General features: G+C 42.0%; 1 protein-coding gene and 2 long non-coding RNA genes across 5 annotated transcripts; 1 reads left to right on the top strand and 2 right to left on the bottom strand.

The window, feature by feature from the left end:
• Positions 1 to 28,418: 28,418 nt before the first annotated feature.
• Positions 28,419 to 129,559, bottom strand: LOC119861320 (vesicle-associated membrane protein 2-like). Of its 2 annotated transcripts, XM_043492561.1 has the most exons (7): positions 129,405 to 129,559; positions 127,897 to 128,042; positions 127,185 to 127,309; positions 39,838 to 39,961; positions 35,429 to 35,587; positions 33,538 to 33,589; positions 28,419 to 31,011 (listed from the first exon to the last, which is right to left on the bottom strand). In XM_043492561.1, coding segments are annotated over exons 3-7 (354 nt in total). In that variant the 5' UTR covers positions 127,187 to 127,309; positions 127,897 to 128,042; positions 129,405 to 129,559; the 3' UTR covers positions 28,419 to 30,994. The 2 variants fall into 2 exon arrangements, with proteins under 2 accessions (XP_043348496.1, XP_038272266.1); XM_038416338.2 differs by lacking the exons at positions 127,897 to 128,042; positions 129,405 to 129,559 and having other exon boundaries at positions 127,185 to 127,345.
• LOC122455834 lies at positions 90,535 to 112,277 on the bottom strand. The gene is made up of 3 exons (XR_006274324.1): positions 112,144 to 112,277; positions 98,050 to 98,055; positions 90,535 to 90,547 (listed from the first exon to the last, which is right to left on the bottom strand). It is a non-coding gene; the product is annotated as an uncharacterized LOC122455834 (long non-coding RNA).
• A 2,470-nt stretch (positions 129,560 to 132,029) lies between the features above and the next one.
• Positions 132,030 to 138,048, top strand: LOC119861559. 2 transcript variants are annotated; one of them, XR_006274032.1, is made up of 4 exons: positions 132,030 to 132,424; positions 132,862 to 132,952; positions 133,078 to 133,222; positions 135,554 to 138,048. It is a non-coding gene; the product is annotated as an uncharacterized LOC119861559 (long non-coding RNA). The 2 variants fall into 2 exon arrangements; XR_005294943.2 differs by having other exon boundaries at positions 132,030 to 132,715.
• Positions 138,049 to 138,545: the final 497 nt, after the last annotated feature.

Genomic DNA, 138,545 nt, shown 5'->3' with positions numbered 1-138,545 from the left:
AATGCCCCATGATGCATTGCTTTGCATCCCAGAAATCCCTGTGCTTCTGTCTGCATTTGGCACCATCTTTCAATGGTTTATGTAGGAATGGCTCTGGCTCTTCAGTCTGTAGGAATGGATCCTGCCCTGTTGACAAATATGCTGCTCGTTCTCACTAACACATCATGAGTAGCAGTGGAGTTATTCCTTAAACTACAAAGACAAGAGGTGTCTAACATTGATCTCACTGCTTTTGGGCTCAGGAAACGAGCAGTGAGTGGTGGGATCACATCGCCATGCATGTCTGGGATGACGAGCAGTGGCTGCAGAACTTTCAGGTGAGGAAAGCCACTTTCAAGGGACTGTATGATGAGCTCGCCCAGCCCTGTGGCACAAGGACACAAGAATGAGAGCAGAGGTGCTGTTGAAGAAGCATGTGGGGATTGCACTGTGGAAACTGGTTACTCCAGACTGTGACTGATCGGTCACTAACCAGTTCAGAGTAGGAAAGTTGACCACTGGACTCATGTTGACGGAAGTGTGCAGGGCCATTAATTGCATCCTGCTGTCAAAGACTGTGACTCTGGGCAACGTGCGTGACTATATGGATGGTTTTGCACAAATGGTCTTCCCTAGCTGCAGAGGGGCAATAGATGGCGCGTATATTCCAATTCTGGCACCAGACCACTTAGCCACAGAGTACATTAATCAGAAGGGGTATTTCTCGATGGTTTTCTAGGGACTTGTGGATCACCATGGGCGTTTCACGGACCTTAATGCAGGCTGGTCCAGAAAGGTGCATGACGCACGCATCTTTCAGAACACTGGCCTGTTCAGGAAGCTGCAAGCAGGGACTTTCTTCCTGGACCAGTAGATCACCGTAAGGGAAGTTGAAATGCCCATTGTGATCCTGGGAGACCCTGCCTACCCCTTAATGCCGTGGCTCATGAATCCATGCATGGGGAACCTTGACAGCAGCAAGGAGCGGTTAAACAACAGGCTGAGCAAGTGCAGAATAACTGTTGAGTGTGCTTTTGGCCATTTAAAGGCCTGCTGGTGCTGCCTATATGGGAGGCTGGACCTGGCCAATGACAGTATTCCTATGGTTATAGCTGCGTGCTGTATGCGCCTTAATATTTGTGAAGGGAAGGGTGAAAGCTTCACTTAGGGCTAGACCACTGAGTCTCAGTGCCTGGAGGCTAAATTTGAACAGCCAGAGACCAGGGCTAGAGGGGTGCAGCAGGGGGCCATAAGGATTAGGAATGCCTTGAGGCAGCAATTTGAAGCTGAAAGCCACTAATATTTGTTGCTATGCTCAAGAGTGCAGTGCTTGTAATGCTAGGAGATGATTGTGATTGGTGTGGATGATGCACTGTGAAGGTTTAAGAAAATTGCCTGTTGCTTTGCAGGGCTATATTTGCTTTCAGTTAATGGAATAAAGATTGCTTTAAAACCAGAAAAATTCTTTTGTTAAAAAACAATAACTGGAGGAGAGACGCAAACAAAAAAACACATCAGCACTGTGTGGGATGGTGGAAAGGAGGGCCCCAGGAGGAAGTGGGTCCCAGAATGGTTAAAAATTTGAGTATGTCCAGGTATCATATGCAACCTTGTCCTTTGGAGTATAGTGCAGTGGGTATTGTACTTCAACAGGGCTAAACTGCAGAGGAACAGGTGTTGAGTGCAGTGGGTACTGGGAGTCCACAAGGCTGGACTGTGATGGGGCAGGTGTGGAATGCAGCAGGTATTGACTGGAGCAAGGATGTCGACAAGATGTGTTGGTATCTTAGGGGCCCATGGGAAAGAGTTTTGCAATAGCAGCTGCAGGGGAAGGCGGAAGCAAAGCTGATCAGTTTGCAGTACTAGGAGCACCTGGAAGATGTCGCTCTATTACGTTTAAGAGCCGCTCCGTGGCTTCGTTCTGGTGCACCGCGTTCTCCTTTCATTTCCTCTTCTCGGTATCCTGCCACTCCTTCAATTCTTGTTTTTCTGCCCCAGCTTGCAGCATGACATCACGCAGAAAGTCCTCTACTTTTTTGTGGCCACTTTCTACTCCTGTGCAGCTATTTAGTTCGCAATAACAGAGTGAGCGGCTGGGCTCCCAAGGCCATATCTGTGAAGCCAAAATGCAACATTTTACAGAAGCACTATTGTTTGCAACACAAAGACCACTGTATCAGTGGTTTAAAACACAACCTCTATTCACATACTTATCACTAACTGGCCAACCCCAGACAAGCACACATGAGCCACAAGACCCCCAAAATGATGAGTAGCCACTGGGGCATGGGAATTCAGTGTTCCAGGATAGTACCGTACACTGGGCACATGGCTGCTGGGGAGAGACAGCACTGCTGGGGGGGGGGCATTAAAATCATTACCGTCCCCACATTTTCCACAAGCTGTGTTCATTATGGAAGATATCTCGCTGCGGTGGGAATAAAGGGAAGGTCTTCTCCAAGACTGCAGCTTACGCCCTGGCCCTTACACGGCTTGCCTGTGTGCAGCTATGGTCACCCCCAGTGATGGCAGAGTGATGCAGAAAAGTTACCCTTAATGGGGAAAGAAGCAAAGCAGCTCTGCCAAAGAACCTGTGGCTGCAGATTGCCCAGTATCTCCATATGAGTTTTGTGGAGATCTCTGAGGCAGATTCATGTGAAGTGTGGGTGTCTATCAACACCACTCTGTTTAGGTTCTGCCACTCTGATTAGGCATGTGGTGGTACGGGCATCACACAGACACAAGCCTGCCTTCTGCAAATCCCTCCGTGCAAGCTCAGTGCACAGAAAACTAGCCATCCTTCTGCAACCCTTCTTCCCCCAAAAACTTTCTTCAACGATTCCCAACATCAAAGCCACTTACCTGGGGCCTCCTCTCCTGTTACCGCTTTGCCAAGCGCCAACCACTGTGACTGGCTAGCCACGTCTGGGGTAGAGAAGAGCTACTGGCTGCATGCATGTCTGAACACTGAGTCGTCCTCTGCCTTTGCCTCTGGGTCCCCGTCCTCCTCCACATCCTTGTCCAAGATTTCTTCCTCCTAGCTTGGTCAAATCTCGACTGGTACACAAGCCTCCTAAGTATCCACGGGGCTCTTCGCAGTGGAGGTGGGTCGCTACTGAGTATCGTGTCCAGCTCTTTGCAGAACCGGCAGCTCATGGGCACAGCACCGGAGTGGCGGTTTGCCTCCTGCGCCTCGTGGTAGGCATTCTGCAGCTCCTTCACTTTAACCCTGCACTGCATTGTGTCCCTGTCATGGCCCCTTTCTACCATTCATTGTGATATCTGTCATAATACCTACAGCTGGAGCACAGCTGGGATTGGACAGCCTCCCCTCCCCAAATGCTGATAAGGTCTTGCAGCTCGGCATTGCTCCAAGCCGGGGGTTACCTGGTGCGTGGCACAGCCATGGTTACCCGGAAAGATGCACTGAGACCACTGCACTCATTGCTGAGCAAACAGGAAGGGGACTTTCAAAATTCCCAAGGAATTTAAAGGGTGGTGTTGACAGTTGGTCACTTGAGGGCAGAGTAGTAGACTTCAAACCTATGACCAGAGAGACAAGAACAGGCATTGTGGGAGTTCTTGGCCTTGAAATGGTCCATCACTGAGAAATTTTGAGACTACTTGTATGGTGCTCAGTTTCAAGTGTGGACAGACAACAATCCACTGACTTATAAGTTAACATGTGCTAAGTTGGATGCTACAGGGCAGAGATGGGTGGCCACCCTGGCTAGTTACGAGTTCAGCATTCAGTACCGATGAGGGAAAAACAATTTAGATGCAGATGCATTGTCTCAGCATCTGCAGGCAACGGAAGTTGCTGTGATACCTATGGATGGAGTGAGAGCTATTTGCAGTGCGAGTCATTGAGAGCCAGAGGCCCATGAGAGGCTTTATGGGTGTGCTGCAGAAGCTCTGGGCCTGCCCCCTGAAAGAGTGCCTTCTGCCTCAATGAACTATATCGTGTTGGACCAATCTCCATTGCCGATGCTCAATGCAGCTGACTGGCAGGAAGCCCAGCTGCAAGATATTGAAATTCGTGGTACACTACTTGCTAAAAAGGAGGGGCGAAGTCCAGCTGCTATAATCCCACCTAACGCTGAGGGTAAACTACTATTGAAAGAATGGAACAAACTAAGACTGATTCAGGGAGTGCTGCACCGAATTACCACTGACCCTTTAGAAAAGCAACAAATGCAACTAGTGCTTCCAAAAGAGTACAGATCCCTGGCCATGAGGGCCCTGAATGATGATTTTGGACATTTAGGAATGGAGAGGACCTTGGAACTTATTCATAGTAGTTTCTATTGGCCCCAGATGGCTGAAGACGTTCACAGAAAATGTGAGACATGCGCTCGATGTGTTCAAAGGAAGACTCTGCCCACTAGAGCTGCATGTCTGAAGGACATCACCACTAGCAAACCTTTGGAGCTGGTATGCATTGACTTCTTGTCTTTAGAAGTGGACAAGAGGAACATCGGGAACATTTTAGTAGTGACTGACCATTTTACACGGTATGCACAGGCATATCCCACACATGACCAGAGGGCCACCACCGTCATTCGAGAATTGTGGGAAAAATATTTTTCAGTGTATGGGTTCCTAGCTCGGATATAGTCCGACCAGGGGCAAGATTTTGAGAGTCACCTTCTGAAGGAGGTGCTGAGGATAGCAGGAATTAAAAAGTCTAGGACAACATCTTACTACCCGCAATGTGATCCTCAGCCAGAGAGGTTTAATCGAGCTCTGTTAGATATGTTGGGGACGTTATGGCCAGAGCAGAAGGCAACCTGGAGCCAGCATGTTGCGTTTTTTGGTGCATGCCTACAATGCTACAAAGAATGATGCTACGGGAGTCACCCCATATCTCTTTATGTTTGGCCGAGAACCAAGATTACCCATAGACTTGTGCTTTGGTGTATCAGAGGATGGAGATAGCCATGAGACTCATCAGTAGTATGTATCCCGACTAAAAGAAAAGCTGAAGGATGCTTATCACTTAGCCACGTCTGCAGCTCAGAAAAACTCAGACAGTAACAAGCATTGGAATGATGCTAGGGTGCGTTCAGAGGAGCTCCAGCCGGGGGATAGAGTTCTGCTGCAAAATTTGGGTATTGCTGGCAAACACAAGATAGCCGATAGATGGAAAGCAATACCTTACCTGGTGGTGGAAAAACTGGGAGATCTGCCGGTCTATAAGATTAAACCTGAAGTGGGGCCAGGGCAAATAAAGACAGTACATAGAAACCTTTTACTCCTTGTGGGGAAGTTGGTAGGCGCCCCTTACGAAGTGGACCACAACATGGCAACTGGGCAGAACAAACTTGCTAGACCAAAGCCACCATCCAACATAGACGGTGGGCCCCCTGCAGCTAACCTACCCCCACTCAGCACATCTGAGAGTGAGTCTGAGGAGGAAGAAACTACCATGATGTATCCTAGAATGGAGATGAGATTTCAGTCTCTATCAGCTGAACCAAGGGAGAGCGCCACTTCTTCAGTCCTAAACCTCATCGCAGAAGTATTTAGGCCCGTTACTGACACATTGTGCCATCAATGAGACCACTCTGTGATGACACATCTAGGTTATTGGTAACAGTGGAGATATACAGGTTGAAGGTATCCCGGATGCCTTGGGCCTTCCACTATTAGAATCAGATATATAGGGGTCTATGTCAGTAGCAGAGGAATCCTCAAAGGAACCCTCACCATCCCTTGCCCAAGATAGGTACTTGTACCTGGTGGTGTGGGCTTTGCCTAAAGGCCCCAGACACTATTTAATCCTGCCTCTTTTCACTGTGTAATAACAGCTAATTTAGACCCAATTGAGAGTCTTGTTACACACTGCAGAGGTCAACTCACTGATACCTACATCTAAATATTAGATCTGCTTTGGTACAATGTCTCTGATTCAAGAAACTGCCTAGTGTGCACCAGCAGTGAAGCTCCCCCACTAACAGCTGAAATCACTAAGAGCTATGTTAAGTGGGGAGCCCTGAAGACATCTTGGTGACCAGCAGGGCAACTGGTGAAGAGGCATGACAAGCGGCCAGCAGGGCAACTGGTGGAGAGGCGTGGCCAGTAGCACAGCTGGACAAGAGTATCGGAGCAGAGCCCTGCAGAGAGTGGGGGTGAATGAATACCAGAGCAGTGGAGTAAGGTGCCTCCTTACTCCCTCCCCCTTCACCCAGGGTGGGAGCTGAACTCTGGAGATGTACCTCTGAATTCTGGGCCTGCAATGTCTAAGGACAGCAACTGTGAGTGGGGTGCAGAGGAGGGATGGACACGTTAAAGGGACTTTTGGGTTACTGGACTTAAGAATCTGAGGGGAAAAGGACACTGTCCAACTTACTTGGTGGTGGGTCTTTTGCTCATGGTTTATGTTTATATACCGTGTTTGCGGTGTTTCCCCAAATTAATGCTGCATTATTTCCCTCCTTTTATTAAAAGGTTTTTTTGCTACACGCAGATGCTGTGCTTGCGAGAGGGGAAGTATTGCCTCTTAGAGGTGCCCAGGGGGTGGTATGTAACTGTCCCAGGTCACTGGGTGGGGACTCAAGCTGATTTGTGTTGTATGGTTGAAAAGGAACCCCTAGATACTGAACCTGGCCCTGGTTGCTGCCTACTCTAACTGGCAGACGGGTAAAATAATTATGGTCAGAAAAAACTTGAAATGTCACCTTTTTACTCAATATAACATGCCTGTGTGTCTTCAAGCAATGTTTATTTACAGACTAAAACGGGTGTTTGCTGCCTGCATCGAAGAGCTAATACACCTATGAAAGGGTAAATTGGAGTCCATTTTGACTCATGAATTATCACCTAAATAGCCAATAGCTATAGACTTCATTACTGGTGATGATGTAAGGGCAGAAAGAATAAAGATTGAGCTTAGCAGACTGGCAGTTTAAAAAACATCATTATCCTTTTCCTTGTAAGCTAATATGCAGAAGCAGAAATCCTTGCAAGAATAATTTGGATTCCCACCATACCTGCAAACATATAAGCACATGTGCAATTTACTCTCATGTTTAGTCCCAATGAAGTAAATAAGACTGCACATGAGTAAAGATATATACATACTTCAGTGTTTGCAGACTTGGGGCTTAAATTCAGAGGTGATACAGTAAATGATGGTAATGAACCCGAGAAGGATGGAGATCAGTAGACAGGATTAAGTAACAAACTCACATGTTATATTGTTACATTTCTTGTTTGCGTTCTACATTCCTATGTTGTGTGTAACCACACCAAAAAACCATGACCACAAAGTCAACTGTGGGGAGTGTGAGCAGGGAGTAATAAAGGCGTGTTACCTCTTTTTATCTGAGTGCTTAGTTGATATTAGGGACATTCTGTATTATTTTCCTTAAAGGGAGAAACTGATGATGGACTCAGGTATTTCTGTGATTCAATCCTGTTTATTCATAAAAAATGTACACAAAGGCCTGTTTCTCTGAATATCACAGGAATCAAACACTAGAGGACAGCTTCTTTGGTCACAGTTCAAAGCCCTTTTCCAGGCAGCGATCTGCCCCAAAGGTCTCTCTCTCAGCTTTTTCCTCAGGGTTATACTACAAATGCTTCTCTAGCTGTCTCTGATGTGTCCTCACTTCTCTGGTGCTTTTGGCTGCTTTTTTCTCTCTCTCAAACACACACACAGTTCCATGTGTTTCCATCCAGCCCCCAGTAAAACCTCTCTATCCCCATACCTCAGGTTCCTCACCAGCTTTTCATGTGGCCTGTGTTTTGAGTGCTGGCTCCTATTGTTTCAGCAATCTTATTCCATAAGGGACATTAATAGCTTCATACATTTGTCCTAAATGAAGAGTGGCTGTTATGCCCACCAGCTTTGATCCCCCCAACATAGCAGACTAAAACAGTGAGCATGAAAAAAATTGAATTCTATTGAAAGGCCCTTAAAAGGAACTTTGCCAATTTCTGATTTTTTTCCCCCTCTGTGTTTCCTCTCCCCCCCACCCCAAAAGCGCCAATCAAAAATCTTCAACATTTGTTTTCAGTTTTAAACTGATAACAGAATCTCTACTACTAATAAACTGTTGGTGAGTTGTAGGCTGATTAGTCTTTTTTGACACACCTACACCTCTCATTATAGGATATGTAATAACTGAAATCAGACAATCTACTATGAATGCTAAATATAGATCAATTTATACTTTTGGGGGGAAAACACCTGGTTTTAAAATCATGAAGAGCTGCTTCTACAGTTATGAAGGGGGACTCTGCTGCAGAGTGATCCATCTTAAATTTAGTTTCTGATTTAGTATTGTTCTGCTCTCTGAATTAATTTTTCATTGGTAGTTCAAGCAGGCAGCAATCTAAATTCAGTTCCTTCTAAAATTAAGGGGAGTTTTGATATTGTTTTCAGTAGGAGTGAATGAATATTTTGACTGGCTGAGTTTTGTTGTATTTGTGAGAAAATCATTCATCCTTCAGGTTTCCGCAGAGAATCCAGCTATTACAGGAGAGTGATATGCTTGATAGGTACTGATATAAAACAAAACATGGATTTTAATAAGCTTTTCAGGCATCAGAGAAGTCACACATAATCTAAGCCAATTTAAGATGTCTTAAATTAATATATACAGTTGCACCTAGCCAAGCAGAATTTCTGATGAGCCAAGCACATTTTAAAACTCTCTGATTTGCTCACAATTGACTCTGTTTATCCACTGCATTAAAGACCAGAGCCACATTTTGCTGGAAACAAGGGGAAAACACCCAGTGATTTCAAAGGATTTGGGTCAGGCCCCAAACTAGGTTCAGAGGTTCACTCCTGGAGTTGTATGGGAAAACCTACAGGGGAATTGTTCATTGTTCACAGAGGCAGAGTATTGGATGCTCACCTCAATGAGAAACAAATTCACCCACTATTTTTTTAAATCAATAGGTTTTGTAATAATTTTTTAGAAAATATTATTGACTTTGCAAGACACTCTACATGGATTAACAGCACAATGATACTCACTGTTCATAATACTGGAGCGTCAGAGTTAAATGTTACCACTACAACCAACCAGACAAAGCCTAATTTCTTTAAGAAAGGAAGTGTAAAGAAAAAAGAGGCAGCTTAATATGAATAATATTAGCTATCTGAGGCTCAGAGAGCTTAGGCACAAGGAATAATAATCTTACCTTGCAGAAAATTGGAGCAATAGGATATTGCTTCTAGAGCCAATTATACAAGCTTTGCACTCCTCATTATTCATTTGTGGGTAGACAGTGGAAGCTGATAGGTTTTGGAATATTTTTCCAGTATCCCTGAAGAACATTTTAATAGCCTTTTTTTGAAAGTCAAGCCTCTTTGTACTTTTCCCTTGGCTGGTAATTTACCATGCTTTATTTTGTTTTTCCGGCCTTGCGCTGTCATTATTGGCTGGATATTGTTGTTTATAATCTGGTAGCTGTTGCTGGCTTCATTCAGCATTGCAGAAAGATTTCAGTTATGTACTCGCTGTAAGACGTTGATGGCTTTTGTGTACCAGCAAATTTCTTAGTCCTTTTATTTAATTCTGTGGGGAAAATATAGTGACCAGTGGAGTAGAGGCAATCTTTGTTTCCAGAGCCTCAGTCATCTGAGAAGCAGACAGTGGCCTCTTAATTTAGCACCAGGTATATTCACTTTGTTCTCTCTCTCTCTCTCTCTGTGGCAGCGACAATCTTTCATTCACTATTACTAATTGGCCACAAATAATTACACAAATTGTGGCTTTTAGTGTGCATTGTTAATTATGTAGTTCAATAGGGCTAATTTAGAAGTAGGATGTTCTTCAATATTAATCTCATCAACTGATTTTCAATCCTTACTTTGAGAAAAAACATGTCAATATCCCTAGTCTCTGATTAATGAATGGGCAGTGTAGAAGTTTAATGTCCCCATACAATACTCATTGCTGAGAGACCAAACAATAATATACAGACTTTCACAAGAAACACTTAAGAGTTATGAGTAAGGGAGTTTGAGGGAAGTTGTGGTGAGGGTCAGAGAATGTTTTGGAACCTGGACTGGCACCTTTCTTTTAGCAGAAGGAGCTGTGAGGAGAAAGTGGCTACAGCCTTCTGTTTGAGTGTGACACAGAGAAATGGTTACTAATCAAGGTGGGATAGCATATGAAAGGGAGGTGTAAATTTCAACACACGTATCTTGTTTTAAATGTATTTCTTCCTTTCAGTGGGTGCACCTATTCTGGGCTCTAGGTGTTTCTGCTGCAAATTAAAAATAAAATCAATTAAAAAACAAAGCCAGCAATTGCTTCCCACCTCCCTAAAGAATATGTTGGATCACAACCAAATAAATTCCCAACAATACCTCTGCTCCCTTAAGGATCAGTCCTTGAGCTTATTCCTTCCTCCCTATACAAAGAGATGGGCCTTATAGCATGCCCTGAATGTCAGCAAAGTTTGGGCTGTTTTGGATCAAAGGACCCTTCAGGCTGAGTACCTATCTCTTTTATACCAAGCAGGGGTCAGCTTGGGCATCTACTGATCACAGCTATGGCAATATAAATAGAGAGGGAGGCGGGCTCTCAAATAGACAGTTTCCCTAAGCTACTTAGATAATTATACTGATATCTTAAATTCCTCCTGAACAGCAAGAGCAGCACATGGAGCACTAGGTTCAGACATCCTGGTGACATACACCACATAACGAGTGCACTCCCATAGCCTGATTAAGTTTCAATTTTCAAGTTGGGTGAAGGTGTAGGCCCATGAAAAGCACATGCCAACAGTCCAATACAAACAAACAATATGCTTGCATCCATGTCTCAGCATTTGCTTTCTGTAAAGGCTTCCTCACAGCCAGATAATTTGAATGCCAGTAGCAGGTCAATTCCTTGTTGAGAGTAGGGTGATCAGAAAGCAAGTGAAAAATGGGGACCAAGGATGGGAGTAATAGTTGCCTCTATAAGACAAAGCCCTGAATATTGGGACTGTCCCTATAAAATCAGGCTATCTGGTCTCCCTAGTTGAGAGAGATACGCAACATACACAGGATACTGTATTCTAAGGTAATTTGTTTATAAATAAGTACATTCTTGAACAGGGATATTAAGCTGTACTCTGTTTCCACCTACACAGGTATGGCAGCACAAGGTTTTCAGAATGCCAGCAAACAGTTCTCTGCTCGTTATTGTCTAAACCATTTCTCTCTTCCTGTTGTAGGACTTCATGATTCCAGTTCTGAGTTGGATCAGTCCTGTGCTGATTGCAGAAGTGGAATGGTGTGGGGGTAAAGATGGCTTTTTTGTGGATGCTGAGCAACTTCGAAAATTAGGTCATTAGTAATTTATCCAAGGTATGGCAAGCAGTAAGTGGAGAATAAAACCCATATCTCCTGAGCTACCGGCCCCTGCTCTTGCCAGTAGGTCACATTTCTACATAATGCCATCATGGGCACTTATCAGCACTGCTTTTTGTAGATTTGAAATTTTTAGTTTTTAAAGACATGATAGAGTTGCCAGTTCATGTGTTAATACAACAGGCAGCTGATCAGCAGTGTTCTACTTTGCTACTTGTTGCTCTTATAGAGGATTAAACTGTGAGGGGAAAAAAGATGAAAGCTGATGTAGGTGCAGAGGGTAAATTGTTCATATTTATTTGTTAAACAATAGTCTTAAAACAGGTTAAATGAAGTCTGAGAACACCCTTCTGATTTGTTTGAAGGACACTAACTTTCTGTTCCACCCTTCAGTTTCTGCTTGTTTATGGTCGGTTGTTAAATCATATGTTGAAGGGGAGGCATGGTGAGTCTTTGAGTTGGACACAAGTTTCATCCACAACTAGGCTGGGTAATTCTCTCTGAATGGTAAGGTCATTATCAATAAGGCAGGTGACACTGGGGCATTTATGTCCCAGGAAGCCACAGGCTACATCTTATATATGACTCGTGATGTTATGAGTCACTGTCCATTCATAAAATGGATGCATTCATGTATCACTCTTATTTTGACAGGACAAACATGTATCTATGCAGTTCTTGCAGGGTTCTGATGACCATAAAAGAATAAAGGGTGCCACATCAGATACAAGAAATTTAGAGTCATAACTTTATTTTTTATAGGGAAGGGGTGGTTATACTTGTAGCCTATTCACCTGCAGTGCTCCTTTAACAAAGTAAGCTAATGAATACAGGCAACTAGATCTAATCTGAGAAATTTTGGGCATAGAAACAGAGAATATAGGAGGAGAAATGCTATAACATAGAAGAGCGAGCCCTGGGAGAGTGAGGAGGTCATGACTGTGGTCTGGAGAAAATGTGGGAGATGGAGGGAAACCAAATGCACGGGAAATAATAGCACTAACCAGCAGAATGACATAAAACAAAAATTTGATTCAGCATGAGGGAACATAGGGGGTAGGACAAAACAAACAAGGGATTAGAGAAGGCTGAGAAAGTATTGGAGGAGTCCAGAGAGAACTGACAACCTACAACAACCTGAGGGATTTGAAGACTGTACTGAAGTGACTGAGGATCACAAAGGAAGGATCAGAAAGTCTCAGTTACACAACTCACTGCCTGTAATGGACTGGCTATTGGAATCAGTAACCAAATTGGGAGCCCTTAATCTGTTGGGTGCTATTTTGAATCTGGTTCAGGTGGGCTGTAATTTAAAACTATCACTCTATCACAGCAGTTGTGTCCTTTGTGAAATAAGCTCTTACAAAAAGAATTGGTGTACAATTTAAAGCAGCATCTCCTATGCAAATGGGGTAGAATTTGGCTCTAACTTTACAATAGCACAGAAGAGAGGTATTTACCAGCCAGCTTTGTTTTTGAAATTATTCACTTGTCCACAAGAAGGTACAAATACCTTGTGTACTCAAAATTAGATCAAAAATACATCTCCCTCTAAAACTAAATTGCTGTTCCTTTTCCATTGGCCCATATAGCTTTCAGATTGATCCTCTGTTATTTAGCTGGGAAGTGGCTGTTTGAAAGGAGTTTGGAAATTTCTGCAGTTATCTACCCTCTCCCTTCCTCCTTCCTAGACTTCTGTTTGGTTTTAAAGACAAGATAAAGCCCTCGTTTGTGAAGCAAGTTAATTTGAAATAGTTAATTTGAAAGTAACAGAACGCCACTAGCCGTCACCTACAGCCCCCAACTAAAGCCTCTCCAGTGCATTATCAAGGATCTACAATCTATCCTGAAGGACGATCCCTCACTCTCACAGACCCTGGGCAACAGGCCAGTCCTCGCTTACAGACAGCCCCCCAACCTGAAGCAAATTCTCACCAGCAACAACACAACAAAAACACCAACCCAGAAACCAAACCCTGCAACAAACCCCGGTGCCAACTCTGTCCACACATCTATTCAAGGGACACCATCATAGTACCTAACCACATCATTCACACCATCAGGTGCTCATTCACCTGCACATCTACCAATGTGATATATGCCATCACGTGCCAGCAATGTCCCTCTGCCATGAACATTGGTCAAACTGGACAGTCTCTATGCAAAAGCATAAATGGATACAAATCTGACATCAGGAATCATAACTTTCAAAAATCAGTAGGAGAATACTTCAGTCTCCTTGGTCACTCAATAAAAGACCTAAAAGTGGCAATTCTTCAACAAAAAAACTTCAAAAACAGACTCTAACGTGAAACTCCAGAATTGGAATTAATTTGCAAACTGGACACCATCAGATTAGGCCTGAATAAAGACGGGAGTAGTTGGATCATTAGAAAACCTAAACCTAATTTCCGCAATACTAATTTCCCCCTATTGTTACTCACCCTTCTTGTCAACTGTCTGAAATAGGCCACTCTCATTACCACTTCAAAAGTTATTTTTCCTCCTTTGGTATCCTGCTGTTAATTGATTTGTCTCGTTAGACTGACCTCACACTTGGTAAGGCAACTCACATCTTCTCATGTATTTATACCTGCTTCTGTATTTTCCACTCCATGCATCTGATGAAGTGGGTTCTAGCCCACAAAAGCTTATGCCCAAATAAATTTGTTAGTCTCTAAGGTGCCACAAGGACTTCTCATTGTTTTTGCTGCTACATTATGTATCACCTAAGCAATGACACTAGGCATTAAAAATAAGAGCACAGCTGGTTCACGTTTCTTATTAGCTTTTGCAGTTAAAGTGAAGGAAAAGGACTGAACAATCATTCAGAAGAAATGCTCAAGATTGACCATGTTTTTGTTTTTGCCTCCTATACATCAAAATCCTTTGAAAAATATCCAGACCTGGAGATTTTTGAGGAAAACAAACTACAATAATCTGAAAAGAGACTGCTAGCTGATTGTCTGCCCTAGATAAAAGCTTAGGCAGCCCAGCTGTCAACAGGAAAGATGTATGAGAAATCAATATGGCTTGTTTCAGTAGAAAAGACAACAAGGGAAATTGGGCAAATACATCCTTGATGTAACCCATGAGTCTAATTGTGATTGCACCAATGACTATTTTGGCCCATAAACCTACAACTGTGTGAGAATGGAATATTAAATCAGACCAAATAAAAGAGAGAAAATACTATAAATTGTTAAATATATGTGACTTCAAACTACCTAAGCGTAACTGTGGAGCCTGCAATGCTAAGCAACACACACAAGAGATAATATGGTAAATAATATGGAATTGTACAATATGTTATCTAGTAACAATAGCATCCTTTCAATGATAAAATAATCTCTAGAACTTTTTGATAGGTTTCAGAGTAGCAGCCGTGTTAATCTGTATCTTCAAAAAGAACCGGAGTACTTGTGGCACCTTAGAGACTAACAAATTTATTAGAGCATAAGCTTTCATGGGCTACAGCCCACTTCATCGGATGCAATGAATGGAACATATAGTAAGAAGATATATATATATCTTACAGAGAAGGTGGAAGTTGCCATACAAACTGTAAGAAACTAATTAATTAATATGAGCTATTATCAGCCGGAGAAAAAAACTTAGGGTTAGGGTTGAAATCATGGTGGAATTCAATAATTTCCATCCCACCATCAACCTTAGTCTAGACCAATCCTCACAAGCGGTCCATTTCCGGGACACTACTGTGCTAATAAGCGATGGTCAAATAACCACCACCCTATACCAGAAACCTACTGAGCACTATACTTGCCTACATGCCTCCAGCTTCCATCCAGGACACACCACACAATCCATTGTCTACAGTCAAGCTCTAAGATACAACTGCATTTGCTCCAACCCCTCAGACAGAGACAAACACCTACAAGATCTCTATCAAGCATTCTTAAAACTACAATACCCATCTGCTGAAGTGAAAAAACAGATTGACAGAGCCAGAAGTCACCTACTACAGGACAGGCCCAACAAAGAAAATAACAGAACACCACAGAATAGACCCTAAGCTGTCACCTTCATCCCCGAACTAAAACCTCTCCAGGGCATCATCAAAGATTTACAACCTATCCTGAAAAATGATCCCTCACTATCACAGATCTTGGGAGACAGACCAGTCCTTGATTACAGACAGACCCCCAACCTGAAGCAAATACTTTCCAGCAACTACACACCACATAACAAAAACACGAACCCAGGAACTTATCCTTGCAACAAAGCCCGATGCCAACTTTGTCCACATATTTATTCAAGTGACACCATTATAGGACCTAATCACATTAGCCACACCATCAGGGGCTCATTCACCTGCACATCTACCAACGTGATATATGCCATCATGTGCCAGCAATGCCTCTCTTCCATGTACATTGGCCAAACCAAACAGTCTCTACGCAAAAGAATAAATGGACACAAATCTGACATCGTGAATCATAACATTCAAAAACTGGTAGGAGAACACTTCAACCTCTCTGGCCATTCAGTAAAAGATTTAAGCATGGCAATTTTGCAACAGAAAAGCTTCAAAAACAGACTCCATTGAGAAGGAGTACTTGTGGCACCTTAGAGACTAACAAATTTATTAGAGCATAAGCTTTCGTGAGCTACAGCTCACTTCATCGGATGCATTTGGTGGAAAAAACAGAGGAGAGATTTATATACACACACACAGAGAACATGAAACAATGGGTTTATCATACACACTGTAAGGAGAGTGATCACTTAAAATAAGCCATCACCCACAGCAGGGGGGGGAAAGGAGGAAAACCTTCCATGGTGACAAGCAGGTAGGCTAATTCCAGCAGTTAACAAGAATATCAGAGGAACAGTGGGTGGTGGGGTGGGGGGGAGAAATACCATGGGGAAATAGGTTTCAGAGTAGCAGCCGTGTTAGTCTGTATTCGCAAAAAGAAAAGGAGTACTTGTGGCACCTTAGAGACTAACAAATTTATTAGAGCATAAGCTTTCGTGAGCTACAGCTCACTTCATCGGATGCATCCGATGAAGTGAGCTGTAGCTCACGAAAGCTTATGCTCTAATAAATTTGTTAGTCTCTAAGGTGCCACAAGTACTCCTTTTCTTCATGGGGAAATAGTTTTACTTTGTGTAATGACTCATCCATTCCCAGTCTCTATTCAAGCCTAAGTTAATTGTATCCAGTTTGCAAATTAATTCCAATTCAGCAGTCTCTCGTTGGAGTCTGTTTTTGAAGCTTTTTTGTTGAAGTATAGCCACTCTTAGGTCTGTGATCGAGTGACCAGAGAGATTGAAGTGTTCTCCAACTGGTTTTTGAATGTTATAATTCTTGACGTCTGATTTGTGTCCATTCATTCTTTTACGTAGAGACTGTCCAGTTTGGCCAATGTACATGGCAGAGGGGCATTGCTGGCACATGATGGCATATATCACATTGGTAGATGCGCAGGTGAACGAGCCTCTGATAGTGTGGCTGATGTGATTAGGCCCTATGATGGTATCCCCTGAATAGATATGTGGACAGAGTTGGCAACGGGCTTTGTTGCAAGGATAGGTTCCTGGGTTAGTGGTTCTGTTGTGTGGTGTGTGGTTGCTGGTGAGTATTTGCTTCAGATTCGGGGGCTGTCTGTAAGCAAGGACTGGTCTATCTCCCAAGATCTGAGAGAGCGATGGCTCGTCCTTCAGGATAGACTCCATTGAGAAACTGCTGAGCTTGAATTAATATGCAAACTAGATACCATTAACTTGGGTTTGAATAGAGACTGGGAGTGGCTGAGTCATTACACATAGTGAATCTATTTCCCTATGTTAAGTATCCTCACACCTTCTTGTCAACTGTCTAAATGGGCCATCTTGATTATCACTACAAAAGTTTTTTTCTCCTGCTGATAATAGCTCATCTTAATTAATTAGCCTCTTACAGTTTGTATGTCAACTTCCACCTTCTCTGTATGTATATATACATATAGTGTCTTTCTGTATGTTCCATTCTATACATCCGATGAAATGGCCTGAAGCCCACAAAAGCTTATGCTCTTATAAATTTGTTAGTCTCTAAGGTGCCACAAGTACTCCTGTTCTTTTTTCTAGAAATTTTGTTATCTGGTGACTCCGTTCAGCAGAGAACATCTACCTGGTTCTGTAATATGGCTGTCTCCAAAAGGAAGATGATGAAGTCAGGTAATCTGCATTTATCAGGGTGATTCAGCAACACTGGCAGTTATTAGCTGCTAAGTGAGGGTTAGCCGGTTCAGATGCTGAGATAGAAATAGAAGGGGTTCTGGGATGATTTCTGCAGTAGGACAATATTTGCCTGAGAGCTGCTCTACAAAGCACATGTAAGCCCCATGCTAAAGTGTTCTTATCATGCATACCATCTATTCATAATTGCTGTGGCGGATAAACACTTTTGATGATAGCCATCTGTGCCATGCACTGAGAAATGCTCCTGTGCTGTTAGACTGGGCTTTGTGAATGTTCTTGGTAGCTGTTTGAGAACTCTAGGAAAGTAGAAGTATTTGTGTCAACAGTCGTCACCATCTAGAGTTGTCTCTGCACACACCTTACCGAAGGTCCTGAGGCTGCATGGTTTCTCATTTCAGACTGGTTTCAGAGTAGCAGCCGTGTTAGTCTGTATTCGCAAAAAGAAAAGGAGTACTTGTGGCACCTTAGAGACTAACAAATTTATTTGAGCATAAGCTTTCGTGAGCTACAGCTCACTTCATCGGATGCATTTGGTGGAAAATACAGTGCGGAGATTTATATACACACACAGAGAACATGAAACAATGGGTTTTATCATACACACTGTAAGGAGAGTGATCACTTAAGATGAGCCATCACCAGCAGCGGGGGGGGGGAAGGAGGAAAACCTTTCATGGTGACAAGCAAGCTAGGCTATTTCCAGCAGTTAACAAGAACATCTGAGGAACAGTGGGGGGTGGGGTGGAGGGGAGAAATAATATGGGGAAATAGTTTTACTTTGTGTAATGACTCATCCATTCCCAGTCTCTATTCAAGCCTAAGTTAATTGTATCCAGTTTGCAAATTAATTCCAATTCAGCAGTCTCTCGTTGGAGTCTGTTTTTGAAGTTTTTTTGTTGAAGAATAGCCACCCTCAGGTCTGTAATCGAGTGACCGGAGAGATTGAAGTGTTCTCCGACTGTTTTTGAATGTTATAATTCTTGACGTCTGATTTGTGTCCATTTATTCTTTTACATAGAGACTGTCCAGTTTGACCAATGTACATGGCAGAGGGGCATTGCTGGCACATGATGGCATATATCACATTGGTAGATGCGCAGGTGAACGAGCCTCTGATAGTGTGGCTGATGTGATTAGGCCCTATGATGGTGTCCCCTGAATAGATATGTGGACACAGTTGGCAACGGGCTTTGTTGCAAGGATAGGTTCCTGGGTTAGTGGTTCTGTTGTGTGGTGTGTGGTTGCTGGTGAGTATTTGCTTCAGGTTGGGGGGCTGTCTGTAAGCAAGGACTGGCCTGTCTCCCAAGATGTGTGAGAGTGATGGGTCATCCTTCAGGATAGGTTGTAGATCCTTGATGATGCATTGGAGAGGTTTTAATTGGGGGCTGAAGGTGCTGGCTAGTGGCGTTCTGTTATTTTCTTTGTTGGGCCTGTCCTGTAGTAGGTGACTTCTGGGTACTCTTCTGGCTCTGTCAATCTGTTTCTTCACTTCAGCAGGTGGGTATTGTAGTTGTAAGAATGCATGATAGAGATCTTGTAGGTGTTTGTCTTTGTCTGAGGGGTTGGAGCAAATGCAGTTATATTTCAGACTGCAGCTGTTGGTGATAACATTGTTACCTCTGGCCATTTGTATGGTGTTCGGCACCTTTTTAAAATCGTGGCTCAGTCACCACCATTCAGAAGTATTTTGTTCACTCGCTTTCTTTTGCATATTAACTCAGGAATCCACCTACTTATGGGGTCTCTTTCCATTTTGACATGTGTGAGTGACACCCAAGACAAATGGATCTCTTCACAGTTTAGGGCAACTGAACTTGAATTTCCCCTCAGTTGTTCAACAAGGGCACCCACTCTTGGCTTCCAGTTCCCCAGCTGTTGCCTTTCTCAGAAAAGACCTATATCTCTCTCCCTTCTGACTGGCATATTCCAAGCCACACTGTTCCCTGCCTTCATTCTGTATTTCCTGGCACAGACAGGTTGTCCCAGCACACCTGCTTGCTTTCTCTTCCGAAACTGATAACAGAGTGATTGTCAACAGTTCTAAGTTACCATGCAGTACTTCCTATGCAAGCCTATTTTATTTTTAAGGTAAAGAGTATTACAGAAAACACATTAAAAACAATAAAAGAACCAGCACGCATGCTAATAAGCTTACCAGAGTTAACCCCAACCCTAACATGGATTCTGGCAGGCCCAGTCCTTCCAACCTTACCCTAAGGATTGGGGCCTGCTGTGGACCAGGGGTCCTGTCCATTTGCTGGATCAGGAAGAGGGTCATGAGCCAGTTTAAACCCGGGCTACGTATCCAAAAACCCTTGCTTTGTCTGTTGGTGCCTGAAGAATCCAGTTGGAACTAGTATATGCTTCCTTCTCCAGGTGGGTGGTTCCCACCATTTCTTTCCTTTCTCTAGACTTCCACATGTAATACCAAAGCTGCTAGCTGAACAGCATGCAACTTACATACGACCTGTATAGGAGAGGCTTTTACTAAGCCCATAAATAAAATAAATAAAAAGGAAAATAATTTTCCCATCCTTTCCTCAGAGCTGAATTGCAACAATAGGCCAGGTACTGGAGACCACTTACACAATTTGAGGCTGCTCTAAATTGTAATGGCTTGAAATGGAGGCTGTTATAGCAACCGAGACTAGCCAAAGTGTAGCACGCTCCAACCATATCCATTACACTGCTAGCATATTCCTGGCATTCCCCTTATACTAGAGCTAATGAAGGTATTCCCTGGGTAATAGGTTCACGCTTTTTATAAGTCCCTTTGTATGCTGGAGTAGTGCAAAGGGGCCACAGTGCACTACAGAAGTTGGCCCTGTGTTGGCATTGAACAGAAAAATTTTCCAAACAGCACTGCTGCCTTCTTTTCTTTTGCACTTTTAGAATGGTAGTCTAACAGAAAAAGCTGCACATTTTCAATATATAACACACACAATATTGGTGTGAGATGCTATATTTCACAGATGAAAAATACTATGGGACAAATCAAACATTACGTTGGTAAGTGGTCATGTAAATTACTTGCCAGTAAGTCAGTGGGAACAAGGAAAAATAAATATAACAGGAAAAGCATATCACAGAGGCTGTGGAATAAATCAGTTTTAAGTGGTTAAGAAAGTTACATAAGCAATCTGTTCAATTGCAATGTAATAGGCAATATTCCTTCTGTCCTGCCAAGATTACAGGGGCTATGGGATTCTATCTCACATGAGGTTGATGGATTAGGTGGGGGACAACATTTATTAATATGGAAACAAATTCTTTGTGATTTATTCACATTCAGCTAATATAGGGTTGGGTGGTATTGAAGCAGGTGTACAATGCAATTCATAATTAATTATTTTGTTTAAACTCCATTGTACACATATGTCCTTCTCACCTTGATCCAGCACTGAAAATATGTGCTTAATTTTCAGCACATATTTAAGTGCTTTCCTGAACAGGGGTACTTTTCTCAATCAGGTCTTCTGTGTGGCTCATTCTGGATCTGTCTATGAACTAATGAGTCCTCTACGCACCCTGAACTCAAGGGGTGCAGAAGGGTGGTCAGGTGATGTTCCCCACCTTGCAGGATTGGGTCTTCTATATACATCTGATCATAAATGAAAAGCATCAAAGAATACTATTTAGTTGGCCATAAAGTTTGCTTTCTTGATGAACACTGCATTAAACCTTGGTAGTTTTGTATACACTATACCAAATACAACAGACATTAATTCTAAAGGGAAAAAAAAGGGAGTTTATTATAAATTCATTGTTGTCAACCTAAGCAAAGGTTGGGGACAGCTTGCAGCACAGCCCCTCTACGTCTTCTCTTTCGAATTTGGAAAGTGATTTTTATGACCATAAAGGCTAAAGACTTAGTGTTTTGTTAAACAAAAGCTTAGATTCTACAGAATTGATTGCTTTCTCTTGGGAAATCTTTTTGTCACAGATAAGAGGATTGTTCAAGTCACAGGTTAAATGACAGGTGTTAGGGTCTATCCTTTCAGTAAGGCAAAATTCTTAAGATAATTTTCTAAACAAAATATTCCTGTGTGGGTGTGGTTCATTTTGAAAATCAATTGGTGGCATCACAGGAATTGTCACCCCAAAATATGAGTCAGATTTTTATTATGCAAATTTGTGCTTATTTCTCAGGCACTTCCATATTTTCTTTGTTATTTATAATCTTCTTATTTACTGGGGAAGGGCGGGGGAGGAAGAGAACTCATACAAGAACATGTCAGGCTTGTCATATCTGTCTTACTACAGCAATATTTTTTTCATAAACACATAGGATTTTGAAACTAAATATTTGGATTTCTTTATGCCTACCAAGCTATTTCATAATAGACCTTTGGTTTAAAAAACAACAACTAAATGTAAACTCACTATGCTTATGTTTCTACCTTGAACCCTGAATTTTCCTAGAACACCATACAAGTCTGTACTTAATTATTTGAAACATAATAGTGTCTCCCTGTACACTTGGTAGGACCATCTTAATAACAGCCTACATCTAAACCCTCAGATCAAGCCAACAATACAGTGACAAATGAGAAAACTGCTGTATCCTTTCAGATCAATACTATAATTAATAGCCAAAGCACCAGAAGCAATGACCTGCTGTGAATCTGTAAATTCCTGGGTCCATTAAATCCAAGATATCCTATTGATCATAGATGGAATATTACAGCAGGTGTTGTTACTGGTTTCTCTTTTAGAAAAACGTGTAATTTGTTGGCTGACAAAACTAACTTCAGAAGATGGATTAAAATATTACAGGCTCTTAACTCTTTCAAGTTCTTTTCACCACACATGTTAGAAAACAAGTGATCATATATGCATGTTTGGGGTATTAATTCATTCTATGCACTTTTTTTTCCACTCTCCTCCATCAGCATCCTCCCCTCCCCCAACTTTGGTCTATGGATTGATTGAGGTAAATTGGCATAAACTAGCGATGGAAAAAAGTGTGGAGCAGAAACTATTGTTTAACCTAGTGGATAAAAAAATAATTCTTCTATAACTAAAACAGATTCCTGTTCCTGGCAGACTGAGGTTTTGTAAACTTTTTGAGGCAGAGACTTTTCATATGTGTTTGTATAGCACCGACCACAATGGAGCCCTGATCTTCATTGGGGCTTTAGGGCACTGCTGAAATTCAAACAGCACATGCATGGCTTCACTTTCTAGACAAAAAATGGGTAGCTTTAAAAAAAAAAGAAGACAATTATCACACTGCAATATTTCACTTTACTGCAATATGTCATATTCCCTATGCTTTAACTGGCAAATGCTGAGGAGGTAAATTCATCTCCTATTTGCACTAATGGCTGTTTTAAATGGTGCCCACTATATTATACACCAAACCATTTTATGTGACTCAGACTTAAATCATGTAGCAAGAACCCTGTATTTATGTTGGTGAGGTGCACTGATGTTTAGTCAGCTACAAAATCATTCAATAACCTTCAGTATTTTTTAATTCCACTTGCTTTATTTTACTCATGTCATTGACGTAGTTTTCATAATTATTTTTAATATCCTCTGAAGTGTTTTTCCTTTGAAGTCCTCATTGCTCTGTTACACTTATTGAACCTACAAAGGCTTCACTATTTTACTTGAGAATCATGAATTAGCCCTGAGAATGTTTTCATGTTTTAAAAGAGTGAAGCATTTGGCTCTGTTGCTTTTGCGAGCAAGTGCATGTGATAAAGTCATGACAGAATGAGGTTAGTGCAGAAGTGACTCATTGTTGAATAACCAAGTGTCTACTCCAGCAAAACTGCATGTAACTAGACTGCCACCGGTTTTTTTTTAGGTTTTTCATTTTATTGTAAGATGTAGCTTTTCAACATTAACACAACAGAAAAAAAAATAAGCTCCTGGGGAGGCTTAGATCTGTGTGTGTTTAAGGTAGGGAGTCCACAGGTTCACAGCTGAGAAAGAAAGCCACTGAGTGCACCAGTGAAGAACTGCTTTCATGAATTATAGACAGGAAATTAGTTGTATAAATAACCTTTCTTGAAATGGAATGGGAAGTGTTTCTGGGAAAGGTAATTTGGAGGAAAGTATGATTTCTGAGTCTTGTTGGTTTGTTCCTTTACAAATTCTAGTGCAGTGCCTATGTAGGGAACAGTCTTTGAAGAATACTGACAATTATTTTTCTGTACAGAGCTAGTTAAACTATTGGCTTTTAAAATGAATACAGTTAGGGTTGCACTGTGCCCAGTTCTGTGTGTGACAAAGGGAGGGAAAATACAAAGAGCTTCCACTTCCTCTGTATGGCCTGATCCAATGGCTACTAAACTCTGTGGGAATTTTTCCATTGACTTCAATGGGCATTGGATTAAAGCCCTATACCCCTGTACAGGTGATAGGAGAAATGCCTGTGCCCAAGGACAGGTGGAATCACAGGCTTAATATTGGATAGAGTCGGTGTGCCTAGCAACTGGTAAGATAGAGCTCCTAATGCAGAGGGTGGACCTAGATTCTCATAGAGGGGAGTAAGGGAGAGGGTGGGACTATAAGCACACACCTCTCTCATTGATTAGAAGCACTAGGTTAGCACATGGGTGGAACAGAGGCCAATCCACCCTGTAAAAAGGTGAAGAAGGGGCCACTGATGCCAATATTTCCAAAGAGTTCCGGGAGGCTTTCTGCCTGCCATAGCAGATATACTTGGGAGAGATCACCATTTCATAGCCCCTGCTTACCTGTCACTCGAATAAGGACAGCGGCTTAACGCCACAATCTTGCCCTAAAATGATGGCACTGAAAAAAGAAATTGCAATTTTGGCTCAATACAAATTCTATCATGCAAGTGATGGCACATCTTGAGGACTGAGCTGGACTGCTGATAGGTTTGTGGGAATTCCCCTGGCTGTCAAGCTAGACATATATTGGATTTTAATTTTTATATTTCTTTCCTACTGTAATTATTATAGTGTTGTTCACTCATTGTAGGTATTTTAATCACTCATTCCAGACCTCGGTTTAAAAAAAGAAAAAAAGTGCCAAGAGCTCTGCATGCTTAGAAAAGACCTCATCAGCCTTGAATTGCTATAGGATTAACATTATACAAGATCCCAAGGAATTAAAAATGCTGGCTTTAAAAATGATTAAACAGTGTCTTTAAATAGGTTTTAGTCCTATGGGGCCAGGGCTATAGTTAGGATCTTTACAAGATTTTTTTTAATTATGCCACTTACAATGTGTTGAAAGTACCCTTACCTAATATTATTAAGTGAAGACACCTATGTTACAGCAACATATTTAGAGAGACAAGTGAGGAAGTGCAAAGATTTGGGTTCCCAGTGCAATGTTAAGTCATTCACATTTTACATACCATGTATTATATTTTAGTGCCAAAATAATGCAAGGTTAGAAGGGGAGAAAGTGAAATGCCCAAGCAGGGATCCTTGGAAATATTATGTCTGTGCAGAACAGGAGCAAATACTACCACTGGGGTAATAACTAGAACAGCCTCAATGGCACCCCCTGTAACAGCTATGGAATAGGGACAGAGCTGCTGTAACAGGTGCATGGTAGGAAGGGTCCCTGGATACACCCCTCTCCAGCCATCCTCCCTCTGGTGTGGTGTAACCTGTTAACAGTGCCAGTTGCTCTTCCGTGTTGTGTATGCGTAACCCAATGGTCAGAGTCAGCATGTATTACAAGTCCCCCTCTGCCTGACCCCCAGAAGATGAGGGTTTGGTACAATGATAGGTTACAGAGCCTGACTCTTTAGCTCAAACTGTACAGACTCATACTTCAGAACTCAGAGTAGCAGCCGTGTTAGTCTGTATTTGCAAAAAGAAAAGGAGTACTTGTGGACCTTAGAGACTAACACATTTATTTGAGCATAAGCTTTCATGAGCTACAGCTCTCTTCATCGGATGCATTCAGAACTGGAGGTCACCAGTTCAATCCCCAAGGCAGTGGCCCTCACAAACAGTCAAATTATGGCTGCCTCCTATGTGGAATTGCTAGGGTGTGACTGAGGGAGAAGCTCCCCATGAGTCCTTTTACCAGCCCCACCCATGCATATATGTGGTAGAACAGGGGTTCTCAAACTGGGGGTTGCGAGGTTATTACACGGCGGGGGGGTTGAGAGCTGTCAGCCTCCATCCCAAATCCCGCTTTGTCTCCAGCATTTATAATGGTGTTAAACATATTTAAAAAGTGTTTTTAATTTATAAGGGGGGAGGGTGTCACACTTAGAGGCTTACTATGTGAAAGGGGTCACCAGTACAAAACTTTGAGAAGCACTGTGCTACAGCAATCGTAACAGGGCCCTTTACACTCTAACCAGCAATAATTCATCATTGCTCATACATAACACTTATTGGATGTTCACATAGGCAGCTGTAGTTCTGGGTTGACTCATATTTTACATTTAAATTTCCTTTTTTTTAAGACATGGTGAGTAGAAAAAATAAATAAATCATGGCTCCAACGCTAATGAGATGTGCAAGTGTGATTTGGTGGGTGCGGTGGGTTTTCTATTTTATAGCTCCATAGATTGTAACCTGCACCATGCTACAGCTACAGGGTTCCACAATGCATAAGAATATAGCATTGTACAATTCTATGTTACCACTGACTGAGCAACTTCATCCCCCCATTTGGAAGTCATTCAGCAGTCCCTCTCTTTAAGCTGTGAAGATGAGCTAGGCAGGGAAGGAGGTGCTTGCTCACTCATCCAGTCATGGAATAGAAACATTACTGTGTGACTTATCTTACCAATCACAACTAGCCAGTACAGCACAAATAGCAAGGGTCAAATAGTCACAAGTGACTTATTCATGATGAATCCATAGAGTTAAAAACATTCATTTAATATATTTAATTACCAAAGGTGAGGACATTTTTATCTGTTTGCAGGCATTTTGAAAGATACAAGAAGCGACATTTTGTGGATAAGCTGTTCACTGTGAATTATTTGCTGAGGGCTTCTCCATGTGAGGAAACTGATCGTCATAGTTATTCCAGAGTATCTGCCCAGGGGTTCACTCTAATTCAAAATAAAAAATGACTTTATTCCAGAATAATTATTCCACTTTCAAAGCTAAGTAATTATTTTGGAATAAATCACTTTTCTTCTGGAACAGATGGTCCACCTGGGGGGTGTTATTCCAGAATAGCTCATTTATACGTGAATAGCTATAGATGTCATTCCAAAATAGCTAAACTAGTTAATATCTCCCCTTGTAGATAAGCTCTGAGCTCTAGCAAGTAATGTATCTCCTAAGAGATGTAGTCTAAGTAATGGATACTGTAATGTATCTCCTAAGTAGTATACATTACAGTACACTACTTAGGAGATGCAGGGCACCTCCACACAAGGCCCAAAGGGAGAGCGAATGCACATTCTGCAATCCTGGAAATACAAGCCAGTCAGGATTTTCTACTGGGATCTTACAATGTGCATGAGCTCCCCAGCTCCCCTTCTCCACCCTCCCCTAAAGTTCCTACTTTTGTTCTGTCCCTACCTGGGATTTGTTAACCTTTAGATCTACAGCTTTCCATAGAGTAGTGATTGTCAACCTTTCCAGACTAGAATGGATGAGTCATTACACAAAGTAAAACTATTTCCCCATGGTATTTCTCCCTCCCACCCCACCCCCCACTGTTCCTCTGATATTCTTGTTAACTGCTGGAATTAGCCTACCTGCTTGTCACCATGAAAGGTTTTCCTCCTTCCCCCCCCTGCTGTTGGTGATGGCTTATCTTAAGTGATCACTCTCCTTACAGTGTGTATGATAAACCCATTGTTTCATGTTCTCTGTGTGTGTGTATATAAATCTCTCCTCTGTTTTTTCCACCAAATGCATCCGATGAAGTGAGCTGTAGCTCACGAAAGCTTATGCTCTAATAAATTTGTTAGTCTCTAAGGTGCCACAAGTACTCCTTTTCTTTTTGCGAATACAGACTAACACAGCTGCTACTCTGAAACCTTTCCAGACTACAATACTCCTTTCAGGAGGCTGATTTGTCTTGCGTACCCTAAGTTTCACCTCACTTAAAAAGTACTTGCTTACAGAATCAAACATAAAAATACAGAAGTGTCACTGCCACACTATAACTGGAAAATTGTTACTTTCTTATTTTTACCATATAATTATAAAATATATCGATTGGGATATAAATATTGTACTTACATTTCAGAGTGAGCCTGTTTTTCACTTGTGAGGCCAAAGCCCGAGCCCTGCTGCCCATAATTTAGCTTTGCAGGACCCTCTGTGGCAATGGACCCTGGGCAGTTACCCTGCTTGCTATCCCCAAACGCCAGCCCTGTGTACGTTTCTGTGATTTTATTTATTGCCTGTATCCTGTCCATAACTTTTAATAAAAAAACTCATACCAAAATCGTAGCCTTATATAGAGAGCAGTATAAACAAGTCATTGTGCATATGAAATTTTAGTTTGTACTGACATCACAAGTGCTTTTAATATAGCCTGTTGTAAAACTAGGCAAATATCTAGATGAACTGATGTACCCCAGGGAAGACCTCTGCGTACTCCAGGGTATGAATACCCCTAATTGAGAACCTAGAGAGGCTAATTCTGCTATCCTTACTCACAGTGAGCAGTAATTTAGGCCTGTGTATTCAGGATGAGGGGTTGCCCCTATTTAGCTAGTCTCAATGTAAATGTTCTGCACCAGTGCAAGCCATGTTTTGCACCAAAGCAGTGTGGCTGCATTAGCGGTTTTCGCTTGTATAGCTACATAGACATATTTCAGAGTAGCAACCGTGTTAGTCTGTATTCGCAAAAAGAAAAGGAGTACTTGTGGCACCTTAGAGACTAACACATTTATTAGAGCATAAGCTTTCGTGAGCTACAGCTCACTTCATTGGATGCATTCAGTGGAAAATACCAGTGGAAAATACTGAATGCATCCAATGAAGTGAGCTGTAAGTCAGGAAAGCTTATGCTCAGATAAATTTGTTAGTCTCTAAGGTGCCACAAGTACTCCTTTTCTTTTTAAATAGACATAATTACACTAGTGCAAATTTCCCTCCTCTATACAAGCTTTTAGCAGTCTCATGGAAATGAATCAGTTTACACAGGGAGTAATGTACTACTAAATGTTAGAGTGTCAGGTTTTTTTTTTTTTTTTACAAGAGCCAGACAATTGTTTTGCTAGTTAAAAAAAGTTTTCAAGTTGGACTGCTTAGCCTTTTTCTGCAAGTCCCCTATCCTGCAGGCTGCTAAGTCAATGGGAATGGCACTCAGCACCTCACAAGATCAGGCCCTTAATTACTTTAGAGTAAACAAACATTCTATCCCTAGTCAATGAGCTTTTAGAGTTTGTGCATTTATTCCCTCACAAGATTGAAGTAAGCAGGACATATCATTAAGCCCAGTAATACATTAGTAGCTTTCAAAATGACATTTCCATTTCATTAAAGCTGTGGGGATCTGCTATTTCTCTGTCATATGGAACATGTAAAAATAAAGCAATAAAATAGACAGCAAAAAATAAAGTAACTAGAGCCTTTCAACTAGCCATTTCTTATTTTCTCTTCAGAAATCTGCTTAAGCACAATTTGTATGTACGTCCATTACAATGTCACATTAATGTATATATACTGATTGGTTTAACTATCTGTTTTGTATTTTCTCTAACACCATATTTAATGATGGTTTGCAATGAGAATATTTACAGGTGTATCGATACATTTACAAATTTTGTCTATGGCAGCCAAAGATAAAAACAAAAACCCAAATACTTCTTCTGGTATTTATGCCAACAATTACCCTTTCAAAATCCTGCAGAAAAATTATCAATAATCACTCTACATGGATCCTGTCAGGATCATTAGGCCCCAAATTTGACACATCTTTATTTGTATTTGTTACATTTGTTTGAAAATAAAAACCAATATCATTCTCTCTGCATAGTATTCCCTCCCTCTTCTAAACAAATTATTCAGTGCTTAAAAAATCCTAATACAAAGCCAGAAGCTCACTGCTTGTGAGCAACCCTATAACAACAGGCCTGTGTGTGTGTGTGTGTGGACAATGGGAAAAAATTTGAAATGAAAATCTATTTCAGTTACAAACTTCCATAAGCAACAAGGGCCATTGTAAACAGAATATAAACAGGTTTCAGAGTAGCAGCCGTGTTAGTCTGTATCCGCAAAAAGAAAAGGAATACTTGTGGCACCTTAGAGACTAACACATTTTTTGAGCATAAGCTTTTGTGAGCTACAGCTCACTTAAAGCTTATGTTCAAATAAATTTGTTAGTCTCTAAGGTGCCACAAGTACTCCTTTTTTTTGAGAATATAAACAGTGAGTTTTAAAAAAGTATAAAAAGTATCTCAACAGAGCCCTTTTAAAAAGGGGATGCTGTCAGTTTAAGACTGTATAGATTGCCTTACTTGTGTTACTAATAACAATGCCTCAGATTAGCAGTTCTGTGACATTTTCATTCCATGGACCACTTTATAAAAGAACTGTTCTTTCATGGGTCCTCCCCACCATAATTCGCACCCACAATCTCCCACTGATGGATTTTCAAATGCTTCATTTGGTGAGATTCCATGGAAAAAGGCCCCCAATCCTGCAAATTGATGCATATGGGCATATCCCTGTAACTGTGCAGAGCCCCCTGACTTCAGTAGGATTACTCATGTGCTTAAAGTTAAACATGGGCATAAGTGTTTGCAGAACTGGGGTTCAAGTGCCATACATTAACCATAAATCTGAGGGCTGCCATCTTGGCTTATTAACAATCTAAGGTTTTTTTGGGTTATTTATGATTGTTTTTTGTCAGTGTCATTCTTGCTTCTCATCCGGTTCTCCTTCTGGTTCTCATACACTACCATGCTGCCACAGGGTTTGTATAGGAAACAACCGAATGGAAAGTTTAAATCCATGAAAGCATTCCTATAGTTATACAAAACCTAGACCAAATAGTTTCAAACCTGGATGCCTAAAATTAGGCTCCGGAGTCAGAGTAATTTGACATTCAGATTCATTAAACATCTGCAGCTCCCATTGACTAAAACAGAATTAGCAGGTGCTCTAGATGAATCAGGCCACATTTATTTGTGTGTTTAGATATGGATTTTGAAGCCTAATTTAGGCCCCAAGTTTGACAATTTTGGCCCTACTATTTAATAAAAATCTTAATTTTGGGCCTAAACTACATGACAGTGTCCTTTTAAAGTAAGGACTTTCCCCATAACTGTTCTCTTATGATTCTGAAAAGTGTAGGATGCTTTTCGATATATTACAGTTTCTGAAGGTCATTGTGGATGCATTTTAAGACACAATGATAAGACAACATACGGAATTACTTTGCAGTATTTAGCTGGTACAGTTTCATGTGGAAACAGTATAATACCAAACACACTACATTGAATGCTTACGGATTATTACAGGCAAAATTCCCCAAGACACCAGGAATTAAAAAGCAGAGTTCAATAAGAGAACATCAGAAAAGATGAACCAAGCCATGCCAAGCCTTCCCCTCGTTGCCTTTTCAAGTGCAGAAATAAACTAGGAAGGAAAGAAGGAAAAAGAAAACAACAGATGTTATCATATAGTTAATATTGGACTTCATTCAGAGAGCATATCCAGTCAGAAAACAGGCAAGCACATTAACACAACCCTGCCTAAGGAGCACACTGTGGTGTTATTACAATAACAACTTGTATTTGGTATCGCAGTGTCTGGGATTGGGCAGCTCTGGAAAGGGTGGTGGTCTGAGCTGCAGGATAAATATGCTGGGTTAATCACCGAAGGTATGATCCTGTCCTCATAAAAATCAAGGGCAGCACTCCAATTGATTTCAATCATAGCCTGATAAAGCTGTCACTACACAGCAACATTTAGCCCAGTGAAATGGATGTGACTGCACCAGCCACTGTGTTTTAAGGCACCAGAGAAGTCACTTAGATCCCTCTTCAGGACAGCACTTAAGAACACACTTAACTTTAAGTAAGTGCTTAAATCCCATGGACTTCAATGGGATTTAAGTAGATGCTTAAGCGCTGTGCTGAAAGGGATGCTGTCCTGAATCAGGGCCTAATTTCTCTGCCTCTCAGTACTCAAATCTGTGAAATGGGGATAATATTTTGCTTTCTCCCACCCCTCATCTGATTTGTCTATTTAGATCAGTAGTTCTCAACTCTGGTCCACCGCTTGTTCAGGGAAAGCCTCTGGTGGGCCAGGCTGGTTTGTTTACCTGCCACGTCCGCAGGTTCGGCCGATCACGGCTCCCGGTGGCCGCGGTTCACCGCTCCAGGCCAATGAGGGCTGCACGAAGTGGCGCAGGCCGAGGGATGTGCTGGCTGCCCTTCTTGGTAAACAAACCGGCCCGGCCCGCCAGGGGCTTTCCCTGAACAAACGGTGGACCAGAGTTGAGAACCACTGATTTAGATTGTTATCTCTTTGGGGCTTGGACTGTCTCTCACTATGTGTATGTACAGTGCCTAGCACAGTGGGGTCCTAAAGTAAGTTGGGACTTCTAAACAGTACCAGAATGGAAAACAACAACAACCTGGAGTGCAAAGAAGTATTTATGAAAAAATGTATGACCCTGAGCCTTAAAGCATTGATTTTCTCAAGTATTCACTAGGCCTAACAATTATATAAACAACCTCAAATCATAGCCTATGTCTACTTTACAAGCTAGGGGTGTGATTCCCATGCTCGCATACATATACTCGTGCTAGCTCTCGCTGAGCTAGCATGAGTATAAATAGCAATGTAGTTGAGGTTGCAGAGACATAGCTTAGGTGTGTCGAGTACAAACCCACTGAAACCAGTGGGCACGTACTTGGCATGGCTAAGCCTCCACTACCTGTGCTACCATTTCCATTCTTGTAGCTTCAGAATTATGAAACCCAAAATCATTCTGGGTCACATTGGTGCCAGCTTTTATATAACTCATACGTTACATCATGCACCTAACTCATGTTTACTGATCATCTGTAAGTATAACAGAAGCAAACATACACAGACTGAAGGTGAAGTAGGTAATCTGAGAAGAAGGTATTAGTACATGCCTATAACACAATTTGCTGTTAAATCTCTTTTAGATTACTGGCAATATCGTCTGACTGAACAAACCCCCAGTTTTAATATCTAATGCCATATTAAAGTTACATAAAAGAAACTTCATTCATAACAGCTGTTGCTAACACATATAGTTATATATATATATATATAACAGGACTCTGTGTTCAGATTTCATACACAGATAGAGACATTAGTATCAGAAAGGAAGGATTACAAAGTCTTTTCTTTTTTAATATCTAGAAATTAATATATTATATTGAATAATATATTAAAAAAGAAAAGACTTTGTAATCCTTCCTTTCTGATACTAATGTCTCTATCTGTGTATGAAATCTGAACACAGAGTCCTGTTATTATGAGATCCCTGCTTTGCCGCCTATAGGATTGTGACCCGTTGTTCATATTCTATTTCCAGGTATTATATAGATATGCAGAATATAAGACACTCCTTGTGTCACCGAGAACTCAAGGCAGCTTTGGGCCAGGTTTTAGATATCTAAAGATGCAGATAGTCACCTCATGAGATTTTCAAAAGCACCTACATGCTTAACTGCCATTGACTGGCACTTTTGAAAAATCATATTAGGCACCCCTATGTAACTTAAAATTTGGCCTGCTGTCCAGATTCTATAACAGTGAACTAATTTACATGACTGAGTCTTCTCCCACTAAAGTAAATAGGGTTTGTGTCATGGATTTTAATGAGAGTAGGACTGAAGCTCTTTGAGATTGCATAAAAGTTTACCTAATCCTGAAATGGTGATATTTAAACTCGGAGAAACTATGTAGTATAACAGAATGGGTGCCATTAAAACTTGGATGTTTCCAACCCACAGTCAATTAATGTTCAGTGAAATTCATAGTATATCTCCTTATAACAGCAGGACGCTTGAAGGGAATATTCAGAGTCAGACTATCTTCCTAAATGTTTTATTTCCTTCGCATGAGGACATTGGAAATCACAGAGCTATTTAGATTGTACATAAAAAATGAATTACTTACTTATAATTACAATAAGAATGACTGCACATACTATACCAAGGATGATCATCATCTATAAAGAGAGTTAAAGAAAGAAAAATGAGGTCTTTGCATTGTAAAAGGTCGCTCCTGGTTTTATCTTTAGGTGGGCTGTTCACTCTGTCCCAGTGTTCTTAATCATTGCACAGACACCCTGTAATCAATTTTTATAGGTCCCTAATGTAGCATTTCCTAGAACCGAGACAATCTGAGAGAGAGCATCTGTTAAGATACAGTCTAACACGTTTGAAGCTGTATTCGCTGGCTGTGTTGTAGCCTAAGTTATAACGTGGCCAGCTAATATGGCTTCAGATGTATTCACCAGTATCTCAACAGGGCTTTTAATCATGGTAAAATAACTTGATTAGCTAACGTGATTGAAAAGCACACTTTGTGAGAGTCAAGATAGGCCCTAATGTGTGACAGGAGGGAAGAGCCAACAATTGGTACTGGCCACTTCTCCTCTCCCTCTACTCCTCCTCTGGCTTCTGAAGTCTGGAAGCTTTCTTCACTTTACTTTCCTTTTCAGGGGAAGCAGGGAGGAGGTCAGAGTAGGGGTAAGGATCCAGCCCTGGAGACAGCTGGTCTTACTTGAGAAGGAGGTGAATTGCCAGTAGCACCACAGGTTTCTAGGGGATACAGAAATGAAGCCAGGCAACTGGGTTGGGGTTTGCACTGGGGAGGCATATGGATGGGTGTTTGGCATGGGGACAGGGAGAATGAGGGCTGAGGCAGGGGGCTGGAAAGGATGATACTGGAGTGGAGAAGTAGGTGGTTTCAGGATGGGAAGGAAGAGGGGTCTTTCTTGTTCAAGGGAGAGGATGAGTCTGTTGAGGGGTAGAGGCAAGATTTTGGTGAATTCAATCTTTGCTTAGACTTAATCTGGCCCTGCTGAAGAGATTCTCTTCTTCCTTCGTTTCCCATGGTAGCCTGAGGAGGCCCTAGGTCGTCGTCTTCTTCTTCCTCCAGAAGCTTACCTCCATGAAGGAGAAAGAGGTTCATCAAACCTCACAAGGAGAGAAAGGCTTTTCCACCACACTCTTCATATATGTTATGCTGATACTGGCTTTATGCATGTTTTCAAGTGTATTTTTATTATGTTGGGGCTGAGGTTTTTGCATGTTGTATCAATTTCTTCAGTTTTCATGTCACATGTTCTCACATTTAGATTTTTAAATTAAAAATTTTCCCCAAAGAAACAGTTGGGTTTGAAGTATGTGAGATGAGGGTATGGTGGGAAATTCTTGCAAAAAAAAAATCTAAAAACTTTTATGAAACCCCCAACTTTTACAAAACATTCTAGAGAGTCTGTGAAATCCAAAAGTTGGCTGGAGTTAAGATAGTAACGATTGAACTTAACAAGAGCTTTGAAAGGGATATAATTGCTCAAGCTTCAGTATAGAAGCCAACTTCTAATTATTTGGGGGAAGTTAGAAAGAAACTTCCCCTTGGGAAAGCTTATTCCATAGTTGCCTATTGCAGAGTTTCTTGTACCTTCTTCCAAAGCTGCCAGTGCTTGAGTGCTGCCAGTTTCAGAGGCAGGATACTGGGCTAGATGGATCACTGGATTGACTCTGTATTGTCATTCCTATGTTCTCTCATTCCTGTCTCCAGAAATTGGCTGAAACCTCATAATTATAGATCCAAATTTCAGATAGCACAAAGATAGTGTAGGTTAAGTCTATCTCTATTCAAAGTCACTATAGCTTCCAAAGACTATCCTACTGGTTTAAAGAATAACATATCTTACTTTTCAGTATTAAGAAAAAGGGTCATTTAAAGCCAGCCTACTGTTACAAGGACTCATTAAAGCAAAGTGAAAGTAAACAATTAACATTTAACAGATTTAACAAGAGATACCTATCCTCTTTACCTTGCAGTTTTTCCACCAGTATTTTCTCTTCAATTTAGCTGCACTAGTTTCAAACTGTGAGGCACCAGCTTGTAATGCATCTGCCCGGTTGTCAAGCTCTGAAAGCTTTTGGTCTCTTTCTAGAACCTTGTCTACATTCACTCGCATGATGTCCACCACCTGAAAAGATAACCCTCAGTTAGCAGACTCCATACATGGAAAGGCTGTATTCATAGGACTGAAATCTCATGGCAAATGGGAAGGGTCCCTTTGCTATCAAGGTAAAAATTATGGCTTGCTATTATATAGACAATTCCTCCATAACAGGGCTACTCAAACTTATCCTAGGAGCCCTATGTAGATAGTAAGGTGCACATAATCATGCTGAGCTCAAGTGTCCTTACAGACTATAAAATACTAAGACATTAAAATGTACTCTAGTTATTTCCATGAAGTTTTTTGAGGAACATGTATGCACTGGTGCTTTAGCCCAGTTAGCTGCTTTGTTATTGTTACAGGAAACTGGCTGACATACCTATCACGGAGCAGGCACCAGCACATTTGCATTACATGCTAGCTCATAGTGCTGGTTAGGAACACAAGCCCAAAGGTATTGTTTTCACTGCTGATGACTTAAAAACATAGTTGCCCTATCATAACTATAGCAGTAGTCTTGATAGGAGTTTCTAATAGGAGCTACCACAACCTATGAGCTCCTTCGCAGACAAGGTGATCTTACAACCGTAGTCTGAAATCCTGTTTGGTATTGCAGGTGGGGAGAACATTTTGGATAGAAAAACTCTAGTCTTTGTTAATTTCACCATGGAGACCAGCATGGGCCTGATGCCCAAAAGAGCATAGGTTGGAAGAGACACACAGTAGGTACTGGGAAAGGCACAGTAATCCAGTTATTTTATTCATATTGAAATATATTTACATTGATTGGGCATTTTTAGCCAATTAATGCTTAAAAATAGAAATCCTGATCCAACTTCATCAACGTCTTACATAGGCACAGTTTCTGTTTAAGTCAATAAAGTTGTGCCCACTTATGGCAGCAGTAAATGTGAGACTGGCCTGCAATTCCTTATAAATTATTAATACTGCAGACTATGTCAATTGTACTTAATTTAATTCAATCTGTTCAGAATAACAATAATTAGCTGTAAAAATCAAGAGTCAAACACACACTTTGGACACAGTAAAAACAGTGAAACCCTACATGCTGGCTTAGTTATAAGATGCATCTTGTATTTATGTACAAGAGAAAACAAAAGATAGTGGGTCCCATCCTGCTCTCATTGAAGTCAAACACAAAACTCCCATTATCTTCCAGTGGGAGCAGAATTAGGTTCTCAGTGTGAAATCCTGGTCTCACTGAAGTCAGTGTGAGATTTCACGTCTACTCGCAAGTAAAGTTTTGTTCCTGTCCTTGTGAAATGAAATGGCATGTACTAAAACCATAGCTTCTCTGCTGGATTTCCATAGAGCAAGTATCTGGTGCCACCTAAAGGATGGTTTCAGAGTAAAGGATGGTTTCAGAGCAGTAGCCATGTTAGTCTGTAGCCGCAAAAAGAAAAGGAGGACTTGTGGCACCTTAGAGACTAATAAATTTATTTGAGCATAAGCTTTCGTGAGCTACAGCTCACTTCATCGGATGCTTTACCACAAGACACATTGAAACAAAAACATTTCCTAGGAAAAGACTGCAGTAAGAGGGCAAGATAAAAGTAAAGCATGATGAATCAGATCCTCAGCTGTGGAAATCAACACAGTTCCATTAAATTCAAGGGATCTGGCTTGATACATATATCCTATCCTGAAAATCCCAGTAGAGTTTTGCCTCCTTGATTCTAGTCAGCCTGTGATTTAACAGCTGGCTGAGCTCCCCCCAACACATAAAACGTGAGTTCTGCCTGCTCCCTTAAATGTCTTCTCTGGACTACCAACCTACAGCAACTTCTATCCCAAGTCTGAACTAGCCATGGAAGTGAACCTGGACATTTCAAGTGCACCCTGGGATTGATGGTCACCTGCTGTCCACTTACCAGACTCGCCAGGTAGTGACTTCCCTGACAATTAGCCTGATTCTCTCTCTCTCCATTCAAACTCCTCTTCACTACGAAGCTGACTCCTGTAGGCCTGAGTTAAACATATCAGAACTAAAGTGTGTCTCAAGCCACAAAGTTCAGAACCAGGTCTTCAGAATTTTGGAGAGTTCTAGGCTTTTGGTTTGGCCAGTCTATTATTGGAAGCCTTTTCCATCCTCCTACTTGAAGAACCCCATTCATGCGTTTGAAGTAGCTCCTTTTAATCAATAAACTAATCATATTTCACTTCCCAAGTAGGGCCATTTGCTTTGATTCTGAGCAATGTAAATGCTCACAGCACCCTTATGATGCAGTCTATTTAGGTAGAGAAGTTTATTTTATGATTCTGACTGAGGCAGGGTCCTACCAAAGGCTGAGACACAGTGGTCCTGATTCTCTTCTCACTTTCCACAGTGAGAATGAGAAGTCACTCCATTAAGGTAAATATAATTATACTGTTGTAAAACCAATGGGAGAGAAGAATTGGGCCTAGGCTTTTCTGTAGCTGGACCCTATTCTGATCTGCCCCAAATATCAGCAAAGGAGCATCCAGGACATGAAGCCGAAGAAGGTTCTAAAGGAGGCAAACTCTGTCTAAAATATAACATTAATTGTATGTATAATGAGAAGCTCAGGTTGGACGATTTCTGTAAACGTCTTTCCTATACTTGTTAAATGCATTTGGGGACAATCCCAACACCAGTTGAATGGATATTTTTTGGTGTTTGTACATCTGAATTGGCATTAAGGATCCACAGGGAGCAAGATAGAGTTCTATACAACTAGTTGTTCCTAACTATGTGGTGTTCGGTTAGGTAATGGCGCATGGCCTAGGAAGTCTTCTACGTACTGTACTTAATACAGACATCTAAAGTCAGCACTACATAACTGGCCATAGTGCAAGTCAGCAGTTTATCCGTGATCAAACCCCAAGTTTAGCTCTATGGGTTGCACCCAGGATTAGCTTCACTAGTTCAGTGAATATGGTAGTAAATGAATGCTGGCATGATGAGTGTGACTGAGTGAGAATTTTCCGTAATATTTTGTATGAATCATGGGAAAAGGTTATTTACTCTTGGGTAGCTATGACAAAGGTGTCAATGGTGCCTAGGTGTCTTGAGTTTGGCCCATATCATTGGGGAATCCATGAAGACAATGGCAAAGCCAAACTTTGGGACATTTGCTACCTAGCAACTAATGACCATGGATGGTCCACTCCACCTTCCCCCACTCCCTCCCCTGTAGGAAGCCAGCTGTGTTTAACCAATTGGAGAACAAAGGACTGAAGAGGGGCCAGGTAGGATTGACCTGGGAACTTGAACAAGAGGGTACAGACTCAGAGCAGAAGCCAATGGGGACTTACCACTTTAAGGAGAATGGGCCACTCTGATTAGTCCAGAGCCACTTTCTTTTCTCTATGGTAACCAAGGGCTTTCTATGCTGGGTTCCTGTTGACTAATAAATCTTTCTGTTTTGACAACACTGCATGAAGGTCACTAAAGATGCTGTTGGAGACACGCTGCTCCCTAAGATTTACAAGTGTCTCTCAGGGGTCCGCCTCAGTGGGACTCGCTGAAAGGGGGTTCATGGTGGGAAGCAGGACTGCTGAAGGCCCAGAGGTCGAGGCTACGGAGCCAGTGAAGCCATGCGACTTACTTTTAAGGAACAGTGAGACCCATAGGAGGTCTGGCTCACTGAAGGAGTCCTCCCAGAGGCTGTTCCAAAGTGAGGGGTCATAGCACTGATCCTGTGAATCCGTGACAAGGAGTAAGATTGTTAAGGGGAATTATCCCAATGAAGAGGGAATCCATTCTGGAACTAGATCTCATACGGAACTATCATTCAAAAAGTAGCTGGGGATTTCTTGGAGTTGTTGCTCTGTGGACTTGCTCAACTGTTTGTCTTTGCCTGAATTTCATTTTTAATAGTAACCAAATAAATTAAATAAAGCCCTTATTGCTAACTACAGCCTGACCCTGGAAACTAATCCAGGCTTTCAGACACAGGGTCCTTCCCACAAGGAATAGCTTGCAGGGGCAGGGCCTATGTCTTTATAATCCTTTATAAAAGGATTTATATTTATATTGGCTATTTGCAAACAATAACAGAGGTAACATCTAAGTCATACTTGTTTTGTGAGCAGAGGTGTTAGGGGTATAATGATTATGAATGAGCTCTTCTGCAATCTGCCTATTAAAAACCTTATCTCACATAAATCTCATTCCATAGACCCCCTGACTTCAATTGAATAAAGGCGACAGGATCTTTAACTGGGCAAACAGTCATTTAATCATCTTAAAAAATAAAATCTCATCAGTGCCCCTGTTGTGTGCAATTCACCTCATCGACCTGAGCTTGTGTCTGTTGCAGTCTTCTATTACTGGTCACATTGGTGGGGGGTGGAGGCCCGCCTGCCCCGGGAATTGTGGAACCTCCGGCACCTTGGCTGGGAACTGGGGCTGACCTAAACCAGAAGCACAGAAAATCATTGAACATGCATTGAATTTCATTCATTCGCACCTTCATTTTGCTACCAGTTCAAGATGTGTATACGCACAGATAAAAAGCAGAGTTTTCTAGCCTTCCATCGATTGTCAGTTAGTGCAGGTGTCCAAAGTTAGGCACTTAACTCTGTACTTAGGCACCAGGTGCCTAACTTTGGGGAACCAAGTTTGAAAATTGTGCCCTTCCGAATTAGTTCTGATTTTCCCCTCATTTTCCCCATAAAACAGTTCTGATTCAGGCATATCTACTGGAGTCAACAGGAATCCTGTGTGCCTTAGATAGGGCACTTCGATTAGCTATCAATCATCTTTCTTCTCTGGCTGAGCAGTGGAAGTCAGGGAGGAGGAAATACGCTCAGAGTATCCATGGAACAATGCATAATGGGCATCTTACCAAGCACTCCAGTTAGCTTCTGTGCAATTCATTTCCATGTTGTCAGTAGCTATAGTGTGCTCTGCTTGCAATGCAAGATACAGTCTAGCAAAGATCCTCTGAGGGGTTAGGCAGATACACTAAAATTTTAGAAAACTCTCCCCTGGCAATGAGACTAAGTCCATTTGTTTGTCAACTGCAGAAATAGGCATCAAACAGACCACAGCAACAGTTCTGAACATGTGCTCCAGCAAGCATGTGTAGATAGGGCCTAACTTCCTTACAATGGCTTAAAAAAAAGCCTTGAAGCTGGTCTCTAAGGGCATGTCTACACTATGAAATTAGGTCGATTTTATAGAAGCTGATCTTTAGTAACCGATTTTATACAGGCCGTGTTAGTCTGTATTTGCAAAAAGAAAAGGAGTACTTGTGGCACCTTAGAGACTAACAAATTTATTTGAGCATAAGCTTTCGTGTGCTACAGCTCACTTCATCGGATGCATCCAATGAAGTAAGCTGTAGCTCACGGAAGCTTATGCTCAAATAAATTTGTTAGTCTCTAAGGTGCCACAAGTACTCCTTTTCTTTTTGCGATTTTATACAGTCAATTGTGCATGTATCCACTAAGTGCATTAAATCAGCGGAGTGTGTCTTCAATACCATGGCTAGCAATGAGTCATAGAATGGTGCACTGTGGATAGCTATCCCACAGTCCCCGCTGCCCATTTTGGGTTAAGCTCCCAAAGCCTGATGGGGCAAAAACACTGTCGTGGGTGGTTTTGAGTACGTCATCAGTCTTCCCGCCCTCCCTCCCTGAAATCAATGGCAAACAGTCGTTTCACACCTTTTTTCCTGGGTTACCCATGCAAATGCCATAGCATGGCAAGCATGGAGCCTGCTCAGCTGCGCACTGCTTTTGTGAGCATTGTAAACACCTCACCCATTATCCTGCAGTATGTGCAGAGCCTGGCTAGGAGCCGCCAGCACGAGGATGATTGTGAGGAGGACATGGACACAGATGTTCCTGAAAGCATGGGATGTGGCAATTGGGATATCATGACAGCATTGGAGCAGGTTGATACAGTGGAACGCCGATTCTGAGCCAGGCAAACAAGCACAGACTGGTGGGACGGCATAGTGTTGCAAGTATGGGATGATTCCTAGCGGCTGCAAAACTTTTGCATGCGTAAGGCCACTTTCCTGGAACTTTGTGACTTGCTTTCCCACGCCCTGAAGCACAGGAATACCAAGAAGAAAAGGAGTACTTGTGGCACCTTAGAGACTAACAAATTTATTAGAGCATAAGCTTTCGTGAGCTACAGCTCACTTCAATGCATCCGATGAAGTGAGCTGTAGCTCACGAAAGCTTATGCTCTAATAAATTTGTTAGTCTCTAAGGTGCCACAAGTACTCCTTTTCTTTATACGAATACAGACTAACACGGCTGCTAATCTGAAACCTAGGAATACCAAGATGAGACCTACCCTGAGAGTTGAGAAATGAGTGGCGCTTGCCGGGTGAAAGCTTGCAACACCTGATTGCTACCGGTCAGTGGGGAATCAATTCGGAGTGGGCAAATCTACTGTGGGGGCTGCTGTGATCCAAGTAGCCAAGGCAATCGATACCTTTCTACAAACCAGGGTAGTGACTCTGGGAAATGTGCAGGTTATAGTGGATGGCTTTGCTGCAATGGGGTTTCCTAACTGTGGTGGGGCAATAAATGGAATGCATATCCCTATCTTGGCACTGGATCATCTTGCCAGACAGTACATAAACTGCCAGGGGTACTTCTCAGTGGTGTTGCAAGCACTGGTGGATCACAAGGGCCATTTCACTGACATCAAAGTGGGATGGTTGGGAAAGGCACATGACGCTCGCATCTTTCGGAACTCCGGGCTATTCGAAAAGCTGCAAGAAGGGACTTTCTTCCCAGACCAGAAAATTACCTTTTGGGGATGTTGAAATGCCAATAATTATCCTTGGAGACTCAGCCTACCTCTTGCTCCCATGGCTCATGAAGCCGTACACAGGCAGCCTGGACAGCAGTAAGGAGCAGTTCAACTATAGGCTGAGCAAGTGCAGAATGGTGGTAGAACGTGCCTTTGGACATTTAAAAGGGTGCTGGCATGGTTTGCTGAGTAGGTTAGACCTCAGTGCAACTTATATTCCCATTGTTATTGCTCCTTGCTGTGTGCTCCATAATATCTGAGAGAGTAAGTGGGAGGTTGAGGCAAATTGCCTGGCAGCCAATTGTGAATAGCCAGACACCAGGGCAATTAGAAAAGCACAGCTAGGCGTGCTGCACATCAGAGAGGCTTTGAAAAACAGTTTCATGACCGACCAGGCTACGGTGTGACAGTTCTGTGCGTTTGTCCTTGATGCAAAGCCACCCCCTTTGGTGAATGTACTTCCCTGTAAGCCAATCCCCTCCCGCCCCACCCTGCCCTTTGACCACAGCTGGCAAAAGAAATAAAGTCCCAATTGTTTTGAATCCATCCATTCATTCATTCATTATTTATTAAAAAAAAACTGAGATCACTGACAATGCTGACTAGTAAAAGGTAGCCCGGGTGGGGTGGGGGAGGAGGGAAGGACAAGGCCACATTGCTTATTATAGCCACACTACAAATCAAAGCTGTTTGAATGACAGCCTTCTGTTGCTTGGGCCATCCACTGGAGTTGAGTGGCTGGGTGCCTGGAGTCTCCTGCCCTGCGTTCTTGGGTGTCTGGGTGAGGAGGATATGGAACTTGGCGAGGAGGACAGGCCATTACATAATGGATGCAGCGGGGCTCTGTACTCTAGTTGCCCTTCCTGGAGCTCCACCAGATATCTCATCATGTCCGTTTGCTCCCCCATTAGCCTCAGCATCGCCTCCTGCGTGTTCTGATCACACTCACTGTATGCTTTCCTGGCCTCTGCCACTGAATGCCTCCATGCATTCAGCTGTGCCCTATCAGTGAGGGAGGACTGCATGAACTCTGAAAACATGTCATCACAAGTGCATTTTTTTTTGCCTTCTAATCTGCGATAACCTCAGGGACGGAGTTGATACAGGGAGCACAGAAACATTTGCAGCTGCAAGGGGGAAAAAAGGGAGAGTAGCATTTAAGAAGATACATTTCTGAAAACAAAAGGGAGACCCTTTCACAGTGAATCAAGCAATTCACAGCAGACAGCACATGTGTTTTAGGTACAAGGTCACATTTTGCCTTTTATATTGAGCGCCTGCCGGTATGGTGACACATCACGCATGACTGGGCAACAGAATTCGATTTCCAGGCAGCCCTGGTAAGCCAAATGGTATGTGGGATTGGTTGTTCCACGTTCATAACATGTGGGAATGGTTTCAAACTGCAGCACCCGCCTTTCCCATAGCAACCAATGCCGGTTGTTTTTGCCATTTAAAAGGAGGGGCTGCGGGTTTCGGGGTGGATGTGCAGCACACCCTTCCTTGCCCCTGCATGGCTATTCTCCGGGATGATCCTTTTTAGCCAAGCACAAACAGCCGATCATGACCAGGGTCTAATGTGCCGGGGATCACCAAACAGAGGGGATTACTGTTCCCTTTCAAAAATTCCCCTATTTCAACAAGGTGAACATGAATGATATCACTTTCCTGAGGCTGACACAGAAAGATAAGGACCAAATGTTGCATGAATGCAACCAAAACCCAGGACAATTCGCTGCCATGCTTTGTGCTGCAATGAATCCAGACTACTTGCTATTGGTTTGGCATGGTAAAGTGTCCTACCATGGAGGACGAAATAAGGCAGCCCTTCCCAGAAACCTTCTGCAAAGGCTTTCAGAGTACCTCCAGGAGAGCTTCATGGGGATGTCCTGGCGGATTCCTGCTCCATCCCCAGACACTTTAACAGACTTTTCCAGTAGTTGTACTGGCTGCGAATGCATCTCAATTGTTCAGGGCAAATCAAACATTAAACACAATTGCTTTTAACCCCTGTAATGTAGTTACAAATGTGCACTCACCAGAGGTGACTTATCAGCCTTCAGAATCTGGGAACAATACGCCTTGGGAAGGTGTTGGCTCCAGGGTGATGAAAAGGTCCTGGCTGCCGGGGAGAACGGATTCTCCACTTGCCTGCTACGCATTCTCCTCCTCCTCCTCTTCCTCATGCACAAAATCCTCCTCTGTGTTGCGTGAGGCTCCCCCCTTGCAGGTGTTCACGGACAGTCTTGGGGTAGTGGTAGGGTCCCCCCATAGAATGGCGTGCAGCTGATCATAGAAACGGCATGTATTGGCCTCTGACCCAGAGTGACCATTTGCCTCCTTTGTCTTTTGGTAGGCTTGCCTGAGCTCCTTAATTTTCATGTGGCACTGTTGTGTGTCCCTGGTGTAGTCTCTGTCCACCATGCCCTGTGTGGTTTTGGTAAATATATCAGTATTTCTTCTGCTAGATTGGAGTTCTGCCTGCAGAGATTCTTCTCCCCATACAGCAATCAAATCCAGTGTCTCCAGCTCGCTCCATGCTGGAGCTCACTTGCAATTCTGCTACTGCATGGTCACCTCTTCTGCTGAGCTCGCCACGCTGACCAAACAGGAAATGAAATTCAAAAGTTCCCGGGGCTTTTCCTGTGTACCTGGCTAGTGCATCGGAGTTGAAAGTGTTTACCAGAGTGGTCACATTGGAGCACTCTGGGATAGTTTCCAGAGGCCAATATCATCGATTTGCACAGAGCTGCATCTGCACTACCCCAAATTCGACCTAGGAAAGTCGATTTTAGCGCTACTCCCCTCGTCGGGGAGGAGTACAGCAGTTAATATTAAGAGCCCTTTAAGGTTGGCGGAATGGGGTTGGTTGTGTAGCTGCATTGCTCATAAAATCAGCCTAACGTGGCTAAATTCGACCTATTCTTGTAGTGTAGACCAGATCTAAACTACCTTGCAGTGGTGGAACAACCAGATGAACTGAAACAGTATATTCAACTCTTTATAAAATGGATGGATTTGCCATATAAAGAGCAAAACGTGGGCACGCCTAGTTCTGTAAATCTGGCCCCAGGGCTCATAAATCCTCAATCCAGGCAATCTGATTGCAATCAATGCACTGGGGAGGGCAATGATTCAGACTCTTATAAGTATTAGTTGTGTATAAAGTGAGAGAAAATACATGACATGCTAGGTCTCCCTTGGCTGTTTTGGTTCTCTTTCCTCCCATCCTCTTTTCCTTCAATGTTTTCATGGGCTGTGTGCCCTAAGCCCCTGTTTTCTAATAGTGATTTAGAATAGTCCCTTCCTTCCTCCTTTCTTGTCCTGTGTTACCTTCTCTTAATTTCTGAGCTTCCCCATCCCTGTCTCCTTCCTGCCTCTTTACCACCAACCACCCATGATCCCACTCTCCGGGCACATCCTCATTTGTCATTAGTCACTCCCCATCCTGCATCACCCACTTCAGATGCTCCCCACCAGTAACCCTTACCCTCATTCTTCACTCTCTGCTCATCATTCTCATTCTGACTACCCCCACCATCCACCTCTCTTCCACTGTTACACTTTGCTTCACTATCAGCCCCTTCCAGGGCCTTATGGTAGCTGGGCAATGTCAAGCTGTAGACCTTCATTTCTCCTTTTCTTTCAGGTTGGGAGGATTTTGCCCTGCAGCTAGGCCTACTTACTTAGGTTATAGCTCAGCTCAGCAGTGTGGCCAATCACCAGCAGACAGAGCTTTGGGGGCAGGGAGCAATTTCAGAGCTCCTTCCCTCCTCCAGCCACTGATCTAAATTAGTTGATGGAGTGAGCAGGAAGAGAGCTGATATGCTCACTCAGCATGGCTCCTCCCCATATCTTTGAGCTGCTGGGGGGAGATGAGGTTGAGAACCTGCCCCCTCTACTCAGTGCTGTGAAAGTAAAACCACCCTCGTAAATCAGAGCGAGGTTAAGAGTGAGTTAAGCAAGGAGAGGCATCAAAAAAGAGGACAAATAACAGCGGAGGGAGAAAGGATTGGGAGGAAATTAAGGCTGAGGATAGTTTATGGCAAGGGGGAGGATCTCTGAGAGACACTGTAGTACTTAGCCAGCCCAGCCTGGACAGCATCAAATAGGGTGACCAGATGTCCTGATTTTATAGGGACAGTCCCGATATTCAGGACTTTTTCTTATATAGGTGCCTATTACCTCCCAACCCATGTCCCAATTTTTCACACTTTCTGTCTGGTCACCCTAGTATCAAACACCAACTGCCACCCCAGAGCAACAGACCTGGCTTAAATCGTTTGCCCAAGAGTACAGATTACAATGTGTGGCAGAGCTAGAAATAGAACCCACATGTCCCACCTTACATACAAGACCAGCATGGTCATCCTCAAAATTGCTTTTAAAAAACATTACCTTAAGATGATCTGACAGATCCAATCTATCCTGGTGATTGAACTTCAGCAGACAAATCATCCCACTTGCCTGACAACTCCTAATGATTTCAAGCAGCCATTCCTCAAGCCCACACATCAAACCTATGACTCTCTACCTTTTCTGAAGGTTCCCCATCAATTCATCCTGCAAGGGAAATAAAATCTTCCTATAACTGCCAAGGAAATCCCTGAACATTTGAATTGGAACCACCCCCCCCCCCACACACACACACACAAATCTCACTCCTACATTCCTAATGCCTCCGCCACAACGACATCCTGAGGGGGCACAGTGTCTCTCTGAATCACTAATTTCTACCAGGGCTCGATTAATGTTACTGGAATTGCATCCCTATCAGAAAACTGCCACAACACCTTGTATTTAATAGAGATGTGTTGATTCCTCAAATGCACCCTCAGTATTGATTTGTCATTTTGCCAAGTCCAAGAGCCCCTCAGAAAGATCATTGTTCACTTACTGAGATTAATGCTGCATATTACACTTCTTTTATTATGATAAATCATTTATCAAGCTTTGATTGAAAGGAAAGGGCTTGAGTCATATGATAAATAGCACATCCTTGTGAACTTCTCATCAGTTGCCATGAACACAAAAGTACAGATTGTGAACTCATTTCACCAGCCTCAAATCATAGCAACTCCAATAAAATCAGTGGGGGTACTCTGAATTTACACTGGTATAACAAAGATCAGAATCTGAACTATAATGTACAACTGATTCAAACAACACACTCTGTATGGATAGCGTTTTGGGAGGATGTTCTGGGATTCTGCAGTTGAAATTGTAAAATATCATCATGACTCTGGAGGAAATGACCCTTTTCCCATCAACCCAACTAGGTAATTTATGTGGAAAAATTGTGTGATACCCATTTGCTAGTTTAAAAACACAACAACGCAGTCATCCCCTTGCTATATTTTGTTAAAATCTCTGAGGCTACAGAATGCTTATACACGGAAAGAGGTATTATTTAAACCAGCCACCTGCTTTGGCTAATAAGGGTGACCTATAAAAGAGACATAGTCTTCAAGGACAAGCTGGGTAGGGTTGCTACCCGCCCCCCACACTGCACCCAGTCTCAATTTCTGACCATGCTTCTGCATTCCAATCTTTGTAGGACCCCAAAATGAAAGCACCCAAGTTTGGCTAAAAAGCTGGGTGCTCAGTTCTATAGACATTTTCTGACCAATATTTACAAGGCACTTTTGCTTCCCTATCTGTGCTTAAAATGAATTTCCATAAATCAGAAGCACTCCCTAATTTGCTATATCATAGTCTTCTCACCAGTCTCATTGATGCCTTCTTATTTGGTTGGAATTAGGGTTCAGTTGTATGTTCAGGGACCACATTGTCCCCTGTACAGGTTAATTCAGCCAAAAGGACTGGAAGCACTCACAGCACGTTCCCCCACATCATTCCAGAGCTCCTACACTCCAAACACTGGCAAGAAGGAGGTGTTCTCTTTATTAGAGTTGGTCGGAAAATTTCCAGCGGAACATTTTTACAATATAAAATCCTGATTTATCAAATGCAAAATGTTTTGTGAAAATGTGTCAATTTCAACCAATCTTCCAATGGAATATAGACAGGTTTCAAAACTTGCCTGCTTTCCTGCCAGCTCCCCAACCCGGCTCCTCAACAGCTCATGTGAAGGGCTACCTCAGAGTTGTGACCCTCAAGGCTTCCTTGCTAAATGAAACAGCCCAGATTGGTCAGTTCCACTGCTGCTATTCAGCGTTGGGCAGCAATTATATTGACCAGCCGGGGCTGCTTCATTTAGCAAGGAAATCATTTCTGTGAGGTATTAGTCAGCCAAAGAAATGTGTTGTGATACATGTCAGCACCCTGAGTTATATAACAGCTGAGGATTTATGTTTACAAGAGGTTTTTTTTTAATACATAAAATGTCACAATTTTTTAAGTCCAATGTCTCATTCCTTTTTAGGCTCAACAAATGTTGAGTCCTATCAAGATGCGGGGTATGTGGGATGAAGCTCTCATTTCAGATCCTAAATTCAATAATACATTTTTAGGTAAAGAGAAGCAATCAGCTGAGAAGCTGTTATTAATACAAGGCTGAATATTGCACATCCCAGATCTTGGGCTAGATTGATTTTTTTGGGGAGGGAAATTTAAAATGCTGAGGGACAAGGAAGAAACGTATCTTTGGCAGGTTGAGTTTAAAAAAATGGTATCTGATCAAAGCTGCCCAGTGATTGGAATGCTAGAGTAAAAATCCAGGATGAGATGGATTAAGGACAGATGAGGTAGTCACAGGTGTATGATAAATAGATTTATCACTTGATATCTCAATACACGGTATAGGCTTTGATAGACTTCAGGCATTCTACCAAATTAGTAGGCAATATAGAATGCAGAATTTTGCTCTCGATAACACACACGCAACCGCATTGACAAAAAGAACACTTTGGCTCTGTGTCTAATTTAAAGCATTTAAAGAACATTCTACCAATTTGGTAGAATAATTTTAGTGAAAACAGAGATGTACTAGTCTTCTGTTACATGCTGTAAATGTAGACACCAAGATAAAGTTGTGACTCTAATTTCTCATTCTACATAGCTTAATATGAAACCATTTTGCTTTGTTTCTAAAGCAATTTACCATTTATTTTTAGAAGTTAAATGGATGTAACTACAGAGCCCTTGTGGCCAAGATGGAGTCTGCTCTTAGATGCTCGCAGGAACACAGTTGGGAAACTCCCTTCCACCCCAAGTGCACCTGTTACAACTCCCCTAGACTAAACACACACACACACACACACACACACACACACACACACACACACACCAATGATTATAGGAAAGGGAAATATTTATTTACAGAAGGATGAATGGAGAAAAACAACAGAGGAAGACGGGGAGCAGTAAAACAGAGAAAGGACCCACAGGCCAGTGGTCCCACAATATGAAAGGGCAGACACTGAGTAATACATCTATATTCAGAGTTCAGGAATCCTGGGCAGAGCTCCAGTCCATATGAGTCTTGGGTACTCCTGCTTGTCTTTGGCGCCAGTGAATTTTCTCCAACAAACCCTTCCGGTGCCCTCTTCTGCCACTCTCTGCAAACCCACACATAATGACAACCTCCTTACTTAGCTACTATAGCCTCCTTCCTTATTCCCAATGCAAAGTCACAAGCCCCAGTACTCAAGGATCCAGACAGCTCTGGGTGACAGTGATACTGCGTCTAGCTCTGGTTTGTCTTTCTTGGGTGATTCCTCCCTGGCATGGTGCTCATGCTGGCTCCTGTCCTGGGGCATCCCTGGTCGGCTATTTTGTTCCTTCCAGGCTTATGGCTGGTTCTTGCTGCTTTACTACGTGAGGGCCTGCTTGCAGTAGACCCTCTTGTCTGGAGTTACAGACACAGACCCCGTTGCTTTCCCTCTCTCAACACCCCTGCCACAACCAGCACTTTCTCCACCTCAGGAGAAGGTTTTAAAGGGACCATGCTCTCTGGCCATCCTCTTTAAACCGAGCTGTGATTCCAATTAGAAAAAACAATTGGCAACATCCACATTTCACTGAGATTTCAAATTCAGCTTTGGTTGAAGGAACAGTTCAAGCATTAAGGGAGGTCATCCATCAGATGCTTAGAAAGCTTTCTGACACACACACTTTTGCTCATGAGATACAAAGGGAGAAGTCCCCTCGCCCCCCCGAGAGCAGCAAGTTTCAGCGCTGTAAAGCACCAGTGTAAACAGTGCACTGGGAGCTACGCCTCTTGTGGAGATAGTTTGTTTGACTGCACAAGCCATGTTAAAGGGCTGCCGCGGCAGTTCTTTAATGTTCCCTGAGTAGACTAGCCCTGAGTTACAGTAGCTATACCGAACTGGGCCAGATCCTCAGCTGGCATAAATCAGCAGAGCTCCAGTGAAATCTACAGAACTATGCCAATTTACACCAGCAGCGGATCTGGCCTATTGTTTTTACGGAAGTTATACCAATTTTTTTTAAATAATTTCATCCTATTTGGCTTGGCTTGCCTCAGACCCTTCAGTTGCTGTTCTAATAAAAGCAGTAAATTATTCATTTTCTCTTTATTATCATCAACCACATTTCTATAGGCAGTATTTATTTTTGCATCCATAGAGATTTAATAGTTAGGCCCAAGCTTATGTTTGTACAGACCCCCTTTGACTTTAATAGGGGTCTATCCATGTGGAGTTCATGGCAGGATCAGAACCACATTAATTGCAGTCCCCAAAAGGTGACTCAACCTTTGTTCAAATGCAGCAAAATTCCTTAACACCACGTACATGGAATTCAGGGGCTATATCACTTAAACAATTATGGCATCAATTTTCTGATGTCATTATTATTTATATTAGAGTAGTGCTTATGGATCCAAAGAAGAATAAGGACCTCATTGTAATAGGCACAGCACAAACAACACAAAGTCAGTCTGTGGGCCAGAGAGCTAGGTTTTAAACACCGGAAGGCTTTAATTTGGGATAATTTCCAAAAAAGATGAAGGTTACTCTCCTATCCCATGGCATTCACTTTAGCTTTTGCTTTTAATTTGGTGTCCATTTTGTTTCGCAGGACTGGTGTGTGAATATATCTAATCATAATTTTTCACCAGCATTCTCTTCATGATGGGCAATTTGTACTGCTCCTAATGGCTAGCATTATGTCCTTACAATCCTCTGGAGAGATTTCCTAGTTCATTTCCTTTTCCAAATAAAACTTCACTATGTTAGAAAGTTAAAAATAATCTGTTCTGTGGTAATGAGATTCAGGTAACCTTCGATGTATTATGGACTATGTGAGGAGGGACCATATAAACCTAGACAGCTAGAAAAAAGAACTAGGTTTTCCCTCCTCCCCCTTGTGAGAAGATTAGAGGTGGGCCCAAAACAAGGCTGAGTTCTTTCCATCTTGTTGCTAATACACAGTAATTACATATAAAAATATGCTAAAAGAAAGTTATTCAGGTTACAAAGTCAATCACTCTAATGTTAGGAAATGCCAGATTTACAGTTGTCTGTACAATCTTAGTTCTGCTCTCTTGTGCCTCCATCCTATACACTGAATGAGGCAGGAGCTCTGTAGAAAAATAGCATGTTATCATGTAATTAAAAACTATATCATAATACATAAACACAAGGGTCATAATTAGAGTTTCACAGGCAACCGTAAATTGGCATTTCCCAACTTTGGACTTCTTGACTTTATAACTTTCTTTTAAGATGGTTATTTGTATGTAATTTCCTATGTTGTGTGGGTGGTCCTGGTTTTGTGTTGTTTTGTATTTTCTGAAGAAGGTAAAATCAAGTTATATTAAGTACAACTAGTGGAAAGTCTTAGGCAACCCCAAAATACCAGCTTCACCTATAATAAAAACTCTGCAAGCCAAATAGTGCCCTAAGCAACACCTGGGTATCCTTACTAGCCTGAAATTAGGTTGTACGGGTGCCACAGATAATCTGAAGATAACAGGGTTTCACAGGTGGATTGGAAGAGCCTACCAGAATCTTTATTATTGACGTGATGGATGAGTTGGAAAGAACTTGACAGTTGGAGCACCACATTAATTTGTGGAAGTAGGAGGTAGAATTGTCTTTTAAATTGCAAACTGAGCAATTTAATATGGAAATCAGTGAGAATGTGCCAGTTTAACAGGGTTTCTTGTCAGAGAAGAAACATATTTTAACTCTGGCTCCCTCTGCTTAGGTCTTAAAATATGGTCTCTCTTCTTACTGTTATATTTATCACTTAATGCATTAAGCAAATTGGAATCAAGCATATATAGGCTTCAGACCTGGCTTGATTTTAATTCTCCATATGATTTACAAATCAAGTGAAGTTTATAGAAAATCAGTTCAGTATAAAATGATTACTGTTTAAAACTGAATGGTCTGAGCCAAGTTTGAGACTGTCCTGAGATGGAAGCGTTTTCAAACTTTGTTTCATCTCCAACATTAGACACGCCCTCTTTTGAGATAGGCTAAAAGATTGAAATGTAAACGTAAAGATTACATAGCCATACATTCACACTAGCTTTGAATAAATCTGAAAACAGAAGGACAAAGTTTCAGCTTGCAGATTTAACTCACTCACAAGTGGAGTTAGTAGGAAAAAAAACAGTTAATTTTCACGAGTCATTTTGAGGTTGTTTCCCTTTCAAAGGATTTAAAATGGGCCCATTATCCATTTTGTATAATATTTTCCATTATATTTTTTACCAAAATCCTGGTTTCTAGTAAGAAAAACAGTTTACTAAAATTATTAGATGGAAACAAATATTGTAGAACTTTTTGTGAAAAAAGGAAAATTTCTATGATAAACAATTGTTTATTTCAGAAAACAAACAAAGAAAAACTTTTCTCAAAGGCCACATTTGGACAAAAGCTTTTTCAAGCAGCTCTATTCAGACCTTTAAAATAACTAGTGTTATTTTCTTCAAACTTGGCTTGCACTTGGATAAAAAGAAATTTAACACGAAAAAGAAATTCTGAAAATTTGTTGGCATAAACCTATATGCCATCTAAGTAGGTAGTTTAGTTAGTATCTGTTCTTTACAGAACAATGTTTTGACACAGATAAACAAAGGGGTCAGAATTAAGATCATGCCCAAATTTGAGTGGCTCATTTCCTGTCTTTTGTGTTCTTAACTGTACAAATTTAACATTAGTATAGAATTGATATTCTGTATGTTAAATTGAGTACATATATATAGTTATGGATATATAGCAGACAAAGGGATCACCTTATTTTAGCTATCTGTATCTTGGCACAAGAGTGTCTGAAAACACCAAGAAATTGCTTCTTTATAACTAGATGTAATGGCTTAAGACGACAAGCTATGAAATCCCTTCAAAGCAGAGACTGACTCAGCCTGATGTTTTTGGAAAGAAGCCAGTCATCAACTTCAAATTGACCAGATTCGATGGCCAGAAAGATTGGCTTTGTGTTCTCACTTTAATACAAGGATTTTATTGTGCTCTTTTCTGATAAAGGTAAGAAGAAATAGATGTCAATGGCAATTTGTCTTGTAGATACAGATTCAGCCAGGGTATTGTTCATTAGATAATATGAACTCTCCTTAGTTTGAGGTAGCAACATTCAATTATGGGCTTTGTAGCTCACCACAATTACTAACTAATTGCACCTAACCATGAATTCTAGTTGATCATCTTCCTGAACCAAAGCACACACTTGCACTGGTACCAGTATGAAGATCACCGGGATGCCAACATCTTGCAGCATGAGCCAAAGGGCTGACTTGTCAACCAAACCAAAAGTTGCTTTGTTGTCAACATAAGCCATATGAAACAGTACCAATGCGAGAGTGCATGCTAGTCCATGGCTTTCATCGCCTTTCTACACAACCTCAAGTGTATGACAGGGATGATTCTCACTCAGGCACTATTCTGTCAGGCTATTGACTGGATATTAGGACTTGCTGCTCCTCACATCAGAAGTGTTCTCTGACCAAGACTATGGTGATGACACTGCCTTACTTGTGAAGAAACCAGAGAACTTCAGTCCTGTCCTTCAAGTTTTCCAAAACACCAGCCACACTATGGGATTGTACGTCTCATGACATAAGACCATAGTCCAGAACCTCAGAGCTGGGTCACCAGAAACCTCAGTGCAGGTGGGGTCAAGCATTAAGAAGAACATTGACAAGTTCATCTACCTAGGCTGCAAGCAGACTTCAAGTGGTCGCAGTAAACTGGACGTCCTCCAATGAATAGATCTCACTGCCTCCTGAATGAACTTCATGTGTCAGCTATGAATGTAAAAACATCTTTGCACTGAGACAAAGTTCCGGACCTATCAAACCTATGTACTGCCTGTACTGCTAATAATGTCAAAAACCTGGCCCCTCCTACAGGCAGACTTGGAGTCGTTAGAAGCATTCTGAATGTGTTGCCAGTGACAAATCCTGAACATAAAGAGGTTCCATGTTGTGCAAAATGCCATAATCTCACAGAGATCTGGCCTTCCTCCAATTGCTCACTACATTCAAAAGAGACGTTTGCATGCTCTCTGGCCACATCACCAGGATAGACAAAAAACAGGCCTACATATGTTATTCTCACACTCTCCATCAAAAGGTGAAAGTATGCATGCCTTGACCCTATCAGGCTTTACCTGCAGGGCTGACCCCAAAGATTTTGGATTTTCTGAGTATCCAGATCTAGGAACTTCATTCTACAATGCCTGGTACCGTGCCATCAACCATGGTCACTGTGGCTGGTGCAGCAATCCTCAGCAGAGTATGTGTGTTTGATGATCTTCCTGTACTGGTTATCTAATCTACTTTGAATGGTCCAAATTCATCTGTGGTTTAACTTCACTGGACTTGCTTCTGATATCATATATTTCAGTGTAAATCAGGAGTAACGACTGAAGTCAAAAGAGTTACACCATTTTAAAACTGATATGAGTGAAAAGAGAATTTAGATCATTGAGACCAGTGGACTTACATATCAGGGAAGAAATCTGTGGTTTTGATGGTGTCTTCTCAATACCCCAAGATATCACAGGAATGGTGAAGGTCTTTCCCAGTAAGGGGGCAAAAATAGAGCTTCCTGTGGTGTTAAGGAATTTTGACTATTTTAATGGAGACATATTAAAAAAAACACCTTTTTTCAATGATCCATTAGATGCCGTCAGCACTTAAAGAGGTGACTGTCACCCATGTAGAAGACTGCAATCTGATGGCTATTAGCTTACATGATTTTATAATACTCCCAATTTGCTACATGTTGCTACATACGATCACTAATGAACTTCCACAGTATTACCATATTGGGAGAAATAAATGCACTTATAAGAAGATTTAAAATTACTATTGGATGAGATAGATTCCTTCATTTTGTAAAGAGTTATGTTTGTTCCAAGTTCCTGCCTCTACATTTGATTTTCATGTACCACCAAGCAATATTCTGCAAGGGTTTCCCCTTATTACAAAACATTTACTGTAAGCATCAGCCAAAGAATGCTACTCTACATTTTATGCACTACCAACACATTAATTAATATTTCCACCAGTTTATTCTGACTATCTTAACCATCTGGTATGCTATTAATGGGGCTTATACAATTAAATATACATGGAGGGGGAAAAAAGATGTGCCCTGAGACTTTTTTTTGTTAATTTGGTCATCATTTATTATGCTAGTATAGACTAACTAATTTATCTTCTCATTTGGCTTGATTGGAAAAAAAACAAAGTATGATTTATAAGGCTAAACACACCCCAATTTTAAATAAAACAAATATTATTTCAATGTAGTGTTTTGGGGTTTTTTAGAGACAAAATGTGCTACACTGATATCTGAGTTATTGCACTTATTTCCCTAACTCAGAGTTTCCAAAATCATCAGCAATCGCTTTTAAGAGGGGTTTTTCTTAGTCTGAAACTTAAGATGAAGCAGGATTTTTTCAGAAGTGTTAACTTTTAGATCTTTCATTTCCCTTGCTGTCATCATTTGTAAAGCCTGAGGTTTAAGAAAATCTGAAAGTAAGGTGGGGTATTGATTTACAAGTTAGAGTTTTTGTGCTTTGCAAAGTACTGATGGATTTGTTCAGATAGCATTTAAGGTTCTGTTGGGAAATGGGTGTATTGGGTTTACAAAGTAAAAGATCAAAACTATTTGGTCTCCTTTATGCATAGAGGAATAACTGTGGCATCTCTGATCCACCTATGTAGCAAACAGTGATATTAAATGACAACTGTATACCAGAAAGTGAGCTTCTGTACATTTGAATTATTGCTATTATGTCTCCAGATTCAAATAAGACAGTCACTCCTTTATAATTAATTACAATGGCTTTAACTGGATGAAACAATAAAAATAAACCAAACTAGCAAAGTGAATGGTTCCTTGTTATAACCTACCCACACTGTGATATAGGACCCTCCATAGTTTCCCCAGACAGCCACAACCCCTTCCAATGCCTGGAGTTGTGGTGATGGGGTCCTCTTCCCTATCCAGAAAGAGCTCCCCTTATATCCTTTAGAAGCAGTAGGGTTCCTCCCCCCATGAGATCAGTGGGGGAGAGCACCCCAGTATAACCTCAACCACCAGAATGTATCTGGTTATGCTCTGGGCCGGGTCCACTGCACCCCATTCTGCCTGCCACAAATGCAGCCCTCTGCTGGGAGAGGTGCTGGCAGCATGTCCTGGAACAGTGGGCCTTGCACAGGGGTGAAAGTAACTTAAGGGACTTACCAGTACGCAGGGCCAAGGTCCTGAGCAAGGGTGGGGGAGGGGAGCACTAACCAGGAAGGGGCAGGGCCTCAGACAGAAGGGATGGGGTCTTTAAATCCCTGGGGCCTTTAAATGGCAGCCAGTACACCAGGGCTCCAGCAGCGATTTAAAGGGCCCATGGCTCCAGCTGCGGTAGTGGCAGTTGGGAGCCCCAGACCTTTAAATCAGCACCAGAGCGTCATGGTAGCAGCAGCTGTGGCAGCGGCCAGGAGCCCCAGGGCTCTGGCTGCGATTTAAAGGGCCAGGGGCTCTGGCCGCTGCTGGGAGCCCAGGGCCCTTTTAAATTGCCGGCCTGGAGAAGCTGCCCATGCCAGTATGGTCGGCTTACGCCGTACCGGCTTACTTTCATCTCTGGCTTTGGAATAAAACACCCTATTCAGAAGAATGGAGCAGCTCACTCTTCTCAGAGCTATTCTGTCAGGCTGTCTGCAGACTCAGGCAGGCATCACTGCATTGGTTCCACTTCTAAGATTTTCTTCACAGCAGGGCTAGTATTTTTTGTAAGCTGAAATTCTGATATAGTCACACTCTGGGATCTGAGGACCCATAGGCCTGTTGTGTCCATGCCATAAACCAGCCCCACTGTCAACTGACATGGTTTTTGAACTCTATCACATAAAAAGTTCCAGACCTTAAAGGTGCAGTCATCACACACAATCACAGTGAGTACAATTCCACCCACCACACCATCAATTAAGGCAACTTCACACATGAGGAAAAATAAAATTGGAACAGGGAACTTTCCAGTCAGAACTGGCTTTTCTCCAAAAAATGGAATAAAGAGAATTTCAATTTATAAGTAGATGGTATCCTTTATCCAAACTTTAAAAAAAAACTCCCAGCAAACCAAATCAAGTTTGAATGATGCAAAGCCTTCATTTTCTACCAGCTACTTGAATTACAGACCTGGAAATGGGGAAGGAGATAAAACTGTTTGAGAACTGAGACAAAGGTGGATTATAGCACAAAATCCCCAAGAGCAGACTAGATTTTGTAAGGAAACATATAACCTAATAGAGTGAATGCCATTGCAGTAAATAGCTGAGAACAAAGTGATAATGCATTGAAAACACAGTCAAGATAACTGCAGCAGATACTGTCCCCACATTTCTCGTAAATACCAGAGCAAAAAGATTAGCCCTTCTTGGGAGACACCAGGTAATTGTATCAAAGATGAATGAAGATTTTGCAAAAGCGATCAGATATTTCATGAGCACAGCACTGACAGGCTGTGATTTCCACACATTTATCAGATACTCAAATGTATTCATTTTTTTTAAACTAAACCTCTAATTTTTTTACTCTGGAATGATCACTGAGGCCCCATTTCAGCAGTCCATCATGACTGAGCCAAGCACTTACATCAATGCTTAGACTTAGGCATGTGCTTCAAGATATGTCTATACTACAATCCATGTGATGTGACTACAACTCATGTAAACATACCTGAGCTAGTGTTAATTTAGCTAGCTCAGGTACCAGAGCAGGAAAGCCACAGTAGTCTGCACTGTACAAGCTCACATGGAACTGTGGGCAATTATTCAGGTGGCTAGCCCATGTTGCCATGGCTCACTGCTCCAGTTACAGAGCTAGTTAGATTAAAGCCAGCTCAGGTCTATTGGAAGATGGTTGTTCATGACCCAAGTGCTTCCTTGTGGTCAGAGACACCTCTGCAGTGCTCTTCTTTATATTCTCCCTCTTCCAGGCCCTTTTATCCAGGCTCCACACTTTTTGCTCATCCAATCACAACAGCCCTGCTTGGGGTCTGGTTTGTTCAGATTAAAAGGAGTTGATTTAAGCACATGCTTAAGGCTATGTTGAATTGGTGTCTAAGGGATACGGCTTGTCTACACTATGAAATTAGGTTAATTTATTAAAGTCGACCTGTAGCCTCTGATTTTATAAAATCAATGGTATATGTCCCCACTGTACACATTCCGTCAGTGGAGCGCATCCCCACTACCATGGGTAGCATCGACTCACGGAGTGATGCACTGTGGGCAGATAGCCCACAGTTCCTGCTGCCAATTGGAATTCTGGGTTAGGCTCCCAATGCCTGATGGAACAAAAACATTTTTGTGATGTGTTTTGGGTACATATCATTAGCCTCCCATGACGAACTTGGTTCCTACCTCCATCCCTCCCTGAAAGAAATGACAAACAATCATTTTTGCGCCTCTGCCTGGATTATTCCTGCACATGCCATAGCAGAGCAAGCATGGACCCCACTCAGCTGTACGCTGTTGTTAGGAGTGTCACAAACACCTCATGCATCGTCCTGTGGTATTTGCAGAGCCTAGCCAGGAGCAGCCGCATGGAAGAATGTGAGGCCACACAAATAGCTGTGCTGGAAGCCATGGAATGGGACAATTCACAAATACTGGCAGCAGCAGAAGCCAAGCTTGTTGACACAGTGGAACACCGCTTCTGGGCCAGGGAAACAAGTATAGACTCATGGGACCACATCGTGATGCAGGTATGGGATGAGGAGCAGTGGCTGCAGAACTTTCAAATGCATAAGGCCACTTTCATGGAACTTTGTGAATTGCTTTCCCCAGCCCTGAAGTGCAGAAATACCAAAATGAGACCTGCTCTGACCATTGAGAAGTGAGTGGCGATACCCCTGTGGAAGCTTGAAATGCCAGATTGCTACTGGTCAGATGGGAATCAGTTTGGAGTGGGTAAATCAACTGTGCGGGCAGCTGTGATCCAAGTAGCCAGGGCAATCAATTCACTTCTGCTAAGGAGGGTAGTGACTCTGAGAAACGTGCAGGACATAGTGGATGGATTTGCCCCGGTGGGGTTCCCTAACCATGGTGGGGCAATAGATGGAACGCACATCCCTATCTTGGCACCAGACCACCTTGCCAAAGAGTACATAAAGCAGAAGGGCTACTTCTCAATGGTGTTGCAAGCACTAGTGGATCACAGGGGCCATTTCACCGACTTCAGCGTGCGATGGTCGGGAAAGGTACATGATGCGTGCATCTTTAGGAACTCCAGTCTCTTCTGAAAGCTGGAAGAAGGAACTTTCTTCCCATACCAGAAAATTACCATTGGTGATGTTGAAATGCCAATAGTTATCCTTGGAGACTCAGCCTACCCCTTGCTTCCACAGCTTATGAAGCTGTACGCAGACAGCCTGGACAACAGTAAGAAGCAATTCAATCATAGGCTAAGCAAGTGCAGAATGGTGGTAGAATGTGCCTTTGGACATCTAAAGGGGCGCTGGCGCAGTTTCACTAGGGGTTAGACTTCAGCAAAAGCAATATTCCTATTGTTGTTGCTGCTTGCTGTGTTCTACATAATATCTGTGAAAGTAAAGGGGAAAAGTTTCTGGTGGGGTGGAGAGGTTGAGGCAGATCACCTGGCTGCCATTTATAAGCAGCCAGACACCAGGGCAATGTGCATTGCATCTCCGAGAGACTTTGAATGATCCAACACTGATGTGACAGTTCTGTGTGTTGTTCCTTACGAACCTGCCCCCCTTTTCGCATGTACTGCCCTGTAAACTAAACCCCATCAACCACAGTGTGCACAGTGAATAAAGAGCATCTTGTACTCAATTAATGCATTTTTATGATGCTAAGAAACACTGAACAGGGACAGCAATGAATAGCAAAGATAACCGGGGTCTAAGGGCCTGATAACACAGTGGGGAAGGTGCAAGGACACAGTTTATTACAATTGCACTGTCCAGCAATCAAAGCTGTGGGAATGAGAGCTTTCTGCTCCATGAACCATCTCCTAGAGTTGAGTTCAAGGGATAACGGAGCTCCCCTCCCCTCCCCCCCTTACATTCTAGGATGTCTGGGAGAGGAGGATATGGAACTTGGTGAGGAGGACAGCTGGTTCATCATTGGGTGCAGTGGGACTCTAAGGTCTAGCTGCCTTTCCTGCACCTCATCCAGATGCCTCAACATGTCTGTTTGCTCCCCCATAAGTCACAACATCTCCTCTTGAGTGTTATGCTCTTGTTCCCTGCTTGCTTTCCTGCCCTCTTGGTCGATGAGCATGTTCTCTGAGAGTGTGAACCTCCATGTATGCAGCTGGGTCCTGTCAACCTCAGAGGAATGCATCAAATCACAGAACATGTCTTCCCTTGTCTGCTTTTTTCACCTTCTAATCTGGGACAGCCTTTGTGCTGGAGTGGAGGAAGTGCCCAGAGAAAATGTTGCAGCTGCAAGGAAAAGCATACAATGTTGAAAACAAAAAGTTAACTGTTGCAATGAATGAAACAATTCACAGCAGTAAATACATTTCCCTGAGGTACTCGGCCAAATTTTGTGTTTTAAAAGCTCCTGATAGTTAGGTACAACATATGGCAGAGCTCTGGGGAGCAGATTTCAGTTTGCAGGTAGGCATGGTAAGCACACACGAAAGGGTAGGTGGCGTGAGGGCACACCTGGGGAAATTTTTTAGTGTGGAAACTCTTGGCACAGAAACAGGCTTTTCTGGGGAGCACGCTTTGCATGGCTGCACTGGCCGCTACTGTATCCCAATTATTTACCTCAAATTAAACATTAACCACAATTGCATTTAACTCCTGTAGTGTTATTACAAGTGTGCATTCACCAGAGGTGCCTTCCCTGCCATCACAGTCCCACACCAGTGGGTCCTGGGAAGGGATTGGCTCCAGAGTTAGGAAAAGGTCCTGGCTGTCGGGGAGAATGGATCCTCCGCTTGCCTGCTGCACATTCTCCTCCTCCTCCTCTTCCTCATCAACAGTGTCCTCCTTGTTATTGCCCGTAGCCGCCTGGATCCCCTGGGAGGTATCCATGGAGAGTGTTGGAGTCCCCGCCTAGAATCACATGCAGCTACTCATAGAAGTAGCCTGTCTGTGGTTCAGCACCAGAATGACTATTCACCTCCTTTGTCTTCTGATACGCTTGCCTGAGCTCCTTTATTTTCACACGGCACTGCTGTGTGTACCTGGTGTAGTGTTTTTCCTCCATGCCCTGTGCAATTTTGGCATAGATGTCAGCATTTCTTCTGCTGGTTCAGAGCACTGCCTGCATAGTAACCTCATCTCAAAACGTAAACATGTTATAGTTAGTAAGTTTTCTTTCTGTCACTGGATTTTATTTAACCAATTTAGTTATTTCAGAAAAGATAATGGCAGTTCTTAATTAGCAATATTAATAACCCTTCCAAATTAAATTAACATAAAAACAATTCTTTTGTTTGTAAAAAAATCAAATAGTTAATGTCTGTCTAAAATAATCTACACTGACTTACACCATTTCTGTTAGAAAAAATAAAGTGAGGCAGTATTCTTTTACAGACATATCCACCATACTGACTTTTGGCTCTTTTGTTCCTCTTCACTACAGTCATTTGCAAAAGCAGGGATTCAGGTCATCTCAAAACAATGTGGCATATAAATCAATACTCCTACTCAGATATTTGCTTTGCAACATTTTCTGATGGAGCTGTTCAGATGGCAATTCAGGGTCAGATGCCCAATCAATTGGTCTGAGATTTGTGTGTTAGGTGTGCAAAATAAAAACATCAGAACTTACCATCTCAGATACTTCTCCTTGGCCCCTCTATCTTGAGGTGTTCACTGATGGCCCTACTCAAAGTTTCTCTCAAACCATCTCTGGAACAGCCACCAGCATTCCCCATTATATCTTAGTTTCTCCTCTTGACCTCACAGCTGTTGGATCTTTGTCACATCCAAGACTTTGCTGTTACTTGCCAGTAGTACATCTTAACTGTTTTACATATAAATCATGCACTCCCATTGAACTCAATGGGATTTCAGCAGCTCTGATTTTCAAAAGGAGCCTAGGAGTTTAGATACCTTTTAAAAATCCATCCATCAGGTATAAATATATCCTTAGTTGAAACCATACAAAATACGTTTTGCATACAATCGCATACATCCAAAGGTGTGATTACAACTGCCTAGAAATCTGAGCCCTCACTCTGGCTAGATTTACACTCAAAAGTTAGATCAACATGGCTACATCCATTAGGGCAGGGCTGGATTACCCAATAGGCAGACTAAGCACGTGCTTAGAGCACCAGCAAAGCAGGGGGCACCAAAAAAAATGATTTTTTTTGGAAAAAATTTGATATTTGATATTTCAAAAAAAGCATGGAAGTAGTCATCATGGAAAAAATCAGAACTTTGTTAGAACACTTCCCCCAAACTCAAAAGTCCAAGCAGTACCACTCATTTTCTCCTTTCACAAGTACTTTTTAAGCAGCCAAGAACACTCTGCCTCCTCTGGCCTGACTCCCTTACCTCACGGCTTTTGTAACTTGCTTGAACATTACACTCAACTTCCTTACACTCCACTACACACTCTTCCCCCGTTTTTCTGTTCTCTTTTTGTTACTTACCCCACCTAAACCCTGGGGGCGTCCTACTAACGTAGATCGAAATAATGCAAGGAAATCAGATCCTGTCATGTATTGCAATAAATGTATGTTTTATTATTGATGTATTCTTCTGAGTATAGCTGAAGACCAATCACAAAAGGGAGAAACTATACAAGAGGCAGAAAACATTGCAAACAAGATGCAAGAACTAGAGTTTGTATTCATGTTGACCAAGTGGAATGACATTTTACAACACTGTCACCACACAAGTCAAGCTCTCCAAGAAAAAGAATTGGATTTGAAAATATGTGCAGACCTCTGTCAATCATTAGCAGACCACTTACACACTTTGAGGAATGATTTTGAAAGATTTGAAGACATATCAAAAGATATCTTGCCTGATAATAACTACAAAGAAGCCCAGTCCTGCAGGCGAATCAGGAAAAAACAAGCAAATGATAGCAGTGCAACAGAAACAGCACTGAATCCTAGAGACAAATTTTGCGTATCTACTTACTACACTATAATTGATACACTTGAAGCTCATATGAAGAGGAGAGGTGAAGTGTACAAAGAAGTATCAAGTAGATTTTCTTTTCTAAATGATATGGACTTATCTGACGAACAATATTCACAAGGTTCCCAAAAGCTAGTTGACTCATACCCTGTTGACTTGAACATGAATCTCTGGGGAGAAGTACGGCAGTTCCACTGTTATATGCGCGCAAAGTTTAATGAAACAGGAAAAATGAAATTCAGTCACATTGATCTTCATGGCACAATATTGAAAGATGGAATACAATGTGTATTTCCAAATGTAGAGATCGCACTCCGGATTTTTCTAACATTGATGATTACTAACTGTTCCGCAGAACGCTCTTTTTCTCAGCTGAAAAGAATAAAAAACCCTCAGAGAACAACATGTCAGGACAGACTTGATTCACTTTCCCTACTGTGTATGGAAGCGGACATGCTTTGTCGAGTCAGCTTCAATGAACTTATCCAGAATTTTGCAATCAGAAAATCTAGAAAGAAGCTATTTTCATTTCAGCATACATGTAAATTTTGTGTCATTTCGAAAAATAACATTTTATTTTACGGTATAGTATTGTTTTTATTTTGAATTACATATGGGGGGCCACCATAATCTTTTCAGTGCTTAGGGCCTCTAAAGGTTTTAATCCGGCCCTGCATTAGGGGAGTGAAAAAACTGTATCCCAACTGATGTAGCTATACCAATGTTAATCACTAATGTAGATGCAGCTATATAAAGAGAAGAACACTTCCATGGATGTTGCTACTGTCATTTAGAGAGGTAGTGTTCTTACACCTTCTGAAGAAAGAAACCTTCTGTAAGGTTAGGCTGAAGCTATACTCCTGGGATATGACATAGCTAAAACAGTGTAGTGCAGACATGCCCTCTGTCTTGTTTTCGAAAGAACTCCAGGGATTGTAGCTAATTTTAAAAAGCCAGATTTGTCTTGACACTGTATGTTAGGTTTGTGAAGTTGAAGGGAATGCCATAACAGAAAAACACAATAGGTTAAGATGTTTAGGCACTTTGCTAAAAACCATGCAGGAATTCTGTGTTTACAATTACATCATTATCAGAAATGTTTCAGGTTCCTATTTAGATGATTCATTTATCCTCTCTCATTCTAATTAACAAATATTGCCTTTCTGACTTGCATTTGACTAACTTTAATTATTATCTCATCACTAGACCAATAAGAACCATCCATCTCTGTCTCTCTTCCTTCAAAAGGATCACAAATTTGTGAGATTTACAATGTCATGTTTCAGTTTTGAACCTAAGTTTAATTTATTGACACAGTTCTCATTCATTTCCCCAAGTTCACAAAATAAAGGCCTGATCCTTCTTCCACTCCAATCAATAGCAGCTGTGCCAAAGGGAACAAGTCTTTGTGAATCTGCAGTCCGTTTTTACACCATTGTGAACTCTGACACATGACATACTGTAGCATTCAGATAAATGAGATAGTGGAGGAAATATACAGTACCCAGTTGCCTAGGCAACAGAGAGAATTTATTATAAAAGGGAAAGCGACACTGCAGTGGATTAAAAAAATCCCCAAATTGGCCAGTTTACTAGGATTTAATGAGTCATGGAACTAGACTCTAGGGATATTAATTCATGCACATCAAATTCTAATCATAGAACACTTTCCCCAAACTCAAAAGTCGAAACAGTACCACTCATTTTCTCCTTTCACAAGTACTTTTTAAGCAGCCAAGAACACTCTGCCTCCTCTGGCCTGACTCCCTTACCTCACAGCTTTTCTAACTTGCTTGAACATTACAAGCAACAGGAGATTTGCGGAGAATGACTCACTCTCATGTGGCTGATGGTCTGAGCGCAGAATGGAGATTAATGACCCGACAATCCACAGCTCTGGCATTATCATGTTTGCACAAAACTAATGTGTTCACTGAATGCAGTGAAACTTAATAAATATGAAATGCCTAAAATTATACAATTACAGATGAGTGATATTTGCTGATGGACTATCCTGTCCTAACTAGAGAGAAGATTGTGTATACTGTACTCTCTGATGGGTAACATATACTAAGTAGTCTATAAAATCAGGTGTTCCTCTAAAGTTAGCTAGCAAGTTTTTAAATTCTATACCATCAACACATTGAGATGAAAAGATGGGCTCACCCTCTGGATTGGGTTTTAAATTTAAAGGACTGGGGTGTCAGGAAGACAGGGGACAGAGCAAATGGAGCTTGTCAGCTTATTATTGAGTACTAAGGGCCTTTCCAGTGGTCAAGGCAGGAAACCTCCCCCCAGTTGCTGTTTTAAATTTTTTTAAAAGAATGTAGGTTGAGCTTTTTAAGCAGTGCAGAGGGTTTAGCCACACATGTTCCAGTACAGTTACATGTGGCTAAAACCTCTGGATTCCTTTGAAAATCTCAGCTATCTTGTCTCTCTTTTAGGCCCAAAGCACCTTTCTTGCTGTTGCTAGCTAATCTCCAGAATAGAACTGTCAGATAGGGGGAAAAATTCCCAATATCTTTGGGCCATAGCTGTTTTTAAAATTTATTCTCCAGCTGACTGAATTTCAGTGGGCTGGGTCTGCCATTGGATTAGGCTATCAGTGAATACCTTGAACAGGCTCAGTAGAGTCCCACAATGCCATTCCAAGACCAGCTGCCATAATATTTGAACTTCTACAATTCCTTCCATCAGAGGAACCGAATGCACAGGGGTCACTTTTCTACAGGTTTCTGAATTACTCCATAGAGTTCTATAGAAGGGATACAATTCTCTACTAAATCCTATAAATGGTTCTATAACAAAGCTATCATTTTCTATTAAACTATATCCTGTAGGGATGTTCCACTGATTCTAAAGTTCTTTTGTTATAAGTTGAGGAGGAATTATTTATTGCAACCTTGACTCCCTGGAAAATAAAGATAAACCTTTGGATCTTCCTCACATGTTCCTTTTCAGCACCACAGACCATCTGCCAAATCTTGATAGTTTATAAACATTTTAAATGAAGGATCTGGGAGATGAAATATACATTTTCCCTTTGGCAGAAGTGACTAATGTGAGAAGCTGTTGAATGCTGCCTTGGGAAGGCATCAGCAATATCTAGCAGGAGATGCCTCCATAGGAGCCAGTGCTAGTTTGATTTCAAGTAATTGAGATTTCTCTGTCCCCCAGAGTGGACTACTTTGTTTCAGCTTTTAGGCTCGATTCTGCAATCCGTCCTGTATAAACAAACCCTGATGCCCGTGGGGAGTCCCACTGAAGTCAATCAAGCTAAGCAGGGGTGTTCTGCTCATTAGAATCAGATGCTGGACCTTTGAGAGCTATAAGACCTATTTATAAAACTCCTGACTGGCAAAAATCTCAGATTACTGAACAGAGCCATTACTCAATGGGGAGATATTTTTGCAACATTGGTATTGGGGTTTCTTCCATGAGGGTTGGTAAAGGGGTATCCAGGGGTGAGAGTAAGCTGGTATGGGCCGGTATGGTGTACCAATAAAAAGTGGCTGCCAGTACTGACCTGTACGCAGCTGACTTTAAAGTGCTGCCCCTTTTGCGCCCCTCCCCCCGCATCGGTGGCCCTGCAATGTCCCTACTGGCAGGGCCGCTGCTGGGGGGGAGGGCACAAAAGGGGCAGTGACATTAAAGTGTTGCCACAGTGCTTTAATGTCATGGCCCCTTTTGCCCCTCCCGGCCGCCGATGGTGGGGTGGGGGGCAAAAGGAGCAGCTGCCCTGGGACCAGAGATTTAAAAGGGCCCAGGGTTCCAGCCGCTGCTGCTGCTACTGCAGCAGTGGCCGGAGCCCCAGGCCCTTTAAATTGCCACTGGAGCCCTGGGCTGTGCGGGCCAGGCAGCTGACCCCCCCAACACCACCCCTTTCACCCGAGGCCCCACCCCTTCTGGGGGCTGGAGTCGGCCCCTGTACCGGTAAGTCCTCTATGTTACTTTCACCCCCGGTTTTGTCCCCTTTTTATATCTCATGACCAACTGTACAAAGGGCAAAATGTGGGAGTAAAATCCAAACTGAAGAATTTACAGTAAGTTATAAGCCCAGGAGTACTGTATTAAAATCAGAGATGAGCCCTAAGTGCAGAGGTCTATTCTAAATAGTGATTGATGGTGAAGTTTTTGATCTGGGTCTTGCTTAGCCCACTATCACGATCTACATTCAGATCTCTGCTTCCCTAAAGGCTCATTTCTAACTAGAAGAATGTGGGATTCGTTTCTCAGGCATTAACAACATTTTCTACACCCCCAGTGGTACGAGCTGGCATATGATTTAAAGAATTCACAATAAAAGTGTTATAATATCGGGATTGTGGTGGATGGAGATACATTTGTCTCTATAAGGACACTCAAGATAAAGTAGATTCCTCCCACCTTTGAGAAATTGGTTTAGCGACTTAAGGGGGCAATGGTAACTCTGCACAACTACTGTTTAGAGCAGGTGGGCTTTTTTGTCATCGTTTCTTTGTGAGTTGTGAAAAACTCTTAAAAAGGGTATTGCTTGGATTATGTTGAGTTACAATAAAGCTGTAGCCTTCAATTATCCTAAAAGAATAATAATGTGGGTTATTTTTTCCTGTGGCTAGATAATGGAAGAGGGTAGGTAGTTGCAAAAAGAGAATTGTTACATAGAAGAGTATAGGCTGTGGCAGACAACTACTGTTCTGGCTTTATTTAAGTCAAGGAGTTAGTATTTCCTTCTACCTGGAGGACTTAGACTATAAATGCCTTTCTTAGGCCTCAATCCTGCAAATATTTCCTATAAGTAACTTTGGGCATGTAAGAATTCCCATTGAATTTTATTCAAATGTGTAAAGTTAGACATGTGTACTAGTATTTGCAGGACCTGGGTCAGACTCATAGACCATAAATCCCTGGGGGCAGGGATAAGGACTTCCTATATTTGTACACCATCCAAGCAGTGTGGCCCTGATCCTGATGGGAGCCAACCCAGGTGCTACCACAATACAAATAGTAGATTCTAATGAGACAAAACGTTCCAGTCCATCAGACTAAGGAGGTGACCAAATCTGGCAGATATAAGGCTTTTTGCCTACTACTGGGCAATGAGAGGTTGGTCTCAGGATTCAGCCTGCTACATCCAGATACCTCTTTGGTGTGGTGGTATAATCAGTTTAGAAGGAAATAATAATAATAATAATAATTAATAAACAGCAACATCAACAGCATTTTCTATCTTTTAGAGTCTGGTCCTATGCCCATTCAGGATTCACATTAGCTTTAATGGGCTCTTGATAAGACTCTATTCATTCCTTTGATATTTGTTTCACATGAAAGTTAGAAGAGTTTCTAAGAGGAAAACTAACAAGACAGCAGATCCATCTTGTAATGGGGAGGACTGGCAGGTGGGAACAAGGGGGCTGATTTCCAGCGGTGCTGAGCACAGACTACTCCAACCGAAATCAGGCCCAGTTGCTCTAGTTATTGATTTGCAAATTAATAAATATTCTTACGAGCAAGAACACTTCAAACCAATACTTATATCCAGAATGTCCTAAAACACACCAAAGTATTTGTATTCTCCATGTTATTAACAGGATGGAAAGTTATTCATTTTGTTTGCTCTGTTTTCACTACTAAAACAAGTTTGACTGAAGTTATTATTTCTGGATCAGGCGCTGGATGACAGAAAAACCATTGAAGTCAATGGAAAGACTCCCATCAACGTTGGATCCTGGCTTTAGTAAGTGCCAAATCCCACTCATTTTATTAGTCCGAATAGACCTGTTGAAGCTAATGGCTGAGATTTTCAAACCACCAAAGGCATTTAGGTGCACAGTTTCCATTAGTTTCAATGGGAATTGTGTATCTCAGCCAATGATTCTACTCACGCGAGTAAGGCAATCAGGATTTAGCTCTAAGTTTGGCTTCAACAACATGTTACCCAAATTCAAAAAAGAATACTCCATCTTAACTGTCTTCATTTTCCATGAAACCTATGTGGGAGAAAACCTTCTGTAACCACCTGCGGCATGATTAAAAAAAGAGGTGAAAAATCATATGTGGAATCAGAGCTGATTTGCGAAGTGAAATAAGTGACACATGATTCACACATATAAGTGAGACCTCAAAATGATTCATAAGCAGAAAAGATAATATATTTTACATCAACTGGGTTTTCTTTATAGAAAACAACTAAACACATGTGATCCACATTTCCTCAGTTCATAGCTCAGTGCATTTCCCTGCCTGATAGTGGGAAATCACCCTATTTAACTTCCTACGCTATAGGGATCAGAAAGAGGTACTTTTAAAAAAACTTATAAAAATATCTTATTTATTATAATTATTGTTGATAAAACTAACATCAGACATTTTAATGCACACAAATGCAGTGCTGCTTAAAAACAATGACTGTTCACTTGTATTAATTTCTGTTTTTTCAACTGTGTATTAAAAACTATATCTAGTGCAGGGGTGGGCAAACTTTGGCCTGCGGGCCACATCCAGCCGATTTTATCTGGCCTTCAAGCTCCAGCTGGGGAGCAGGATCTGAGGCTTGTCCTGCTCCTGCACTCCAGCTGGGGAGTGGGGTCGGTGGCACTCCACGCAGTTCCTAGAAGCAGCAGCATGTCCCCCCTCTGGCTCCTACGTGTGGGGGCAGCCAGAGGACTCTGCTTGCTGCCCCCACCCCAAGTGCCGCCCCCACAGCTCCCATTGGCTGGGAACTGTGGCCAATGGGAGCTGCAGGCACAGCGCTGAGGACAGGGCAGCACACAGAGCCACCTGGCTGTGCCTCTGCATAGGAGCTGGAGGAAGGACATGCTGCTGCTTTCAGGAGCTGCTTGAGGTAGAATCATAGAATCATAGAATATCAGGGTTGGAAGGGACCCCAGAAGGTCATCTAGTCCAACCCCCTGCTCAAAGCAGGACCAAGTCCCAGTTAAATCATCCCAGCTAGGGCTTTGTCAAGCCTGACCTTAAAAACCTCTAAGGAAGGAGATTCTACCACCTCCCTAGGTAACGCATTCCAGTGTTTCACCACCCTCTTAGTGAAAAAGTTTTTCCTAATATCCAATCTAAACCTCCCCCATTGCAACTTGAGACCATTACTCCTCGTTCTGTCATCTGCTACCATTGAGAACAGTCTAGAGCCATCCTCTTTGAAACCCCCTTTCAGGTAGTTGAAAGCAGCTATCAAATCCCCCCTCATTCTTCTCTTCTGCAGACTAAACAATCCCAGCTCCCTCAGCCTCTCCTCATAAGTCATGTGCTCTAGACCCCTAATCATTTTTGTTGCCCTTCGTTGTACTCTTTCCAATTTATCCACATCCTTCCTGTAGTGTGGGGCCCAAAACTGGACACAGTACTCCAGATGAGGCCTCACCAGTGTCGAATAGAGGGGAACGATCACGTCCCTCGATCTGCTCGCTATGCCCCTACTTATACAACCCAAAATGCCATTGGCCTTCTTGGCAACAAGGGCACACTGCTGACTCATATCCAGCTTCTCGTCCACTGTCACCCCTAGGTCCTTTTCCGCAGAACTGCTGCCGAGCCATTCGGTCCCTAGTCTGTAGCGGTGCATTGGATTCTTCCATCCTAAGTGCAGGACCCTGCATTTATCCTTATTGAACCTCATTAGATTTCTTTTGGCCCAATCCTCCAATTTGTCTAGGTCCTTCTGTATCCTATCCCTCCCCTCCAGCGTATCTACCACTCCTCCCAGTTTAGTATCATCCGCAAATTTGCTGAGAGTGCAATCCACACCATCCTCCAGATCATTTATGAAGATATTGAACAAAACGGGCCCCAGGACCGACCCCTGGGGCACTCCACTTGACACCGGCTGCCAACTAGACATGGAGCCATTGATCACTACCCGTTGAGCCCGACACTCTAGCCAGCTTTCTACCCACCTTATAGTGCATTCATCCAGCCCATACTTCCTTAACTTGCTGACAAGAATGCTGTGGGAGACCGTGTCAAAAGCTTTGCTAAAGTCAAGAAACAATACATCCACTGCTTTCCCTTCATCCACAGAACCAGTAATCTCATCATAAAAGGCGATTAGATTAGTCAGGCATGACCTTCCCTTGGTGAATCCATGCTGACTGTTCCTGATCACTTTCCTCTCCTCTAAGTGCTTCAGGATTGATTCTTTGAGGACCTGCTCCATGATTTTTCCAGGGACTGAGGTGAGGCTGACCGGCCTGTAGTTCCCAGGATCCTCCTTCTTCCCTTTTTTAAAGATGGGCACTACATTAGCCTTTTTCCAGTCATCCGGGACTTCCCCCGTTCGCCACGAGTTTTCAAAGATAATGGCCAAGGGCTCTGCAATCACAGCCGCCAATTCCTTCAGCACTCTCGGATGCAATTCGTCCGGCCCCATGGACTTGTGCACGTCCAGCTTTTCTAAATAGTCCCTAACCACCTCTATCTCTACAGAGGGCTGGCCATCTCTTCCCCATTTTGTGTTGCCCAGCACAGCAGTCTGGGAGCTGACCTTGTTAGTGAAAACAGAGGCAAAAAAAGCATTGAGTACATTAGCTTTTTCCACATCCACTGTCACTAGCTTGCCTCCCTCATTCAGTAAGGGGCCCACACTTTCCTTGGCTTTCTTCTTGTTGCCAACATACCTGAAGAAACCCTTCTTGTTACTCTTGACATCTCTTGCTAGCTGCAGCTCCAGGTGCGATTTGGCCCTCCTGATATCTTTCCTACATGCCCGAGCAATATTTTTATACTCTTCCCTGGTCATATGTCCAACCTTCCACTTCTTGTAAGCTTCTTTTTTATGTTTAAGATCCGCTAGGATTTCACCATTAAGCCAAGCTGGTCGCCTGCCATATTTACTATTCTTTCGACTCATCGGGATGGTTTGTCCCTGTAACCTCAACAGGGATTCCTTGAAATACAGCCAGCTCTCCTGGACTCCCTTCCCTTTCATGTTAGTCCCCCAGGGGATCCTGGCCATCTGTTCCCTGAGGGAGTCAAAGTCTGCTTTCCTGAAGTCCAGGGTCCGTATCCTGCTGCTTACCTTTCTTCCCTGCGTCAGGATCCTGAACTCAACCAACTCATGGTCACTGCCTCCCAGATTCCCATCCACTTTTGCTTCCCCCACTAATTCTACCCGGTTTGTGAGCAGCAGGTCAAGAAAAGCGCTCCCCCTAGTTGGCTCCCCTAGCACTTGCACCAGGAAATTGTCCCCTACGCTTTCCAAAAACTTCCTGGATTGTCTATGCACCGCTGTATTGCTCTCCCAGCAGATATCAGGAAAATTAAAGTCACCCATGAGAATCAGGGCATGCGATCTAGTAGCTTCCGTGAGTTGCCGGAAGAAAGCCTCATCCACCTCATCCCCCTGGTCCGGTGGTCTATAGCAGACTCCCACCATGACATCACTCTTGTTGCACACACTTCAGGTAAGTGCCACCTGGAGCCTGCACCGCTGACCCCTGCCTGGGCCCCAACCTCCAGCCCCAGCCCTGATCCCCCTCCTGCCCTCTGAACCCCTTGATCCCAGTCCAGAGCACTCTCCTGCACCCCAAGCCCCTGGTCCACCCCAAAGTCCACACCCCCAGCCAGAGCCCTCAACCCATCCCACACTCCAACCCCCTGCCCCAGCCCAGATCCCCCTCCTGCCCTCCGAACCCCTTGGTCCCAGCCTGGAGTACCCTACTATACCCCAAACCCCTCATCCCCAGCCCCACCCCAGAGTCTGCACCTCCAGATGGAGCCGTCACCCCCCTCCCACAGTCCAACCCCTTGCCCCAGCCCAGGGACCCCTCCTGCATCCTGAACTCCTCATTTCTGGCCCCACCCCAGAGCCCCACCCGCAGACAGTGCACTCACCCCCTCCTGCACCAAAACTCCAATTTCAAGAGCATTCATGGCCCGCCATACAATTTCCATACCCAGATGTGGCCCTCGGGCTAAAAAGTGTGCCCGCCGCTGATCTAGTGAGATCTAGGAGCTGGTATGTATCAGACATACTGCAATACACAAAGTAATATTCTTCATAGAACTCTTACAGCAAGGCACTAAAACCTGATGTTACACACTTATTTTATATAACAATATACCACAACAACATCACCACAACACCGCTGTGATGTAGGGAAGGACTATTGTCCCCATTTTACAGATGGAAGTTGAGGTCCAGATTTTTAAAGGTATTTAGGCATTGCTGCACTCAGAATTGCAATGCCTAACTGATTTAGCAGCATAAATTTCATTTTCAAAAGAGATTTAGGCACTTAGGAGCCAAAATCCCATTAGCTGCCAAATCAGTTTGAGTGCCTAAATACCTTTAAAAACCTTGGCCTAAGTGACTTGCCCAAGGTCACACACAGAGCTGACCTAGAATCCTATTTTCGATGTCTCAGACTCAAGGAATATTTCCCACACACCTCTGACCAACATATTAACCCACAGAGACCTTCCTGCCAACACTACAAAAAGAAGGATTCTGGGTGGACTCCTCCTGAAGGTCGAAACAGCAGCCTGGATTTCTACATAGAGTGCTTCCGCCGACGTGCACGAGCTGAAATTGTGGAAAAGCAGCATCGCTTACCCCATAACCTCAGCCATGCAGAACACAGTGCCATCCACACCTCAGAAACAACTCTGACATCATAATCAAAAAGGCTGACAAAGGAGGTGCTGTCGTCATCATGAATAGGTCGGAGTATGAACAAGAGGCTACTAGGCAGCTCTCCAACACCACTTTCTACAAGCCATTACCCTCTGATCCCACTGAGAGTTACCAAAAGAAACTACAGCATTTGCTCAAGAAACTCCCTGAAAAAGCACAAGAACAAATCCGCACAGACACACCCCTGGAGCCCCGACCTGGGGTATTCTATCTGCTACCCAAGATCCATAAACCTGGAAATCCTGGACGCCCCATCATCTCAGGCATTGGCACCCTGACAGCAGGATTGTCTGGCTATGTAGACTCCCTCCTCAGGCCCTTCGTTACCAGCACTCCCAGCTATCTTCGAGACACCACTGACTTCCTGAGGAAACTACAGTCCATTGGTGATCTTCCTAAAAACACCATCCTAGCCACTATGGATGTAGAAGCCCTCTACACCAACATTCCACACAAAGATGGACTACAAGCCGTCAGGAACAGTATCCCCGATACTGTCACGGCTAACCTGGTGGCTGAACTTTGTGACTTTGTCCTCACCCATAACTATTTCACATTTGGGGACAATGTATACCTTCAAATCAGCGGCACTGCGATGGGAACCCGCATGGCCCCACAGTATGCCAACATTTTTATGTCTGACTTAGAACAACGCTTCCTCAGCTCTCGTCCCCTAATGCCCCTACTCTACTTGTGCTACATTGATGACATCTTCATCATCTGGACCCATGGAAAAGAAGCCCTTGAGGAATTCCACCATGATTTCAACAATTTCCATCCCACCATCAACCTCAGCCTGGACCAGTCCACACAAGAGATCCACTTCCTGGACACTACGGTGCTAATAAGCGATGGTCACATAAACACCACCCTATATCGGAAACCTACTGACCGCTATTCCTACCTACATGCCTCTAGCTTTCATCCAGATCATACCACTCGATCCATTGTCTACAGCCAAGCGCTACGATATAACCTCATTTGCTCCAACCCCTCAGACAGAGACAAACACCTACAAGATCTCTATCATGCATTCCTACAACTACAATACCCACCTGCTGAAGTGAAGAAACAGATTGACAGAGCCAGAAGAGTACCCAGAAGTCACCTACTACAGGACAGGCCCAACAAAGAAAATAACAGAACGCCACTAGCCATCACCTTCAGCCCCCAACTAAAACCTCTCCAACACATCATCAAGGATCTACAACCTATCCTGAAGGACGACCCATCACTCTCACACATCTTGGGAGACAGGCCAGTCCTTGCTTACAGACAGCCCCACAATCTGAAGCAAATACTCACCAGCAACCACACACCACACAACAGAACCACTAACCCAGGAACCTATCCTTGCAACAAAGCCCGTTGCCAACTCTGTCCACGTATCTATTCAGGGGATACCATCATAGGGCCTAATCACATCAGCCACACTATCAGAGGCTCGTTCACCTGCGCATCTACCAATGTGATATATGCCATCATGTGCCAGCAATGCCCTTCTGCCATGTACATTGGCCAAACTGGACAGTCTCTACGTAAAAGAATGAATGGACACAAATCAGACGTCAAGAATTATAACATTCAAAAACCAGTTGGAGAACATTTCAATCTCTCTGGTCACTCGATTACAGACCTAAGAGTGGCTATCCTTCAACAAAAAAGCTTCAAAAACAGACTCCAACGAGAGACTGCTGAATTGGAATTAATTTGCAAACTGGATACAATTAACTTAGGCTTGAATAGAGACTGGGAATGGATGAGTCATTACACAAAGTAAAACTATTTCCCCATGTTATTTCTCCCCCCCCCACTGTTCCTCTGATATTCTTGTTAACTGCTGGAATTGGCCTACCTTGCTTGTCACCATGAAAGGTTTTCCTCCTTTCCCCCCCCCAGTGCTGGTGATGGCTTATCTTAAGTGATCACTCTCCTTACAGTGTGTATGATAAACCCATTGTTTCATGTTCTCTGTGTGTGTATATAAATCTCCCCTCTGTTTTTTCCACCAAATGCATCCGATGAAGTGAGCTGTAGCTCACGAAAGCTTATGCTGTAATAAATTTGTTAGTCTCTAAGGTGCCACAAGTACTGCTTTTCTTTTTACCATATTTCAGGGTTTCTGCAACAAAATACTGCAGGATTTCAGTTCTGTTAACATTTTTGAGTTTTTGGCTTTTTGTCCCAATTTGGGAGGAAAGATTTCTGAAAATGAAAAATGTTCTAAGAACTAAAATTCAGTTTTCCAGCCAGCTCTAGTTATATTGGAAATCTCTGGGAGAATAGAGCATTGAACTGAGATCTCTCAAGTCCAAGACTAGTGCCCTAATCACAGGACCATCTTATTCAGGATTCACTTGAATTTAATTTAATTCAGATACACTTAACAAAATCTTCAATCCTCTTGTCATTGATAAAAAACCTCACACAGTGACAAATGCTCCCAGAACTTTACAGAACATGGAGCAAAAACTTACTGCAGCTATAGTCAATGGAAGCCTTGCCATTGAATCCTGCAGCTGCAAGGTTGGGCTCAGGGTCCCTACCATCAAGTTTATTTTTAAATGAAATATTGGTAGAATCATATGTCTGGATCCCTGACTGAAACTGGAATACTGTAAAACTGCTGCTCTATAGTGAAGTGGTAAATGCACGGATGCAACCAGAAGTATTGGCCAAAATTACACCTACCCCTTGGAATCAGAGTGTAGTCCATTTACACCTTCAACAAATTTGGCCCTGCATTTTTAATGTAGGTAACAGATGTAGATCTTGGAGCTATGCTTTTTAAACATATTTTATAGATCAAAATAAATAAATTACAAAATATCTGATGCAGGAAGATCACCTTACAGTACCTTTCAGCCTTAATGAGCTCACAATTTAACACCAGCTTTCTTCTTTTGTAACTGCAACAGGTCTGACTATGCTGCCTTGATCTTTGCTGACTAATATAAGGCTTAATTCACTCCAGCCTATCAAGATTGCTTCATCTGTGCTCATTTTGATATTTTAATATTTAGTCAGTTCATCCCGAAGACAGACCAAGCATGATACTTCTTAAGAAAAAGATGTCACACACAAAGTGAAGTCACAAAGCATGTCACTTCCTGGAAATGCTGCTAATTAGTTTAGAAAGAGGTGGAAAGAGTCCCTGTACTAGAAAAAGTTACATAATGTGTCATTATTAGATGTTACTAGATGTTATATCAGGTCTTTTACAGGTGTAGGTACTAGGCCGAAGACTTACCTCTTTCGACTGCAGTGATCTTCTCAGGTCTCACAAGTTAAGCCATGTTGAGTCTGGGCAGTATGTGAATGGGAGGGCAGGAAGGAAAACTCCAATACTGCAAGGAGTAGTGGTGATTCAGGAGGAGGTGTTTTTCCCTGTTGTTGCTCTGGCAGAGGGTTAAGAGGCAATATAATGTTGGAAGTGACTTCATTTGGTTGAGCTGTAAAACTAAACTCCTCTTAACTTCTACTGATCATTGAAGAATCAATAGTACATTTTGAAAATATTAAGAAAGCATGTTAACTTGAACATCCTGGCCAAACTACAATCTCAGAAATTACAGTATCCCTTTCTAAATTCCTCCTGAAATTTCAGCCGTATACAAAATTCTCTACTTTAGGCCTGACTCTGCTCCTAATAAAGTCAGCTGACATAGATCTGTTGCTTAGTTTCCTAAATAGTCATGTGGTGTTGCTTTAAAAAACAGCTGTTATATTTGACCCTAGAGGTAGGTACTTTTCAGTGGTGATTGAAACAATTATACATGACAAAAATTTTTTGCTGTGAAGCAGGTAGGGTTGCTACACACCCACAAAATCAAGTAAATAAAAGAAAGCCATGCATTGTTTTCTCCTTCACCCACAGGCACACACACACCACTACCACAGCTACATTCCACTACAGATCACATACAGCAACCTTAATTCTGCCCCTGTATGGATGCTAACTTTTCATTACCCCATTTAACCATCCATCTGTACACAAGCCTTTTCCAAATCACCCCTCCTAACACAACCAATTATTCTACCAAACATCCACAATTAATTGTCCTGGGATTAAAAAACAACCCCGGTAAAGGGATGTATGCAAAAAGGACCAAAGAGAAGCAGAGTTAAGGTTGCAACAGATGGTCTGTAGTGTACAGTAGTTGTTGTAATGGGGAGGTGTGTACTTGTGAGTGAAGGAGAAGAGGATGCGTATAAGTGGCTTAGCTTCTCATACTTACTTTTATTGGAGTGGGTCAGATATATTGTGGATCCAACTCTCTACCAAGTTTTGTGTAGATTTTTTTTAAAGACTCATTTGTCAACAATGAAAATAGCTCTGCCAGAGGAAAACTTCAACCAAAGCCCTATTTCAAAGAATTGTGAAGGAAGACACTAACAAAAACTTCACAGGAAATTCAAAAGGCATTAAAACAATCCTGTCCAAAATTTCACCACAAATGTCCAACTACTTTTAGAGAAAATAGGAATTTATGCTCCATTTTAGAATGCAACACTAACTATGGAATCACTACCAGATACTGCCATAATAAAATGTGTAAGGTATTTTGGGATCTTTCAGAGTAAATACCATTTTATGAGTGTAAGATTGCGTGATATTACCAACCCCTTGCTCAAAAGACTAATTTAGCTGTATTGAAAAAAACCAGAGAAATATTTACACAAAACCATTATGTCTCTGTAGGCCCAAGATATGTTTAAGGCATATGAATGGAGGTTCATTCTGTGCATTTTAATAATTGATCATTCTTTTCCTTTTCTTCTTTTCAATACTTACTTTAAATTATAGATATGTGAAAGAGATGTTTGAAGATGACTTTGGTCATTTACAGTACAATTTAAAATAAGAAAATGTTCAGCCTTTTGAATCTTGTTTGGGAGACTACTGCTGAAACAAAAGAGCAGGTAACTGAAGTTTCCAGGTATAAAGGAGAATGTATTTAGTGGAAATGTCTTTTCATGTGTGTGTATCCTTCAATTTTACAGATACAACTTTACATCCGGAAATAGTTAGTGGTGTCATTTATCTAACTACATGATTGCACATGTAGAAAGATTAGCATTTTCTATTAAAATCTACAGGATTTTTCCATAAGATTTTTTCACTTTTCTGGAAATAAAAGACAGAGTAATTTGGTGCTGGAACTTTGCTTATGAAAAATACCTTGAGGAACTGTACTTAAAGAGTGATATCACTGAAATTCAGAGTTCTCTCATGTGAATTTATTTTCACGGGTACAGAAAAACAAAATAAATTACTGTGCAACAGCCCCATTTTAAGAAAACAATTATAGCACTGTAAGGTGTTGATTTCCTGTGCCACATTACATTAGAATCCAAGAAGTTCCTACTGAAAAAGGACTTGATCCTACAAGGTGCTGACCACTCTTACATGATCCCGCAAAGCATTTAAGCACATGCTTAACTTTAAGCACATGCATAGGCCCACTGGAGTCCATGGGATTGCTCACATGCTTAAAGTTGCTTTGCTGGATCAGGAACAGAATGTGCAACACCTTGTAGGAGTGAGCTCATACAGCATCTTTTTAAATCACAACAGTTAATTTCCTTGTTTCTTTCTTACAGTCCAATGGTGGGGAATAGAAGGGGAGAGAAATATGAAAATGTCAACTGAAGCCACTACAATAGACCAGACCTGTAACAACACTTACTGAGTAGAAAAAAAATTAAAATAGCAGGTTCACTCACTCACAGAATAATCATTGATTGGGCTGGTAAGTATAATATAATTTACAGAACCAGATAAAAATGAACAGGTATCATTAAGCAGATGCCAAATCACAGCAAGAGTAGACAAGAATGAAGAATGGATAGAAATAATATATTGCAATACCTATATGCTTCAGTCGCTTTGCAGGTGAATCATCACTGCCACAGAACATGCTAGGGTGAGGGGGTGAGTGGGGTGGAGGAAATGAGCAAAGTAAAAATAAATCCTTCTCTCAGCTTCTTGTAGGTCCTGTGATCAGAATCCCAGTGCTGCTCTCTCTTTGCTTTGCAGGTTATGTTTTGACTAACCAGCCAGCAATATTATTTGATTCATTAAAGAATAAGAAGGGCGGTAACAATTTACATGAGTGTTAAGATTATAAAAAACAGAAATACAAAGGTGCATTAATGTTGCCCAATGAGCCTCCCTATTTAACTCAGTGGTTTTTTTCTGAGAGAGTAATTCAGAAGACTAGGCCAAATATGGTCTCCAGAAATGTGCTACTGCAAGACAAGGCTTTTACACCCAGTAAGCATTATTATAAACATAAGGCAAAATTCTGAAAAGTGCCTAAACCACTTAGGAGCCTAAATCTCCCTAAATTCAGTCTTTGAAAAATATTTACTATTTTACCTCTGATATTCTTGTTATCTATATAAATGTCTAATCTTTTTGAATCTTGCTGAACTCTTCACTTCAAGGATACCTTGTGTCAAGAAACCCCTCACACTAGCACTGAGTTATTTGAAAAATTGTTTCCTTTTGTCAGTTTTGAATTTGCCAAATATCAATTTCACCGACTGCCCCTTTGTTCTTGTATTAGGAGAAAGTGACTAAAAGGTGCCAATCTATTTTCTCAATACCACTCATTGATATATATCTTTTCATGTCTCTTGGAGAAGCTGTTCTAGGTCTTCCCATCTGAAGGTTTCTCATGTCCTGTATAATTCTTGTCACCTGTTTTTGAATTCCTTTTATATCTGCTATATCCTTTAGGAGATGGAATGACCAGAATTAATATAGTATTCCAGGTGAGGGCATAGCTTTCATTTACATAAAATCTGTAATAATAGCCAAGTCCTTAATGGGCTTTCCGGCACTCGTCCCTATTCAGGGTAAAAACACACTTTGGGAAGAGTTTTTTGTTTGCTTGGTTTTAGGGTAGCTTTTTGGGGTGGAGTAGCATGAGTTTGGGAATAAAAAGAGTGTTCATAGTGTGAGTCTCACACAGTTGAAATAAGATTATAAATATGAATGAACAGTGTAACACTATTGCAAAAAAAAAAAAGAAGAAGCAAACCTCATTCTGGGATGTATTAGCAGGAGTGTTGCAAGCAAGACATGAGAAGTAATTCTTCCTCTCTATTCTGTGCTGATTAGGCCTCAACTGGAGTACTGTGTGCAGTTCTGGGCACCACATTTCAGGGCAAGATGTGGACAAATTGGATAAAATCCAGAGAAGAGCAACAAAAATGATTAAAGGTCTAGAAATCATGACCTATGAGGGAAGATTGAAAAAATTGGGTTTGTTTAGTTTGGAGAAGCAAAGACTGAAGGAGGGGACATGATATTAATTTTCAAGTACATAAAAAGTTGTTACAAGGAGGAGGGAGAAAAATTGTTCTCCTTAACCACTGAGAATAGGACAAGAAGCAATAGGTTAATATTGCAGCAAGCAAATTGTGGTTTAGGTTGGACATTAGGAAAAACATCCTGTCAGGGTGGTTGAGCACTGGAATAAATTGTCTAGGGAAGTTGTGGAATCTGCATCATTGGAGATTTTTCAGAGCAGGTTGGGCAAACACCTGTCAGAGATGGTCTTGATAATATTTAGTCCTGCCATGAGTGCAGGGGACTGGACTCAAATCAGATGACATCTCAAAGTCCCTTCCAGTCCTATGATTCTATTGTCTCAAAGGGAAGGTTTTGTTACGTTTCCTCAGAATGACAAGAGTCTTGATTTGCCTGATCTCCTCTGGAAGACTGTTCCATAGCCAGAACCGCTTGACCAAGAATGCTTTGTCCCCAGCTCTCCCATGCTTCATCCTGGGCTTTGACATTGGCATTATTTCAGAGGAGCTCAGCTGTCACAATGGTTCACAGATGGAAATTCAGCCTTTGATGTGGCTGGGGCTTGATCCATTAGTTGCTTTGAAAGTTAGGACCAAGACCTTAAACTCTCATCAGAATCTGACTGCGAGTCAGTAGATGGATTTGAGCATAGCCATGATGTGCTCTCTAATGGCCTAAGCCCTGGAAAGGCAGGTGGCCACATTATCTACCAGTTGTAGCCTGTGCATCTTCAAATTCAGCTTCAGATACAATCAGTTACAGTAATCTAACCTGCTGGTGATAAATGAGGGGATCAATGTGGCCAAGTCTTCATCCGGGAAGAAGGGACAAAGTTTCTTAGCAAGCTGGAGGTGAGAAGGCATTTTTAGAAGCTGATGCTACCTGGACGTCTAGACTTAGTGAGGAGTCAAATTAGGTGCCAAGACATCACATCACTTTCACAAAGTGGGCAGTATGCCTTTGATGGAAAGTGGAGACAATTCATAGATTCTCAGACCAGAAGGGACCATTGGGATCGTCAGATCTGACCTCCTGTGTAACACGTAGAACTTCCCCAGAATAATGCCTAGAGCAGATCTTAGAAAAAACAAAACAAAAAACAAAACACATCCAATTTTGACTTAAAAATTGTTAGTGATGGAAAACCCAACACAGCCTTTGGTAAATTGTTCCAATGGTTAATTACCCTCACTGTCAAAAATTTACATCTTATTTCCTGTCTGAATTGTCAGTTCTAGCCATTGGATCATGTTATACCTTTCTCTGCTAGATTGAGGGTCTCATTATGAAATATTTGTTCCCCAGGTAGGTACTTATAGATTGTAATCAAGTCACCCCTTACATTTCTCTTTGTTAAGCTAAACAAATTGAGCTCTTGGTTTTATCACTATAAAGGCAAGTTTTCTAATCCTTTAATCATTCTCATGACTCTTCTCAGAACTCTCTCCAATTTATCAACATCCGTCTCTAATTGTGGACACCAGAACTAGACACAGTATTACAGCAGTATTGTACCTGTTCCAAATACAGAGGTAAAATAACCTTTCTACTCAAGATCCCATTGTTTATGTATCTGTAACAAGGCAGGTCCTCTCCTGCCCTGGGGTCCTTCGCAAACAGCCTTGGACACCTCTTGCTTGTCAACACCTCTGAATTTTATTGATGTTTTCACAACCAAGCCACTGTCACAATCCCTGTTACAGCACTTCTAACCACAGTGTCCTTTGATCCCCAGCCCTTTCTCCAGAGATCTCACCAGCCAGAGATTTAGCTTCCCTTTGGTCCATCAGCCCAGAGTCTGATTAGGTAATTAAATCATCTGCCCCTCAATAAGGGCTTCTCTGGGGGAACTAGTTAGTGCCTAAATGACCTGAGTGCTGGGTCAGTGGCTGACTCTCAGCATTCTGTCACAGCAGAGTGATACCAAGGATCACATTTGCCATCTTGGCCACAGCATCACACTGGGAACTCATATTCCACCATGACCCCCAAATCTTTTTCAGTTACTGCTTCCCGGGATAGTATTCCCATCCTGTAAGTGTGGCCTATGTGGCCCACATTCTTCGTTCCCAGATGTATACATTTAGCCATATTACAACACATATTTTTTGCTTGCCCCCAGCTAACCAAGCAAGTCTGGTCACACTATTGGTGACCCGTCTTTCTCATTATTTATCATTCCCCAATTTTTGGCTCATCTGCAAACTTCATCAGTGATTATTTTATTGTTGTCTTCCAGGTCATTGATAAAAGTGTTAAATAGCGTTGAGCCAAGAACCAATCCCTGTGGGACCCCAATAGAAACGCTGCCAACTCAATGATGATTCAACATTTACAACTGCATTTTGAGACCTATCAGTTAGCCAGCTTTTAAACCATTTAATGTGTGCCATATTAATTTTATATCTTTCCAGTTTTTTGAACAAAATGTTGTATGACACGAAGTCAAATGCCTTACAGAAGTCTAAGTATATTACATCAACAACAACACCTTTATCAACCAAACTTGTATTCTCATCAAATGTCCTGACCTGTTCTTTGGCGTGTTTCTCCTTTCTGATGAGCAACACTTCAGTTTGGCCTGAAGGACTTTTTCCTTGAGTTGATACAGTTAATTTAGAAGGGGCATGAGTAATTCAAATGATTTCATCCAGCATGAATTACTTTAGGGTTTGCCTATATGCATAACTCTATTTCAGATGAAAGAGTCTTTTTGTTTAATTATTCATCTCTATCATAATTAGATTAATAAAATGTATAGGTGAAAAATAACACTTTCTGACTGTACTCTTTCAGCATATACAAAGTCCAGAGAATCCAGCTATACTTAGATGCCCTGGATTGAACTAAAAATAAAGTAGCAGGATCAATTCTACCAATTCTCTTTTTGTTGATTTGCCAGGAGTTTGCTGGTTTAACCAGATTTGCATAGAACATGTTTTATGTTAAACAGTGGAATGAAGTGCACATACCAGAATATGAATGACAAATATATATTTGTGACTCTTTCCTTTATTGTATCTTCCATATGTTAATTTGCTTGTAAATTAATTATGTCAAAGAAGAACAAAATCTAAGGCCTCAGACCACAGATGTTCGGTCTATAAATCTTATAAGATGATTACTGTTTAACTTGGCCTCTTTGTGCCTTCTGCATGGTGAGTTTTCCCTGAAGAGTTTGTTGTGGACGTGGGATCTTCATCTTATTCCCTTTTACACTGATTTTACACCAGTATCACTCTAATGACTTATGTGGAGTTACTCCTAACTTATATCACTGTGAAATCAAAGTCAAACTCAAACACAGCATCTTACAAAAAAAGTACTGTATTAAAACTTGCATCGAGCAGATGAGAAAAATCTCTGAAAAAAGCAGCTTAGTGGCAGAATTGGGCACGATTATATTGTACAGTAACTCATGCCTCAGTGATATCAATGGGTCTTCTATAGAGGAAGGCACTATTCAGCTTGAGGCCAGGTAGCACAAGCCAGCTCTGAATTAGCAGAGTACCATTCAACATTCATAAGGCATCCTGGATTGTACTTGGTTTTATTGTTCTGTGTTCAGTCATTCAGCATGCTCTGAATGGTTATAAGAGAACAGTAGGAACAAACTGGCTCCAAATATTTGTTTGTTCTACCCTGGGATGAAACTGAATATTTTGTCTGAGGGAGAAACTGTACATATAAGGCAGACAAGTAACATTTAGAACAGGCACATACCACATGAAAACCTCCTAACACCTTGTCCTATTGAAAAGACTTCAGTAAGCAGTTCAAGTTCCACATACTTAAAGCGTTTTGAGTCTTCCTGCAAATAAATAGTAATTCCAACAGTGTACAGTCTACTCAGTAGTCCTGTATGGAATCACATTAGTTGGTGAACAGTTAGCTTTAGTGTGAGAGAAAACGGATGAGGAAAGTTTAATAAGCTGTGTGCTTGCATTATTCGTCTTCCCCTTCCCACCCGCTTTTGCTGATGGCTTTTAAAGGTCGTTTGGGATTTACTTCCCCACACAGACATTCTGAAAAGTATTGTTATTTCTTACTACTTTATTCATTGATCTGCATTACTTATCTCAACATCTGCAACTTAGATATATTATACATCATTTAAAATAATTTTCAGATCCCACTAAATGATCACCTGAATTGCCAACTTGCCCATGTTAAAATACCCTGGAGGTTTGCTTTAAAAAAAATATTCTAGAAAAATTGCGAAGTTCAAACACTGAGGTCCAAATCCTCAGCTGGTATAAATTGACAGCTCCTTCAACTTTAGAGCTATACCAACAGACAACAGCTAAGGACGTGACCCAGAATTTTAAAAAAACCTTGGGAACATTGTTAGAAAGTTTTGTACCTTACTGAAGTCTATGCAATTACTGCAAGATGCAGAAACAAGAAATAGAGGAAGGAGAAAGAAGCCAGCAAAAATACACGTAGTTTCTTGCAAATTGGTTTCCAAATAATGGCATTCTCCCTACAGCCCATCCATTGGAAAAAATTGTGCAAACTGATGATGGTTCAGTGCACCACTATCTACAGGCAGAACCCATAAATTACAATTTCAGTAAGTCAGGTGCTCAGTTAACCAGGCAGCAGCCCTACTCTAATTAATTTACATGGCACAGTTCTTAGTGAGGAAAACTTAAACAAGCTATAGATGGATAATTTTTATTGCCCAGTGTGTACTTTGCAGAGAGATGTTAGAAACAGGGGTTAGGTACCCTTATTTTAGAAAACTGCATGTATCTAAAGCAGACAGCATTTGTAGATAAAATGCTGAATGATCTGAAGTAGGGAGGATTATGTAGATTTCAGATGCCTCTAATTTGGTGGAAGATTTATATAGGAAGATCATGCTGTTGAATTAAATTAAATTATTTGTAAATTACTGAATTAGTTAAAGGATACAAAGGAAGGCTCATGACATATCTGCATTTCCTCTAAATTTTTCATTCCACACCACACATAAAATTGATCAATATAATGAGGAAACATCAGAGCTGTTTGAATTATTCATTGTGAATAATGTTTGTTAGGAAATTAGCATCTTATTTGGTACTTTAATCTCTCACAAAGCAAATTTATTTTAACATATTCATTATTCTGAAGTGTTTGCCAAACAAGCTGGCCAAATACATTTAATCCTATGGGTTGTTTGCTATTGGTGGGAAAATGTTAAGAATCAGGATAGTGAGCAATATATTCTTATAATTATTCAAGCCAAAATTCTTTGTGAATACTTAGTACCTGTCCAAATACTGAATAATATGACACCACATTTCATTGCTAGGCAAAATCATTTCCCCATCTATAACATGGAGATACTATTTTTTCTCTCTCTAACCTTTTGTCTGTCTTGTCTATTTAGATTGTTAGTTCAGTGGGCCAGGATGTCTCTCCTACTCTGTGTTTGTACAGGACCTAGCACTTCCATGCCCCTAAGAGTGACTGTAATACTGAATAAACACCAACACCAGCTCAAGGCAGATCTGTTTTTCCTTTCATGCAATTATTGAAATTACACACACACACACACAGATCTATAAACAGACATACTAACCTTGTGAAAGCAATGACTCATCTAGTAATGGTTTTACATATATTATGTGGTTAAAATGTAAGAAAGTGTGAAGACATTAACACTTTCTGTAGTGTAAGTTCTCTCTCTGCATACAAAGAAAATTGAGGCAATAAAAAAAACCCTAAGCTGTCAACACCTGTCATGTTTAGAAAAGTTGCTAATAATCTAAGCCTTTCCTGGTTTGAATGTATGCAATTAAAATTTAATCATTTGTTCCTGCTTTAAATTTTTCTATTTTTCAAAATAAAGATGGGATATTTTGTCTGATGCTTTTGGATGTTTTCTTTTGCCAGACTTTGATTTTTTTTCTCTCTGACTATTAAATAGAGATGAAATTAACATGAGTATTTTGGTCTGCCAACATCATCATCAACTCATAGTAGTGCCTTACTATACTAAAGTATATTTGTGGACTAGCATCATCTACCACATCAGCAGATCTCTGGAAATAGGACAGCTGCCATGTTTTATGGGAAAAATTGATGCTATAGAAAATAACCAGTTACTCTGTATAAAGACTCCGGGAAATGGAGAAAATTGGAAGAGAATGGGGATACTGTTCCTTTTGTAACTACAAACTGAGCTCAGTGAGTGGGCGTCTACCCTGAGATACATTTGTGCAAATCTCTACACGGTCGATAGCAGCTGTGTGCAGACAATAGGGGGCAGAACTGAGCACAATGTGTTTTCTACTGCATGGAAAGGAAAGGTGAGAAACAAATGAGTTGAGAATTGCTAACATTGCGTTAACAAAACCATGATCAGAATTTGTGGGTGGTATTCAGAGATGATGTAAAGAAATACCAGAGGAAGCCATTTGTAGTATACAACAATAAGCTTTATTGGTCCAGCAAAATCCAGGAATTAGGCTATCTACTCCTGTGCATATTCTAACAGGTTTTGCAGCTAGTGACAGCTGCAGTACTTGGTGCGGTGCAAATATTCAAATTTTCTATTTCAGAAAACCAAAGGGGGAAAGCAGGTGCCAGACATAACACAGAGGGTCTGATTCTCCTCTTACTTACACTGGAGTAAATCAGGAGTAGTTATGATGAAGTCAATTGAATTACACTGGTGTAAAACTGCTGAGAGAATCAAATGCTTATGGATAGTGGCCACAATACCATAACAAACAGTTTTTGAAATACTGCATGGAATTGCCAGTTGTCCCTGAGTTTATTTTTTCTACAGTAAAATCTACTTGGTAACAAAATACCAAGAATTGTAATATATATAGTGAGTCATTCCAGGGGCCACTCTGCTAAAGTTAACTAACTCCATGTGTGTGTATATAAATCTCTCCTCTGTTTTTTCCACCAAATGCATCCGATGAAGTGAGCTGTAGCTCACGAAAGCTTATGCTCTAATAAATTTGTTAGTCTCTAAGGTGCCACAAGTACTCCTTTTCTTTTTGCGAATACAGACTAACACGGCTGCTACTCTGTAACTCCATGTGTGTGGAGGAGAAATGGCCAGCAAAAACAGTTGAGAAACTGGTTGGGATTAACTTGGTTTTGAAGTCATGGTCCCTTTGACAGAGTGCTCATTGTAGCACCCTGGTCACTGAGATTGCTGAAGCATAGAGAAGGCTGCGGGCTTGGAAAATTGTTGATAGATCTTTCTTAGGACAAAGATCCAATATCAAGTGTTTAGCTCAAGCTACTTTTTGCATGTGTAGGCACACAGTAACAAGATGCAGATCTACCACAGTTGTTCCACCAGTGCCAGCCTTGCTCCATTTAATTTTCACCACTTTTTGTTATTTACTTTCCTTCCCTCTTGTTATTTGAACACCCAGCAAAGTAAGATCTTTAAAAGCAGTTTCTTATCCTTTTCTAGGGAAAAAACAGTGGCTGCCTCTGTGTTTTTCTGTCTATATAAGCAAAATTGGAGTGATATGTGAATATGATGAATATTTCCCCCCATAAGTTTGGCAGAAAAAATACCCAGTTTCTTATTCTAGTCCATTTTGTAGCCATAAAATTCAACTCTTCATAAAATGGCTGGATTCCCACTGAAACATGAGGATGTTTGCATATTTCACTCCCATAATCTGTCCTTTTATGTTTTCAAACTTCAAAACTTGAGACATTTTATGCCTCAAAATGTTTCTGTTGTCATTCAAATTCCATAAAAAATCCAGACCTTTCACGAAATTAAACAATTCTTGTAATTTTCAAAGTGGATTGCCAATACCAAGCACAATATTATTTGTTAGTGACAGCTCCATTGCCAGCAGACAATATTTAATGGTGAAATGTCAGGCAAGAGTAAAGGACAGCCATTGTAGGTTCTTCCCCGAGAACTTAAACAGCCCCACCACTATAATTTTAGCTCCTCCTAGGCATTTATGGATGTATCCACACAACAACCTGTGAGGAAGGGATGTATCATTATTCCAGTTTTACAGAGGGGGAAATGAGCCTCAGAGGGATTAAATGATTTGCCCAGGGTCATACAAGAAGCCTGCAGCAAAGCTGGGTAATGCAGGGTGCAGTCACAGAGCTTGCCACCCTCTGGTATGGCCCAGAAGACCACCTGCATCAGTTTCCCTCTTGATTGGCTCTCCTGTCCAATCCACTCACATCAATACAGGAACTTTAAACATAAACATAACATTTCCCTTCTTGGGGTCTAATTTTTCAGGTGCTCACCCTGTAAACACAGATCCTTTGGCCCTTTCAGGCTCACATCCTTTCTGCTTCATGTCCTGTCTCTTTTGGCTCTCCCTCTGAGCAAGGGAACTCTGCTATTCCCACCCCAACCCCCGGCCTTTCTGGGGAGACCTTCCCCTAAGCCTGTTACTAGCCTCAGGCCCTGGGCTCAGACTCCTCCTCCCATGACAATGCCAAAGGTTCACAGATCATGAGTCAGTCTGAAAAATCATGAGCTTTTTTTCTTTTCTTTTTTTTAAAGCTATGTTGTGAGGTGGGTTTGGTTTGTCTATGATTTTTGCACTCCCCATACCCATCTCCAGTGCGTGACAATTGGTGTTGCCCACTGTCCAAAATGCATTGGGTATAGTAATTCTGGCCCCTGCTGCAGGAGCTCTGACCCCCACTTCTGCCTGTCCCTGTCCAGCAATTAATTCTGTTTCCTAACCTCCAAATCACTCCTGTCTCCTCAGCTCTGCTCCCATTTCCTCTTTTCTCCTGAGGTTCTTCCCTCCCCTCTTCCAGGCTTGGGGGGCTGCAGACACATCCCCTCACTCCCTGCTTGACTGCGGGAGGCAGGGTTTTGTTCACCATCAGAGGAACCATCCACCCCCTGTTGCTTATAGGCAGGGAGGAGGGAACAGTGCTGCTGGACTCTTTCTGCTCCCTTCTCCCTTTTTGTGTGAATGGTGCCAGGCTACTGAGGGGAGGGGAAAGGGGCAATGCCTGCTTCCTGCAGCAGCCTTGATTGGTTATCCTGGAGGTGGATAAGTGAGGAAAGACAGGTTCCCCCCAATCCAGCAGAACTTAAATTTGCTAGCAGGTTGGAGCTTTTTGAGTCATTTCAAGACTGGATCCAGCTCCAGCCAAAATCCTGTCACTCATGGGGGACAGAGGGAGAAATCACAAGAGTAGTCAGCAAGAGTAGACTGCAGGGGCTCTGAGCCCTCCATCCTGGCAGGCTCCCCCAGGCTACCACTGTCCTGGTTCAGCCACAGGAGAGACTCCTGCAGGTCTCTCCAGATGCCAGGCTCCACATGACTGAGCCAAGAGGGCTGCTTTATAATCCTCAGCAGGTAGTCACATGGCTGAGGCAGCACTCTCCTGCCAAATTCCTGTTCTGGCATGGTGATCCTTCCTAGAACTGCCTGTTCTTAAAGGGACCACCATGCCTTGAAACAGAGCTGGCTGGCCTTCAGTCCCTCTGCTGCCCTTGAAGGGGACAGACCATCCTGTTACACCTGACTGGTGCTTTAGCCACAAGACCAGCCTTCCTCCTCTTACCTGCAGATTTATAGGATGCCTTTGCAATTAGAAAATATCTCTGCAACTCTTTCACAGACACAGAGAGTCTAAACAACAGACATCTTGGATGTCATGCGTGATTTTATATGGTCTTGAAGGCCACTTCAAATGTAGTTGCTCATACAAGTAAGGGCTACAGGATTGAATTCTACATGTAGGTCAAAGACAACCTCTTTAGTAACTTACTAGTTTGAGTCTTGTACAACACCAAGGGCGATGTTGACCCTCAACTATTGAATATAGTGAACAAGTAAGCAAGTCCTGCTGTCTACCACAGTTTTGCGTCCATTATTGACATTTGCATTACAGTAGTGCCTATTGGCCCCCACTGAGTTTAGGATGCCATTGTGTTAGGAGCTGTACAAATACAAGACAGTCCTTGCTCCAAAAAGCTTTCAGTCTAAATAGACAAGACAGAGAGAGAGAGAGTGGGAGGGAAAAGAGAGAGCAGTCTCTCATGCAGGATCACACAGCTGGCTAGTGGCAGAGATAGGAACAGAACCCAGGTCTCCTGATACCCTCACCAGTGTCCTACCTACTAGACCACACAATTGCTTTACAATGTGTGTTAGACATACTAGTGGCTCGGTACACAGCATTCCTACTCACAATTGTTAGTCTGTTCTACAGGAAAATCTGAATGTTTACTTTAAGTCATAATCAACAACACATTAATTCCACCACATAGACTGGACTCTACTTCACCATTTAAGAAGGCATTTTCACATCAATGAATGAACAATTTATTTTAAAAATTGATTTTAATGAGGACAGAAGGATAACAAAATAATTGCCTTCAGAAGAACATGCTTTATTACCAACAGGTGGAGATGTGTGAAGACTTTTTCACTTTTATAGTTGATTACTGCAGACAAATTACTCATGCCTTGGCTTTATTTTTTTATTGTAATTCGATCTTGTCATATGGAGATATTAAACATGACCTTTAGATCTTATAATTACTGTGAAAGGAGAAAATCACCAAATGATTTTAAATACTGTAACATCCACAATCTTCCCATTTCTCTATCAGAGCAGCATAAGCTTTAGTTACATATCTTCAGGTGCAGCTGAAGAAGTGAACAGCATGAGCCAAAGATTATCTTATTCACACAACCACTCCTGTTGGTTTGAATGGAACTAATTGTGCAATCACAGTGAGCAAGATTTGGCCTTATCCGTAATGGCACCAGGAACACAGTTCATTCTTAAAATGCTTTTATTTAATAATCTCCAAAAAATAGCAATATTACTTTGACATTACAAATTAATACCTCCGACCACTGGTGAAGGAACAACACAGCTATTAAAGATAGTACATTTACAATATATTATAAAATAAAAGCACAAGCATGTAATAAAAGTTACTAAACCTAATAGAAATAACAACTATGTTACCTCCAAATAAATCCAGTCTTATGCAGCTCTCTCTCTCTCAAGCAATCAAAAAATGACATGTGCCTTGTATGCAAGCACTTCTATCCTACAGCTGTTCTCTGAAATGATCTTTTTTTTTTCGAAATTCCTAACAATCAATATAAATGGAAGGGTAAGAGGAGACATGATAAAAGTATATAAAATAATGAACAAGAGAGAAGATAGATCAGGAGCTTCTGTTATCTCCATATCATAACACAAAAAACTCAAGGGGACAGTCAATGAAATTAAATGGTGGGAAATTGAAAACCAATACAAGGAAATACTTTTTCCACACAAAGTGTAATTAAACTGTGGAACTCACTGTCATAGCAAATAGAGATCAAGAACTTAACAAAATTCAGAAAGGGACTGGACATTTATATGGGTATCCAGAACATCATAACTAATGATCACAAATTTTGTGAAAAGGCTATTAAATCTTACGCTTTAGGGTGTAAACCAATCTCTAGTAGAATGGGAAGGAGACCTAATATGGGGGGGCACATTATTCTGTCTACTATGGGGTTCTTACACCTTCCTTTGTAGCATCTGGTGTTGGCCACTGTTGGAGGCGGAATATTGAACTAGTTGGACCTTGGGTCTGATCCAGTCTGGCAATACCTGTGTTCCTCAATTAGACACAATTACACAGGCATGAGTCCAGCACTCCCCATTCCCAAAACTAAGAAGATACTTATTTGAAGCCCAATCTGTACTGAGAAGAAAACTGGTGATTCATGCTGATATTTCCCTAACCTGGCATATGAGATGGAGGTCTCCCTTATGCTAGAGTCTTCCATTTCAGTCAATCATTCTCCCTTAAGGTCACAGTAGTCCTAATGACCAACATGTTTCCCCTCCAGATTGGAAAAATGGCCATTTGTCCTTTTTATCTATTTTATGGATCTACTGGCCGAACTTGCTTAGTCTCCTACAAATGGAGAAGAGGGAGTACAGACAAAGCAGAGCTCTGAGGCATGCAGAGAACCACACACCTTGGCGGGAGTGGAGGAGTAATGCCCATTCACCAGCAAATCATAATCCTCCCGTTATCACCTCATAATGGGTTGCTGTGGAAACAGTCACTAAGAAATAGGAGGTAGGAGAGGATTTGTTTTTCCTCCAAAGTCGTCTGATTTCATACAAGTTATCTGCTTATCAATTGTCATTTTCTCAAGCAATATAAATTACACCAACTCCAGCTCAGTCCACTCCATGGCCTTCTCTGGACTGGGCACACACACACACACACCCTTCTTTTTCCCTGCTGGTTTGGTTTGCAACTGGTTCAAATTGAACTATGCAGTGTTCCCTGTTAACACTTCCCATGGCGCTTTTCTAAGATTCCAGATGTTCAGTTTCTAGGCACTCTACTGTGGGAGCAGCCACAGAAGAGCCAGACATAGCATTCCTTGAGACACATTGGCTTTACACAGTTTAGAATTAGCTTTAACAAGGTTACTTTGAGTCACAGGGAAACTCTCACTCAGTTTTTTTTCCTCCCCTCAGACTTTCTCCCTAGTAACCAAAGTGTAGGCTTCACAGGAAACTGGTTGAGATGTTTGCAACACTGATGTTTTAAACCAACCAATTAGTGCTCACGGGTGACTGAGACAAATATCTTTGGGGAAGGTCAGAATCTGAACAATTCCAGAGCAGCTGGATTCACATACAAATCAAATGTGAAACTCACTATACAATCTCTTCTCTTTGTCCTTGGTAAAGGGTCTGTGACCATCTGCAATGGAAACTATCCCCATAGGAAGGACCCTACCAAATTCACTGCCATGAAAAATGCATCATGGATCATGAAATCTTTTCACCGGGGGAGACATCTAGTCTTTTGTGTACTTTTCCCTATACTATACAGATTTCACAGGGGAGACCAGCATTTCTCAAATTGGGGGTCCTGACCAAAGAAGGACCTGCAACAGGGTTGCAAGTTATTTTGGGTGGATAGTGGTATTGCCATCCTTACTTCTGTGCTGTCTTCAGAGCTGGGCAGGTAGAGAATGGCGGCTACTGAGAGCCCAGCTCTGCAGGCGGCAGCACAGAAAGAAGGGTGGCAGTACTATAACATGCCATCCTTACTTCGGCTGGCGACAGCTCTGCTTTCAAAGCTGGGCTCCCAGCCAGCAGCCACCACTCTCCACTGCCCAGCTCTGAAGGCAGCGCCGCGATCTGCAGCAGTGCAGAAGTAAGGATAGCAGAACCACAACACCCCCTACAATAACCTTGTGACCCCCCTCCAAAACTCCTTTTTGGGTTAGAACCCCTACATTTACAACACTCTGAAATTTCAGATTTAAATAGCTGAAATCATGAAGTTTACAATTTTTTAAATCCTCTGACTGTGAAATTGACCAAAATGGACCGTGAATTTGGTAGGGCCCATGGGGCCAATTTGGAGAGGTTATACTGTGTTGTACCCATGTGTGTGAGAGATGAGAGAGTAAAAATGTCAGATTAAGTCGAACAAGATGGGTGCTTAACTATCTCAGCAACCACAATTATCATAAGTTAGTTTGTACTACAGTAGTGCCTTGAGCTCCCAACTACGCTAGGCACTGTACAGACACACAATAAGAGATGGTTCCTGCATGGAAAAGTTTACAATCTAAATAGATAAGATGGACAAAGGAAATAATATTTTTCCCACTTAAATGATAGGGAACCGAGTTACAGATAGTTTAAAGGACTTGGCCAACGTCACACAAGAAGTCTTTGACAAAGGTTGGAAATGAACTTGAATGACTTGAGTCCAAATCCAGTACCTTAACTAGATGGGAAGGATATTCTGATGGTTATTTCAGCTTTTGTTATTATAACTCTTGGCCTCTCTTCTCTAACCCCTTTGTTTTTCATTTGCCCTATATTAACTATAAGTTCTGCAAAGAGCCTACCACAGTTCCAGGTGCAAGAAGAGTAATGAACCACCACACCACCTTGAGGCAACCCTCCCCCTTCTCAGCATAACAGCATTTAAGGGCTTTCCACATACTGTTTTATTTCAAAGTACTTTGGCGTCCTTGAGAAAAGACATTTTCAGGAAGTGGGAGGAATTCTTAAACTTCTTTTAAAAGGTCAATCTCTAAAGCATTTAGATGAAGAAACAACCCCAGAGTAACTCAGTTGTGTGAACCAAATTTGGAAAACACCAGGGAAGGAAAGACATTCATTACGCTCTGGGATGATCACTGGAACAGAAGAGGATTATGTGGATTTTTACCCATTTATGCCTATTTATTAAATTTAAACCAGGAAGAGCCATCTTCTGAGAACATACCCATCAGTCATTATTTCCTGATCAGAACGGTCTTTTTTTATTTTTAAACCATCAAAATCAGAAAACATATTCACAATCCCTGGGGTTGTAAAAATTCCCCTACCAGGTTTTAAGTCTCCCTTGATCCACTAGTCACCCTTTAAACAAAGCAAAGATATGTGGGTTTCTCTTTGTATCATGCTGAGATTGCACATTTTAGTGTCCATGGAACTGGCAGAGGTATTTTAATTTGGTTTAGTCTGGCTATTAAAATGGTTTTCAGTGAAAATCATCCTTTATTTCTCCCTTTAAATTCTTTTAAATCTCTGGCACAGGCATTTACAGAAGGCAAGCTTTCACATTCATTTCTAGAAGTTTTAAACCTTGGGTGTTCATTGGAACTTTCAAATAAAAATAAATGTATCGTTGCCTCTTCTTCTGGTACCAGTGTCCCGTTCTGACACATGCTACTGCTCTGCAGAGGGGAGAGGCTGATATCTGGGGCTTTTCAAGGGTATGTCTACACTACAAAATTAGGTTGATCTTATAGAATACAATTTTTAGAAATCGATTTTATACAATCGATTGCATATGTCCACAGTAAGCTCATTAAGTCGGTGGAGTGCGTCCTCACTACTGTGGCTAGTGTCAACTTTTGGAGCGTTGCACTGTGGGTAGCTATCCCACAGTTTCTGCAGTCTCCGCTGCCCATTGGAATTCTGGATTGAGCTCCCAATGGGGCAAAAACATTGTTGCGGGCGGTTTTGGGTACATGTCATCAGTCGTCCCTTCTTTCCATGAAACCAACAGAAGACAATAGTTTTTTCCGTGAAGATGGCATATGGCTGTCAGTAGACGGTGCAGTAGGACTGCTAACCATCATCGTCATCCACCACTTCCACTGCAACTCTGCTATTCTGGTGCCATGAATCCACCTCGCAGATCCTCTCATCGTTCTGTATAAATATCTATTCTCGTGGCATCCGTCGTCATCCACCACTTCCGCTGCAACCCTGCTCTCCTGCAGACACCATACTATGGCAAACATGGAGCCCACTCAGCTCACCGCTGCTGTTGTGAGCATTGCAAACACCTTGCGCGTTATCCTGCAGTGTGTGCAGAACCTGAAAAAGCAGGCAAGGAGGCGATGACAGCGTGATCACAATAGTGATGAGGACATGGACACAGACTTCTCTCAAAGCACGGGCCCTGGCAATTTGGATATCATGGTGGCAATGGGACAGGTTCATGCAGTGGAACGCCAGTTCTGGGCCCAGGAAACAAGCACAGACGGGTGGGATGGCATAGTGTTGCAGGTCTGGGATGATTCCCAGTGGCTGTGAAACTTTCGCATGCGTAAGGGCACTTTCATGGAACTTCGTGACTTGCTTTCCCCTGCCCTGAAGCACAAGAATACCAAAATGAGAGCAGCCCTCACAGTTGAGAAGTGAGTGGTGATAGCCCTCTGGAAGCTTGCAACGTCAGACAGCTACTGGTCAGTGGGGAATCAATTTGGAGTGGGCAAATCTACTGTGGGAGCCTCCGTGATACAAGTAGCCAATGCAATGACTGAGCTGCTGCCATCAAGGGTAGTGACTCTGGGAAATGTGCAGGTCATAGTGGATGGCTTTGCTGCAATGAGGTTCCCTAACTGTGGTGGGGTGATAGACAAATGCAAATCCCTATCTTGGGACTGGAGCACCTTGGCAGCCAGTACATAAACCGCAAGGGGTACTTTTCAATGGTGCTGCAAGCACTGGTGAATCACTAGGGACTTTTAACCGACATCAATGTGGGATAACAGGGAAAGGTGCATGATGCTTGCATCTTCAGGAACTCTGGTCTGTTTGAACAGCTGCAAGAAAGAACTTACTTCCCAGACCAGAAAATTACCATTGGGGATGTTGAAATGTCTATAGTTATTCTTGGGGACCCAGCCTACCCCTTAATGCCATGGCGTATGAAGCCATACACAGGCACCCTGGACAGTAGTAAGGAGCAGTTCAACTATAGGCTGAGCAAGTGCAGAATGGTGGTAGAATGTGCATTTGGACGTTTAAAAGCTTGCTGGCACAGTTTACTGACTAGGTTAGACCTCAGTGAAACCAATATTCCCATTGCTATTGCTGTTTGCTGTGTGCTCTACAATATCTGTGAAAGTAAGGGGGAGACATTTATGGTGGGGTGGGAGGTTGAGGCAAATCGCCTGGCGGCCGATTACATGCAGCCAGACACCAGGGCGATTAGAAGAGCACAGCTGAGAACCCTGCACATCAGAGAAGCTTTGAAAACCAGTTTCATGACTGGCCAGGCTATGGTGTGACAGTTTGTTTCTCCTTGATGATAACCCGCCCCCTTGGTTGACTCAACTTCCCTGTAAGCCAGCCTACCTCCCCCTTTCGATCGCCACTTTCAGAGGCAAAAAAGTCATTATTGTTTCAAAATCATGCATTCTTTATTAATTCATCACACAAATAGGGGGAAAACTCGCAAGGTAGCCCAGGAGGGGTGGTGAGGAGGAAAGCACTGGGTGGGGTGGTGGATGACGGAAGGCGGGAAGGACAAGGCCACACTACAGTTCAAAACTTATTGAATGCGAGCCTTCTGTTACTTGGGCAATCCTCTGGGGTGGAGTGGCTGGGTGCCCATAGCCTCCCCCTGCCCACATCCTTGGGCACCTGGGTGAGAAGGATATGGAACTTGGGGAGGAGGGCAGGCGGTTATACAGGGGCTACAGGGGTGGTCTGTGCTCCTGCTGCCTTTCCTGCAGCTCCACCAGATGCCTGAGCATGTCAGTTTGCTCCCCCATTAGACTCAGCATCGCGTCCTGCCTCCTTTCATTACGCTCCTGCCTCCTCTCATTGCGTTCATTTAACGCTTTCCTGGACTCTGCCATTGTTTACCTCCATGCATTCTGCTGAGCTTTTTCAGTGTGGGAGGACTGCATGAGCTCTGAGAACCTTTCATCGCAAGTGTGTTTTTTTCGCCTTCTAATCTGCGCTAGCCTCTGGGACGGAGATGATGGGGGAGTGTGGAAACATTTTCAGCTGCGGGAGGAAAAAAGGGAGAGTAGTATTTAAAAAGATACATTTTAGAGAACAAAGGAAAGACTATTTCACATTGAATCAAGCAATTCATATTACATAGCACATGTGCTTTTGATACAAGGTCGCATTTTGCTTCTTATATTGAGTGCCTGACGGTTTGGTGTGAGACATCACACATGCTCGGCTGGGCAACAGAATTCGGCTTGCAGGCAGCCATGGTAAGGCAAAGGGTTTCAGATTCTTCAACCTTCATAACATGTGGGACCGGTTTCAAACAGCAACACCCTCCTTTCCCATACCAAGCAAAGCCAGTTGGGTTGGCCATTTAAAAGGAGGGGCTATGGTTTTAGGGTGAATGTGCAGCAAAACGCAACCCTCCCCCCCACCCAATTCTCTGGGATGATCGCTTCACCCCCTCCAGCTCCCCACCCCCCACTGCATAGCTAGTATCAGGGAAGATCCCTGTCCACCAAACACGAACAGCTCAACATGAACGGGCCTCCCCACACCGCCTGGCTAACAACGGAAATGATTTCTTTTCAGCCAAAGGCAAACAGCCCAGCAGGATTGGGCACCTCTGAATGTCCCCTTAAACAAATTTCCCATATTTCAACCAGGTGACCATGAATGATATCACTCTCCTGAGGCTAACAGAGAGAGTATCTCCAGGAGAGCTTCATGGAGATGTCCCTGGAGGATTTCTGCTCCACCCCAGACATATTAACAGACTTTTCCAGAAGCTATACTGGCCGCGAATGCATCCCAAGTCTTCAGGGCAAATTAATAATTAAACACACTTGCTTTTAAACCCTATATTATAGTTACAAAAGGTGTACTCACCAGAGGTGCCTTCTCCGGCTTCATGGTCCGGAAGCCCACTTTGGAAGGGTATAGGCTCCAGGGTGATAAACAGTTCCTGGTTGTTGAGGAGAAAGGTTTCTCCACTTGCCTGTTGTGCGCTATCCTCCTCCTCCTCTTCCCCAAAATCCTCATCCCTGTTGTGTGAGACTCCCTCTTTGCAGGTGTCAATGGACAGTGGTGGGGAAGTAGTAGGAGCTCCCCCTAGATTTGCATGCAGCTCATCATAGAAGTGGCATGTATGGGGCTCTGACCGGAGTGACCATTTGCATCTTTGCTTTTTGGTAGGCTTGCCTCAGCTCCTTAACTTTCATGCGGCACTGTTATGTGTCCCTATTGTAGCCTCTGTCCATCATGCCCTTGGAGATTTGGAAAATATATTGGCATTTCATCTTTTGGAACAGAGTTCTGCCTGCACAGATTCTTCTTCCCATACAGTGATCAGATCCAGTACCTCCCGTTCGGCCCATGCTGGAGCTCTTTTGCAATTCTGGGGCTTCATGGTCACCTGTGCTAATCAGCTTGCCATGCTGGCCAAACAGGAAATGAAATTCAAAAGTTCCTGGGGCTTTTCCTGTCTACCTGGCCAGTGCATCTGAGTTGAGAGTGCTGTCCAGAGCGGTCACAATGGAGCACTCTGGGATAGCTCCCGGTGGCCAATACCATTGAATTCCGTCCACACTACCCCAAATTCGACCTAGCGAGGTTGATTTTAGCGTTACTCCCCTCACCGGGGAGGAGTACAGAAATCGATTTTAAGAGTCCTTTAAATAGACAAAACAGGCTTGGTCATGTGGACGGGTGCAGGGTTAAATCGACCTAACACTGCTAAATTCAACCTAAACTCGTAATGTAGACCAGGGCCTAGTCAACTTCCCATGGAAGGAGAAATTCATGATATGGAGTCTGAGTATATTTTATGTGTAATTTGTTTTATTTACATACATATTCAGTCCTGGAACACAGCCGGTCAGATAGCTTATGAGCAATCCCTTCTTCTAGGAATCTCAGCCTAATACCAGTGCCCAATTCCCAAAGAGCAACTCCAGTTCAAGAACTGACACTGATCAGAGACCTAGGCAGAGAGTAAATTCTCCAGCTGTCACACAGCTCCCTCCCCAAGGATCACTGCCTCGACACAGAACTTTGCATGACAAAACTAACTACACAGCATGTCTTCCCAAGACTAAACATTTGCTCACACTCTGCAGAAAAGAACTTGGAAGATTACGTGTAACAGTGCCACCTGGTGGCACCTGCCAAGACAGTATAATGTAATTTGGAATGAATTACAATGGGAAAGCAAGTAACTTGATAAAATCATCAGATAAGCCTCCCTCTCAACTACCTATCCCTGCTTTGCCAGACCTCTCTCTCTCTGTTGTGGTCTTCTCCTCAAAGCTACATAGAATTATTACACTGATTTCACCAGTCATACAGGATCTTCGCACCTGTCTTGCATCCTAGACACCCTCTCCCAACATTCACTCCACTGGTTCTTTCTAAGTGTTTTCCTTCTCAGAATCCCAGCCACTTACAAATCAAATTCCTACCTTACTTTTAGCTCATGGAAGCCTGGGGGAAAAGGAGGGTGCTGGATATATACAATATGTAATCCTTGAACCCCCTTCTCCCTTCTGTAACATTAGAGTTTAAATAATAATAGTTCTTCAGAGTTCTTATTACAGCAGCCCAGACTCCCTGCTGGTGTAAACTGATGTAGCTTCAGTGCAGTCAATAAAGCAACTCAGATTTACACCCATTTGAGGACCTGGCCCATAATGTCAGAGAGATGTTTCAATAATCTAAAATATTTGTTAAAGTTTCCTGCCATTAAAGTTGGTAATGTGGTTCTCTCCAAACATAAGTGTTTTGGGGCTATGGCTGCATTGGGCATCTAATATGAAGCAGGCGACTCAATTTGATCCATACTGGAAATGCAATTAACCATCTTAAAGAGGTGTTGATTAGGGATCACTGCTATAAGAACCTGATCCAAACCCCATTAAAGTTAATGAAACAATGGCCATTGACTTTAGTGGAGTTTAGATCAGGCCTTAAACATGCAAATTTGTTTTCACAAATTTAGTCACTTTTCTGATTAACCATTCAGAGATGGTTAAATGAACACTCCTTTTGCTAAAGATATTCTGGAAGAAAAAAAACCCTCAAGATTTTATTTCCAAGGATACAGCAAAACACTCAGTAATCAAGTGGAACCTGCTTTGAGTCACAGTGTCCATATGTTGAACAGCTCTTGCAAAGCAGCACAGAAGTGTCTTAATTGCTACTTGTCTGTACACATTTGCACAAAGCACCCATCATTAAAAACTGTGACAATCTGAAGATATCTGCATGCTGTTAGGCATAGGTGTTGGATTAAGCACTGAATATATTCTCACCGAGGGATCTCACACATTTTAAATGGTACATTTATATCTTAACATGTAACCTCCAGAAGATTAAATGTATTGCTCTTTTTAATCCTTTAAATTATAGGAAACTTCAGAGTTTTAAGATAGCTAAGAGCAGCTCTTTACTGAGTCCATTTGTATTTATAAATACAGATACCCTGTAGGTTTATAGAATCCATTTGCATGTATGTGTGTGAGAGAGAGAGAGAGAGAGAGAAAAAAACTCTCTCTTCTTTTTCTGTGCTAAGTAAGGGACAAACTCATTGAGATAAATCTTTTTTATTCCTGAAGAGTTCCACACACCAATTCCTGTCAGAGCTAAACAGGAATTCCTGATGCCCAAAAGGGCCCTCTAAATCAACAGAGGTCCTGTAACTACTGATCCATGAGAATCCACAATCCTTGGGGGGTCTTCCCCCTCCAATCCCACCCTTTGGAGTGGTCTATAACTTTCCCCACTGGTCTGATTTGAAGATATGGGGCCAAATTTGGCACCAACTTGCATCCCCATGCATTTCATTTGGTATCAGTGAGACTGCATGTTGTGCAATGCAGCTGTGGGTTAATGTGTGTCTGTGACAGAAAGGAACCATTGATGGTTCACTTGTCTCTGTCAGCTACTTGTCAAGCCTGACATACTCATTACACCAACATTGTTGTCATGATAGAGATCCAAAAGGTGGCATGTCATATATCATTGGAAAACTACTAATTGACTGGTCATTAATATTCTTGGGTAATGTATGTACAGGAAGTGTACAGAGAGTTATGGCTCTATATTAGAACTATTAAAATGTGCTTGGCAAGCAGTGCCTAAACCCAGTCTGCCCTAGACAAAGGAACATGTATTTGTTTGTCTGACCAGCCTGATCCTCAGGCAGAGACAATGAAGGTACATTTACATAAAAGGTAAACAAAGCCATCAACCTAGCGAGTGTGGAAAACAGCCTCTTATGGAGGTCTGAACCTCAATGATAAGCAATTGAATCAACTGCTTGCAGACAATGTTACTGTATGTCAATTCAAGTCTTTTATGAAAGCTAATAACACATTGGCATTTCATATCATTGTCAAATGTAGTGATTAACACTGTATGAGGAATTATGAATACTCACTGATATTGTGCTTTAGAGTCTTACCAAACAAAGGAAGAGAAAGAGGTTCCCTCCCATACAGGAGGAAAGGCAGCTATCTATGCATCTCCAGTAAAATTAAGTAAGGTGTGACCAAAAACAATAGAAGCTCCATTTACACACGAACCTGCAGCGGGATGGTAAGTCCACAGAAAGGAAAGAACAGCATGAAGTTACTTTGACTCTGGAAACAAAACAGTAAATTTGGGAGATATAAGAAAAGAGAAGAAATCATGTTGGCCTCCATCACTCGACGGACACAAAAGCCCAGAGCTCTTGCAGGCCGAGAAAGACGGTTCCTTCAACCAGGAGGGTTGAGGCCTTTGGGAATAGAAGACTGGTGAGAAAACTGCCTTGAACAAAGATTGCAAGTTGCTGAAGATAAGTCTTTGCCATTAGAAAGCATATTTTTACTTTTGTTTGTAACCCTTTCTAACTGTATTTGTTCTATTTGGTATCACTTAAGCTACGTGCTTTTGTTAGTAAACCAACTCAGTGCTGTGCTTGAAGGGAAGGCTGTATTTACCCCAGTTAGAGTAATAAGCTGTAATGTGCTTTTGACTCTTTAAAGGTGCAAAGGAATCTTATTACTTCTCTGTGTGGTCCAGGAGAGGGCTGGATATTTCATGCAGACAGCTCTAGGGGTCACTGGGCCAGTAGTAAACAAGGCTGGTGGACACCAAATTATGGCAGTGGTATAACAAGCAGGTTGCTAGGGTCAGAGTTGCCGACCCAGTCTCTAAGGTGCCACAAGTACTCCTTTTCTTTTTGCGAATACAGACTAACACGGCTGCTACTCTGAAACCTGTCAACACACAGACACTCAGTGCATGTTTGTATGTTGGCTGGGAGGGTCTAGACAAGAAGCTACAAATATATTATGAGATTCATTAGATCAATCAGTGAGCTCTGCCTGATGCAAACACACACACACACATGGAAGTATTGTCCTTAATAAAGAAAACTGAAGTTACTAGTGAGCCAGAGAAGAGAAAAGATATGGGGACACAATGGGCTGTGGACAACATTTATGATTTTCTCTGAAGCATCATGCTTTGTTCACTGTTTTCACAAGATATCAGCCTATACAAAACATGTGCCTCAGTGAAGCAGACCATATATTCAAAGATTTTATCCCAAATCCCAATCCATAAAAAATCTCCCTGAGAAACTCAGCCGGGTTCTGGTTTCTCTAGGCTTCAATTCTGCACCAAGCTTTCCATGGAGAGACTTTGCACCCAGATGGAGCCACATGGAAGTCAAGGTAATGGACACACATAACTAGATGACCAACCCAAACTGCCAGAGGTTCTCTCCACAGGAGAAGGGAACCTACATTTCATTATTATAACAATGATGCTGATGACATTAAACAAGCATTCAGCACTTATGCTATTGGGTTCAGCTTTTAAATTCCTGCAGCCACACTTCTTGAAGCTCCCAGTTTTTACCCTTGATGAAGGCTTCAAGCCATATTCTCTCACCTCATCAGAAACCTACTCAGGCCCCTGGGGTTAGCATCGGGACAGGTCACCAAGGGAACTTTCAATGAGACTGAAAGGTGGCAAATTCAAAAAAGGATAAAAATAAATATTTTTTCACTCAACATATAATGGTGGAACTCTCTGACACAGGATGTTGCTGAGGCCAAGAACTTCGATTCCAAGAAGGACTGGATATTTATATGCATAACAAGAATATCCAGAGTTTAAATATTTAATGAAAAATATTTTGGAAGGGATAGAAACCTCATGCTTCAAGGCTTAAGCCAATGTCTAACGATTAGGGGTTAAGACGAGAACTTACTGGAGGACAGATGATCCCACATCTGCCTACTGTGGGGTTCTTGCATCTTACTTTGAAGACTCTTGCCCTGGCCACTATCAGAAACAGGATATTGGACAAAATGGGCCCAAGTTTCTGATCCAACCTGGCAATCACTAAAAACCGATTCCAGGTTTGGAGGACTGGGAAGGACAGCAGAGAGCAAGTGCTTGTCTGAAATTTCAGAAGTATTCCTGGCTTGTGGAATAGACTAGGCTCTCACCCCAATCTCACCATTGCCTGGACCACAACTGAATATACTTCTAACTCTGTACCCACAACCAGCCTCATACCATACTAAGGAGTGTAATTAACTATTGCATTTTCTCTTGGGAGAACCCAAGAAGAATGCTATTCAGTTTTGACCAAATGAGTGGAAATAGCAGCTGAGAGTGAAAGATTTCCCCGGGCTCTGTCTGACAGAGAAGCACAGCACTTCTGTTTATACTGTCACCACTGTCAGCTGTAACATATTAACAGAAGTTCTAGAGGCTCAGAATGGAGGATTACAGCCTCTACACAGATTCATAGTTCAGTGCAACCGCAAAAATATCAAAGCAGAGGATGCAACTTTCATGAGGAATTATTCTGATAATGTTCCATCACTCAGAGGCTGTAGCTAAAGCGTGATGGCTGGACAGCATTTAAGAACTTACAACTACAATACTTATCTGCTGAAGTGAAGAAACAGATTGACAGAGCCAGAAGAGTACCCAGAAGTCACCTACTACAGGATAGGCCCAACAAAGAAAATAACAGAACGCCACTAGCCAGCACCTTCAGCCCCCAACTAAAACCTATCCAACGCATCATCAAGGATCTACAACCTATCCTGAAGGATGACCCATCACTCTCACACATCTTGGGAGACAGGCCAGTTCTTGCTTACAGACAGCCCCCCAACCTGAAGCAAATACTCACCAGCAACCACACACCACACAACAGAACCACTAACCCAGGAACCTATCCTTGCAACAAAGCCCGTTGCCAACTCTGTCCACATATTTATTCAGGGGACACCATCATAGGGCCTAATCATATTAGCACACTATCAGAGGCTCGTTCACCTGCGCATCTACCAATGTGATATATGCCATCATGTGCCAGCAATGTCCCTCTGCTATGTACATTGGTCAAACTGGACAGTCTTTATGTAAAAGAATGAATGGACACAAATCAGACATCAAGAATTATAACATTCAAAAACCAGTCGGAGAACACTTCAATCTCTCCGGTCACTCGATTACAGACCTGAGAGTGGCAATACTTCAACAAAAAAGCTTCAGAAACAGACTCCAATGAGAGACTGCTGAATTGGAATTAATTTGCAAACTGGATACAATTAACTTAGGCTTGAATAGAGACTGGGAATGAATGGGTCATTATACAAAGTAAAACTATTTCCCCATGTTATTTCTCCCCCCACCCCACCCCCCACTGTTCCTCAGACGTTCTTGTTAACTGCTGGAAATGGCCCACCTTGATTATCACCATAAAAGGTTTTCCTCCCCCCCTCCCGCTGGTAATAGCTCATCTTAAGTGATCACTCTCCTTACAGTGTGTACGATAAAACCCATTGTTTTATGTTCTCTGTGTGTGTATATAAATCTCCGCACTGTATTTTCCACCGAATGCATCTGATGAAGTGAGCTGTAGCTCACAAAAGCTTATGCTCAAATAAATTTGTTAGTCTCTAAGGTGCCACAAGTACTCCTTTTCTTTTCATTTAAGAACTGTAATCGAGCAATCTCAGAAGAAGTTGGGACTCTCAAAACCCAGGTTTGCCAAAGCTCTGAATAAGGACAAATTACCATCTGCAAGTTACAGTGAAAGGCAATTTTTAAGATAGACCATCTGCAGGATAACAAGACGCCACTATGAAAATAGTGAATGTCACATTCAATCAGTGACTCACTGTCTGGGAAACACTTCTGGCATAGTTTCTGTTAGATGATCGGCCTATGTAGCTATCAAAAGAAACTTGGTGCTGGCATGTTGCAGTGAGTTATGTGTCTACACTCCCACCTTTGCTCCCACTCACACAAGAAATTGTTAATATCAGCCTCTGCTTACAATATTTCTCTACCAGTGTCTGGAGTGTAAGAGTCCCTAATTTATCTGATCTTTTTTCCTGATATGAATCTTAGAAACATTGTTAGAGATCATGAAATCATTACACCAAGATCTTTGCCACTTATGTATAATGTTCTATAAACAACGTGCAAAATCAGCTTCCAAGAGGTACAAAAGGAGAATAATAGAAATAAATATTTCCCTTTATGTCAATTTTTTCTCAAGGACCCTTTAAGGACTTGTGTACATTTGTGTGCATATCATAGTGTACAAATTTACTGAAACACATCCATATCCCTTTGGGTTTGGCGTAGTAGCCAGCTAATGATACTTACCTCCTTTGTACATCACTTTGAAATATAGGGATGAAAAGTGCTAAATAAAAGAGAGAGTTAGGAAATAGTTTCTTTAACCTGTGAATGGACCACTGCACAGTGAAGGAAGGTAGTTTTGGCCAAAGTCACCAGGGAAAGCTGCTAACATTTTAATAAAAGTGTCATGGGACCTTTAATCTTCATTGTTAGATACCTCATAAACTCTTCACCAGATCAAAATTATGCTAATTTGAACTCTGCTTTCTTCCACCGACTGCTAGTCATAAAGCAGACTCTGTGCTGCTTTACTATTGCTTGCTGTTTTCAAATGATCAAAACTAACTTATAGTACACAAGAATGGCCATACTGGGTCCACCAGTGGTCAATGTAGCCCAATATCCTGTCTTAACAGTGGCTTGGGCCAGATGCTTCAGAGGGAATGAACAGGAAAGGGAAATATTTGGGTGATCCATCCTGTCATCCACTCCCAGCTTCTGTCATTCAGAGGCTTAGGGATACCCAGAGCATGGGAGTGCATCCCTGCCATCCTGGCCAACAGCCATTAATGAATCTATCCTCTATGAACTTGTCTAATTCTTTTTTTAACCCAATTATAGTTTTGGTCTTCACAACGTCTCCACAAGTTGTCTGTGCATTGTGTGAAGTACTTACTTATGTTTGTTTTAAAACTGCTGCCTATTAATTTGATTAGGTGACACATGGTTCATGTGTTATGTGAAGAGGTAAATAACACTTCCTAGTCACTTTCTCCACACCATTCAGGATTTTGTAGACCTCTGTCATATCCCCTCATAATCATGCCTTTTCTTAACTGAACAGTTCCAGTCTTTTTAGTCTCTCTTTATATGGAAGATGTTCCATACCACTAATCATTTTTCCTGCCGTTCTCCATATTTTTTCCAATTCTAATATCTTTTTTTGAGAAAGAATGATCAGAACTGCATGCAGTTTTCAAGATATGGGTGCACTCTGGATTTATACAGTGGCATAATGATATTTTTGTCTTACCTATCCCTTTTCTATTAGTTCCTAACATTTGGAAACAATAAGACTTTTTGCATGAGTCTTTTCAATATATAAGTGGGTGGAATACTGAAGAAACCACAGCTATGGCAAAACCCCTTAAAATGTATTGGGAGTGAAACCTGATAGCTGTGCAATAGTCTTCCAAGAGAACTTATGGCTGATGGCTACTTTTCACCTTTAAAATCAGCCTGGATAAACCAGTTATGCACAGCTAAAAGTTTATATTTTCTGTCTCTGCTAACGACAACGTTAAGATACAGTAGGTAAGTCCTTAAATATGGAGTAAAACTTCACTTTCTAATCATTAAACATCTTATTTTGTTAGTCTTGCCTCTAAATGAGTTTGAATGCTATTATAAGCAGGATGTTGATCTTGGATGAATCTGAAGTAGATTTGCTCCTCAGTGTAGAGTATGCACTCGCACTGAGACTATTTAATTTTTCTTTCAACACTACAATCATCCCTATTTAATAGTGTAAAATTATAATTAGGCAGGCCAACAAATTTGAAGAGCAACTAGCAAAAAGACTAAAACTAACAGCAAACATGTAAGTACATTAGAAGCAGGAAGCCTGTCAAACAACCAGTGGGGCCACTGGACGATCAAGGTGCTAAAGGAGCACTCAAGCAAGAAGAGGCTGTTGTGGAGAAGCCAAATGAATTCTTAGAATCAGTCTTTACTGCAGAGGATGTGAGAGATTCCAATACCTGAGCCATTCTTTTTAGGGGAAATGTCAGTAGAGGAGGTTTTAGAACAAATTGATAAATTAAACAGTAACAAGTCACCAGGACCAGATGTTATTCACCAAAGGTTCTGAAGGAACTCACATATGAAATTGCATAACTGCTAACCTATTGCTTAAATCAGCCTCTGTACCAGATGACTGGAAGGCAGCTAATGTAATGCCAATTTTCAAAAAAGGCTCCAGAGGCAATCCTGGAAATTACAGATCAGTAAACCCACCTTAAGTACCAGGCAAACTGGTTGAAACAATAATAAAGAACAGAATTATCAGACACATAGATGCATGTGATATGTAGGGGAAGAATTAACGTGGCTTTTCTAAAGGGAAATCATGCCTCACCAATCTGTTTGAATTATATGAGGGGGTAAACAAGCATGTGGGTAAGAGTGATCCAGAATATCTCTTGCACTTTCAGAAGGTCTTTGACAAGGCCCCATACCAAAGGCTCTTAAGCAAAGTAAGCAGTCATGGGATAAGAGGAAATGTCCTCTTATGGATCAGTAACTGGTTAAAAATAGGAAACTAAGGGTATGAATAAATGGTTGGTTTTCACACTGGAAAGAGGTAAATGGTGGGGTCCCCCGAGGGTCTGTCCTGGGATCTGTGCTGTTCAACATATTCATAAATTATCTGGAAATAGGAGTAAACAGTGAGGTGGCAAACGTTGTAAATGATACAAAATTACTCAAGATAGTTAAGTCCAAAGCAGACTGTGGAGACTTGCAAAGGGATGTTCTAAAACTGGGTGACTGGGCAACAAAATGGCAGATGAAATTCAGTGTCAATAAATGCGAAGTAGTGCACACTGGAAGGCATAATCCCAACGATACATACAAAATGATGAGGTCCAAATTTTCTATTATCACTCAGGAAAGAGATCTTGGAGTCGTGGATAGTTCTCTGAGAACATCTGCTCAATGTGCAACAGTAATCAAAAAAGCTACCAGAATGGTAGGAACTGTTAGACATATGTTCCCCTCTCAGTCTTATCTTCTCCAGACTAAACAGACCCATTTTTTCAATCTTTCCTCATAGGTCATGTTTTCTAAATCTTTTATCATTTTTGTTGCTCTGCTCTGGATATTTGAGTTTGTCCACATCTTTCCTGAAATGTGGTGCTCAGAACCGGACACAATATTTCAAATGAGGCTTTATCAAAACAGAGTAGAGAGGAAGAATTACTTCTCCATGTCTTGCTTACAATACTTCTGCTAATATGTCCCAGAATGATGTTCGCTTTTTTTGAAACAGGGTTACACCGTGTGAGAAACTGATTGTTCCTTCCTAAGTGGAGTACTTTGCATTTGTCCTTATTGAACTTCATCCTATTTAGTTCAGACCATGTCTCCAGTTTGTCCAGATCATTTTGAATTTTAATCCTATTCTCCAAAGCACTTGCAACCTCTCCCAGCTTGGTATCGTCTGCAAACTTTATAAGTGTACTCTCTATACATTGTCTAAATCAGTGGTGCCCAACCTTACTATACAGGAGGGCCAAATAAACCCTAGCACAAACTTCTGTGGACCAAACAGATTCTACCTATTTTAATAAGATTTAAAATATAAATCAATATATGTGACTTTAAGTTCAGCTTGTTTTGTATTATTTAGACAGAAACAATCTATGTACACTATTGTCTATTTACACACTTGTGTAAACTAAAATGATGTAAACACAATGATAAAGTGCTAATGAACTGGCCATTAGTATATTGTGTTGAAGTAGACTGTGGGCCTTATGAAATGCTTTGGTGGGCTGTGTACGGCCCACAGGTCGTAGGTTGGGTACCCTGATCTAAATAATTTATGAAGATATTGAACAGAACTGGACCCAGGACTGATCCCTGAGGGACTGTATTCAATATGTCCTTCCAGCTTGACTGCAAACCATTGATAACTACTCTCTGGGAATGGTTTTCCAACCAGTTGTGAACTCACGTATAGTAGTGCCAACTAGGCTATATTTCCCCAGTTTGTGGATGAGATGGTTATGTGAGACAGTATTCAAAGCCTTACTAAAGTCAAGGTATACCACATTACTGCTTTGTCCCTATCCACAAGACTTGTTATCCTGCCAAAGGAAGCTGTTAAGTTGGTTTGACATGATTTGTTCTTGACAAATCCATGCTGACTTATCTTATTATCTTCTAGGTGTTTGCAAGTTGATTGTTTACTACATTATCTTTCTGGATATTGAAAGCTGACTTGTAATTCTCCAAGTTGTCCTTATTCCCTTTTTTTCAGAGATTGGCACTACATTTGCTCTCTTCCAGTTCTCTGGAAGTTCTCCTGACTTCCATGAGTTTTTTGAAAATGGCTAATGGCTCAGATATCTCCTCAGTTAACCCTTTGAGCATTCTTGGTGAAAGCTGAAACAAAAGAGTCATTGTGCATGTCTGCCATTTCCACATTTTCCATTATTGCCCCTCCAGATTGAATAATGGGCCTACACTGTCTTTTGTCTTCCTCTTGCTTCTAATATAGTTGTTGGTATATATTTCTTGTTACCCTTTATGACTCTAGCTAATTTCATTTCATTTTGCAACTTGGCCTTTCAAATTTTGTCCCACATGCTGGTGGTGTTCTTTTGATATTCATCCTTTGTAATTTGACCTAGTGTCCACTTTTTTGACCTAGTGTCCACTCTTTTTTGAGTTTCAGTTGATTGAAGATCTCCTGAATAAGCCACAATAGTCTCTTGCCATACGTCCTATCTTTCCTACACAGTGAGATAGTTTGCTTTTATATCCTTAATAATGTCTCTTTGAAAAACTGCCAATTCTCTCAAAACTGTTTTTTCCCCTTAGACTTGCTTCCCATTGGATCTTACTTTCCAACTCTGAGTTTTGTAAAGTCTACTCTCTTGAAATCCATTATGTTTATTCTGCTGTTTTCTCTTCTACCATTCTTCAGAATCATGAACAATATCATTTCATGACCACTTTCACCCACGCTGCCTTCCACTTTCAAATTCTCAATCAGTTCCTCCCATTTTGTTAAAGTCAAATCTAGAACAGTCTCTCACCTAGTTGCTTTCTCCACCTTCTAAAATAAAAAAATTGTCTCCAGTGCATTCCAAAAACTTGTTGAACAGTCTGTGCCATGCTGTATTATTTTCCCAACTGATGTCGAGGTAGCTGCAGTCCCTCATCATCACCAAGTCCTGTGCTCTGGATGATTTTGTTAGTCGTTTAAAAAAACCTCATCCATCCCTTCTTCCTGGTTAGGTGGTCTGTAGTAGGCCCATACCATGACATCACCCTTGTTTTTTTACCCCTTTTATCAGAGACTTTCAACAATTCTGTCTCCTATTTCCAACCTCAGTGCAAGTGTATACATCTTTGATATACAAGGCAACACCCACCCTTTTTCCCCTGCCTGTCCTTTCTGAGCAAGCTGCACTATGACATAGTTGGCATCACAGAGACTTGGTGGTATAATACAACTGACTGGAATAGTTCTATATGACTATTCCAGTAATTTGTATTATCACACCAAGTCTCTGTGATGCCAGCTACGTCATAGTTGCGTTTATTCACTGGTATTTCTAGTTCTTGATACGTAGTTGTGTATTATTCTTCCCACCTTTTAACAATGGGTAGGTCCATGTACTTTGTGTCTATAGGAGACTTACACTAGATTAGACCCCATCTTGAAAGATGTTGAGCTATCAGCATTGACAGTGTGGAGCACCTCAATGGAAACTGAAGTCAGTGCCAGTAGGTTTTCAGCACCTTACAAGTTTAGGTGATTAGTTTGCTTTCTGTGTGTTTCTGTCTAAATCCTGGCCTCGAGTGGGATTTCCCCTTTGGTCCCCCACCCCCAGACTTGTCTGTGACTCTGTAAAGTGCCAGGGCTGGCTGCCAAAGTATTCAAAGGAGAGAAAGAAAATCCCACAGATTATTATGTTGGATCATATTAAAAAAGTTCCACATTAAAATCATAAATGAGTTTGATTCTCCATAGTTTAACTTCCAGGGCATTACTAATTAAGAGGTCTCTGGGTTTTTGGTCTCTTGTTTTTACTGTTTCTCTCCCACTCCGTGTGAAACGTACAAGCTGCTAATTGTGTTAGTACATCCTAAAACAGAGTCTGTTCTCAAAGCAATACTTTGTAACAACAACTACTCACACAGAGAGAGACTCAAAGTGATACTTTTTAACAACAGAAACAGCACACAAAGACTCCCCACCCTTTTTTTGTATTTATCTTGCGCTGTTAACAATTGTGATCAAAATAGAGATAGAGGATGTATGTGGATGGATGCTTGGTGTGGATAATAAATGAATGATGAGGGAGGTGCCAGCCTAAGAATCCAGTGTTGATCGGCCAAAGAAGGTGTCAAGTGGAAATAACCAGGGGACCTCCGGAGGGCAAACTGGAATCCACCCAACAGCCTCAAGGATGGGAGAACTGAAGAACAAGATAACATCTGGCAGCACGGAGTCGTCAGGAATGTGCCATCTGCTGTTTGATTCAGCAACAGCACGATGAAGCAGTTCCCATAGACGGGCATAGGAATAAATTCCTATAAAAATGGACTCTAGAAACTGAGAACTTTGGGTTCTGATTCTGCAAACCAACTTCCAGGAGCATCAGATGTGCATCTGACAAGGCTCTGCTCCCTCCTTGTGTCCAGGCCACCTGGCCAGTGGCTTGGCATGAGCAACTCTAAAGCTGGTAACTATGATAACAACCTTGCAGAACCTGTGTGTGTGCGTGTATATGAATGAATGTGTGAATAAATATGAAATTGAATGGAATGTTATCACTATAACTAACTGCTTACTATGATTCTTTCTGTATTCACAATAAATGTGGCATTTTGCCTTATCCCCTTTAATAAGCTCCTGCTGGTTTTTATTTTATTGGTATAACACCACAGCCAATCTAGCAGCAAATGCAGGAAGCTTTCCCACAGACCAGCCTCCAAACAGCACTTAAAAAAACCCCCACACATTTTTAACTACTACTTTTTTGACATCTTTATCCCACAGAGAAGTAACAGAAATTTTCAGTGCTGACCTCTGTGCTAAGCTAGACTCTGAACTGAGTCTGTGAAAGAAGTCAGCAATAAAAACCCAACCCTAGAACTACATTTGTGAAACTTCAAATGTTATGGGCAAAAGATTTTTGCCCATGTTTGCAGCCTTTTCATGCATTAAATGGCACACAGATGTGTTGTGGTATCAGATAGGGCAAATACTAGCACACAGCATTGCCTTTGCCCAGCTGTAGCATGCTGTAATTAAGGCCCTTCTGTCTATGGCCAGATTCATAAAGAACAGTTATTTTAGTATTTGAATGCAAGTGAATAAATTTATGCACACTGTGCAACTCAATATTTCAATGTATACTAGGGCAATTTGATCTTTCTGGATTTGTTTGGCTTCCCCCGAGTCCTTCTGCAGGACCAGATCCTGCCTAGCCCTTTTGTGGATGCACAGGAGTTGTGGGGAGGCCTAAGGAGCTATGTCATCATGCCCCCTGCACGTCTACAGCCCCTCTCATATTTAGACAGCTAAATCAATGGTGAGATTTTCCAAAGAGTTTGGCATGTTAGGTGTACGTTGGATGTTCAGTTCTTTTGAAAATTCAGCCACAAGTGTCACAGTGGGAACAGTGGGGCGCTGAGCACTTAAAAATCTGGCCCGCCAGACATAGTTGCAGTCACTCTGCCCCCTCACTTGTTTTCCTGAGGCCCTGAAGGGGTAGGTAGGAAGCGGGGCTATGGACTCATCCTCTCTTCTCTGCAACAGCCCACATCAAGTGGAGTAAGCTGCACCATGTGAAGGGGTGTAGCAGTGGATGGACTCCTCTGTGCACAACGGAGCTCACATGGGATTCAGTCTCTTGGGGATCCCTCTTTCTTTGCTCCCTTTGGAGTTGTGGCACTTGCTTGCCCAATGATTTGTGCTAAAACTCTCCCCTGCTCAGGCTCCACATTGCTGCAGTGCTTACTTTGAACCATTGAACTAATTTGAACTAAGTGGCTACACCCTTCTCTCTGACTGCTGAAATGCACCCACCTCTTGAAGCAATTCCTGCCTATTTCAGTTTGCAGCATTTGGTATCACTAGGATTTTCTTCTCCTTTGTCACTCTCCCCCTTGCACATGCATGGTTATTGCTGTATGAAATGCCTGCACTCTCCATTAGTGAGACAGTGCTGTATTCCCACTGCAAATAGAGGCTTTGAAACAAGCAAACCCCAGTAATTCAGCAAGAAGGGGGCTTTTAGCCAGTTAGAAGGAGATTATCTAGAGTTTGTTAGATGTTTGGCTGCATGTGTGTGTTCTCCCTGTGTGCTGACCATAGCACAGCACCATAGTGTAGACATGGCCTAGCTCAAGACAATATAGAGATTTGAACCCAGCTATACAGGGTTAGTGCATAAATCCACTGAGCTAACTGGCCTATGTTTATAAGATACTGCAACACATTAGAATGCATTCAAAGGTGCCATTTATATTTAAAAGTTCAGAGATGTTTCTTAAAATAATGCCCTTCTGATCTCCCAAAACAGTCATAGAGAATCTCAACACTTTCCAGAAGAATTCACTCAGTGATGACTCAGTGATGCTTCTGTTTGATTCTGGCAGAGGTAAATCTGTTGCTTTCATTAGCATACAATCTGTAAACCAGATTACTGCCTTGTTTGCTTGAGACTAAAAAAAAGACACCTCTTTCCCACATACTTTCCTTTAAATATTGCATCTGGAAAAAGTGAGAAACTTGTTCAAATATTTTCAATTATTTGGACAGGAACGTTAGAGTGATGAAGTCCATTCTAATTATTTCATCCAGTACGGAAGTGATGATATAATTGCAAATAAGAAAACAGTTTTAAATGTACAGTCAGATCTCTCAGTAAATTACTACTGTGTGCAGAAAACATATGGTTGCCATAACTGAGTAGTTAGCTTTTTTAAGGTGGCCATCATCTTGTGCTTGTTCAATGGGTTATGTGAAAAGAGCTTGGAGGGCTCCATACAGGCACCAGGGAAAAAGCAACCACAACATTAAGGAGAAAATCTCGGTTAATTGGGGCTAATTGACAACTGTGATGAGTCTCAGGGAGGTCAAGTACAAACTGGGCCTGAAGACAATATTCTCTCACTCCTAGAATTGCTGTCTCCTAGTCAGGGTTGAGTTAGATCCATAGGAAAGCTACAGGATAACATACATCTGTTTCGTGTTGTGTAATTCAAAAATCATTGGTGGAGGAGGGGATGGTCACCACCTTGTTCCTCTTTCTGGATGTGCTGTCTCTCCATCTCAGTACAAGCACTGGGGTAGCCCTTCTTCCCCGTTCCATTAAGTTACATGATATTTTACAGAACCCACCTGCTTTACAACATCCACTTCTTCAAATCCATTCATTCAGTGGCTCCACTGCCTGGATAAAAGAGCAAATAGAAAAGGGAGCTGCTCCTAAGCCAGATGGAGTTAAGCCCATTCAAATAATACAGCTCTTCAAATGGCCCCAGAGCTTGCAGTTATCACATGGTGAAAGAAAGCTACTCAGTAACTGGAGTTCTCCAAATAGATTATGTTTACAGATCCACACCTTAACAAATTATGTCTCATGAATAGGGCCCTACCAATTTCATGGCCATGAAAAACATGTCACGGATTGTGAAATAAATCCTTCCCCATGAAATCTGATCTCCCCCTTGCTGCTGGGAGCACCCCAGCCAGAGGGCTCCTAGCTGCAAGTCCCAGCTGGGCTGGGGAGGAAGAGGACTTATTCTTCCCCTGCATGACCACTCTCATTCTCAGGGGGAGATCAGACCCACCTCGAAGTGCCTCCCCCTGCGGCAGGAAGCTCCAGCACCGAAGTTTCCAGGGGTCCAATAACCCCCTGCTGCTGGGAGCGCCCCAGCCAGAAAGCTCCTAGTTGCAAGTTCCTGTTGGGTGGGGTGGGCTGGGGAGGGACAGGGCTTGCCCTTCCCATGCATGGCATCTGGAAGGGTGAGGGAGGGAAAAATCAGACCCATTTCCAGGTACCTTTTGGGTTGAGACCCCCACAGTTACAACTCCATGAAATTTCAGATGTAATTTAAATAATCAACATGAAATTGATCAATTTGACCCTCTGGCCATGAAATTGATGAAAATGGACTGAATTTGGTAGGGCCCTACTCATGAGCCATAGAACCATTAAGACACACAAGCATTAACCAGAGATCCAGTCACAACAGTGGTTATAAGAAGTACCCAATCACCTACTTTCAGTTTTCTCTGCCTCACGGACATTTGTTTAAATGCTTTTGAAAAAAATCATTGGTCATTCAGTTTTGTTTCCAGTTGCAAACAAAATAATCTTCTTTGACCCATTTAGGAAATATTTAGTTCACTACTGGGTTCTTGAAAGATCTTTCATGGTCTCAACATCTGCAACTCAAATTCTAGTCCAGATACTACTGTCATCTCAATACAACATTTCCATTGACAGATCATCTGTCAACATGAGGAAACATTAAGTAGTTCATTGTGGCTGAGTTTCTGCATGGATTTCCCTCCAGGAAGACAGGCTCTGAGGATGACACTTCTAGCCCTGATTTCCAAAAGATGAATGAGCAATCTATTTCTAGATGCAATGGACTAGTATGTGACTCAGACAGGCACCCCAGTTAGCACTGGAACCATTTGTTCCTATTGCAAGAGACAGGAATGGTTGAGTAAATTGTACACCTTTGAGAACTATGACTGCAAGAAACCAACACATCTGAGAATCTCTGACTGACTGTAAGGAAGACAAGAGAGATCTGAGACTGAATTAACTGTATGAAAAGTGACTTCTTTGCAAAAAGTCATTGGCCTAGTGATTAAAGGAAAAATCATGTTCCGGACTGTTCCCATGGGTTGAATGCTTTCTACAAGCACTGATTTCTGGAGATGTCCTAGGACCATTCCTAAATGAACACAAAAATCCTGCTGGAATCCAGAATGGCTTCTGTCAATAACAAAGCTCAAATGGAATCTGAAACTGAATTCTTCTGTCAGCCCGAATTCTGTTTTACTGAACACAGATCTGCGCTGGCAAGCAAGCTTTGTTGGCCAGTGCAAGTGGTCAGAAGAGTGTATGGCTCTTCCTCCTCTTCATTCTCTCCCTTTTGAGCAGCTAGCACCTCCAACTAAGCATCCCCCATCTCTGCTAACAAAGAGCTACTTGAATACTTACAAGAAGCTAAATTCTGCTCTGATACCAGTGTAAATCCATTGCCTTCAGTGCAACGGTATAGAAACCAGCCCAGTAGGGTTTTGTTTTGATTAACAGAACCAGTTTCAGACTATCCATCCAGTGACTACTTCTTGATGCTAAAAGATAAGGATTTTTTTTAAAAATCCCTACCAATGAACAGAGAGACACTGTGGCAACAAGGAGAATTCTGGTGCTTTGTTTTATTGGGCATCTCAGAAAAATTGTGCTTTGCAACAGAACTCATTTGTGCTAGAGCAGTGGTCCCCAAACTATGGGGTGCACTCCCTAGGTGGGTGCAGGGGAACGTTCAGCAGGATTTGGGCCAGCCCCCCCAGAGGGCAGGGAGAAAGTGACACCCAGCCCCACTCAGCCCTCATTCCCTCTTCACTCCCAGGCCAGTTCCGCCTCTAGTCCCAAGTCTTCCCCCATTCCCAGTTCTACCCCCAGCTCCACCTTCAGCCCAAGGTCCTCTGCTGAGCCAACTGTGCAGTAACAGAGGGGGGCATGACAGGAAAAATTTGGGCACCACTGTGCTAGATTAATTTATTAGCCATTAATGTGACGATCGAAAAGAAACTAAACCATTATCTTCACCAACTGACATTGTTCTATTTTCCACAGACAAACAAGTCTCTCTCCACTTGCAGGGCTGGCCTTACCAAGAGGTGAACTGAGGTGGCCGCCTCAGGTGCCAGACTCTGGGGGGTAAGGGAGGGGGCCACCATTAGGACTCAGAGTGTAGAAAATTGTGTCTGCTGCTGGTGCAGATGTATTCTCTCTGCTCTAGATGCACAGAGGTGGTGGAGTGCTGTGCTAGAGGAAGGAGGGCACAAGAGACATAACAGGCAGGCAGGAGAAAAGCTGAGAGGGAATAACAGAAAGAAGCAGGAGCTGCAGGGAGAGAGAGGAGGAGGAGCCTCTTATGTACCTCTCTAGCATCCCCAGGAGCCTGGAGTGATTAACACCAGCTTCTCAGGGAGCTTCCTGTTTCCTGCTGCTTCCCTGGACACACTTGAGGAGAACAGGCAGTCAACTGAAGTACTAGGAGCCAGTTAGGCCCTTAAGACGCAGATAGCTTCCCTCACTCAGGCCCTGCTACCAGCCTACTTATTTGTCCCCTTCAACTGAGTGTTGAGAGCCACTATAGCTGGCACAGAACAGCAGTCATGAGTAAAAGAAGAAAAACGCCCCTCTGGGGCAGCATTCGGAAAAAGAAAGCAAGCAAAGGAAGCTTTTCTATCTAAGCAGGAAGGAGCGCTCCTGAGATGCATAGACACAAATGTTCATGAGGAGCCTTCCGGCCTCAGTGAGGATGTGAGTGATGAGGACATGCCTGATCTTCCAGTTAGAGTGCAGGTGACCTGGCAACTATTGCAGCATCCATATCTCCATCTCAAATGGCTGTAACCATGCACATTCCTGAAGAAAAGCGTAGATCAGAGAAGAGTGTGGTGGAGGCACAAGAAACAGCTGCTGCTGAGTTTAGTTCCTTAAGTCTAGATGATCCAAGACTGTGGACCCACTTGAGCAGTAGCCTGAGGGACTTCATGTTCCCCAAAGACAATGAAAATAGAAGTTTCCATCCAACACATTACTGGCATGAAATCCCCAATGGTGACAAAATGGATTTATGTACTCAAAAACCCAGAATGCTGAAAACTGTTTTTGTTGCAAACTCTTCCAGACTAATGTTCCAGCCACACTGGGTTCTACAGGAACAAAGGACTGGAAAATCTGGCTAGAAATCTGGCATGCCATGAGAAGGCAGCAAATCACCAGAGAGCATTCCATAGGTGGAAAGAGCTTGAGATGAGACTAAGGTTAAAGGCCATCATAGATGATCAGCATCAAGAGAAGATTGCATCAGAGTCTCTTTACTGGCAAAATGTTCTGAAAAGGCTCATTGCCATTGTGAGAATGCTTCCTATCCAAAACCTAGCACTGCGCGGCACTTCAGATCAGCTGTATGTGCCAAGCTCTGGAAACTTCCTTAAAATTGTGGAGCTGATGGCGGAGTTTGATGCTGTATTTCAGGAGCATCTAAGAAGAGTCACCACCCAAGAAATGTACATGCACCACTACCTTGGAAAAACAATTCAAAATGAGATCATACAGTTACTGGCAACAAAAGTCAAACAGAAGATTGTGGCAGATCTGAAGTCAGCAAGATATTACTCTGTTATTCTAGACTGCACACCTGACATCAGCCATACGGAACAAATGACTTTAATGGCGCGTTTTGTAACAACAACAGAACCTAGTGAAAATGTCCCTGCAATGGTGACTGTCAGAGAGCATTTTCTAGAATGTATTGACATTGATGATGAGCTGGTATGACAAATGTGCTTCTTAAAAAGCTGGAATATGAAGTGATAGCTGACATGAGAGGTCAGGGCTCTGGCACGATAATGGTGCCAACATGAGAGGAAAGAACAAAGGAGTGCAGACAAGGATCCAAGTGTTAAACCCTCAAGCCTTTTTTGTCCTATGCAGTTCTCATTCATTGAACTTGGTGATCAGTGATGCAGTATCAGCTTCTAGTGAGGTTGCTGAATTTTTTAATGTAATTCAAAGCATCTGTGTATATTTCTCTGCATCAACTCATCGATGGCAAATTTTGAAGCAATATCTGTGAACATCCTCTCTGACACTGAAACCACTTAGTACCACACGATGGGAAAGTCAAGTGGAGGCGATAAAGCCTATCAAACACCAAACTGAGAAGATAGATGATGCCATAGTTGCCATTATGGAGGATAATGCTATGAACTTTTATGAACTAGGAACTGTTCATGGGAAAACAGTGGCAGAGGGAAATGGAATCACCAGAAACATAGATAACTTCAAATTTCTGTGTGGCTTAGTGTTGTGGCATGACATTCTGTTTAAAATAAATATTGTAAGCAAGAGACTCCAAGGTGTTGACCCTGGATATATCTGGAGCAATGGAACAACTGGACAAAGCAAAGTCATACCTACAGTCTTACCGGTCAGATGAGGGAATTCAAAACGTTCTGAAGAGTGCACAGAAGTTGGCAGAGGAACTTCACACTGAAGCTATTTTCCCCACCCATTCAAGAATACAAAAGTCACCGAAGAAGAAGACATTTTGATTACGAGGCATGGGATAATCCCATAGGAGACCCCAAACAACAATTCGAAGTTGAATTCTTTAACCAGGTGCTAGATTGTGCAATACAGTCATTTGAAGAATGTTTCTTGCAGCTCAAGGAACACAGCAATATATTTGGGATGTTGTATGATACTCCAAAACTCCTCACTATTCCTGAAGAAGACCTACACCAGCAATGCAGGGCACTAGAGACAGTGTTGACACATGATGACATGCGCAATATTGATGTGAGTGATTTAGGTGATGAACTGAAAGCCCTTTCAAGATACATTTCAGCTGGATCAACTCCAAAGGCTGTTCTGGAATATATGTACACAAATAAGATGACCACCCTCTTTTCAAATGCTTTTGTTTCTCTGAGCATACTTCTAACACTTCCTGTAACAGTTGCCAGTGGAGAACGCAGTTTCTCCAAGCTGAAGTTAAGAAAAACTCATCTTTGCTCCCCAATGACACAGGACAGGTTGGTCGGCCTTGCAATCATCTCAATAGAGTATGAGCTTGCCCAGACTGTGGACCTTCAGCAGGAAACAGTTCAAATCATTGCAACCAAGAAGGTTTATTCAAACAGATAAAAATGTCAGTGTTTACTATGCAGACAAGAAAAGTTAACTTTCAAATGCCTGAACAGCAAATGTAAGTGTTACTTAAAATTTTTGAACAAGGCATTTTAAGTTGTTAGTTCTTCTTTATTGGGGTAGGTAGCTACCATGAGAGGAGTAGAATAGGAAGAAGGCAGAACTGAGACCTTTCAGTTTTGGCCCAAGCGAGGGGTATGGGGGCGTCATTTGAGCTCCCTGCCTCAGGTGCCAAAATGTTGTGGGCCGGCCCTGTCCACCTGCATTTTCTCTTACCCAGTGCTCTTTCCTGGAGGTTGGGTGACAGACATCTAGCAAGCTTGGCTTTGATCTATGGGTGATCACAAAGCTCAGTGAAATTGTTGGGCATGCTGTCTGCCTTCCATTCAGGCTAAATGAGTGTGCTATTAAATGCCCTTTTGGTTAGTGATAGCTGGAAGCCACCACCGAAGGACTTGACTGAACACAAACACAGGGTCTTGGGATTGATTGTTATTGCTGCTGTATGTGCATGTTTGAGTCAGAAACAGCCAGATGAGTGAAAAGCCCAGGAAACAGCAAGAGAAGCCCTTGTAACATGAACCTGAGAGAAAGCTAAGAGAGAGAGAGAGCATAAGAAGGCAGCCAGACTGGGATGCCCCCCTGCAGCAGGCCATGGCACCACACATGCACCTGACTCAGTTTCTCCTCAGTCCAACCATAAAAAGAACAGTCTCTCTCTCAGTGTCCACTTCAAAATACCGCCTCTGGGTATAATTTATTCACGTACATATAGAATAGTCCACAGAACCCTCATAACAAAGCTGTGCTCCCAATTGCCACAGTAAAACAGAGAAATGTACAGCAATTTTTCAAGCTCCTCACCCATGAGCCCATCAGCACTCGCTTCCCGTTCTTTCCTGCCCTTGTCTCAGAACCTCACTCTCCAGGCCATCCAACTGCTGGAAACCAGTCCCATCACGCTTCCTTCCAAAACATGGTCCAATGACTCAGCCCTCTTCAGCGTCCAGCACTAGTTCTCTGGCTCAGGAAGGTCAGCAGACTAACTTCTCTACTGGCACCTAGATCTCAGCCCTTTAAAGCTCCAGCACTGACTCTCTATTCAGGGCAGTTAGCAAACAGCTTCTCCATCAGCCTCCTAGCCAATTCCTCCCTCTTTCCTTGGAGGGCATGCAGAGTCTTCTACTCTCTGAAGACTCAGTCTCTTCTAGGTAGCTCTTATCTGCCCTTTTCCTTTATTCCATTCACCTGTGTTCTCAGGTTCCCTCACGCTCATCAGGTCTCTCCCATTTATATGGCTCAGGTGCTCTCTCCTAAAACCCAATTGGAGTGAGCTGATGAGTCAGAGGTGCAGTGGTCCTGCTCTTAAAGGGCCAGTGTCACACTGTGAGAGAGCTTTTTGGCCAGGGTGCTCATTGGAGAGAGGCTTGGAACTGTGAGCAAACAAACTGCCTCCTGTTTGTTCATTCTTTATATATAAACAGGGTTGCATCAAAGACATACCTGATGCCATCATCATTTTCTCCTTCTACTTGAAACAACCCCCAAAAGGTAACTCTCAACCCCCTTCCCCCCGACTCTCAGTTCACTTCTTATCCTTATGCTTGGAACAGTATCCCCCTCTTCTCAAGCAAGAAGTGAGCCCTGTTCTTCCTTCAAATCCCTCCTTTTAACCCGCTTCTTTCATTTAACTTCTCAGTACTGACCCTCTCCTCAGTAAGGTTTGCTCCCACTTTTGAGCCTGCTTCTTTATCATTTGTATTGTACCACTCAGACGGTAATCTCACATGAGGCCAGATTCCCAGCTGGTGTAAATCAGCATAGCTCTACTGAAGTCACTGAACCCAGTTGTACACTAGACATATATCAGTCTAACTACATTGCTCAAGGGTGTGAAAAATCCACAGTAGTTATAACTGACCTAACCCTGTGTAGCCAGTGCTATGTTGCTAAGAGAACTTATCCCATCAACAGAGCTACCCCCTTGGGGAGGTGGATTAACTACGCCAACGGGAGCAGCTCTCCCATCAGCATAGTAGCATTTTCACTAAAGCTGTATGTGAAGACAAGCCCTCAGGAGCCACCTCTTTGTCTTCTTACAAGTGTCTGAAGTGCTATGGATGTTTATGGTGCTCTACAACAAGATGAAAAGAAATCATTTCCTGATATTTGGTGTTCACTAGCAATAAACTGTTGCAAGTTGATGAACACTATTAGTTGTTGCTATAGGTTGTTAGTTAACACACATTTACCTTGTGGCATTCATCAATAACTCAAAGTTGGATAGTGGTGACATTCATCAAGGAGTTTTAAATCCTTTTTCTGTACATCCATTTAATAGAGAAACAGAAATCAACTGAATACATCAATATCTGCATAATAGCAAGTTGCTTATTTATCCTGGCTTTGTACGATTAGTGTGTTGAAAGATTATCCCACCAAAAAACGGTTTCCTTTTTTCCCCTAGATCAACAAAGAAACTTATGCAAGCTTTTCTACAAAAGACCCAGGCATACTAATATTGAATCAACCTTTCTGTTTTTAGTTAAAAAATATGTTATGAATACACACTACTAAGCCAAAGATAGTATGAAAAACTGTTTCTTGTTTGAATAGTTTAGATGATAATTCTGCAGCAGGAAACTGTTGCATTAATCATTGAAGAACAGCTCACATACAGATCAAAGTATTTGACATCATCCTCTGACTCCTGATATAGACACAACTAGGCAACAGCACCAATAACACACAATGAGCTGGCAAACTCATAACCATTTGGAGAAGTTCAGGTGTGCACATTAAGCCAAGGTATTTTTCAGAAAGCAATTCTTTGGCTTGGAGACATTCTGGATGTTGTAGACAAAAGCTTGTTTTCTGATATTTTAATAGGTGAATAAGCAAATGAAAAAAAATTCTAGATCTCAATGAGATTCTGGATGTAATTTTTAAAAATTTTGTATTGAAATAGTTTACAGTAGGACACAACTTTTTATTTACAATAATCAGCATAGCTCCATTCACTTCTATACCAGTAGGATCCATCTGAGGATCTGGCCCTATGTTTTCCCCCCTGCTTATGTTATATAGGATTAGAATTATTTGACTTTTTTATACTTCTGAGATGTTTGCAGCTGGTTTGCACCTACTGGTGCAAATGAACTGCAAATGAACATTTATGCAATCATATTAATAGATTCATAGATTATAAGGCAAGATAGGACAATTGTGATAATTTGGTCTGACCTCTGTAGAATACAAGCCATAGAACTTCCCTGAACTAATCCCTGTTTGAATTAGAGCCGATCCTTTAGAAAAACATCCAATCTTGATTCAAAAATTGCTGGTGATGGAGAATCCACCACAACCCTAGGTAAGCTCTTCCAACAGTAAATTACCATCATTGTTAAAAATTTGCACCTTATTTCTAGGCTAAACCTGTTCAGCTACAACTTCCAGCCACTGGATCTTGTTATACCTTTGTCTTCTTGTTTGAAATGCCCTCTATCATCACATTTCTTTTCCCCATGTAGATTGTTATAGGCTGTTATCAAAGGATGCATTTCAGAATCTAGTTATCTAAACTACACAGGCCAGATCTATTCTCATTTACACCAATGTTTTTCCAGAGTAACTATTAACTACATAGGTTTTACTGTTGTCTAAAAGAGAAAATTAATGCTGTAATTTAAGCCACAATTAAAGACATGGACAGCTATTTAAAGATGTAATAAAATAATTCTGAAGTGATGGGTTAGTGTCATCTACTGCTGCACAGAAACAGATGGATGCTGAATACAATTGAGTTGAAATTATTTTATATCTAATATATTATTATCATATTGCACCAGATAGCAAGGACAAAGGTCCAGATCCTCAGCTGGTATAAATCAGCGTTCCATTGTGATGTCCAGAACTGTGCTGATTTACACTAACTGAGGATTTGGCCCAGCATTTTGACTGGTTGGTGTCAGCACAATTTTGAATTGGAAACATGTTAGTAATTCTCTTCACTGCTGTCCAACAACTGGAAAAACTCCACAGCCAGCCATAGCAGAGTTCCCATCATTTAAGAGCCACAGCAGACTGATTAGACTTTGACACTGTCTTACACAAACTTTGGATCTCTAAAATACACAAGAGAGGTCTCACACCAGCAAATGTTCCTCAGAGTCTGACACTGATTAACACAGATGCCATGTAGTTTTCATGTGACAGCCAGCCACATCAATGTTAAAGTAGCTTCAGATGCTTTATTCACGTAGCCAGCCTTTCACCGCACCCACACCCACATAAAATTAAACATAAAAAGATACATTCATAGTAAGAGTTAATTTGTACTTGGTTTTGAAAACAACAGCATACTACTTGGCCATTTCTCCAAAACCCAAACAAGCAACTTTTCCTATATCAGAAACAGCAGTGAACTTTCCAGCCACAGTATTGTGCTTCTGTAGAGCAAGCATTTAGGGGAATATAATTGTAAACAGATATTCACAGATATGAAACAGAATCTGTGACAAATCACAATATACAATCCCAGAGCCCAGCCTTGCTTCAAAAGGGATCTCAGTCATCTTAAAGCCATGCTGCTATCATTTCTTTGTGAAGTAAGAAACACGCCCATTCACAGCTGAGTATTCAGAGTTTCAGCACCACACTTGATGGACAGTGCTTTGATGCTGCTTTAGCCAAACTCTTCCCTCCAGACATACTAAACCTTCATTTTCAGACTGCAGCTCATTTTCACTCTGACAAGGGATACTCACATTGTTTTCGGTCAGACAGTCTGTGGATCTCTTAAGGTTCAGCTGTTTCTCTCACTCTCAGCAGCTAGCAAAGATGGCTTTCCAGCTCTGCTTCTGATGCAACCAGTCTCTTAGTATTGTAGGCACTGTTACCGAGATAGGAGTGGTAGGCATAAGCTACTGAGCATGCCTGCACCTCACATCACACACTAGGAAGTAGAGGAAATCCACAGATGCACACCCTCTGTAATTCAGGGCAGAATAAAGTCCTAGAGTGACTAATATAAATGGAACTTTCCCCCCCAGCTGTCTGCATCCTGACTCCTCTAGATTTAATAATAGGGCATTTATTCTCAGCTGTGTAGTGCATGGAAATTAAACGTATTTCCATCTTTGAATTTTTTTTAAAGAATCCTTTATATCTTTTTTCCTTAAACAATGGAAGCACTACTGTTCTATGTCTGTAGTTAAATTATGAGTGTAAAATCCAATTGACGGGTGAACACTGTTGGATTAAGTGAGGGAGAGCATGCATAAATATCAGCTAGGCCAGGAAGAAAATTCCCCCAATGCAATATTGCATTTGCCTCTGAACCATCCAAGATTGGCCCTGACTGGAGACAGGATGCCAGACTAGATGGACCAATTTTTTTTCTGATCAGGTGCAGCAATGAAGCCAGACTGCAGAGGACTCGCAGTGCTTGCCAAAATACAGGGAAGAATGTCTGCTTACTTCCACACGTGCAATTTCTTATGCCTTCTTCTTTTTGCTCCCCCTACTGTGAGGAGTCAAAAATCCTTCTTGAATCCAATGTGTTTTCCTCTTTGTCAGTGCTTCTCTCTTTGGTTGTCCTCCTGACCATGCAAGTGAAACCCATTCTGGAAGAGAAAGCACAACAAAACATTTAAATCCAGGTTACTCTGTACTCAGATAAAGGGATGAAACGGTGCAGAAAGATCATTTAACCAATATAAATCCAGAACTGTCTCCCCATGACATGAATTTTTGTTTTAGTTGGTGTGTTATCCAACACTCCATGTAGCCAGTCTTTCCACTCACTCTAGTGGGAGCTGGCTCAGAACAGATCTATGCCTGGATAAGGGAAAGTTTTAAACAGCACAAACAAGGGAGTATTTGAGAATCTAGACCTCAGAGATGGATGGGCTGGTAGTATGGAGAAACATCTTGTTAGTCTGGTGGCGGTGTTGAGTTCCAAAGAAAGCGTTTCAGATGCAGGACCTCACCAAGGCTCATTTTCATGTCAAGTTAGTGAGCAGAGGTAGAGGTCTTCACCCATCCATCTACCCACATATTCTGCTAAACCCTGCCAGTTTGTAACCCCGCACTGTTTCCTAGTGAGTGGAACAATATATGCCCCCTAATAGTTAGCTAAAGAAATAGATTGGGGAGCATAAAACACACCAGAACCCAATCGAAGGGAAACAGAGTGCTATGAAAAAGCCCAGCTTTGGGGTCATCTGATATTTGCTTAGATCCTAAGTGCCAAATCCTGCTCTCAGAGCAGTGCTTTGTACATGGGACCTACAAGGAAGCTGAGGGGATGAAATCCTCCTAGCCCAAATGTTACACATGTATTGCAGCCAGGGGATCTATATAGCAGTGGACCCAACAGTCACAGCCTCTTTTTCCCCATGCCCCAGTATTTAAATCCCTGCTGGGCACTGACTTGAAGACCAGGATGTAGAGAAAATGAAAAGCAATGCAGAAAAAAAGCTAGTCAACCTTTTCCAAATCTAAAAGCTTCAAGCAGGCTCAGATTTGCATTGGAGTTTGGACGTAGGTCCAGAATGGTTCATGTTTTAATCCAAAGCAATTAACCCATTTTCTTAATATTATATATTACAAAGCATGTTCCTTAAAAAGAGAAAATAACCACCCATAGGAGTCGCAAGCTAAAATGATCATAGCAGCAGCAGGTGGATATTAAGTCTAGAGGTGACTGTATCAAGTAATTGCTAAGTCACTTGCTTGCCCTTTGGCTTCATTTCATTGCAAATAAACACTACTTTAAACCTATATTAAGGACATTCGAACAGAGCTGCTAAGGTGTGTGGCTCAATACTTAGCTCCATATCCTGGCAAAGCTACTACACTAATTGCTTCGTCAAAGACATTGGTATATAGACATTGGTAAATATGGAGATTGAGAACTCAGTTCTTGCTCTGAAATGCATGGCGCAGCTCACATGAAGGGAGAGGCATGATTAGATTTCAGTTACCTGATCATCCTTGTTTCATGAACTACAAGCAGCTACCCTGTCAAAACATCTTCAGGTTTCAAGCATCTTCAGTCACTAAAGGAAATAAATTCTCGTTGCCCACTGAGAAGCACTGCCTATTGTAACAGCATTCTCAAACCAGACATAGTTCTCTGTTGCTGAAGAAAATCCACAGAGAAGTGGGTGATGGTTTTTTGTTAGCTTTTAAAACTTAAATTGTGTCAAATACACTGGAAGGGTTGGATCTCTGTGTTTCAAGGTGGAAGAGCTTGGTGTAGCTCGCAAGCTTCTCTCTCTCACTAATAGAAGTTGGTCCAATAAAAGATATTACCTCCCCCCATGCCATCTTTCCAAAGGTGGGGTATTCCTGGCTACTCTGGGCCAGGCTACCAGAGGCTTTTGTCTTTCTAGGAAGAGATGCAGAGACACCCTGTGGTGGCTGAAAGGATATGAGAAGAGTGGGTCAAATTATTTGATGATTTTTTGCAATATGTTTCAAATAAAGTCTTGTATTAGATTAGAGAGGAAGGATGATCGTGCAGTTAAGGGAGAGTTCCTGTGATGCTGGGCAAGTAATTTCATCATTCTGTCCCTCAGTGAGATGAGGATACTTTCCTGTCTCTTACCCTTTGAATTGCTATTTGGGACCAGTGATGCTCTCTCACTACGGATACATGCAACTTCTAACACAGTGGGGCTCCTACCTTGTTGAGGGCCTCTGAGTCCTACTGAGAATACATGAGGAAAGGCAAATGGGCTGTGTCTGTAAGGTAGTCTTCTGTCTTGCTATCCTGACAGTCTTCCCAAGCTGGGGTAAAATCATACTTAGGTAACAGCAGCGGTAAAACTGGTCTGGGAATGTTTTTAAACTGATAAATACATATTTATTTCCTGGGCTGAGGCCACGTACACAAACATGGCAGTCTCAAGGCCACTTACTAATGGACATACTAGCAGCACACAGGCTACACAAGTAGAAACAAAGGTACCAGTCTAATAAAATACACTCTGAGAGAGGAGTCTTTAACACACACTCATGTCTTGTAGTGCTAGTAAAGAGCCATTCACTCAGGCATTTTGCTCCAGAATAGCTAGAGATGGAAGAGAGTTATCAATTTGGTCCATGTCACTTTGCCTTAGGCAATATTATACATCTGTTCAGAGCTGGATGTCCTTAATTCCCCCTAACCTAATACCTTGATAGCACTCTTTAACCAACAAAGCAGCTATATCAGGAATTATGAAGAAAGCCTTCAGATGGAATCACTAAGTATCAGTGATGAAACAGCATTCCAAGGCTCTGAAGATACCATGCCTTTCTTGCCATTACTTAGAGCTAATATGGAATTATAGCATTTAATTACTTGGAAATGATGTTATGTGTCTACGTCCCCAAAAATCTGTAGGTGTTCCACCTGAAGACTATTACTCTTCTCCTAGCTCTTTTTAAGTAAGATCCAGATATTAGAGATACTTTGCAGGCTGAAGTGCTGAGCTCTAATTGCTTTCAATTTTGTTTTAACAATGATATTTTGGAGGGTGTGTGTGTGTGTGTGTGTGTGTGCGCGTGCGAGTGAGGGAGCCTCTGAGGTAACCAAGAATACTTGGCCATTATTTCTGTGTAGGAATGCCATCAGTAAAAAACACACCGTCAATTAATTACAGTGTTAAAAGCAATGGAAAGCAAAAGACCCTGAAATATAAATGGGATGGAAGAAAAGAGAAGTGCTCAGTCATACAGCAGCTCAGCACAGCACAGCACATAATCACATACATAACTGTAAGGACAAGAATAGTTCTATTATAAGGACTAGCTATATTAGACTAATGAATACAAATAGTAAAGAGAATATGGGCAACTTAATCTTACTGGGCCCAGTCCTGTAAAAAATCCACATATAGGGCCTGACAAAAGTTTTTTGAACTGGGAGTCTTTCCACTGACTTCAATGGGCTTTAGAACAGGTCCATTTTGAGTACCTTAGCTTTTCCATTACCTACTTTCCCATACATTTACATTGATAACCTTAATGTTACCTGATCTTCTAACTCCTGTTTAAAGAGAAAAACAAATAAGCTACCTAACTTCAGCATTAATATTAAAATAGCTTCATCTGCAGGGCTCTGAACTCACCACTGAGAGGTAGACGAAATTCCTGCCTCTCCAGCTGCTGCCACTTAGGTGGAGATTATGGTCTACTCTTCAAAGCTGGTTTAATAGGGAAGCTTCAAATTGAGACTGCTGTATCCCTGCTACAGAAAAACATGCCTTTTTTTTTAATCAGGCCAGGCCTTGAATTTGAAGTAGGTTGTGGAAAGCATTAAAAACTACAGAGAGACCTGTAAGGTCGGTAAATGTCTGACACCTGCAACTTTCTTCTTTCCTTGACATTGGGGCACTTTTTTAGAGAATGTTTCCTTGTGCATTTCAATGAGATATTCACAACCTCTTTTGTCGCAGCTTACCTCTGTTCACTCTGCACAGAGAAAACACACCATGCCCCAGATTAATCATAAAAAGGGAGGGACTTTCCTCCGCTCTTCTAAAAAATGTGGGCAGCTGCCTACTGAGCACAAGAGTGGGGTTAATTGCTGAGTGGCTCTGCTACTCCTGAGTTCTTCCTACTTTCCACATTCACACATGTCATAGTGTGTTCTTAGTAAACAATTATAAGTGAATTTATAAAAGTGAGAGCTAGATTGGTCCTGATTCTGCAAGGAGAGCTGTACACAGGAGACCTCTGTGCTGGCATGGAGCTTGTTGTAGGATCTGGGTTGTGGACTATTATATGTGAGGATACAAAGGCTAAAATTAAGGAAAATACATAGCTCAGACATGACGGATTTTCTGATCACTCGTTAACTCAATAGAATGCTACCTCATTTGCATTTATACCTAAAAATTAGGGTTGTGTGATTTATTTTAGAAAACAATTATTGGGAAATACTTTAAACTACAACAAATAGGCAGGATGGGCCGAAGCTGCTTCCCAGCAATTTGGAGCAAGTCAAAACTACTATGTGAGTCAATCAACCAAAAGTGAATGCAATTACTGAATATCAAATGTAGACCAGAGAGACTAATTTAATTACAGAGGCTACAGGGATAGTGCTTGGAGACGAAGCAGCACAATGCGGAAATTAAGATTAATCAAATATTTTATCAGGAAAAAGAAGAAATTATTTTCAAGCAATGACCAAGTGCCTTCCCTGCCTGTTGCTTTATGTTAGTTCCATCTCAAGAAATCAGTTTGCTGTTCCCCTTCTCTGTACAGGATTGTTTTATTATCTCCTATTATTTGCTTTTATCAAGTAAGCATCTTTCTATTTCTTTGGAAATTAGTTTAATAGTACATGGTAGCACCTAGAATGGAGACATTTATCTTATTTAACAGCCAAGCCTATTATCCATAGCTTAGTTAAGTAAGAATAGCCATACTTGCCTCTTCTTCCCTTAGGATTTTCCAAAGCAGGTGTTTGCTCCATCTGATGGAAAGTGCCTGCTGTCTGAACTCCACAAAACCTGCTGCATTCCTGGAACATCTACAGGTTAGTACAGAAACTTGTCTATATAATTCAATTGCACATTGTTACTCATGTTGTTTTGTGATAGCGGCATAGATTTGTGAACCTGCCGTCTCCTGCTCTCATTTGTTTTATTGTTGCTGTTATAGTTAAGATGAGCTGGCAGAAGGCAAAGAGGGAGAGTAAAGATGACAGCATAGGTGATATGAAACATGGAAGGAAAAAGAGAGAGCGTCTGTTTAAGAAAAGGTTTTCTGCACTGAATTTCTTCTCTCGGCCTTCCAAGAGTAAACTGTAAGTAGGTCTGAGGCTCAATGCCTCATGATAAGTAGCTGTACTAGACACAGTGCTGGGTCCCATAGTATAATCTTTAACTAGTGGCCATTACTTATACATAATACTTTTCATTTCTAAAGCATCTTCTAACCAAAACCCACAAAAAGCTTTACAAACAACCCTGTGATCTGTTTTTACAAACTGGGAAACTGAGGTATAGAAAGATTAAATGACTTATGTGGACTTGTTTCCCAGTGCCCCCATTTACTTGTTGGTACCCTTATACAGTACTTGTCAAGATTGTGAGTTGTGACAGCCCTGGAAATCACTTCCAGGGATAACATTACTAAGCTGGTGAATCAGTGTTTGCACTGGTATTGTATCCTGGAATCATGGCAGAAGTAGGGTGACCAGATGTCCCATTTTTAAAGGGACAGTCCAGTTTTTTGGGACTTTTTCTTAAATTGGCGCCTATTACCCCCCACCCCAGTCCTGTTTTTTCACATTTGCTATCTGGTCACCCTAGGGAGAAGACATGATATGGTAGCAATATATAGGTAGAGCTGAAATCAATATACATCTTTATAGGTACTTGAAAATTGCAAGTGTGGTGAGGCGTGTGTATGATACCACATTTTGAGTTGTGGGCTTAAACTTCAGTTCTTCCCTCTGCAATATGATCATGTAAAACTGATGCCTCTTTACTCAGCAGGCTTGCTCCTTGTATGCTCAGACTCCTTTCTGATCACTTCAGTGACAAAAACGATTAACTGCTTTTTTACATACTTGTTAGCCCATTGGAATGTTCATTGTTATTACCTATTACCTTTCTTAGTGTTATTCATGTCACTCCAGGTCCCCCTTAGATGAGATAAACTGAGGGCATGCACAGTGCAGAAATTATTGTGGATGGCTAACAAATTAACTTGAAAAATGTCCTCGCCCAACCCATAGTCCAAAGCTGCTTTCTTTGCAGCTCTGCCAAAAGCAGTCTGTCTTGGGTCATTAGACCCAGGAAATTATGATCTTAGCAAGAAGAGCATGTAAGTATCAGCAATTAGTACATTAGGCTTGATAGCCACATCAGCTTGTTACATGCTTGGCACAGATTAAAATAAACTAGCCAGAAATGACACTGAGAGCCAAACTCTGCTCTAGATTACAATGGACCAAATATGGAATAACTCTATTAATGGCAGTAGGGTTCACTAGCAGAACTGGACCCTGAGACATGAGTTGTGATGGAACATGGACAGATTTTGTGGGTTACATTTGCTGTCTTCTCGGGAGCTTGTTCTGGGGACAGAACGGGGTAAGAATTCAATTTCAGTATAATGATAAAAACGGGAAAATCATGCTTTCCAAGACAAGGAGGCATCAAACTAATCTGAAAGTGAGGACAGTTGAAAATGGAATAGAGATTTTTCCAAATTTATTATAAAAAGCAGTACTGTTCTAGCTGCCCACTCTCTCGGTATTTTACTACACCAACAAGCTGACATAACAGATCCAGTCCTCACATGGACTGAATGTATTTCTAAGGATCCTATTGTCTTGGTACATAGAAGTACCGATAGGCCCCGATCCCACAAACACTGTTTGGGGACTATTCATGTAAGTGCTTGCAGGATTGAGACCTCAGTTAGCATTCAACTCAGTGGAAGGATATTGTTATAAAGAGATACTCAGGTCATTAGTATTCATTTTTGTGAGTGCTAGCAGTGTCCCTTTTAAGCTTTTCCAGTTGTCTCTGTTCAAGGACAGAGCATTGTCATGTTTTCCTGCTAGTCGATGAAGCTGCATGCGAGTTCACAAATGCAAATGGGCACTTTGTAGGATATATTTGGACTTTGTTTTACTAACTAGGGCCTGATGCCCGTAATGATCTCTGCATGGGCAGACCCCTGCACCGAGCCCTATGGAAGTCTGCACATGGGACTCATTGCATGATCAGCTCCATGGAAAGTGCCTATGTGTGGCGCCAAAGTGAAACTGCTGTTCTGAATTAAAGCCTCTTTCAAGATACCTGCAGTAACTTTCACTGAAAGGGCATTCAAGACAAGTTTGTTTTACAATTTTAAAACTTGAAGATAAAATCTTCACAAATTCCAGCTTCTAAAAAGCAAGGTCTGTGACCTGTATCATATTGTAAGTACCAGACTCTGCTTATTCCTTCCACACACATATTCTTCAATGGTGTTCAAATATGGCACCTGTTGTTTAGAATGTGCCACAGAGAAAACCTCGGGGGTGGGGGGTTAAAAATAGGGCATTAACAACTTCTGCTAACTTCATTTTGCTATCAAAACTTTATAGGTTAAATATGTCACTGTTTTCCTTCTGTTCTAGCCATCAGGGGAGGAATCGGGTTTTTGAAGACAAGAAGAGATGCTTACACAGGAAAGGTTCCAAAAAAATTAAGCCCCCAAGGGAGGAAATGTGTTCTCTAAGGCAGCCACACTCGGGGAAAATGTGTCCGAAATGTGAAATCATCATCTGCCGGAAGTGTGAGACACTGCACTCAGAAAGCAGTTTCATTGCCCACAGCTTATTGGATCACTATGACAAAGGAGATGCCTGCTGCCACCATGGATATAGGGATGATCAAGGACTCACAGTAGATCCCTTGTTTAAGCAAGATGTTGAAGCTTCAAAACATTAAAACTCCAGCCCTACACTTGGATCCATATAGGCTCAGCTTGGAGTCAGCATGGATCTGAAAGCAGGCCTGGGGTCTAAAATTGCATTGTATTGCATTGCATGCTTGCTACATATACCAGCTGCACACTGAATAACCTAAATATTGTGCACTCTTCATATGTAAAGTAGTTTATAAGTGTGAGCTGAAAGCTTTTTAGGCCTACTAGGACCCATGTTTGCTCTGTAATAGCATACTCTTAAAATGTATAGAATTCTCTATGAAACAAGTTTATCAGCTGCAGCAGTAGTAGTGCAGAATCCTAGATGCAGATCTTGACAGTGAATGAAGAATTTTGGTTTATATTATATTTGTTGGTAAGGTGTAGAGCTGTTCAGAGGTTTTTTTTTATTACTGATCTGGCATATTAAACAGTTTTATTTATTTTTAAACTGCATGAGCATGTATGTGAAATCAGAGAGACAGCCTCAGTGTCTCAAGTCTTCTGTTCATCCACAGGAATCATTACATCCCTCCATTTCCCCACAAGCCATCCTCCCACACCCTCTATTTCAGGGACTCTCTGTAGCTTCTCTTGCCATCTTCCCATGCCTGGGGCTCTGTCTGTCCATTCCCTACCCCCCATTGGCAGACAGGTTGTATGATCTCTCAGGTTATCATTCCCCACTCTTCCCCCTCATGCCAGCAGCTGTGCACACCCCCATTCCCCTTATCCCTCAAAGCACGTGCTATCCCCTCTGCCCATACAACGGTCTCCCAACTCCCCCATCCCGCAATGGCAGGGGCTGTGTGCACCCTCCATTGTCTCCTTTCTGTCACAGAGATGAGTCATTCAGTGTGTCAACATACTAAACTCTATTAGGAGGATAGGCAGAGAGGCTAGAGACGGTTATGGTGGAAGGTGGTGTTTGTATTACTGCAGCACCTACCAGCCTCAGTCATGGACCAGGATCCCACTGCACTAGGAGCTGTACTAACAAAGAATAAGAAGGTGCCATCAGTTTGACGTACAGACAATTGTAAAGGTGCTTGAAGCTGTGGTTCTGCTAAACAGAGGGCAGGGGCACTTTCTACATCTCCCATGTTTCCCCTTAGGGTTTTGCCCATCTCCGTCCCCAAATAGGGTTCTGCCCCATGCTGCCCCCAACATTCCTTGAAATTGTAGAATTGACTGGATGTGGCATTCAAAATTTATATTGCAGAAAGACAAAGAGAAATGGTGTGTAAAGCATCCCACGTGTGGCTAATCAGAGTAGAGGTGCTGTTTTGCCAAACACTGTATCTGTTCTTCTGAAGTGAAACAAATTACAGATGAGGCCCAGCTGCCCATGTCATATTAGGATAGCCGTCTTCCATCTGAGATGCCCATCAGCAGTTAAGGCTCGATCCTGCACCTGTAAGAGAGCCTGCATTGCTACCATGGTCCATGGGAGTTTAGAGCATTCAAGCACTTGATAGGATTAGCTTTAGTTGTGTAAAATGGGCATCTGTGGAAAATTCTACTCTGAGTGACCAAATGTGGCAGGTGGCTGTAGGCATAAGGAGCCCATATCGGAAGAGAAGTTCAATTATATGCCCAAGCAGTAAAAGTTCATCCCTGATCAACCTTTTTGTTATCCCCCTGAACGCAGAAGATTATCTTAAGACATAACATGCTGATCTGCAGGGAGCATCTTGAAGAACAGCTTTCTTTGTATTATTAGAGCAGACAAAATGTACCCAAATGCACCTTTGCTTTTGTGCCTGAAGACATTGTCAATGATACAGTTTGTATGATCATGGTCATAGTACTGAATTGCAGCTTGCAGATACAAAATGCCTTGCTTTCCTAGCCAGGGGCAGCGTGGTTTGCTAACCACCTTAGAACTGGAAAAGAAACAGAATGGTTCTAAATCTTACCCTTATAAAGAAATGGCTTTAAACACTTACTAAATAGGGGCAGTTTTGAGAACTCTGTGTGTGGGAGATTCAGACATACAGGCTATCCCTTGTATGTATGTTATTAATAGCAGCCAGTAACTGCTATTGTACTTATTTGGAAAAAACAATGTTCTTTAATAAAGCTGAAGCCTCTGTGTGCATGTGTCAGTGTTGTAATTCATCATCTCATAAAAATCTGCATGTTGCATTTTTCAAGTGCAGGTTCCTCAGATCATAGACAAACATTCTCAGTCCATTTACCCTGTCGGAAGCCCTGCGGTGGCTCATGAAAAGAGTTATCAGACAAAATGTGAACGATTCAATTTTATTTCCTGTTTAAATGTTCATGGTTCATTTTTTGCTATCCTGGTTAAGAATTTCGGTTGGGGGAGGATTTAATTCCACAGCTTCCATTGACACTAAAGGGAGTTGTGTTGCCTATGGCAGCTTTGGAAAAAACTCAGCCTCTGCTCTTATTCACAGAAAAATCACTAGAGAGCATGTGTATATTTCTTAAAAAACCCCAAACATGTAAGTAGGCATGGACCTACCAGCCTTGTAAAATCATGGGGAAGGAGCTATTTTCTTTACTATTTTGCCTGGATTGGGGTTCACAATTGCTAATATAATAAGTATCCTTATCCCTAGCAAGGGTCCTTCCAGGGCAGTTTTCAGGTACAGAGGGGCAGATTGTACTGATGCATCTGCTCTACCATGGTCTCTGACTAGAGAATTTTATTTTCTGAGATCATTACTCATCTC

Source organism: Dermochelys coriacea, chromosome 9, assembly GCF_009764565.3.
Source record: "Dermochelys coriacea isolate rDerCor1 chromosome 9, rDerCor1.pri.v4, whole genome shotgun sequence".
NCBI classification, from domain to species: domain Eukaryota; kingdom Metazoa; phylum Chordata; order Testudines; family Dermochelyidae; genus Dermochelys; species Dermochelys coriacea.
Note: the sequence above shows the minus strand (reverse complement) of the source record. Positions and strands in the feature narration are given on the sequence as shown.

Coding starts and splice junctions, on each gene's coding strand:
- LOC119861320 (XM_043492561.1), bottom strand. Junction 35,588..39,837: donor CACAAGCTCAGGTCGATGAG/GTGAATTGCACA, acceptor TTATCTTTTCAG/GTGGTGGACATCATGCGAGT. Junction 33,590..35,428: donor ACTGGTGGAAAAACTGCAAG/GTAAAGAGGATA, acceptor CTCTCTTTATAG/ATGATGATCATCCTTGGTAT.